Raw genomic sequence first — 144179 nt, forward strand, 5'->3', positions numbered from 1 at the left:
TGCACATTAGTTTGGAACTACTGTAATGGGTGTTGCAGAATCCCCACCTTTTCACTTGTAAGACAATTCCACTCCCAGTCCTACTTATCTCGTAAGACACACCTGCAAGGCACCCTGTGCTCTATCGACTTTCCAGAATCCCTTGCTCATTCCTCTGCCTTTTATGTTACTTTTAAGGTAGTCATCCCATCACCTTGTTTGTGCTTGCTACGGGTCTTCCTCTTGAGGGAAGGGACTTTAACGTGTGTGGCTCTCAACTGATGTGAGTAGCAAGAGCAGGTGAGGGTGGACTCGGGAGACAGAAGGCAAAAGCCAACTGGACTCTGCTGTGGCTTTCTTCACGACAGACCAGATGGAAGGTAATACTAATAATGGTTATTATAAGGAGGTTGCCCAGGCGCCGGACTCCTTGAATAAAATACCCTAGTAAAACTTTGGAACTCCCTCTTCTGGGCAGGAACAAAGAATCTTGCTAAAAACAGTGCCTTCTAAATAATGACGTTATGGCTGATATTTTGAAATTGCGAGTCTGCTGACAAATGATTCAGAATGTAGGAACAATTGAGAAAGGAGACCAGCTTTCCCTACCAGGATGTTCAGGGTGACTCGTAAATGCTTGGGAAGGAATTTAAGAATAAGCCAGAGTCCTCTCCAAGTTTCCTTTTTTCTCTTTTGGTTGCTTTTACCTTTCTCACTTGAGAAACAAACCTGTCATCCTGAACTGACATGGTGACTCAGTTTCCCCAAAGGCAGGAGCTGCACAGAGGCTGCCTGTGACTCTGATGCCCCTGTACTCTGCTGTGATCAGCCTAGCTAGAGTTTTAAAACTGAGGACTATTTGGATAAAAATCTGGATTTCTTGCCTCTCTTGAAAAATCAGAAACTCTTCCTGCCCTAAGTTTGCTTTCTTGGTGATAGCAGTCAACATCTGCCCCTTTGTATGGAGGCCTATGTGTTCGAATTTGCCATGGTCTCCTCCACTCCTTCCTAATTCCATACAAGCCACTTCAATTTAAGTTGCCTGCTTGAGTTCTCTGGGCTGTGGCATCAACATCACCTGATAAAACTTGTTAAAACATCAATTTCTGGGTCCCACCAATCTTCTGTAAGGAAGCGCTGTCAGTTCCCAGTGTATGTATGGATATGAGTGTCGATATATATACACGTACATGTGGGTGTGTATACATGTGTGTGCATGTATATACATATGTGTGTATGTATATAAAATACATCATCAGCATGGACTTCCATGTATTTCATTCTTTGAGTTATAATTCAGTACTATTGTTATTTTCTTACATAAGATGTCTCAACTTAGGGCACTGGGAACTCTTTCAGGTGGTGGGCTTTAATGACTTTTCAGTAAGTCTCTCCCCACCTCACCCAGCCTTTTTTTTGTTTTTTTCCTTAAAGCACTTCCTTTAGTACTTTTTGGTGCCACAAGATGCCCTAGGTTTATCTTATATTTTCTGTACCCCAACTAGTTCTCCAAGGATCCCTGATATCTTTTATTGGGGAAAGGTATTTAGAAACCAAGGTATGGGTGCCAGGTGTGCTCACTGCTAGTGGGGTGTCACTGCTTCTAACCTCTCTCAATGGACAGACCGAAGAAATATATATAGGGATGCTAACTCACTGCATATACGCACAAGGGTTTATTTCTGTATTTATTTGTGAATATATATATCTATAATTTGTGAATATATATTTATATATCTCCACAGTCCAGATGGATACCTCCAACTCCAACCTATTACCTTAGGATTGATCCTAGCATTGGGGATATCAGATTTTTAATCTTTGTATGGCTTTTTTTTTTTATCTTAACAGTGGCTCAAGAACCTTCTGAGGGGAAAAGGAATATTTTATAAATATTACTGAAAAAAAAAAAACCCCAACAACAAAAGTAACCCTAAGCTTGGCATAACAAATATGTTAGCATGTCCCCGTGCTCAATATTCTTCAGCCCTTTCTGAAATCTACAGTTTGGAACATACAACCTCACTGTTCCTGAAGGTAGATAGACGTGCCTCACTTCCCTTCTTATACAAACACAGTTTGTCTCCAGCCCTACGGAACAATACCTATTGTAACGCTGAGCTGGCACTTGTGGATTCTAAATATAAGCCAAGATACTTCTCAAAGATTAGAATCAGAACTTTGCTTTACATGTGAAATCTTATTTTGAATTCAGGTACACAATTACTCACTCAGAGACTTAATTATACTGCCTTAGGATAGTATTACAATAGTTTTAATTATTTTTTGGGGGGTTACAAAAGTAACCTTTTGTCTGGTTAGGAAGGTGAAGTGACTAGAGTCTTTTTGAGAACTTCAAATACAAATTTAACCATCAGCTGTGAGGTTTATCTGTGGTTCCTTCATGTTTATTCAAGAAGCAACCATACTTGGATGGGCTCCTCCTTCCTCTCATTATGCTTAATGTAAATCTAGTGCTGCTTGGATGTGTCTTTATAAACCGTGCAGAGAACTGGAAAGAGAATCTAACCAAGATGGTTCATGGGCCGCTGGAGGTGTGGCTCAGTGGTTTGGAAAACATTCTGGATTTTAAACAGCAACACCTATAATTATGGAGGCGTCATCCCTTCCATAAAAAAGAAAACAAAACAAAGAAAGCAAAGCCCTTCTACTAACAAGGTGTAGTCATAGCATGTGTTCAGCCTTCCCAAAACCTGTCTGGCATTTGTTTCTGGCCTGGTGGGGGAATATCTTCCATCTTTCTCTGAGCACTCATCAAACAACACAAAGGTAAACAATTGGAGGGCAATTAGCAGTCTCTTTGGGGTAACAGGAGAGAGAAGTCACCCTGCTATTAATATCAAAGGAATTAATCATGGTTTATATATGTGATTCAGTGGCTTAACTTTGCAAGTGGTTGAAAAACAAGGAATCAACAAAGTTTACAAAAGACACAATTTGGAGAACCAGGTATGGTAAACAACTTAAAGAACCATCTGCTGGGTATTCTGAGGCGGTAAAGATTGAGATGGTGCCTGTTGCATAAAATGTGATGGTGCCTTGTATAAGATCTGCTATGTGCACTGCAAGTCTGTGTTTCTCAGACTTGCATGTATGTGAGATTCAGCTGGGAAGTATTGTTAAAATGCAGATTTTGATCCCATAAGTGTAGGGAGGTGGCTGAGATTATGCATTTTTAACATGTTGTCAGGTGGTACTCATGTTAGAGATCAGCACATCTCATTTTGTATAGCAAGACTGTAGGTTATTCTGGTACCTATGGTAAGGTAGGATTGAGCCACTCATACTCCCTTTATGTGTCTTGAATTTAACAACATGTTGCACTGTGATTGTCCAGGGGTTAGGAGACTAGGATAGCTTTCTGGAGTAGAGGTACTTGGGCCAAATACTTTATTGTACATTGTAGTTTCTGGAGATTACAATCCACTGGAACCCGCAGGGCAAAGAGCTATACTATGTAGTACAGTTAACAGCAACCGTTTTTTTTTTTTTTTTGCAAAGACCAATTCAGAAAAATCTAAAAATATTTTCAGGCCATGTTTATTCATGTTTAGAGAACTGTGCCCTTGAAAGAAAAGCAAGGAATTTAATCTCTTTAACTAAGTCCCCTCTCTGTGATTACAACCTCAGAAAATGCTATATTGTCTCTAGGTCTGATGCTGAGCCTCTGAACAAAATTTTTTGTTGTTGTTGGGGAAACCCCTTTTAAACAGAGGTCTTCATCAATCCATGACTACCTTTTCAGGACGTGCAATTAGTAAATGTGGTTGGTCTCAGAGTGCCTGGTAAGATTGTATCCTTTAAAACAAGACATCCTCTATTGATTTCTCACGTGGACATTTAGTGACATCTGAACAGAGGATATACTTCTCTTGCCTCTTACTGTGAAACACACCATTTTCATTTGCCATACTTCTTTTCTAGGAAGGAAACTTGGAGTGTGAGCATTCATTTTAAGAGTCTGCCCACTTTTACTCTCCCTCCCCCCTCCTCCCCATCTCTCCTGCCAACCCTCCCCTCCTTTCTTCCCTGTGGTTACCCCCAACCTGGGTGTCTTCCACACCTAGGGGAGAGGAGAGGCAAGTAGGGGGTTGAACTTGGCCTCCACCCTCCATGGCCTCAGGTTCTCCCCTGTCTGTGAAGGGATGTGTAGGTTGGCTGTTTCTGAGAAGCTAGGCAGGCCACATAATGTCTGAGGATGGGTGGCATGCCACTGTTGGGAAGCAGAAAGTGTATGATGAGAAATACACAAAAGTACCAAGTCAGGACACTGGACTCTAATCCTTGCCCAGCTGCTAACCAATTATTTGGCCTTGGAGAATGATTTAGCCTCTGCGGACCTCAGTTTCCTAATCTGTAATATGAAATACTTGGCTATGCCTGTTTCTCAGAGTGTAGGAGACTTGCCACTGGAATGGCAATAGATAACACTGAATCACATAGTGAGAACTATACTCCTTCTGTAATCAATTTCAATCCTTCCAGCTTTTCAAAAAAAAAAAAAAAAGGAAAAGACAACATTCTTCGCTGCTACTCATGTCATTAACACTTTCTGCATTTGCAACTGTCCCTTAAAAAATTATTTGTAATTTTTTTTTTGCCACTCTCCTTTTCTATAACAAAGGAGCTAGTGACTTCGTTTTCACCATGATTGTTTTTAATTTGTGGAGGGTGATCCTAATCTCCCACTTAAAGTAGTAATAGAGAAAGAAAAAAGTCGGTTGACGTAAGAGTAGATATTTAATACGCTTACCAAAATAGTTATAGTCCAATGAGTGTACTACATTAATTATTTTGCAATTATCATGTTATGGCAAAAAATGAGGAAGATGGTAACTAGTTTAAGAAACAACTGAATTAGGTGAATTTAAAGTTTCTGTTTAGCTCAAAACTTACAAAAGCATTCGTGTATCTTGTTAAGTGGTAAATGTCCACCCCATTTCTGTTCCCCCAAATGCGCATATATTTATTGATAAAGTATTTGCAGAGCAAAGTAGGTGTCTGATGTATAGCTAAATAGAATGTGACAGGGCACTAACGTGTTCTAATACCTTTGAGGAAATTTTGGTTGCAGTTAAGTATAGTTTGCTAATTTTCCTTTAGGATGTTTTGGGTTTTTTTCCTGTTGTTTCAAATATAATGAAACGGGGACACACACCTTTGCCTTCGGTGTAGTTAAAATGAAATTATGTCAGGAACATCTGTTGAAAAGGGGATTTCTATTTGTTTTACCACCAAAAGGTGGCGTCCTACCCCCATGCCCTTTATTTAAAAACCCTTCTTGCTTTAATTTAACAAAAAGAAACTTCCAGTTGATTACAGATAAAGAAATTAAAATGTGCTCCCTATGAATGTAACGTGACAGTGTTGAAAATGAACAATATGTTAAGCTGCAGTTAAGTCTCCCCCTAATGTAAGCCAAATGGACACGGAGTTCTTAAATAAGGTGGCACATTAGACAGTATTATATACAAAATTGAATACAATATATCATGGGATTTACAACCAGGATTTCCTTTTGTCTGCAAAACTTGTTGCCAATCTGACGTTGGCCCCCTCTTTCAAGGGAATGTAGAATTGAAGGCAGTTAAAATGCAGAATAAAATCAGTAGCAACCTAAAGATCTTTTTAGTGTGGCAATACTAATACTTTTTTTTAAAGCTCACCATCCAATGTGAAAAACAGGATCAGAGCATGAATTGTTCTTTACAGATTATGAATAAATTGGTCTCATTTAAATACGTTGCTATTTCCCTAAGTTATAATTCTGCAACTCGACACATACTGTAAACATGTTCTATCTGGCATAAACATTTTAGAAACAAAAAACAATTTTCTCCCCAATAGACTGGCAACTTTGTAGATTTCCACTTATTTCATGGGAATTCAGCATATGGAATTTCCAGTGATGTTAGAGGATTATCGCAACTATGAATTGACTTGACATAAGGCTTTTTATCAGTGGCTAGGTCATAGTAAACATTCAATAAATATTATATGTTATTACTGACAGGTGTAGACTGTGAGGTCCTCAAGGGCAGGGATTTTATTTTTGCAGTCTTCATTGCCTACTATATGGTCTAGACATATGTCAAAATGTCTTAATGTTTTGAAGCAAAGGTAACAGGAACCCTAGCCTCTGGAAAGGCAGGAAGTTCTACACAAACAAAAATGCATTTTCTTCATCTAGATTCTAGTCTAAAAGATCCAATGCATGGTCTTGTCTGGATAGCATAGAATCTTACACATGAATTTTTGCTGGAATTACCTTAGCACAGTCTCCCTTTCTCTGGCTTTATAGCACTAGTGAATGGCTTTGTTTTTTGTTTTTTGTTTTTTGTTTTTGCTTGCAAAACAGATACAATTTTAAAGTGGTAGTCTTACACTATTATTGCAATAGAGATTTAGAATTCTTCTGTAAATGGATGATTAACAATATTTGTAAAAAGATATTATCTGTAAGAATATATAATAACCTTTCCAGGATGTTTATTATCTACAACTGTGTTGGTCTCAAGGAATGGAACAGTACTTGTCCCCCCGCCCCCCCAGACCCTCAAGGTACTTTGTAGGAATCCACAGGAGTGGCTTTCAATATATTCTCATTTAAGAGTTGGGCTGTTACACCATCCAGCCAGTAGCTGGAAATACTGGCTTAGGAGTTTGGCAGCATCTTGGGGTGATGGGTCTGAAAAAAAAAATATTTCTGTGAACAACAACACACCATAGAACCCCATTATCTCTTTCCAAGTCACATTTTGGAAATAAGAAGTTTTTCTTTTCAATTTGTGTTGATAAAGAGGAAAGAAATACCAGTGTCTTTTGTTTGATACGTGTATATGTATATTTCAAAACATTTCATTCAGGCTTCTAATTGACTCCTTCAAATTTCTAAATTCCACCGAACTTCAAAACAGCAAAAAGAAAAAAAAAAACCACACACACACACACACACACACCAACCCATACCTTTTCAAAGAATTGGACAGAGCTTTTTGCATGTGACTGATCTCTGGAAGAGCAGGGAATTTGTGTTCAACAACTGATTGACATGCTAGCCCCTGGGTGTTTTCCTAAGAGAAACCGTGGCAAGAGCACAGCTCCTGATGCAGCAGCCACTTTCCCCCAAAGTGGATCAAACTACACATTCCAGCAGTGAGTCTGACAAGGAAGGGGGGCGAAGCTCGTCCCGCATTACACTCTCCTGATTCAGGAATACAGGGGGGAAACCCCTTCGCCGGCGGGTTTCTGTTTCCCTGCAAACAGGGGTTTGTCCTTCTATTGAACTTTCACCTCCCGAACTCGCCTTCTTTCATTGGACAAAGTGCAGAAAGAAAGAGGAGAGACCGAGGGAGGACGGGAGAGAGGGAGAAAGGGGGCTGAAAACACCACCCCCACCTCCCCCTCCTTCAACTGTCACTGATGGCAAAACACTTTCACTTTTAACTGGAGGAAACTCACATCCTTGCCTACCCTCTCTCTTTTCCTTCTGTATTTTTAGCTCAGAAACCAAGCAAATAGCCATCGCATTCCTATCTTCGTCCTCAGTTGTTAACACTCTCCCTCTCGTTTTTCCCCCCCCCGTGTCTGAATGGGCCCCCCACTTCCCCATCTTCTGAGGAATCCTCCCCTCCCCCATGCGCCTTATTTTTCCAGGTCTTTCTTGCCAGATCCCTCTTTTGCCAGGGACTGCTCTGGCGTTCCCTTCCTCTCTCTGGTCTGTGGGGCTCGGCCTCCCCCCTTCCCCATCCAGCCTGAACGCCCCTCACTCCCATCTCCCGGGAAGCCCCCTCCCTCCAAGCTGTGCCCCCAACTCCCCACCCCCCCCAGCTTTGGCAATTGCGATTTTTTTTTTTTTTTTTTTTTTTTGCTGCGAGCCTTGTTGTTTACCCAGCAGGTGGATGTGACGTCAGGGACGCACAACAGCAAAAAATAACAACATCTCCCTCCGCGACGTGTTGGCCTCTCTGCGCGCCTTATTTATTTATTTGTTCCGGGAGGCCGGGGGGGGGGCGGGGGGGGCCGGGGCCCGTGGGGCCCGGGGAGGGGGCGCGGCGGCTCGCGCCCGGGGGGCGCCGGGGGGCCCTGGGGGCGCGCGGGGCGGAGAGGGGGCCCCGGCGGGAGGCGGGGAGGCGGGCTGGGGAGCGCCCCCGGGCCGGCGCTCCCCGCGCCTCTGCCGCCGCCGCCGCCGCCACTGGCGCTGGCTGGGCTCCGGGAAGCTAGTCCGGAGCGGAGGAATCTATTGTTATTTATTGTGTGGCGGCTGCATGCTGTACTCGCGGCGGCCCGGCCCTCGTCCGGGAGTGCGTGTGTGCGCGCGTGTGTGCGCGAGTGAGTGTGTGCGCGGGGGTGCGCGCGCGGGCGGGAGTGGGCGCGCGCGGGGAAAGGCCCGAAAACACCTTAGTTTGCACCGAGAGACCATTTGCAGCGGGTGAGTTTGTATTTTTCCATTTCTGCTCCACTTTTTCCCAAGCTGCCTCCTGCCTTGTTTCCGCCACTTTAAACAACAACAACAACCAGCACCAAAAAAAAAAAAAAAAAAAAAAAAAAAAAGGAAAACGAAAAAAAGGAAAAAAAAAAAAAAAACTACTTTCCACCTCCAGGCTCCACGTGCATCTCCCCCCCGCCCTCCCCTCTCAGCCTCTCTCCCCCGGGCCCGGGCCCAGGCTCTGGGGTGTGTGTGTGTGTGTGTCGTGGGGGGGGGGGGTTGGGGCCGGCGCGAGGGTGGGGGGGGCCTTCGGCGGCGGCGCCCGCACGCTTGGGTCCATTTCCATAAGTCAAATGAGGGTGGGGGGGGGGGCGGCGACGGCGGCGGGGAGGCGAAATCGCCTTCCCCCTCGGCCTCTTCACGCCTGGCTCTGCGCGCTGGGCGATCGCCGCGGGGAGAGGCATCAATAAGCCCAGGCCGCCTGGCGCAACTTTCGATGTCGGGCGTCTGGGTGCCAGGCGAGGAGCAGGGCCGGCGCGGGGCCGGGGGTCGCGTCTGTGGCGGGAGGGGGCGCGCGCCGGGAGCCTCGGGAGCCCGAAGTTTGGACTTGGAGCAAACTTTTTCCCTCCGCTCTCCGCGAGTGTGTGCCCCTCCGTGCCCCTGGATCGTAAGGACGGGATGCCCGCACCCCGGGCCCCGCGCCTCGGGACATCCCCGGTGCCACGCGCGCCTGGCCCCGAACCTGGCCGCGGGGACGCTCCACCGCCGCCCCCCCCGCCCCCCGAGCACAGAAAACTCGGACACACGCTCGCGCACCCCCGGCTAGACACGCACCCTCACGCGCGCTCGAGCCCGAGCACCCAGCCTTGGCGCGGACCGGCCAGCTCCGCGGGTGGGAGTGGGAACGGGGTGCGCTGCGGGGAGTCGCCGCGTCGGGTCTCCTCCCCTCCATCACACATACTTTCGGGGGTTGCTCTCCTTTGAAGCTTGGGGTACCGGGGCGGGGGGTTTCCCAAGCCTGGATGTGTCCGGAGGCGCGCGGGAGCCGCCGCGTCCCTGCAGCCCCGTCCCGGCGGCCGCGGCTCCCCATCCCTCGCCAGCACGCCGCCTGCCTCCGCAGCTCCCCGCGCTCCATCCCCATCCCGCGGAGGACTCCGCTGTGCCGGCCGCCGGGGCTGCGTGCGCTCCGGGCGGGGACGGCGGCGCCGGGAGCCGAGAGTTCGCCAGTTGCCGCGGGGTCGCGGTCATTCGCTGCCTCCGCCTCCCCTCGCCCCCGCCTCCCGCCCCCCCCCCCCCCCCCCCCCGTCCCCAGATACCGCCGCTCGGAAACTTTGATTCCTTCTCCTTTTTGGCCCTCGGCGAGTCCCCCTCCCCACCTGTTGTGAGCTCCGCCTCGGTCCCCGGAGACTGGCGGTGACACACGCGGGCGCCGGGGAGCTCCGCGCCCAGAAACAAAGTCGCATGCCCCCTCCCCAGTGTTTGCTTCGAAATCGCAGCCTGCAGCACACCTCCCCCCCCCCCTTCCCGCGCAGCTCCCGCCCCTGTGAGAATAAGGACTAAATAAACAGTTGTAACTTCAAACCTTGTGCCTGCGATCGTATGCCTTTCCCACCCCCTTCCCCCGTCCTCCCCCCTCCTTTTTTGTTGTTGCAACTTTGTAAGATCCTGGGGAAGGTGCTGAGACTTTGGCTCGGGCCGAGTTCCCGGTCTCGGGATCCTTGCAGGGATTCCCTAAGCCACATCCTCCTCGCCGTCCGCCCGCACTGGCGGGTCCTCCTGGTCCGCCGCCCCGTCTGCCCGGGCCCCCCAGCCTAATCACTTATCCCACTCCCCCTCCCTCAGTTCCCCCCAACCTGCGCCGGGAAGCCTTGCTGAGGGTCGCCCTGGTTTCTTGTCGACCGCAGAACCCGAAAGTTTGCAAGAGGAAGAGAGCGCGCAGCGAGCCAGCGGGCAAGGGGCAGCGGCAGCGGCGCCGGGGACCATGGTGCTGCCGGCGCCTCCTCCGCGGGCGTGAAGGCGGCGCTCCCACTCCCTCCCCGGACTCTGCGGGTAAGTCGAGGCGGCCGCGGGCACCGGGGCGAGGACGCGGGCGGGGGCTGCGGAGACCCCAGAGCCCCCGGGGCTCTCTCCCCAAAGGGCCAGCATGGGCGGCGCGAGCGTAGGGATGAGGCGCCCGGAGCCAGGAATGTGCCCATCCTCAAGCTGGTAGGTGCCTCGGAATACTGGACTTTCTCTCTCTCTCTCTCTCTCTTTTTTTTTTTTTTCCTCCTTCCCCTTCTCTTTCCTAAATCCGAGAATCTGGAGATCAAAGTTTAGCGTGGAATGTAAAGTGCTCCGATAAAATATGGTGACATCCCTCGTCCCCCCTTCTCACCCCACTCCCCTCTTATAACTATTAATTATTTCCAAGTCATTGTGTCCAAATACCCTTGCCTGGCTGATTACAAAGTGTATTGATTTAGTCTGGGCTCATCCTACGCATTCGTTTTAATTCATTTTCCCTTTGCTCGACCAGAAAACCCGAAATGAAACTTATTTCTTCCTCTTCCCAACACCCCGCCCCCCCACCCCCCAAGCTCTCATCTCTGACGCCTGGGCAGAATAATGAAATTAATATAAACATTTCATTTGGTTGCATTTAAGCTTCTTATAAGGAGCTGGTGTTGCTCTCCTGTCCGGTCACAGGTATTTTGCAAGTTCGGATTTCCTTTTTTGTTGCTGCTTTGTAAACAGGAATGCTGGAAGGGCATTCTGTATTCCTTTTAAAAGGAGTCTATACCTTGAAACCATCTACACTTTACCTTTGGTTGTCCGTAGGCTTTAGGATTTAGGGCTTGCACAATAGATGAGTTGGAAAAAAAAAAAAAACTTGAAGGATATTTAAGGGATTTTTCTGCTGCTGAAAATATATTGAAGAATCTCTGCAAATTTTTACCTTCCATCTCCTTTCCTTCGTTTTTCCACAGTGATAATCAGTTTGAGGGGAGATGTCTTAACTAGAATTAGGAGAGAAATGGTAAGACTTCAGGTGTTTTCTACTCAGGGTTAGCCTGCATAATTGAGACAGAGGAGTTGCAATTATTTTCAGTTCCAGAGAGAAATGTATCAAATCTTTTTTAGAATTCCACTGGAGTTTTGATTCTCAAAGTGGAAATACCCATCTCTTTGAGTCCAGGAAAAGAAAATTGAGCTTACAGTTTCAGAGATTTGGAATGTTTTTTTTTTTTTTTTCCTCTCTCTCCCTGACTTTTCTACTTGAAACATCTCATAATTAAAGAGCATTAAAAATATAAAAAGAAACTCAACTAGTTACCATTCAAAAGATGTCAGCTAAAGTCTCACTGCAAAGGGGTGGTGTTGGGGGGGAAGGTTTAGCATCTTACCACTGGCAGCATTTTTCCCTCCTTAGACTTTGGATTAGTCATTGTATGAGAGAGAAAAAGAAATCAGTTTTTTTTTTTTTTTTTTTTGGAAAAGTAAAGTAAACAGCCTCCAACTGCTGAACCTTGACAACCCAAATTAAGGAAGCAGGAGAGATCAAACAGAACTACTGCTGGGTTGTTGTCAGGAGCTCTACATGGAGAACTCTGGACTATTCGATCAAGCAGCAAAGCTATATATTCACTAATGCAGAAATGGACCATTGCAAATGCTGATCTTTGTTGTGCAAGCTAAGGCTCACTTGGAAGGAAATACTCCGCTCCACTCTAGGCAGCATTTGAGTTCCTTATGGATGTCGAGTTGCTCAATAAGTTATTTTTCTAATACAGTCTTGCTTATGAAGAGCATGCACGCAAAAAGGTATGGAATGAATATTAAGTCTTCCAGAGGCTGCCTTGCTACCCAGAACTGTGGAGTGGAATTCTTTTTACCAACATCAGACTCCTACACTAGAGTTAGGTAACGTTTTCTCACATCAAGTTTAGAAGATCTGCCTTGTCAGGAAAGCCAAGGTTTTGTATGTGAGGGTTTAAATCTGATGTGAAGCTCAAAAAAAAAAAAAAAAAAAAAAAAAAAAAAATCCCTGGTGATGAAGTTTTGTGTCAGCCCACTCTTGGAATTTAAAAAGGCGAGAGGGAGCATTCTCCAGATTAGACATAACCTCTTTTTTTAGATTGACATTCAACATGACCACGTTGCTACTTTTATTCAAGTTCTCTGTAACTTGTCCTTGCTTGTTGTCTAGGAAAATTTAACTGCTTTACATTTTTAAAGGGAGTAGTAACAGCAATTACTTTAGCATTTTGTTTTCACAGGTTTATCAAAGTATAATGAAAGCAACATCAACTATTCAAATTAACTGTCTCAAATTAAGGAGGTTATATTGCTGGAGATGTGTCTGTAAGATTTTGTGTTTATATTTAAATAGTGGAGTAAAAACTGCAACACTATTTTTTTTTTGTTATAACTATCCCCAAATTAAGTGTCATTTTTAATTAAGTAGAACAAAGTAGGAAATAGGGCAAGTAAACACGTAAAGAAGAATAAAAATGATTGCCATTTAAGGATTGCATTTTTAATTAACGTGTCCATCACACAGTAAGCACTTTATGTTTTTTTATGTCAGAGTTTCATAACCATAGTGCCCAACATGTTTCAAAGTGTGTAGCTTTTATTGGATCTATCTTTTATTGTATAATTAAACAATGCGAGTTAAACATACACATGGAGGCTGTTAGGCAATTCTGTGCAATATGTAATGTTTTTTAAAAAGCTATAAATATTTTCTAGTTAAATCATTTGTACCAACAATAACAAAAGTTGACTGGGTTAATATTGAGCCGAGGTATGGTTTTCTGTTACTAAGTTTTTCCTTGCTTCTCTTAAGACTCTACCCCTGGCCTTGTGTATTTGCATTCTTAGGCTCTATAGGAGAATATGTCTGTTTTCAGCAGTTGTTTAAATTAACAGGAGAATTGTGGATATTTCCTAAACAAATATATTTATACCACAGCACGTCCAATGCCCACATTAAGAAAGTGGAGGGAGAATATAGCAGATGTGACAACTTCTTTTGAACTCAGCTTCCTCTTGCAGCCAATCTTATTGTGCTGTTTATTTAGTTTTCATGTTTTACTTAAGACTCAAACTCGATTTTGAAACGTTATCTTGTAAGAGGCCGCATCACAAAAAAGTATGTGTATTCAGACAATGTTAGTTGTTATCATACCGATTACATTTCAGTGAGTATGCCAAGAATATTTACAGGGCATTGCAGGAGTTCTGTCTTTTAAAAATAATTTTAGGCACACGTTAATAAAATTTAAATAGATTGCAGGCTGTCAGAAAATAGTATAAATTTTGTTTATGATTCAGTTACTTTAAGGTACTTACATTAAAGAAACTCATTTAACCCCTGACTGAAGAGCATTAAGAGGGGAGGGAAGCCCTCCAAAGAGCTCCCACTGCCCTTTGCTCTCCTGATAATCTTAAATTACTACAATTTAATTGCAACTTCAAGGCATTGAGCATGAGCTGTTTCTCTGGGGCTGAGAAAGGGTTTTGAGAGCATAGCTAGATTTGCACAGGTGGTATTTTTGTTTTTCAAAAATACATTTTTGCTAAGGGCTCATTCTTTCCCTTTCTTATCCTGTTAGGTGTCCTATTCCTTTTATAGAATTCAGTCATACTAAATGCCATTTTTGCCCAGCCAGCTTTTTTTTTTTTCTATGTTTTTTGGACCTAGAGTGTATAAAGGTCTCAAGCAAGTAGAGGTTTGTTTTCTAAAGAAAATAACCTTATGAGAGGCATCTGCTGAATAGACATGAGCCAACATATATTTTTACTATTTGCAGGGGATTTTTTTTTTTTTTCCCCTTCAGTTGATGGTAGTAATCCCACCAGGTGATCAAACACTGAATTTTTGAATCAAGCCAGCAAGCCAAGTTAAGTTTGCATTTGGGCCCATGTATTTTCCAAATGATCTTTCTTGTGACTAGTTACACTGGTCTTTAGGCCACTTTGCCATCACATGTGCTGTCCAAGGAGCCATCTTAAACTGATTTTTAAAGATATTTCTCTTCCACAGTACTCAGATGAATTAAGGTTAGAGGTGCCAAAAGCTGGAACATGGGCAGGCCATGAGATGAGATGAATTCCTGTAACAGAGGAAAATCTGGCCAAATATGGGGTATCTTATGCATGACAGTTATTGTCCCCTGCGCCCCTCCACCTCCGCGAGGACATACATAGTTTATTTCAATGTGCATGTGACGATGTGGTTAATGGAAATTAAGCATATTTGGCTTGTGTCGCCAACCTAAAAATAAATGTTGTAAGGAATGTTTGATTTCAAGAAGTGCTTTGGTTTTTTATCCTATAGATAATGTTCTTGCAATTATGGCTACAAGGCTGGTATTCTGGAAAGAGGAAGTACAGTGTGGTAAAGTGCATGGCAGTCAGGAGAGACAATTAGACAATGTTCTTTGTTTCTTTAATAAATTATTCTTATTAATTACAGCCAGTTTGTGCTAAGGCATTTTTTTGCCTTGTATTTGAGAAGCCAGCTCCCATTCAAGAGAAGGTTGTGCCAGAAGCTGTATCCTTTCCCTCGTGCTGTTGTACCCAGTCATGAGATCTATTGACCAAACTAGCTGTGGATGTCTCTGCAAGGCTTGTTTTTCTTTTTGAAATCCCCGGATGGCAGTTTTTAATATATGCCCTGCCTTGTGCACAACAGGTGTTTGTTTGGTAGTTTTTTTACGGGATTTAAAGTGAGAAAAACATTTCCTACCTACCAGCCTCTAGGAGAATCACCCGCCTAAGAGAAAGACCCTGGGTCCTGATCACCAAGTGTAGAAGGGTTTTTCCTTAAGGCTCTCCAGGAGCCCCCGTTGTTTAAAACAGGTGGGGGAGGGGGCTCAATTTAGTGCTTTGATATTTGCAATTAAGTTGTAGTAATTCAAGATTACTGGGATAGTGCAAAGGGCAGTGGGGACTTTTTAGTGGTCTTCTCTTCTCTTGACGCTCAAAGCTGCTCAGTCATGGGGATAAATGAGTTTCTTCAATCTAAGTACTTAAAGTAACTAAATCGTAAACAAAATTTATATTAGATCCTGACAACTAATAATCTATTTAAATTACATTAAAGTATCTAGGCAAAAATTTAATTAAAGACAGAAATACTGTCAAGCCCTGTAAATATCTTGACAGGTCTACTCGAATGGAACTGATATCACGAAATATTTACATATGTCTGGTGTGTTCGGGGAACATCTCGGCTGTGCCTGTGCTGAGCTAATTGCACTTTCTTTCCAAATCACATTTTTAATAAAATAGTTTTTTTTTTTTTTTAAAAGGAACATGAATACATACAAAATTGTGTTCAAGGGTTCTGTGTACTGTTTAGTTCTCTTTCTTTAGGAGCACCCTGATGGGTATATTTCCTCCAACTGCTGCTGATTCAGACCAGCAGCTGAAATGGAGGGATCCCTGACTAGAAAACTCATGTCATTCTGTTGTATTTCAACAGTTTGTAGCTATCAGAGGTTAGTGTGTTATGGGACAGTTTGCTGAGGGGAAAAAAAAATGAGTATAAGCATGGCATTATCTTAAATTAATTAAATAGAATAGATTTACTTAAGACCGGACAGAGGTTTTTCTCCCCATTTTTAATATTTGGATACATGTGTATATTAGGAGGAAGTCAGGTGGACATCTACATTTTGCTAGATTACTTGATTTTAGCTAAGACTGTGATCGGCTTTATTTACTAGGACCTTGAATAATATTTCTAGCATCAGGCTCAAAAACTGAATTCCTGAGGTTGCTTTTTTTTTTTTTTTCCTTTCCTTTCCAGCTCTGCATTTGAGTCATAACATGATTTTCTCTGCTCTAGGTTTCCTGTCTGTGAATTAGGGGTAGTATTTTAAGGTATGTTCTTTGGGCTTAGTGATCTAATGGCACAGGTGCTGTGTTATTACTCAGATTCTTTAAGATGTTCTTGTTGCTCTCTGGACATTGACCACAGCTCTTGCAGGGGAGGATGTGGTATGTGTTTTGCTTGTGTTTCTCCTGTCCCAGAGCCCTGAGTTGGTGATGTCTGATCAGAGGTGTTGGCAGTCTCCTCTCCTGGGGACAGGTGAGCACAGAGATGGAACACAGATGCTCATGCATGAAGTGGAAGGAAGTTGCAGTTGGTCCTAAGTCAACACGTTTCAGAGGGGGGCTTTGCTCACCTGCTTCCAGGTCATTGTGTGTGTTTGTATATGTGTCAGAGAGTTTTATTAAAATACAGATTCTTGGATCAGAATTTTTGCTGACTGATGATGGAATCCATTTTAAACAAACTTCCCCTCCTAATTCTGAAGCACACTAACCAGGGGACCATGGGCCAAGTGATTTAAACTGCTAAAGATTCTGGAACTGAAATCTCGATCTTCTTTTGGATTTTGCTGATTGATTTTCTGTTTTATCTCGAGACCTCTTTGATTTCTGATGTGTTCGGATTTCCATTCAGAGTCAAAACTGGTGGTTTTTAAGCATGTACGAGTATTGGAATCGCGGCGGAGCTTTGGTTCTGGACAGAGACATAGTTGCGCTGCTCCTGGATGTGCCATATCTGGGCTGAGCCAGCATTTGCATTTTGAAAAAGCTCCCCACACGATTCTGATACCCGCCAAAGTGGGAGAACCGGACTCCTCAATTTTCAGAGTTGGATGAAAGCCTACAACTCCTCTGAAGGGTTTAGCTTAACTCTTTGGACCTCATGAAATCTGAGAGGTGTACAGGCTTCCCTTTTGAGTCAAGCACCAGAAGAAACATAGATACTTAGAGAAATAGAGGCAGAGCACGAGCGTCACAGCTGCACAAAGTGCTAGGAACAACCTGGAATGTCAATAGCTTTCACCAAGTATGGGACATTTCCTTTCACATCATGCCCTTTTTGCATCCACGTTTTCAATGGGCGTTGTCATGTTGTAGCTACCAATTAGTGTCAAATGGCTTTCTGAAGTTTTTTTTTTTTCTTCTGAGTATTTCATCTTAATTTTAAAATCTGAACTGTTTACTCATTAGAGTAACCCTGCTGGCACAAGTATTTCGATTTCCCTAGGCATCCTGGGACATTTTCTACCATTGTGTAAGATGGGGTCTGCAGGAGTATTGATGGAAATAGCTTTGCCAATGGTGCCACACAAATAAAGCAGAATCCTAAGAAGAATGCATCCTACAAGATTATGAGATAAAGGAAGATAAAATGCTAAAAAAGCTTGTTTAAGTATTCAAGGCTTCAGCTAAAGATCTAACCACTAAGATCAAAAGAGTTATTTAAATAAAAGTTGTAAAGACATTTTTTTGGTCTGTATTTTAGTAACGGTGCCTTTTGAAGTTACCCAGTAGAGTGTTTATCTGAAATGCCCTCACCTAAATTAAAAAAAAAAAAAAATTCCATTTGACTTTGGGTGTGGCTTGATTTTAATAGATACCAAAAAGTTGGCAATTGTGTTTATGTTTAGAACTAGACAGTTGCTTTGGCTCTAGGTTTGGGTGGCATTTGGAATATTCCTGTAATACAAAGTTCTTTTATTGCTGTTCGGATCCTGAAGTACTTAAAACAAAAAAATCTCTAGTGGGCCAAGTTTTAAAACTAGCTGTCTCTACCCTTGAGTAAAGGGTTTCTATAAAAGATAAATGGAACTGATTGAAAAAATAAAAGGTGCCGTGGAGGAGAATGCCTAGTATTACCACTGTCCTGGTTGATGAAATCTACAGTGCGATGTTAAATCACTCCTCCTTGTTTGTCGAAAGGATGTTAATCATTTCATTAAGAAAGGTTAAGTAATTAACTGATTTATCATTAGGGAATCAATGACAGACCCTTTTTAGTGATGTATTATAGAAATTTTCTAATAGAAAGTTTGCTGCAGTTAATTGCTTGGAAAGAAGCTAGCTGGACCTTGAGAAGGTGGGGGTGGGGCATCTGTTATATACAACTGTAAATAATTTTGGAGAAGCTAGTCTATTAAAATAGAAAATTGCTCAGTTTCGGGTTTTCCTTTATGGCCTCCATTAGGCATGTTGTTGCAGACCTGCTGTTTTGCATGCCTTCTCTGGGTTTAGGAAGGGTTCAACCGCTTAAATGTGTTCATGTTATTTTCTAAATAATGGCTTTTGTTGCAGTATGATGCATGTTGACAGTAAATGTGCAGTCGTAACTTGGGTAAGCTTACAACAAATTCTTATACTTGTAGGAGCAAGCCATCCTCCTTGCCGCTGACTAGGGGTGCTTCTCCCTTTTGTCTCGCTGTCCTTATGGCAACTGCTGCTCAAGGTTTTTAAATATGCCAGGAAAGGGATGGGAATGGGATGGGAGGGGGGGGTAAACTCCCCATCTGGCAAAAATTTACTTTTCTTCTACCCTTTTGTCCCCAGATCATACACAAGGTGTGCTTCTAGCTTATTCTTCTGGTGCATTATATTCACATCAACTCAAAATTTAAAAGACATGTAAAGAGATCTGATTTCTGTGTTTGTTTTTGTTTGTTTCTGTTAGCAAGCAGTACAGTCACTTTTACTAACTAGAGAGATCTTTTCTGCATCAGAGATGACTTTCCCGTCTCCAAGTACTGAACTAGAAGAATTTCGTAAGGTAGTAATAAAGCACTTTTGAAAACACTGAAAATGGGTTTGGTAGTGGGATGCAGGGTGTAGTATTGTAGCAAGTGCTCTGATTGTTGAATAAAATGTAATGTCTTGGCCTCAAGCCCTTTATCTTTGAGTTGAGGATAACTTCTGATGAGAGAAGTCTGGCAGATATTTATAAAGCCATTTCTCTTAAAACTGTGTACGACACCAAAAAGGTATAATTCAAAGAATAATTCAGAGCACCCAGGTACCTGCAGCTCAGCTTCAGAGAGGACACATTTCTGATCCAGGTTGAAGAGGCCCTTGGCATATCGCCCCTCATCTTACCTCTGTCCCTGTCCCCTGGAGATGACCTCTGCTCTCGGCTGGCTGTTTTTCATCCCCTGGATTTCTTTATGCTTTTAATACATACGCATGTATCCCAAAATATAGGGTTTTCTTGAGCACGTTCAAGGTTCATATTGATGGTATCCTACTGTATGCATTCTTTAGTAACTTGCTTTTTTTTGTTGTTCAGTAGAGTTCGTAAAATTCATCCATGTGAATACATGTAACTATAGTTTATTCATTTTCCACTTGAATCTTTTCAAGTACTGAATATTATTTGAGACTAGTTCTTCACATTTGAAACCCAGCCGCATTCTGCAGTATTATACATTGAAAATTTAGGATTAGTGTGAAACGATCAGTCCTGACTCGAACTTTATAATTTGTTCATTTGCCAGTGCTTTTTTGGGGGGGAAGGAGGAGGGAGGACTTTAAAATCAAACATTTACCAGGGAATTTGATTTAAAAAAATAATATATCAAGTGGTTGATCTCTTACATTTAAGGAAAAAAAAAAAAAAAAAAAAAAAAACCAGGCTAGGCATTCATCTGAAGGAGCCTAGCCATTTTCTCATTCTTATTTAAAGACTTGGCTTAGAACTTAGCAGTTACATATGCAGGGTAGCAAGTTAAAAAGCGATGTTTAATTAACAGGCGCTTTATACTTCTGTATCCTTGTTATGATATAGCACCTTGTTCTTCAGCGTAGAAAGTGATTTCTGCATATTTTAAAGGACTGGCATCTTTATGGTAAGAAAGCCATATAAATAAAGATATACTCAGATGAAAATCGGAACATGTTTTTAAAATAGTGTGTGTCTACTTTCAGCTCTGTTATCAAACTTGCTGCATAAGCCGGAGTTGATGCTCTGTGATTATGCTAATGACCAAAGGAATCGATGATGCGCGACTAGATGAAATCAGTGGTATAACCAGAGAGAGTTATCAGTTTTTTTGTCATTAAATATTAGTGATAAATAATACACTGTTCATTTTGAGTAGATAGAACATATTTAATTCTGATGTACAGAGTTTCGATTTAGTCAGGCTTATTGCTGAGTAAAATGATAATCTTTTGTAATTTAAGGGGAAAGATAAAAGGCATTTGTGTCAGTGTGGCCAACAGACTTGGGTCATAGAAATGTTTACCTTGACTGGCCAGGGAAGGTTGGAAAAACTTTTTCTTTCCCTCTAGACAACTTGGGTATTTGTACTGACATTTTATTAGGAATATCAGATACTCAATAAATAGCATAAATGACCAGAGATGTTAAACAAAATGAGTCTGAAGGTAGATAGTGTTTCCCTGAAGAATGGAGGAAAAATATAACAAAGGGGGAATGTTTGGACAATCCTCTTTTTAGAAGACTGGTGTGTTAAACAGGGACCATTAGGGTCCGTGTTACCATTAAACAATGGCTTTAATTTAAAGAAAAATTTTTGAGTTTCTCATAACAAAGTTATAGTTGGTGATGGTTTATTTAAGGAGAAGTAATACTTGTAACTGAGCATCTCTTTCTGGGGTTCCTGAAAACCTTGTGGGAAAACGTTGACACCGCCTTCTTTGTTGCAAAGGGGTTTCCTCCCTCAAAGACATTCCCTCCTGGACAGAGTTTAGCAGGTGTCTTCCTATTGTACAACAGTACCAAGTGACAAGAGAGAAAATAAAGGAATAATTAGCTGTGGTTTATAGGACAGAAAGAAAGAGTGATTGACGTCCATAAAAGAAGGAAATCAGATCGAAGGCTGCTGTAATGTTATTCTTTAAAGATGCGTTGATGAAATGATTCTCTTGAAAGCAGACTCCCACCCTGGCTCGCGCTCTGTTCTGCCCTTATCCTGTCTGCTGTCCTGTCCATCCATGTTGGCTCTTACCAGCGGTACCATCTGCTCTTCCAGCAGTGGCCTTCTCGGTGGTAAGGCAGGCCAATTGGGTCAACTTTTGTGATCTGGCGGATGTCCACTGGGAACTCAGATCAGGCCAGGCTCATTTCTATGTGTGTCCAAAGCCAAGATTTCAACTTGGTGAAAGGCTGTGGAATTTATTTCCCAAAGTGCTGCCCAAACTCTGTTCTTCTTTTCTTCAACTGCCTCCTTGGGCTGAGATGATTGCTTAATGCTCTTAATTATGCTGGATCCCTCTGTATTTTTGAACACCTGTGCGTAATTCAGATCATGGGTGGTCACAGAGCCTGGCTCACCAAACAGCTTCTCTTTCAGAATGGGAAAATCCCAAGGAGCCTGACCATGCACCGTGCGTGAGGAGGCTGGGAAGAGATTTAAAGAGGATGGAATGTTTCCCTTGAATTTCCACTGTACCCTGTAAAAGATCCTTAGTCCTCAGGTCGGGGAGAGTCGTACGACGAATATCTCAGAAACAGTGTTTTTTTGTTTTTTGTTTTTTTTTCTTAATACGTTGTTGATGGGAATGCATGATTGTCATAGCCATTTTGGAAGATGGGTTGGTGGTTTCCTATAAAACCAGATATACTCTTTGCATACGATCTAGCAATTGCCCTACTTGGTACTTAACCAAAGGAGTTGAAAACTTACGTCCACATAAAAACCTGCACACAAATGTTTATAGCCACTTTATTCATGATTGCCAAAACCAGGAAGCAACCTAGATGTCCTTTGGCATGTGAGTGGATAAATAACAACCATGGTACATCTACACAATGCAATATTCAGCACTAAGAAGAAATGAGGACACCTGGCTGGCTCAATCAGTGGAGCCTGTGACTCTTGATCTTGGGGTTGTGAGTTTGAACCCCCCCTTCACCACGCCATTGGGCAGAGAGATTACTTAAAAAAAAAAAAAGGAGAAATGAGCTATCAAGCCATGCAAAGACATAGAGGAATCTTAAAGGCATATCATGGTATGAAAGAAGCCAATCTGAAGAGGCTACTTACTGTGTGACTCCAACTATATGGTATTCTGCAAAAGGTGAAAACTGTGGAGACAGTAAATATATCAGTGGTTGCCAGGGGTTGGGGAGAGAGAGGTAAATAGAGCACAGAGGATTTGTAGGGTAGTGAAAATATTCTGTATGATACAGTAATGGTGGATGCATGTCACGATATATTTGTCCAGACTTCTAGAATGTACAGCACCAGGAGTCAACTACAATGTCCCTTAAACTGTGAGCTTTGGTGGATGATGACATGTCATTACGGACTCATCAGTAGTAACAGTTGTATTATCTGGGGATGGATGTTGTTGATGGGAGAGGCTGTGTGTGGGCCAGTGGGGGGATATGGGAAATCTCTGTACATTGCCTTTAATTTTCCTCTGTACCTTTAACTGTGCTAAAAAAGGAAGTCTTAAAAAATTCCTGGGGTGTAAGATATCCATATTTTAAAATATATACAATTATTTGTTCACTTTGGCCATGCTATGTGAACATTAAAGTTTCTTGTGAGAACAATGAAGTAGGCAGGAGCCAATTTGGTTTGAGACAGAGTGTTTTTTTTTTTTTTTTTTTTTTTTTTAAAGATTTTATTTATTTATTCATGAGAGATACAGAGAGAGAGAGAGGGGCAGAGACACAGGCAGAGAGAGAAACAGGCTCCATGCACTGGGAGCCCGATGTGGGATTCGATCCCGGGTCTCCAGGATCGCGCCCTGGGCTAAATGCAGGCGCTAAACCGCTGCGCCACCCAGGGATCCCGAGACAGAGTGTTAGTGTGGGAACTTCTTTGGCTTCACTGACTGATCCCCAGAGTGGGATCCCGTGAGAACGATAGAGTCCTTGGTGATGACCTGATCCAGGCCACCTCTTGTTCATCAGGAGGCTGTGGTTCAGAGAGGGGAACTGACTCTTGCCAAGTGTGATAGCCACTGGGATCAAATCCAGCCTTGCTACCTGTGATAATATCCATATCTACACTTACACATTTATGTATACATGATTGGATATATCTAAGTGTGTGTGTTGGTATGTATCTATATTTAAAAAAAACAGAATTACAGATAATACTCCATATGTTTTTTTCTTACATGTATTTATTCTACTCTGTATCAAGAGCATTTTTTCTGTATCCTAGTCTCTATACAATTGTTAGTAACTGCTTGCTCTTCAAGTATATGCATATATATTTTCTTCCCCTGCAAAGAAACCTTCTTCAGGGGTAACACCATAAGGACCAAATTGTCTTCTGATGTTTGTAATGTAAATGGGACCAAGGATATATTAGACCTCTCGACCACAAGATTTTTCTTTGGATACATGTGTTATACCTGTGTGCTTATTTTATGCTGGTGTGTGTATATATGTTTGGGAGAGATACATTTTACTGTGGATAAAAGAGGATAGGTCAAGGATCAGGAACTGAGTTTTAGGTGAATAGTTTAGGTTTTTACAACCTCTTGAGGTTAGAATGTACCTGTTGCATCATCCCTCCATTAAACCTACTAGTGACATCTGTGTCTTTTTCCATGGGTTCTGACAATCATAGAGAGCATATTTTGCCTTGCAGGTTGGAGCACGTATTAGGCATGAAGAAATGTTTGATCTGTGCATCGAATACCAATTTTTGAGAATCTAGGACATCCCAGCCAAGAGGTCACATATAGTGTAAATAGCCCATGAAACAAGTTACCCTTAAAAAACAAAACAAAACAAAAACAGAGGTAAAGTCTGTCTTATGAGACTTTTGCAAATTCAAAGAATAAATGGAATGTGGGAGTAGACCAGTTGTATGATTTGCAGGACGCACTACAAAATTTAAGTGTGGGGTTCCTTACTGAATCCTAAGAGTTTTTGGATGGTGATAGCAGAGCATTAAACCCTCCTGATCACAGGGCCCTGTGTGGCTGCACTTGTCACATACCCTTGAAGCTGGTCCTGCTTGGGGTTTATTAACTGTCTTGCAGGGCTTTGCCTTTTTTTTTTTTTTTTAAACATTTTTTATTATTATTTATTTATGATAGTCATACAGAGAGAGAGAGAGAGGCAGAGACACAGGCAGAGGGAGAAGCAGGCTCCATGCAGGGAGCCCGATGTGGGATTCGATCCCGGGTCTCCAGGATCGCGCCCTGGGCCAAAGGCAGGCGCCAAACCGCTGCGCCACCCAGGGATCCCTTTTTTTTTTTTTTTTTTTAAAGATTTTATTTATTTATTCATGAGAGACAGAGAGAGAGAGAGAGAGAGAGGCAGAGACACAGGCAGAGGGAGAAGCAGGCTCCATGCAGGCAGCCCAATGTGGGACTTGATCCCAGGTCTCCAGGATCAGGCCCTGGATTGAAGGCAGCACTAAACTGCTGAGCCACCCGGGCTGCCCAGGACTTTGCTTCTTGCAACAAGATTTCCTCCTCTGGAAAACAGGAAGACCAGGCTGGGACAGGCATGGCTGGCTTAGGCTCTCCTTTGCCACTCACACTTGGGGATCTTGACTTCCCCATTGCTGAATCCAGATTGGAGTCAGGTTTTTGTGTTTGTTTAGTTTCAGGTTTTTATTTAATTCTAGTTGGTTAACATATAGTGTAATACTAGTTTCAAGGGGCTCAGGTTTTAAAGCACATTTCTCTCCTTGAGCTGTGAGAGCCTCTAGTGTAAAATATTGGCCGTCTTCTGGAGTAGGTGTTCTCTGCTGGCATTTTGCAAGGTCCTATGAGGGAAGCTAATCCTGTTCATGCTTGCTCTTTCTTTTATTCTTCTGTAGCTCTTTCCCCAGGATCTCGCTGCTTTACCTCTACCTTCTGTTTCCATCTCCTTCCTTGTTCTTTGCTATCACCTGCCCTTGGCTTCATTCTGTAAGGTACCTGCTGGACTTTGAATCTGAAGGCAGCCTCAGAAAAGTGCTTCTGCTGTTTTCCTCCTTTTATCCCAAACTCTTAATTATTAAACATGCAGTTTCATCTTGAGGGGCTCTGGTTGGTTTCCTGTCTTCAAGAATTACAAGCCAACCAGGCCCCATGTCACAGAGACATGGATGGCCTGAGCTGCATGGAATGCAGAAATTATCTTATGGGATGATCTGCCTCTGCACTGTGCAGTCGAGATACCCTCATCAAGGAAGATGAGTTTTTGTGAGGTGGTTCAAGTCCAACAGTGTTTGAAGAGAAGAATGGATTTTTTTTTCTTTTGTCTTTCTAGTCATTAGTACCAAGTTTTAGAATGATAACATAGGGCGGCCAGGATGGCTCAGTGGTTTAGCACCGCCTTCAACCCAGGGCCTGATCCTGGAGACCTGGGATCAAGTCCCACATCGGGCTCCCGGCGTGGAGCCTGCTTCTCCCTCTGCATCTCTCTCTCTCTCTCTCTCTGTCTCTCATTAATAAATAAATAAAATCTTAAGAAAAAAAAGTATGGTAACATAATTGGATGATTCTGCAATATTACTCCCCGAACCAGGTAGTTTTTGGTTTGTGCAGAAGGACACACAGATTCTCTGCCCTTCTTGGGTCCCCAGCAAGTGGCTGAGTTGGAGGCGGGTCATCTTAGCGGCAGCGATGGTGTCTGGGGTTCGGATCCAAGTGAGGTGCAAGTGAGCAAATGGACACAAAGCACTTAACAAACAGCTTCTGGCTTGACTTAAACACTTGGTGTCGGTCGACTGTTTATTATTAACAAGAGTGAGTCCCGTTACTGGATTTGTGTGTCATGAGAATAGGATCTTAGAAGTTTGAGGGCTCCTTTCAGAAGTGGGAGGACCCGGCGAACTCATTCTTGAGCTTTCTTGCTTGGTGCACTTTTCCGCATACATCTCTGCCCGCATCCTCCTCTGTCCCTCCCTCTTCATCCAGCAAGGTACTCCTTCCTGACACACAGTCGTAGGGGGTGCTCTGGAGTGTTTGGCCGTGTTGTGTCCCGACAGGCCATCTCTGGGAGCCCGGGGAGGAGGTGTGTTACGTTACAAACATCAGAGAGACAATTTGGTCCTTATGGTGTTACCCCAGAAGATGCTTTCTTTGCAGAGGAGGTAAACATTTCTTCTGGAGAAGGGGGTGAGAGTCTGTTAGGAGCATCCCTGAGGCCTGACCGGAGGAGGCACGTTTCATGTCTCTGTGGGACTTTCAGGAAGCTCACGATTGCTGGAAGCAGTCAGCACCAGTGTCTGCCCACCGCCTTCAAGAGGAGAGCCTTCCAGAATCTGTTGAGGATTTGGTGCTTTCTCCACAGAGAAGAGCATCGGCCCCGCTCCCCCCTGCAGGTCTGCTACCGAATGAGGAAAGGAGGGAAGATAAGTTCCAGTCAGCGGGTGATCCCCTGTCGGGCTGCGCTCCCTCAGACAGTGTCAGGCCGGGAACCCCAGAGCGTTCCTATCCAGCTGTTTCCCAGATTGCCCATTGAAATTGGCTTTTCACAACCACCTTAATCTTCCACTATAGGGACTGGAAATGATACTGTAGTTGGGTCAAACGTTAGACTACACAGGGGTTTTATATAGTCAGGTTTGGGATTTGAATGTGTTTACGTAGTCTGGCTGTATTATTTTTCCCTGGCTGGGTGTCTGGTGTTTTGTTCCTAGGGGAACGAGAGCGCGAGAGAGCTGCTCAGGATGGCTCACCATTTGCAAACCAGTTATTAACTTGTGATCCTTGCACGGTTTTCAATGTCTCCATTTCCCTACCCTGGCAGGGCAGTTGGAGAATGAACTGGCTGTGCACTCAGCAGGTTGGGAAGAGAGACTGCACATTTGCCAACGGGAATTGCCCACGGTGATGAGGGCCTCTGTGAGGTGTGCTGTTTTGCAGCCACGTAGCTACATCTGGGCCAAGTGTGGATGGAATGGATCGATCAGAGTTTCTAACGGTCTTTACTGCAGCGATGGAGGGGCTGTGGGTATGCACATACCTGCATAGTTGTTAGCGATTATATAAAGGAGGTAGAGAATTTAGTTATTTCAGTGACCATCATGGAAGTAACGCACAGATGCATTTACTTACATGCTCACTCATTCACTTATTTATTTATCTATTCCTCGTTTACCTCCTGGCTCCTTTGTTCATTTACTGACCCAACATTACTGCTAGGCCAGAAGGCATTACATCCTGATGCCCCTGTTCCCTCTCGCACCCCCCCCCCCCCCCGGAGCTTATTTTTGGACATTCTCAGTTAGGTGTTTCAATACAATATCATTTAGACATCCAAATGTCGTTATTCGCAAAGATCTTTGTCAACAAACCTATGAGATTCATCTGGTTCCACCTTTTGTTGACTAAATATATGGCCGCCCAGAAGCAAATGACTCATCTGTACAGTTACCATTATTTTTTTAGCAAATATGACTTTCACTTACATTTTGACTACGAGCACTATACTAGGTAGTATACCAAGTATAAGCAGCCGCCTTTTCTTTCTAGCCTGAGTACTTAATTAAGACCTGACAGATTGATTTTTCCATTAGGCCAGAAGGCAGGTGTCGTCTTGAGCAATTCTTGATTTGAATTTCTTATTAAGAGTCTGTTTAGCTTCCCCCTCCCCCACCAAATATGTGTATTTGATGAAGACTCTCTTTTACACAGTGAATTGTATGCAATGAATTGGTAGGAACCAGAGTAAAATATTGTAATAATTTCCTTTTAAAAAGGTACTGATACGGAATTGCTTTGATGCCTGGTATATTCTTGGCGTCTCCAGGGAAAGCTGCCCTTTAAGTAATGTTGAGTGGCAGTGTGAAGTTCATAAAGCTGTCATTTCTCATCCTTTTTTTACCCCCTGATGCTCTGTCAGGGACAGAGTGATGGAGACATTGGTGTCCGCAGCTCCTAACCCCTTGGTAGATCATTTGATTTCTTTCCTTCCCTCTTTTCAGTGTTCATCCTTCCCAAATGGCACAGAACTAACTTCCCAAAGGACTATTCCCCCATTTATTGAAATATAAATGAAGAATCTACAAATGCCAGTTAACTCTAGTGATAGTTTCATTAATGCCAAGGACACTGTCTAGGTGTGTGGCACCAATTCAAGGTGTACTCAAATTCTGATCCAGTGTAGCTGTGGGTGTCTGTCACACTTTGGCTTGGTTCAGACCCGGGACTCTAGAATTCTGCAAACTTGTATTTAAAGAGCCTTTTTAACACTCTTTGAGTGACTTAAAGCCTATTAACCTAATTTACCCTCATTTTTCATAAGTGTGTGTATGTGTGTAAAAGGACATACTGATAGAATTTCATTTGTTGTGTGGATTCAGTGCAGTAATCCCCATAAAATGTGATGCATGGTCCCTGACTAATACATGTTAGCTCTTATGTAATCTTATGATTATGATTATTCTATCAGTATCGGTTAAAAGTCATATTACATAGTTAAGTTGGGTAAAAGATGCGAACTTGGTGAAGATCACTAAAAAAAACGGAAGGAGGTATACCTCCCAGACGTGAAGTGAATTGGAACGTCAGGTTAATTACCTTGTTGTTGTGTTTTGGGGTTTGTGTGGATTGCATGGGTTTTTGTCTCTTGACTTTTGAATAAGCTCCTAAAATATGGTTTTGTGGGGTATTTTTATTTGCTTCTGAAATTGGTGCAGGTGCAGATAACAGGAAATGAAACCCTACGCGGCCTGAGGGAGCCTCATTCAAATTGTGCCAAGCAGGTATAATATACAAGTGTTATCACCTTACTGATAATCTGGCATGCTGTGGGTATTCCACGTGCCATGCGGATTACAGAGAGTGAAGTCATACAGCAGCTTGGCACCAACTTGCCCAGCTCCCAACGAAGGAGGAGAAAGAGGAGAGCCCTCGTTCTCGGAGACAGTGTTAAAGCACAGCTTCACTTGTCCAGAAGCATGGGATTGCAGGTGCTGTTTTGTCCATTGGCATTTCACATTTTCTTTGAGGCTATACTTTTCACATTCAGGGAAGCTATCTTTAAGGTTTTATTTATTTTATTTTGAGAGAGAGCATGTGTGAGAGCACAAGCTGGGTTTGGGGGAGGATAGGGAGAGGGACAAGCAGACTGTGCTGAGGTGGGAGCCAGACATGGGGCTCGATCTCTAGATCCTGCTCAACTGACTGAGCCACTCAGGTGTCCTAGGAAGGTATCCTTTTTTTTTTTTAATATTTTATTTTTTCATGAGAGACACACAGAGGCAGAGACACAGGCAGAAGCAGAAGCAGGCTCCATGCAGAAGCCCGACATGGGACTTGATCCCAGGACTCCAATCATGCCCTCAGCCAAAGGCAGCTGCTCAACTGCTGAGCCACTCAGGCACCCTGGGAAGGTGTCTTTAATATGTGAATTGGCACCATGTCTCTGCAGTTAAAGAGTCTGCTCTGGATTTGAGACTATATTACATATTGCCCCACATTCTGACATGTAGAACAGTGCGAAAATTAAAGACCCGTGGCTAGAATACTAAGTTTTCCAAATGTTCAACTATTTGAATAGCCCATTGGTTATATCTAAAGAAAGCGTTGTTCTTCAGGTTTAGTTTGCTTCTTTGTTCTCGAGGGTTTAGGGAGAGACCATGATGATCTTGCCTGGGTAGTAGGGAAGGTCTCTCTCTGTCCTTGGCTGAATCCTTGTTTTTGCATGTACTGAGCTCACAAACATGCATGAAATTGGATAAAACTTTCCCAGTATGCGCCCCCCTCCCCCATCTTGCAGGAGCCACTCCATATGCACTTCTTTGTGGATCCTGGAAGTAGGCCATGTAGTTACGTGTAAGATGCCTGTCTATTTCCTGCTTTCTAAGGGAGCATCTCCAATAGTTTAGCCCCATGGAGCAGCTAGAGTCTTTATAGTCAGTTTTCCTGGTCCTCACTTGGCCAGAAATTTGTTTTTTCTTGTTTTGGTTGATTCTTCCCAGCCATTCTCTGGATGGACACAGACACATGGAGACACACACACAAACACACACTCCTTCCTGGTTTGTTCCCACCTCATTTTGCATGGCCAGCCTGGCTCCTTCTTTTTTTTTTTTTTTTTTTTTTTTAATTAAGTAGGCTCCATGCCCTTCATGGGGCTTGAACTCACTAACCCTAAGATCAGGAGTCACATGCTCTACTGACTGACCCAGCTGGGTGCCCCAAGCCTGGCTCTGTCATTAATCTCCCAACAGTCACTCTACTCACATCCTATTATTTTCTAGAAAAATTAATTTGCCAGTAGCATAATTCTTTCCCCATTGCTCCTAGGTGATTGTGGGATGGGGGATGACTTGGGTAGAGACAATACCATATAAGAGAATGAGAAATGAAAGACCAAGGAATTTGTCCAGAAGGTCCAGATTGCATGTCTTGGGGCCCATGAGTCATTTTTCTCCTTCCTGTTTGAAGAAAACCAAAGATCCAACTCTAGCGATAGAAAAAGCAAATTATTCCTTTACTGACCTGTAAACTGACCTCTCTCTGAACCAGAGAGAGCAAGATCAAGGCTTAATATAGTTTCTTAATGTTTGGGTTATCCTGGATATGGATTTCTTGACCTCAGTTTGCTCCTCTGTAAAATGGTTTGGTGATGGTTAATATGATCCTGTTAGTGTGGTTTTGATGATAATTCTTGTAATGCCCAATGTCTGGCATATCTTAAACCTTCAATAAAAGGTAGATAATATTAGTCCTTATTATTATAATGCCTGGAGGCGGTGGTTTCATGGTGCCTAGTCAAGAATTTAACACATAGTGTAGTGGATACTTACTGATTCAGACAGTTTGGTTCAAATCCCCAGCCTTGCCACATAAGAGCCATGTGACCTTGGACAAGTTACTAAACATCTGTGTGGTTCAATTTTCTTACCCACAAAATGGTATGGTAATAACTATCACATAAGACTGATGGTGAGAATTAGATATGTTAATGCATGTAATTCACTTAGAATAGGGCAGAGAGTCTAGAACATGGGGAGCCCTCCATAAATCATAGGAGCTACTGTGGTTGCCCTGATTATGGCCATAATGATTAGTATTACTCCTTCCCCATCCAGGCAGAAACAACCAGTGAGAAGATTCATGTAGAACTCCTTCACATCCTTCCATTTCTTGACAGCTTGGGGGCAGACACCCTAAACTGAGGTTTGGTTGGAGAGTCTTAGTTTTAAACCCAAACTTCCATCATCAGGCTTGAACATTTGGCTCTTTTTCCTCTTTGTCTAGGACGGAGACACATGGAAGTAGTTTGTAGCAGTTGGGTATCAGGCCTTGGCTTTGCCAGTGGAAGATGAAAAACATTTACTTGCTACTTGCCATAGCTTATTTGTATTTTCATTGTTTCTTTCTCTATACCCCCAGGAGAAAGAAAAAAATGAAACTGAGGTGGAACACATCTTTGTGATTGCCTGAGTTAGCGGAATGGTGGATGGAAATACTTCACAAGGCATTATACTGGTGCTGGAAGATGATGACTTGCACGGAATAGATTTTGATTTGCAGTAAATGTGTTTGGAACCACATGGAAGGGGCTAGTTAGCAAATGCCAGCTCAACACTTGCTAGAGCACTGTTGTTAATGCTTTATATGCATAATTCATTCCATCCTTACAACAACCTTATAACGAAGGTACTTTCATCTCCATTTTATAGATGAGAAAACTGAGCTACAGAGAGAGTAAGAGCCTGCCCAGAATCACATAGCTAGATCTTCCCTATTTTATATGAAATATTGGAGAAAATCCAAGCCAGGTCATGATGGCAAGGGTCCTTGGCTGTCATCTGGTTCATCTGCCTTGTTTTTTTTTTTGGTAACAGCTTTCTTGAAATAGAATTCATATACATAAATTCACTGATTTATATAGTACACTGACTTGTGATTTTTAGTATATTCACACAGTGCTATAACCATGACCCCATGATCAATTTTAGAACTTTTTTTTACCAACCACAAAAGAAATGAGATACTCTCTAACATTAACTCCCCCTGCCCATCTCATCCTAAATCCCTGAGCACTAGAAACTGCTAATCTATTTTTTTCCCAATAGATTTATCTATTCTGGACAGTTCATATCGGTAGTTATATAATATGTGGCCTGTTGTTTCTGGCTTCTTTCAGCATAATATTTCTTGAGATTTATCCATGCTGTAGCACGAATCAGTGTGTAATACTTTTTATGGCCAAGTAATATTCCATTGTTAGATGTACATTTTATTTATTCATTCATCCTTTGATGAACACTTGACTTTTTGCTTTATTGTTGATTATTTTTTATTTCTTTTTAAAATGATTTTATTTATTTATTTCAAAGAGAACAAGCAGAATGGAGAGGCAGCAGGAGAGGGAGAAGCAGACTCTCTACTGAGCAGGGAGCCCCATGTGGGATTTGATTCTAGGACCCTGGGATCATGACCTGAGCTGAAGGCAGACAATCCACTGAGCCACCCAGGTGCCCCTTATTTTTTTTATTTCTTTACCTCCAACCTGGGGCTTGAACCTTGAGATCAAGAGGCACATGCTTCACCAGCTGAGCCAGCCAGGTGTCCCTGAGTTTTTGCTTTGATGTTTTAAAATTACTACGAGGGACACCTGGGTGGCTCAGTGGTTGAGCGTCTGCCTTTGGCTCAGGGTGTGATCTCGGAATCCGGGATCGAGTCCGACGTCGGGCTCCTTGCATGGAGCCTGCTTCTCCTTCCCTCTCCCTGTGTCTCTGTCTCTCTCTCATTGTCTCTCATGAATAAATAAATAAAATCTTTTAAAAAAAATAAAATTACTATGAACATTCATATACAAGTTACTGTGTTGACGTATATTTTCAGTCCTCTTGAGTATATATCTACACTTGGAATTGCTGCATAATACGGTACCTTCTTTGTTTAACCTTTTGAGGAACTGCCAATCTGTTTTTCAAAGTAAGCACTCCATTTTACATTCCACTGGTGATGTATGAGGGTTGTACCTACTCCCTATCCTAACATTTGGTATTATCTGTCTTTGTTTTTAATGGTCTTGTTTTTACAATTAGGAAACTGAGCATTGGTGAGTTTTAATGACTTGCTTCAAGTACCATACCTGGTGGCATAGGCCTGGCTCTTCTCTAGGTATGGAAATTATAAGGATAGAAACCTGGTCTTTATTGCACAAGTTCACTGTCTGGTGGGAAGTTGGACACGCAGTCACAATATACAGTGAGAGTATCCATGTGGTGACAAGGTTTCATGAGAGTACTTACAGCAGAAAACTATCTCAAACTTTAAGAAACAGATGATTATTTAGTGGCTCGTATAACTGAAAAGTCTGGTGTTTGTCAGCTTCATGGACAGATGGATCCAGGCACTAAAACTGTGTTGTCACAGGGCTGGCTACTTCTTTCCTTCCCTTGTCCTTGCCCTCTCTCCGGCTCCTTCATTCTTAGCCATCTCATTTCTTTTTGTGAGAAGATAGCTACTGGCAGGACAGACTTATCCTCCATCACGTAAGCATCTCCAACAGAACCGGAGTTTTTCTTTGACTATAGTTCTAGCAGGTGGCTTTCATAACTTTCTCATTGGCTCAGTAGGTTAATGTAACAGCCTTTTAACCAATTAAAACCAGTGTTCTGATTGGTTATCCTTGCTTCATTTCCTTCTCTGGAGGTTAGAGTGGGGAGGGGCAGTCCCTCTTAGACTGCAGGAACTGAGAATGGGCAAGGTGTGATTCCCAAAGGGAAAATAAAAGTTCTGTTTATAGAAGAATAAGAAATGATGTTTGCCAGGTAAAACCAGCAGTTGTTCATTCTATTAGCTAGGATATCCTTAAACATTACGGGAATGCATGAGTTAATTTAACCAGACGTTCAGTGGTAGATACATGGACTTGGGGCATAACTTGAATCCATTCGTTGGCTTCTCTGTTATTCCCCATCCTTGCCTTGGAAGCAAGATGGCAGCAGCAATTTCTGACTGCCTCAATACCCAGAGGAAGAGAGAGGCTGTTTGGTCCAGTGGCCATCCCTTATGAGTGAGAAACTGCCTTGTCAGTAGCTCCCCTGCACACTTGGCAGGGCTCTGCTGTCTTAGCCTGAAATGCCCATTCCCATGACTAGATGTCCTTCCTTGATTGGCTTAGCCTGGATTGCCTAACCAATCATGATCTTTAGTGGGGCCGAGCCCTTGGGGTAAGGGTAGAGCCAGCTTTCTCTGAGGCTCCTGGGTGCATGTCTGAGTCAGATGAAGCTTTTCTTCAGGAGGAATATGGGAATGGAGGTTGGGGATTCATTTGGCAACACCAAGCTTGCTTTGCCTTAAAGAAATAAAGGTTTCCAAGGAGACACTGGGGGTGGGAAGCAGACATTTTAGGCTAAGGGAATGGCATGGGCAAAGCCATGCTTTGCCAACGTTGCATATAAAATTGAAGAGCTCTTGATTATCTGTACCTTTTATTGTATGAATAAAGAACTTAAAGAGCAGAAAGTAAGAGGCACAATTGGCACTTCCTTCTTCCTCTTCTGTAGAGGTGGGATGGCAGTTGAATGTGACTGGTCAGCTTCAGAGCTGCCTCCCTATTGTGTGCCTCACAGCAGACTGAGCCAGGCAAAAACATTTATTTTTTTATGGCTTTTGGCTCATAACATTATAAAAATAGCTTTAAGAACCATGGGAGCAGGATCAATATTTTGTGTTGTGCACAATGATTTGGGGACATAGTAGACTTTATACTTTCTTAAAATAATTAGATGTTTTTTCAGGGAAAAGTGTTAAGTTGACCATTGAAGATAATATGAAAGCAAGCTAACATTTAGTTGTTTTGTTTTTGTTTTTGTTTGTGCCAAACACACCTCATTTCTATTTTCAATTTTTCCTCTCTCATCTATGTAGTAAGGTAGTAATTGCCCTTTTACTTGTTCAGAAAGATACTTTTGTGATATGCCAACTTTGAGAATGATGTTCTAAATGATTAGTGATAAAATCATAGTGATTTCCTAAAACCTCATAGTATATCCCCCAGCTGTAAGAAAAGAATTACATTAATGTTTTTTAAAAGATTTATTTATTTTAGAAAGAGAGTGAATGTGTACACAAGTGGGGGGAGAGGCACCGAAGGAGGAGGGGGAGAGAGAGAGAGAGGGAGGGGGGAGAGAGAGAGGGAGAGAATACTCAAATAGACTCCCTGCTGAGCATGAAACTGAAGTGGGGCTCCATCCCAGGACCCTGATATTGTGACCTGAGCCAAAATCAAGAGTTGGCCACTAACGGACTGAGCCACCCAGGCACCTCAAGAGTTACATTAGTGTTTTTAATTTATCTAGTTTTTTTCCCATTTATATGCAGGTAGGATTAAACAGTTTCATTTTCTCCTGGTTTTCATTTAATATTATATCATGAACATTTTTTGTATCATTAAATATTCTCAATAAGCATGATTTTTAAAGATCCCTACAATCCATTCTATTTTTAGTATTCCATAATTTCCTTAACTATTCTCTTTCTGTTGGATATTTACATTGTTTCCAGTCTTTTAGTACTATAGGTAATGGTGCAGTGAGCATTCTAGGGTATATATTTATTTGCATCTCTCATTATTTCCTTAGGATAAATTTGTAAGTGGATTTATTGGAACAAAGAATGTCAGACACTGATGTTCCTTGGCTAGTTCTCCGATTGGTTTTCTTTAAGAGGCTGTGGCAGTTTCCACTTCATTGCACCACGGCCAATGATGAATAAACTAGGCCTCTTCTCTTCTTAATTGATGGCTTTCTGGGTGAAAGATGGTATAGAATTCTGGTAAGATGCTGTTCTTTCATAACTAATGAAATCATATTTTCTATACCCTGTCTTTTGGCTATTTGTAGCACTTTTGTGATTTACCTGTTGGTACTGTATACAGTTAAAAAATAGGTTGTATGTGTTAATATATTGGCTTATAAGGGATCTTTTGATGATGTGGATTTCCATATTTTCCCAGATTTTTCTTTCTTTTTTTAAAGATTTTATTTATTCATGAGAGACACAGAGACTGAGAGAGAGGTAGAGACATAGGCAGAGAGGGAAGCAGACTCCATGCAGGGAGACTGATGTCGGACTCGATTCTGGAACTCCAGGATCACTCCCTGGGTTGAAGGTAGACGCTCTGTTGAGCCACCCAGGCATCCCCCCAGATTTTTCTTTTCCCTTTATATGTTGTATGTAAAGTGTTTTTTTTTTGGGGGTTGGGGGTAATCACACTATCTCTATGTTCTCCATATTTTCATTATGCCTTTTTAGTATGTATGAGACTTAGATTTTTCTACCCAAAACATTTTTTTCCTTAAGTTACTTTATAGTTTCTCATTCTCTCTCTCCTTCTCTTCTCATTCCTTTTTCTCCTCCCAAACAAAACAAAACAAAACAAAAAGGTCTCATTCTGTTTTAATTTTGCTTCAGTGTATGGGATGAGGCAAAGATTTGACTTGATTGTTAAAAATATAAGTAACTTATGATTCCAGAATTATTTATTGAAAAGTACTTACACATTATTGATTTAAAATACTTCAATGTATGCTCAATTTTAATGTACGTTTCCATGCTGTTGTTTCACAGAGAAGCAATATTATATAGTAGGTATATATTGGGCTACATAGCTTGGACTCTGGTGTTAGGTCTCACCAATGTGAGGCTTGTGGCCTTGGACAAGTCACTGTATAGCTGCAAGCCATTGCATTTTCATCCGAACATGGTGACAATCATGGAACCATCTAATGGAGATGCTGTCAGGAGTGACATGGTGGCCATTTATCTTACTTTGTCTGGGACAGCCCTGTCCAGAATCTTACCTAGTTTAGCATTTGTCTCAGATTTTCCATTTTATAACAAAGTAGTATTTTAAGTAGACCTTTACTTTATAGGCTCTTTCTGCTTCCTCATGGTCTTACCTTGTCATGTGTCAGATGTGTAGTTTAGTAACTTTTGAAAGATGATGAATAGCAATCCCTTTCTTTTCCCTTACCCTTGGCAGGCACGTCATTATTAGCACCTCTGTTTTAAGGAATGTGTGCTCTGGGGTGAGTAGCTAGGAGTCCATAGTGCCATCTGGTTGGTGGAGGTCAGGGGAAACAGGCAAATTTCAGGATAGTTTTTATAAAATAGATGGGAAATAGAGTCTGGTCAGTCATGCTGCAGACTGTAAGGAAGCAGTCTGAAAGTCCTTGCTATATGGTAGGTTTTATGGTTTTTAAAAATTTATTAAAAGGGGATCCCTGGGTGGCTCAGCGGTTCAGCGCCTGCCTTTGGCCCAGGGCGTGATCCTGGAGTCCTGAGATCGAGTCCCATGTCGGGCTCCCGGCATGGAGCCTGCTTCTCCCTTTGCCTGTGTCTCTGCCTCTCTCTCTCTCTCTCTCTCTCTGTCTCTCTGTCCATCATGAATAAATAAATAAAATCTTTAAAAAATTTGTTAAAAGATGTAAATCTATATTTTTAGTTAAGTTTAAAAAATATTTTGTAATAAATACCGTTAATGAGCTTTAAAAAATGAGAACTTTTTCAGTGAAATACTACGTGACTTTTTTTTTTTTTTCTATTTTGAAAAATTTTAACCATGAGCATTACTTCCATAATTTTTTTGGTTTTGACATTTACCATCCATGGGGGTAAGGGGTCATAGTAAAAATATTGAACTTCGAAAAATCAGGGAATCACATTTGCTGAAGAACTACTGCATCTTTTTCAAAGTTAGTACTTATTTTAAGAAGCTTTGCTGGGAGATCCCTGGGTGGCTCAGCGGTTCAGCTCCTGCCTTTGGCCCAGGGAGTGATCCTGGAGACCTGGGATCGAGTCCCATGTTGGGCTCCCGGCATGGAGCCTACTTCTCCCTTTGCCTGTGTCTCTGCCTCTCTCTCTCTGTGTCTCTCATGAATAAATAAATAAAATCTTAAAAAAAAAAAAAAGCTTTGCCCATACACAGCTGCAGAATGTGCATTTATATTTTACTCTGTGAAGCATGACTTTTCATTTAGATCAAAGGACTGTTTTTATACATTAATATCATATTGGAATCCAGGTTTTCTTGAGCATATGTAAAAAGCAAATTGATGATTATTAAGATTGTTGTGCTCCAAACAGAACTCCTTTATGATAGTAAATGATTCCAGTTTTATATCAATGTCAGTGGATGCTTCAAATAGAAAGTCAGTTAAGCTAATTCCAGTATTTGATTTTTGTTTTCCTCCTCCAATTGATTGAATCAAAATAGAGCTCTTGGAATCATTGTTATGGATGACATTATAAATTCTGTGAAAAGTTTAATCTTAAGGATAAATTTGTTTTTACAGTGATATAAATATGAATTCTGGAGGAGAACTTAAAAAACAATTTTTACTAGATAAGGAAACCTGTGGAACAAATAGGAACTTAGTATTGATTTTAGTGAACATGTATTTCATAATGGTGTCCAAATTGAAATATGTGTATCTTGAATAGAAGCCATTGACACTGACACCAACATGTATAAATGCATATAATCAAATTATACACAGATGATCGAATTACAAAAATTCTGTGTTGAGGCTCATATTAGAACAAATAAGTACTTAAGCTGTCAGCTGGATTTTAGAATTGTTTGAGACATTGACAAACTATTTTGTAAATCATTGTAAGTGTTCCATGGTGGTAATACACTTTTGTAAATGAGTGCTCTAATATTTGGTTGCATTTTGTTTAAAATCATTTTGTTTGGGAGTATTAATAACTTAATGAAGTGTACACTCACCTATTTTAGAGACTACTAGCAAATTACAGATGGGGGGAAAAGATTGCAGATAAAACAACATTGTAATTTTTATTCCTGCAGAGGCAAGAATCAGAATAAATAATGATTCAGGATAAACTGATTAGAATAAATAATGATGCTCAAAAAGTGAAAAAGTTTTAATTTTGAAATTCTTTAACTGTGTTTTATAGTATTTTACCAGTAAATGATGGAGCTTTTAATTTAAATCAAATATGAGTTCTGTATAGAAATAAATATATATATATATTTTAAAGATTTTATTTATTTATTCATGAGACACACAGAGAAAGAGAGGCAGAGACACAGGCAGAGGGAGAAGCAGGCTCCGTGCCAGGAGCCTGATGTGGGACTCGATCTCAGGACTCCAGGATCAGGCCCTGGGCTGAAGATACTAACTGCTGAGCCACCCGGGCTGCCCAAAATAAATATATTTTGTTAACAAAAATTTCCTTATGATTGAAATTCATAATAAATAAGTTACCTAAGAATTGTTATCTTCTCTGTACATCCAGGGAAGTAGTTTAATAATCCTTTTATTCAAGTATTTCTTTTTTTTTTTTTTTGTATAAAAATTTTGTAGTTCTTTATCTGTGCCTACAAAAGAAAGACATATGTCATTAATATATCTTGCTGATTATTTTTGGTATGTAGACAGCTCCATACTTTTGTATATTTTGTACTTGATCACCTTTCACCCTTTTTTTTTTTTTAAGATTTTATTTATTTATTCATGAGAGACACAGAGAGAGGCAGAGACATAGGCAGAGGGAGAAGCAGGCTCCATGTAGGGAGCCTGATGCAGGCCCTGACCCTGGGATCATGCCCTGAGCCAAAGGCAGACACTCCACCGCTGAGCCACCCAGGCATCCTTTGATCACCTTGTTGAACTCTCATTGGGGTTTATGTTTTTACTGTTCTATTTCAAAAAAGAAAGAATATTTGACATCTAATAGATAGCAATATCATCTCCTTTTTCCATATATTTTTTCCCGCTTTATTGCATTGGTTTTGCCTCTAGAACAATGATCAGTAAGAGTGATGGAATGAATTAGTTCTTTTTATGGCTCTTTCAAGCTAGACTTAATTGTCTCTCTAGGGCAGGACTCTCCCTTATTTTTCTTTGTATTTCCATGGTTTCATCATACAAAGATAGACATATAATAAAGGATAAATACATGTATAGTTGCAGAAAATTAGAATAAAATAAATGTATTAAATGCCAAGTAATTAAACACTTCCCAAATGGGATGGTTTGGATGGAAAACTTCAGGGGATTTTTTTTTTTTTAAGATTTTATTTATTTGAAAGAGGGAGAGCATGAGTAGGGGGAGAGGGAGAATCAGGCTCCCCACTGTGAGAAAGGAGCCCCTACATAGGCCTCAGTTCCAGGATTGTGGATTATGACCCGAGCCAAAGGCAGACACTTAAATGACTGAGCCACCCAGGTGCCCCCAACTTTAGGGGATTTGATATAATTGTATATTCCATTCTTTGAATTCTTTCTGTCTGAATTATACAAGGAGCCAAGTCATAGATAGTAGAGATCATAAGGTTTAAAGGTTTTGTGTCTGAGGCACTTTCATTGCATCATAGAGTATAGTCAGCTTTCTGTTTGTGGCAATGATTCCTTCTCTATTTTTGTGTGTCCCCTTCCCCCTGAAAAACACCCAATTACCCTAATTTTTAATCTTTGAAAGGAAATAAAAATTAATTAGAGATTGTGCCCCTGGGGGAAGGGCCGTGGGAGATGGAGAGAGAATCCCAAACAGACTCCACGTCCAATGTAGGGCTTGATTTTATGACCCTGAGATCATGACCCGAACCAAAATCAAGACTCAGACACCCAACAGACTGAGCCACCCAGGCATCTCCTTTTTATTTATTTGAACAAATAACTAGAGATAAAATGTTTCTTACAGGGATGCCTGGGTGGCTGTCTCTGAGTCTCTCATGAATAAATAAATAAAATCTTTTTAAAAAATGTTTGTTATGTCAGAAATGCATATATTGAGCATAAACTATAACTTGAGGAACCTGGGAACACCATGCATGAGAATCGTGGCTGCAGCCTTTGTCATGTGTCTGCCCAGGCCATTGCCACATTTATTACTTTGGTTTCTGTTATTATGCTTCTAAGTTTTTCTTTTGACCAGGGAAATACCACTCACTAAAGAGGAAAATAATTCTCCATGCCCTACCCTTGTATTTGAGTAATCCCAGAAGTATTTTGGGGGAAAGATAGTTATATGTTGTGCTCGGAATCAACAAATAAAAATATCCTATAATTTATGTCATTTTGTTTTATAGCACACTTTACTCTTATAAATGTCTTGACATTTTATAGAATGTTTTTTGTGGATAGAGCCTGATAGTTTTATGCTGTACCAGTTGTTTCCTTTGGAAAAATTTATATTTATTCCTTTGAGAATTTGAGCTATAACGTGTACGCCAAGCTCAAGCTATCCATTTCAGGCATTATTCTTTTCAGAATCTCATTCTAAAGTGCATAAATATTAGAGAAAACAGCTTTCTCAATGTTTGTTGGTAATATTTTTTAAGTGAGCATGAGTTTTTGTCTCTCTAGTTGTATAATTCGTCTCTTGAGAAAAATGCAATGCTCTGAAGTCTGGGAGGAAACACACCGACAATGGTGGCTCATCACGTCTGTTCAGGAGCTGCAAGGAGAGTGTGTTCTGTTTGAAGGAGTTCTGGAGGCTGCAGTTGCATAGCAGGCCTGTGGCTGTTACCTCAGCTGCATGCTATGGAGTGGTAAAAGTATAGTGGATACGTGCACAAAAATGTACCTCTTTACCTGGTCCCTGAATGTATGAGCTGCTGTCTGGAACTGATCATTACAATCTGAACCACAACTCCAAGATGTATTAATAAAAATGGAGTGTTTCCTCCCATAAGTAGGCTCCTTAAGGGTTTATAGAACTTCTCTTCCTAATAGTTTTCTTTCACAAATTCAGTTGCCTGATCACTTTTAGGCATAGGCTTCCATGGTTTTGCTTTTTATTCTCTGGATACTAATTTATTTAAAAAATATACTTAATGGTCGCTTACATAGAACTTCTATGCCTGGCATGGTTCTAGTTGTTTTTAAACACTAGCTGACCTAATTCGTTTGCTCCCATACCGTGACTCAGTGAGGTAAGTACTGCTGTACTGCTGTATTCTCACCTTACAGATGTGGAAACTGAGGCACAGAGAAGTTGAGTAATTTAGTAGCTGAAGGTCAAATAGCTAGTAGGTGAAGTGGACAGGTTTCAAATCCAGAAAGTCTTGTTCAAAGGATTGTGCTCTTAACCAGCTTGTCATGTGATTTAATCGTGTTACTGCTTTGGGGCAGAGGTTGGCTGGGGGAAAACTAATGGGGGATTAGAGTTAGGGTTCTACTGAGTCCCCCCTTTGGACTGTCACTGACACTAAAGACATGGCCACTTCTGAAGAGTAAGCTATGTTAAGGGCTGAAGTTAGGAGGGTGATAGAAAAGCACTTTTGCTTTTGATTTTTTTTGTGCTGTATTTTTTTTTTTAATTTTTTATTCATTTATGATAGTCACAGAGAGAGAGCGAGAGAGAGAGGCAGAGAGAGAAGCAGGCTCCATGCACCGGGAGCCTGATGTGGGATTCGATCCCGGATCTCCAGGATCGCGCCCTGGGCCAAAGGCAGGCGCCAAACCGCTGCGCCACCCAGGGATCCCTGTGCTGTATTGTTTGAAATGCCTTTACACAATGAACTTGTGTTACATTTGTAGTATAGTTTTAAAAATAAAGTTGCCTTTGGAAAAAAATCTTTTAATATACACTCAGATTCAAACATGAGGAAAAGATGTTCTAAATACAAAGAAGTGTAGAAAAAAAAAATAAGAGTCTACCAGGAAGCGTTTTGGGGGGGTGGGGAAGCATCTTCCAGAATGGGAGTCTTTAAGTATAATCAATCTACAATGTCTTTAGTAGGATTGAAGGTTATGGTCAAAGCTGAGAAAGGATTTGTTTCCTTTAGTTTCATTTCTTGCAGAGTATTAGAAGCCATGTCTAAATGGAGGTGTGTAAGGAATAGAGAAGGGGAGAAATAAATAAAAGAATTGGAGGGAAAGAATCAAGTAGGTAGGATTGAATTATTGTCATGTATGATTTATTAGCCTGTTACTTTCATGATGATGTTTGGGAGAAAAATAATTTTATAGTTTAAAATGAAAACTTACATAGGTGTGTATATACATTTTAAAATTTTAAGCTAGAGGTGGGATCTTGTACTCACTGCTTATTCAACCTGCACTCACATTAACCTTGAGTAGGGTCAATTTTTTTTTTGTTGTTATTTTTTAAAGATTTATTTATTTCAGAGAAAGAGAGAATGAATGAGTAGGAGGGGCAGAGGGAGAGGAGAGAGAGATTACCAAAGAGACTCCACACTGAGCATGGAGCCTGCCATAAGGCTCGATCTCACAACTCTGAGATCACAACCTGAGATGAAACCAAGAGGCGGGTGCTTAACCAACCGCACCACCCAGGCGCCCCAGTCAATTTTTTTCTGTTTTTAAATATTCACACTCATGGTGGTGAACAGTGGTTTAAAATAATCTGCAAGTCACCCACATTTTCCAATGCATATTTACACATGGGTGTGCCCTCCATGCTGGAATTTCTGTCTCTTCAAAACAGAGAATGAAGCACCATCGAGAGGCCTCTGCAGAAGAGGAACTGCAGATTTGCCTCATTCTCTCTCCCTGTTCACTTTTCCTAGCCGCCCTTTGGCCTCTTATGAAATGGACTGCTCTTTCAGTGGCCCTTCCCCTGGGATTGGATAAGTCAATTTGGTTTAAGAGGCCTTTTCTGATTTGAGGGGGAAACCTTAGGTCTTTTCTTCCAGCTGATATAGGTATATTCAACAGGGAATCAAGCCTGGGTTGGCAAAATACCTCGTAAATAGTAGAGGTGATGATGACCACCAAATGGTTGAAAAGTCCAGTGGCTGTCCTTCTTCTCTCTGGATCTTGCCAGAATGTGCTAGAATGAGTAATACAAGTTGCTACTGATAAGCAGCCAACCAAGTGTTTGGTGGAAGGAGGTGTTGGGTAATTTTGTTGGAAATAATTCTCCACAAGAACTTCTAGTGTCTTTCCCTCACATGCATCCCTCCTCTTGCACCAGGAGAAAGATGGAAGCAACTTGCCTTTTGATATCACAGAAGGAAGGAAGGAATTACATTTGTTGCTTTTTTTTTAAATTTAAATTCAAGTTAGTTAACAGTATTATTAGTTTCAGGGGGGTAGAATTCAGTGCTTCTTCGGTTGCATATAATGTGTTCTTTCTTAATTGTGACTCTGAGTGGCCCTTGCTGGACTTTGTTGGTGGCATTCAGCGCCATTTAAAAGGATGTTAATCTGGGCGCATGCGAACACAGTGGCTCATGGAGTCCATCTGGGCCTCACCCTCGCCCCACCCCAGCCACACACCTGGAGAAGGCCTGAAATGTTTGTCTACCTGTCGGGGGCTCCTGTCCTCACATAGAGAACGTTCTCTTTGGGCTTCCACAAGCCTGCTCTCCAACCTTGAGCCGTGTGGGCTCTGAGCTGGTGGTTCGAAGCTACTCTGCTTCCATTTCTGTAGACAGGTTTGGAATCCTCACAGTGTCAGAATGCAGGGGGAAAAGGTAAAATCCTAAACTGCCTGACCTGGGTGTGCGGGGAGGGTTGCCTAATCCAAACTGTTTCAGAAAGTTTTAGTTTATGTAAAGCCCCGATATATTCAATTCCCCTTGAACCTTTTTGCCTTTGATAGAGTTTTATTTCCTAAAACTGACAGAAAAGACGAGTCATGTTGGAATTCAGCCGAGTATTTATTTCTAGATTTCGCAATTTGTTTTGTCTTTACAGCAAGCAATTTCCTTCCTCCCTCTACCCCCTCTCTCCGTTTCTCTTCCACCTCTCTGCCTCTTCATCTCTCCTTTCTTCCCTTCCTTCCTCCCTTTTCTGAGCTCATAATGAAAATGGTACTGAAATACTATTTTCAGCAGATAGCTGAAAGAACCAGACAGCATGGGGCCCCGTAAGTGCCTGTGTGGCCCTTGTAGGGGGATTGCCCTTCCTGAATCCTTGCCCATGTAGAGAGTGAGCTGTAGACACTTGGTAGCTTCCCTCTGCTGTTGTCCACAAGCGCCTTAGAGATAGGCCCAGGAGCTTCTGTTCCCTGGGTGAGCTGAGGTGCTCCTGACCATTGATGCAAAGGAAGGTGTTGGGGGTGTGTGCTTCACTGCCTTGGGGCATCTAGTTAGCGGGGGATGTGGGCGGTCAGGTAACTTTGATATTGCTGGATGGGCTATTTCCCCCTTGAGGGCCTACCGCATCGTCGAAATCCTGTGTGTGTCTGTATGGGACTGATGGGCAAAAGGCCAAGTGTCCAACATCAAAAGTCTCTTTAGAGGGACTTTATGAAGAACCGCATGGAATTTGTAACTTGATCACAAAATTAGTACCATTAAGGACCTGAAAATAGCTCTTTGGGTTTGTAGGTCACACCTTTCTAAGCTCAGTTAATGAGCAAATCTTTATTCTTTACAAGATTCACCAGGTGTATTTGGCTAACGTTAACTTTTTTCTTGGCTGCCCAGCCCTCTTGCTAATGAGGCCAAAGTGGGAATTCCTGAGTCTCGTGGACCAGTTACCTTCTCTCTCTTTCCTGGCCACTGCCTGCTAACCCTAGCCAGCTGGCTTGTGGATGTCTGCCTTTGGATGCTGGAGTGGGGGAGGTATCGTGCAAGGTGCTGCGTGGATTTGCACAAATCCATAACTGTTCCTGGGGAATACCCTTATACATCTTCCCTCAACCAAGGGTCAATTGCATTGTTTCCACTTCTGAAAGACAATAGAGTTGACTAAGGTTAACTGGAAAATGCTGATGTTGGCTGGAATTTTGGACTTGTGCCAGAACATATACACCATTTAAAGCCATTTAGGGAAAAACATGCCATGGTTCATTGGTAGAAGAGCTTAGGGGGAATAAAACAGTGGAAACCAACAAGGAGAAAATGATTACTTTTAAATACGCAGAAGTGCAAATGGACATGGTAGTAAAATATGTTTTCTTAAAAATATGTTTTCTAGGATGGTACTATTTTCCAAAATCTTAGAATGGACCATGTCATGTTTGGGTTGTAGGTTTTCTAGATTTTTAACTCTTGGCTCCTCCATATTGCCAAAATGGGCTATGTAAGTTAATTTTATATTAGAGTTATTTATTAAGGAATTGCATATTAAATACAAATCTTGCTGTTACTCTGTTACTCGAAACTTTTTGGATTTTATTTAATTTTAATTAGTGTATTTTTAAAAATTTGTTCATGAGGGACAGAGAGAGGCAGAGGGAGAAGCAGGCTCCATGTAGGGAGCCTGAGCTGGGACTCGATCCGGGACCCCAGGATCACGTCCTGGGCTGAAGGCAGGCGCTAAACCGCTGAGCCACCCAGGCGCCCCACTTTCTGGATTTTAAACAGATGCTGGGGAACATACAATGTTCTGGAAGATAAATATTTGCATAAAGCAGTTCAGTTCTTCAACATGTGTATTTTTTAAAACAAACAAAAACCCTAGCAATATTTACCCTAGGAGTAATTTGCAAAGTAAAATGAGAGTAATTTTGAAATCCTGTGTTACCCCGATTCATTTATTTTCAAAGAAAGGATTTAATTTGTAATGATGAATGTGTAATAACAAGCTGTTAGGAAAACCATTATTTTGCTTAGATTTGGGGGATTCTAACACTGCCTTTGTTGTACATCACTATTTTCCAAGAAAAGAAAATCAGGCCCAGGGAAATTGTGACTTGCCCAAGGTCACGCATCTAGAAAGTAGCAGAGTTTTGGTGAAAACCAGTACTCCTCACCCTCAGGCCAGTGGTATTTCTGTAATAGCTTGCTGATTTTTGTGTGTGTGTGTGTGTGTGTGTGTGTGTGTGTGTCTGTGTTTCTATGTGCACACATGTATGTGTGAAAAAAATAACTATTTTGCTTCTTTTTAACAAACTGATTATAAGCTCAGGAACCTGGAACTATTTTTCCTCATCCTTTCAAGGAGCAAATTTACCCTCTTGCTTTATATTCTTAACATCTTTTGATATCTGTGGATATAGAAGTGACAGTCTCTGTAAGCTGTTTAGAGCAAGGTAAGATTACAATCATAAGCTGAGTCTGGGGGGAAAAACTCTTATTATCTTTCTTGTCTACTGCCGTTCCCTTGAAAATAACTATTACTGGAGTTTCACTTAAACATGTGGTGACTTACAAATGTTGTGGTTTATAAAATACATAACAATTTGGTTTTGCCTCTTTTTTCTCTTCTCTTTCTTCATGATCGTATTTTGCCTATTTTAACGTACAAACAGCTGAGTGAGTTATTTTTAGAGAGACCACCCCGTTTATAAAAATTGAGTGCTCTTTAATTTGTGTTGGACTTTTAAAGATTGTCTGGCCTATTTTCCTCAATGCAGAAGTAAGGAAGGTTTCAGGTTTGGACTTTGTAAACATGTATTTTTGCCGTTAACATCACTGCAAAGGCTTTCGTTTGCTTTTTTTTTTTTTTTTCTTTAATTTGATCAAACTGTGTTCACTTGTTGTACTTTCATGCCTCCCCCCCCCCCGCTTTTTCATTTCTCTCTTTACTTTTTCTGCTGTTCCAGTTTTTCCTTTTGTTTCTTTCCATTTCTTTACTATTTTTTCTTGTGTCCTTTAGAAGAATGAAGAGTGAAATATGTGTAAGTTTCCAAAGCTATAGCAGTTAAAAAATGATATAAGTAATTGTGTTTTCTTGGAGTCTCTGAGCCCATGCACTTGGCCCTTCCATACATTTGGTACTAGAGCCCACGTTTGTTTTATCTTCCCAACTAGACAGATAGCAAAGACTAGGTGTCAGCCTTTTTGAATCCACTATAATCCCCTTCTCCTGAGGCTACACCCCAATTAAGTGCTCAGGAAATCCAGATTAAAATCCAGTTGATGAGTAGCGGATGCAGTACAAGCCAGTGAAGCAGCTGGCCACATAGATGTTGTAGCTAGTATATTCTTGTTGAAATCCTATATGAGAAAAATTAAAAATAAATAAAATATATTTATGCTTTTTGAAAACCACCACTGCATTGGTCACTTCTACCTATTTCAGCCCTGATTTTCCTAAAAGACAGAGACTAGAAAAGGGAAGTAATATATGTATATATGTGTATGTGTACACACACACGCACACAGACACTCAGTATATATAGTAAATAAGAAGATAATCTCATGTCTTTACATAATACTTCCAGAAGAGAACCACTTCAAACGCATGGATTTTTACTGAAGATCACTTCTACCTTTATGTGGTGGTCTAAGGTTTCTGGCACTTTCTTTGTTAGTCAGGTTGGAAGCAGTTGAGTAAACCAGAGAGAAATGATGCAGTCTGACTGCTCTGGGTGCAGAATGAGGGGGACGCAGGCGGGTCGTCCTCAGGTTTCCTGTGTGCCTGCTTGCCCACTTTGTTCGAGGCAGAGGCTAGGGGATGTGCAGGCGAGGACAAGACTTGCCTGGCCACATCTGCCACCACGTAGACGTCACTAGCCATGTACACACCCTTGAATCTGAGCTTGGCACTGTGGCGCGGCGGGGCCCAGTGGCTCAGCAGGGCGGCGGCGACCACATTAGCGATGACTGGGACGCTTGGAGGCCCCGGAGACACCATGCAGCAGGAGTCGCCACCGTTCACAAGCAGGGAGTGGTGCCCATTTCGCCCCGATTCTCCTCGATGATCCCTTTTCAAGTGGAAATTTTGCAAGTCGACTTCTGCAGCATGCGTAGTACAATTTGGCTGACAGCAGTTTCTGGCAAAAGAAATAACCAAATTATTATTCAGTCATGGGTTTTTAACAGCCGCAAAGCAAGTGGATGTTAACTAAATGATGCAATTTATTCCCTTCCCTCTTATTGCCAGCTTGCCTATTACAGAGCGACTGCCAGTTTTCAATAAGTGGTACCCAGATGGTATTCGCATGCCGCCCACTTGGTTACAGAGCCGAAGCGGGGAATAACTCGGCAGACACTACAAGCTGTGGGTCAATTGAGGGGGAATGCCTGTTGCTTCACAGTTTTGCATATGTAAATCTGTTAATGTTATGTCAGTATTGTGCGGGCTAAACACAAGCATTGCCTTTCTCTGGGGGCCCAGCTGAACTTGGACCACAGCCCAGTTATACCGAGGCTCGGAGCGCGGAGCTGCACTTGGAGGATGCTGCACAGCCTGCTTCCCACCACTCCTGCCTCGACGCTCTCGCGTTATCCGCAGCCCAGGTTGGATGCAGGAAGTGTCTGCCATAGGCCGACTCCATAATAGGACAGGCAGGCCCGGTTTTATGAGGTTGGATGCGGAGGGTGGAGGAGTGTGAGCGTGTGTCTATTTTTAGGCCAGCCTTCAAGACAGTTCCTTTGGCCCAGGCTGCGCCTGCCTGCCTCGCTCACACTCTCCTCTGTGTGTCTGCCACACTTCTGCTCTCCATTTCATCAACTGCAGATGTGGCACACAGCCGTCTCAGAAAAGTCATGAACTGTGTCGTCTGCGCGGCTTAACAGCCAACATCTGCTGCAGCAGGCTGAAGGGAGAGGCAGGGAAATAATTTTCGGGAATGCATTCAAGTGCCTCAACTTAGCCTCTTCTTTGGCCTGTGCAGACAATTATTTTACACTAATTGCATCAAGATAGCAGCTATAAAAACTAGATTTGAATCTCTCCCTGCCCCCCCCCCCCCGCCGCCGCCCCGACCCCTCTCGTGAAAGTTGCAGTTACAAAGGGTAGTCCTTTTTTCTTTTTATTGTGGTTTGTTTCTTGTTCTCAAAAGCTTATTACATTGGGTGCAAACAACAACAAAAATGCTATAAAAAGGCAAGAATTGTAATATGCTTAAGAGCTAAAAAGACCTATGGTGTTGGTTTAACCAATGAAAATATTCCTGCAGGTATTGTTAAATTTATGTGCCATATGAAAAACATTAAGGGTGTTGTTTTTTCATGGAGGAAAATGTTCATCGTTGAGCCATTTTGTAAATTATTTTAATGCTGCATTTCTGCTTAAACCTCATGATTTTGATATATAAACCAGTTTAATGTTTTCTGCACAGACGCTGGTTTTTCTTAAATTTTATATATTGGAAAGCCCATGTTTGTATTGGACCTTCTGGTTTCTTTCATATTGAAAATACGTCTTGCGTGGCCCGGTGCCATGTGGCGAAGGAAAAGTTTGACGAGAGTCAAACCTCGAGTGTTGACTTTTGAGTTCTAAAAACTAGGCAGGACTCTGTTAATAAATACATAAGAAGGGTTTTTTTGATTGTTTTTTAAACAGGAGTCATTTGATGATAATAGCATCTCTGCACTATGCACTTTCTAATACATTGGTCTGGTCTCAACTTTTCATGCACTTGGAATAGAGGCAACATTGTGTTTGGTGGTGGCCAGGTCTTTTTTTTTTCCCCCAATGCTCTCAGAGTAAATTTTGGTTAATTACGCATTCCAGCATCTCTGATTCTCTTGAAAGATTTGTTTCTGTGACATTTTGCGGTATCTGTTATGCAGCTAGAGTAGCATGCTTCTCTCCTCACATTTCAAGTCTCTAGACTTTGTTCTGAAGAACCAGATGGAAGTATGCAGATTGTTTTTATCTTTTGTCCTTCACACTGTAACCTGATCTCCAGCATATCTAGACATCTAGCAGAAAATTTACTATGTGAAAGCAAGGAAATGATTTAGGATATGGACCAGCCTGGGGAGAGAGGGCTCAAGATTCACGTTATCAAAGCAAATCTCTCTGCCCAACCCCCACACCCTTCTTTTTTTTCTTTACTGAAGAAACGGTTTTTTGATCAAGGGTACTTCCAAATATGCCCAGATATTCTTCTTCCCTTTTAACCTGGGCTGAGAACTGTGATTGACCAGTTGGTTTGATAAAGGTACAAATGAAAGTTGATGACTCAATAATTGAAAGCTTACAAGAAGAGTGAATTGGAAGAATCATAGAATTGGAGGTGGTTTTGCAAATTATAAATTATGGCAGGGCAATTTACTAAGACAAGGGGATACTTCCAAAGTTACATTATCAGGTTTGTGACAGATCCAGGACTCAAACCCAATGTTGTTTTGATGGCTGTAGGAAACAATGTGATTTCCAGATTCACATTATGTGTGGTTTTAGTGCCAAAATATTAGCAACCTTTTTGTTAGGAATTTCATACCCTTTCATTAAAAAAGAGTGGGCGGCCCTGGTGGCTCAGCGGTTTAGCGCTGTCTTCAGCCCAGGGCCTGATCCTGGAGACCCGGGATCTAGTCCCACGTCAGGCTCCCTGCATGGAGCCTGCTTCTTCCTCTGCCTGTGTCTCTGCCTCTCTCTCTCTCTCTCTCTCTGTGTCTCTTGTGAATAAATAAATAAAATCTTAAAAAAAAAAAAAAAAGAGTAAGGACAGTTGTCTCTTTCCCAGTTGTCTTATATGTGGAACCGAATTACTGACTTACTAGTATGAGGGTATTAGAATTAGTAACTATATCAGTGAATTTAGATATTTGCTACACTTGTAAGAATAGCAGTAGATGCTTATAGCTGTATTTCTGCACATTCTGCATAATGTGTGCATTTTGGAGTTAGGTGATTTTATATACTAACTGTGGTGGTTGGGATGATAGACCTAGGGTCAGTTGCATTAGTACCTCTGGGTCTCTGTTCTCTCTGCTCTGAAATGGTGACAATAGTGGTAGTTGCCTCAGGATGGTGACAGGAAGTTAATGAAATTACGAATGTGAGACAACTTGTGTGGTGCCGGCACAGCACCTAACATATTCTCCTTAGTGAAAGTTGGTTATTTTAATTGATTATACATTATTTTGACATCAAAGGAAAGCTATAGCGGTGATAAATACCATATATGGCCTTGAGTTTCAACTTTCCCTTTTGCAGAGTAGATTGCTTGCTGCTTCTTGCCCCTTCTCTCTCTCCCTCCTCCCTTTATCCGTCTGGCACCTTCTGTAGTGTTGCTTGTTTTACCTTTGGGTATCATTATACATTGTTTACGTCGTTGTCAAGAGGACCAATGCTGTTTGCAAAATGTGTGCTTCCTCTACTAGTTATCCTTATTCTCTTCCTTGTCTACTGACCCTTCCTTCAAATTTTTGGCTAGAAAAACTAGAGAGGAGCTTGTCAACTGGTGGAGATTCTTCACTCAGCTTGTTTCCTTGCATGTGAAAATTTTGCCTCAACATATCCGTGATGTCTGCAATCCAGATCATTAAAACCAATCTATGTCTTGAAGAAACGAAAACTTGTGAGCATATTCATTGCCTACGATAGAAAATACAGATTAAATACTTGCTGCAAGTGTTGAGAACTATATTCATTCAGCAGGTGTTTCTTGAGATGTCATATGTGCTAGAATAGAATGTACAGGATGACCAAAATGGACCCTGTGCCTGTCCTCAAGGAACTTGAAGTCTGGCATGAATGTTGTATTTCTTTGAAATCTGGCTTTAGTTTTACCTTTGCTTTTTCTTAGGCTTTGGTCCTTGTTTCTTGTACCCTTAACCACTGACTTTCTACTATTTTATGTTAAAATATATACTAATAAAATTATGTGAAACAATCCCATTTATAGTTGCATCAAAAATTATTTAGGAATAAATTTAATAAAGGAAGCATAATACTTGTACGCTGAAGCTATAAAACATTCTTGAAAGAAATACAAAACAACCTAAATAAATGGAAAAATAGCCTGTATTCATAGACTGGAACCCTTCTTATTATGGCAGTACTCCCCAGATTGGTTTACAAATTCAAGACAAATTTTATCAAAATCTCAAGTGTCTTTTTTGTTTTGCAGAAATTGACAGTTTGATCCTAAAAGTTACATGGAAATGCAAATTATCTAGAATAGCCAGGCCATTTTTGAAAAATAACAGAGTTCAAGGACTTCACTTCCCGAACTTAAAGGCTCTTGAAATAATCAAGAAATTGTGGTCCTAGAATAAGGATAGACGTATATAGATCGATGGAATAGAATGGGAGTCCAGAAATAAATGTACACATTTATGGTAAATTGATTTTCAGCAAGGCTGCCATGCCAATTCAGTGGGGGAAAGAAGAGTCTTTTTAACAAATGGTACAGAAACAATATCATATCCATATGTAAAAGAATGAAGTTAGATCCCTATTTCACAGCATATACATCAAGGACCTCAATGTGAGGGCTAAACGTATAAAACTCTTAAAAGAAGTCTTTTAAGAGTAAATCTTCATGACCTTGAGTTGGGTGATTATTTCTAAGATCTGATACCAAAAGCACAAGCAACAAAAGAAAAAATAGATAAATTGGACTCAAGTTTAGAAAAATATTAAAAATTTATCTTTTGTGCAAGCAAAAACTTGTGTACTTCAGAGAATTCTATCAAGAAAGTGAAAGGACAGCCCATGGAATGAAAGAAGATACTTGCAAATCTCATAAAGGTCTAGTATACAGTGTATGTGAAGAACTCTTAAAATTCAACAAAGAAGAGACCATTCAGTTGAAAGATGGGCAAAATATCTGTATAGATATTTCTCCAAAGAAGATACACGAATGGCCAATAAGCACATGAAAAGATTGTTAATGTCACTTGTCAATAAAGAAAACAAGAATCTCAGTGAGATATTACTTCACACCCATTGGGGTTGGCTACAGTAAAAAAACATGGGCAATAGCAAGTATTGGTGAAAATGTGGAGCTGTTGGAACCCTTACACATTGCTGGTAGGAATGTAAAATGGTTTACCTGCTTTGGAAATCAGTTTGGAAGTTCTCCAAAAGGTTAAAGAGTTAACATCTGACTTAGCAATTTTACCCGTATGTACCCCAGCGAGATGAAATCACACCTACATAAAAATGTGAACATTAACATAAATAGACAAATTACTCATAGTAGCCAAAAAGTCAAGATAGCCAAAATGTCCATGAACCAATAACTAGATAAACAAGATGTGCTATGGACATACTATGGAATAGTACTTGGCTATAAAAGGGATTGAAGTAACGATAAATGCTGAGACCTGGAAGAAACTTGAAAACATTATGCTAACTCAAAGAAGCCTGACACGTAAAGCCATATGATTCCTTTTATATGAAGTGTCCACATATTGTAAATCCAGAGAAACAGAAAGTAGACCAGTGGGGACTGGCCGCTGGGGAGAAAGGGGACTGGGTTTCTCTTTGGGGTGGTAAGAATATTCTAAACTTAGATTGTGGTGATGGTTTCACAACTCAGCGTACTAAGAACCATTCAGTTGTACAATTTAAAAGAGCGAATTTTATGATAAGTCAATTATATCTCAAAAAAAAAAAAGACCTCAGTGTCTCTCTGTCTGAATTTTACTTATAAAGTAAGGCTCAGCTAACAGTTATTGAGTATTTTCTGTTGGCTAGTACAAGGGTTGCAAATGTTTCTCTTAAGGGCCAGATAGTAAATATTGTAGGCTTTGCAGACTGTATAGTCTCTCCCCACCTGCAGTTTTGTTGTTGTAGTGTGAAAGTAGCCACAGGTAGTATGTAAATGCACAGGTGTGGCTGTGTTCCGATAAAACTTTATTTATGGACATGAAATTTCACTGGCACTAAATATTTTTATTTTTTGTCAATCATGTTGTAAAAATTATTTCTAGCTTGTAAGCTATAAAAAGCAGATTGTTGGAAGGATCTGGCCATTGAGCTTCTTGTCTGCCGACCCCTCTGCTGCCACCATACTAAAAGCTTTACATAAGTTCTAACAGACTCTGGAGTCAAACAGACTCAGATGTCCCTGTATCACAGATGAGGTAGTTGAGAGTTTCGGAGTCTCAAGCAAGTCACCCGAATGGTGGTTGCCAGGACTGGGCTTTGTACCATTTCTGGTTTCAGAACTCATGCTCTTAAACTCTTGTGTGCCGTCTTCCTGCCGCACCTGCCCAGATCCAGCAAGGCAGCTTAGACCTGTCTAGCTATGCTGTCACACTCTGCTGCTCTGACTTTGTCTCTAGTGCCCTCAGGTATCTTGGTACCCTCCAGTCATTCTAGAATGGCCATGTCCTTTGTTCACTTCCAGTACTCCTTTCCATATTGCTAAGCCAGTACCTACTCTGGGCTCTGGAAAAAACAAATCCAGCACCTTGCCTCCTTTTCAGACTTTGCTCGTGACTCACTTCTTCTGGGAAGGCAATGCCTCAGCCACCTCTTGACCCCAAATCCAACTGGAACTGAGTCCGCCTTGCTGGCTGCTGTGCTGCTCTCCCCTTATCATCTGTCTTTCGGCAGGCTGGTTGGCTGTGCACCATTTAAACTCTCTGCAGTGGTGGTTTTTTAGAGCCTCTTTGTTTAATTTAGCGCCCAGAACTTCGTTAGAACCTTCAAGGAAGCTAAAATACCAGGTCTCTTGCTCACTCAGGCTGGGCTGGGCTTGCCTTTCCTACTGTGCATCTTGCATCCTTGGATCCTTGCCAGACCGCCCCTCCATGGCTCAGGTGGGCAAGAGGCAGAGGCTGTGGGGAGGTAAGTCTCTTTTAACTCTGCATGACCATCATCCTCACTGTTCATTCAGTGCCTGTGCTGCAGTGGGGAGAAATGGTATGTTGTATGTAGGATGTCTTCTACTCCACTCTATTACTGCCCCAGACAAACTATCATCATGATGGGTTTGCATCATGGCACATGATGAATATATTCAGTGGGACCTTTCCCATAGGGTGGCGGAAAGCTTTGTGATGCCTCTGCTAGAATTCTGTTCATTTCTCAAGCACTCCATGCTTTATGTTCAGGCATTTTCCCCTGGAAGCTGTGTTTTCTGTACACCTCCAAGACAGAGCAACAACCCCCCCCCCCAAATTAATTAATTAATTAAAAGAAGGAGAAAGAAAAGGTATAGTGTAGAAGTGCTTAAGTGATTAACGTAAGCTCCTTATTTATGATTCATAATGTGGTTGAGAAAAGAGTCCTTCCGACTGTAGTACTGTCTCCATTCCAAGTAGTTTGGAGTGTGTTATGTAGTAAATTTAGGGTGTATCCAAAGAAGCTGCTGCCGGGAGCAGATGAGAGTGATCGGGGTAGAAGTGAGGACAACTGACCATCTCAGCAGTTGGGTAAGGGATGGTAAGAGTGGGTAAATTCTTCAGCTCCTGGGTTGCAAGGGAATTAGTGAGAGTCCACAAAATTGCCTCCTTTGACCTAAAATATTTTAAAAATAATATTTGGGGGGGATTGGTTTATAAGAAACAGCAGGGAATGTATTGCACTATTTAGAATTGTTTCATAGAATCCATGGAGAAAAGTGGGAACTGGAATTCTCAGGAAACAAGGCACTTTCTCTCTCTGTGTTACTCTTCTTGTGTCTCCTTGTGTTGTGGCTCTGAGTTCTTTTTCCATCTCCCTGCAGGCTGCCCTGACAGTCTGCAAATGGCCCCGTGTGACTGCCCCCAAGGGCCGCTTTTGGTCTCTGTGATTTGGAGGCTGAGGGTTCTGTCTTCTTTCTGTCTGTATACTGAGTGTTCTTGCTAGGAGTTTTGGTATTACCGGTAGCTAACAGACAAGCCAGGGAGGGAGGGGAAGGGCAGGTGGGGTGCTTATTACAAAGCTGCTGGGAAACCCTGGCATGCAGCCATGTTTCCGAAGGGAGCAGACCCAGGAAGTAGAATTATCAGGAACTCAGGCAGTGTCCTGTCGTTCCTCAGCCCTGTTTCTCATTGTGCACCTGCTTTACACTCTTCTCTCTGCAGACTCGCTCTCTGCGTTTGGGCCCCTGAATTCTTAGGGGACCTCCTATGTTCTTGTCTAGTGAAATTGTATCTTTCCTGAGGGTTAGGTTCTGCAGTCAGCATGTCAGGTAGAACTGGCTTATAGTTCAAATTTCCTTTGAAAGTCCTGGAAATCACTGGCAAATGAGGCAGGCTGCCCACAGTGTGGGGGGCATGTGGGAACAGAGACTTGGTAAGGGAACATCAGATTATCAGCTGCTTTTGCTCTAGGGCATTGGCTTAGAATTTGCACTAGTAGTCAAGATGCCCTCCCTGTCGCCCCATTTCTCCAAGCACCAGAAGTTGCCTTTGTATTAGTTAAGCATGCAGACAGCATGATTTTACCATAGCTTGGTCCAAGATCATTGGAGAAGAATTTAAAACATCTGATTGGCCCAGTCCCGGCCATGTGGTGTCCCCAGCCCAGTCAGCTCAGGCTCGGAGTTGTTGGCTACCTTTAGGGAATGTTCATACTTCTAACTTAGAGTCTCTCGAGTCTCATCCCCACTCTCCCTCAAGAAAAAAAAAAAAAAAGAAAGAAAGAAAAGAAAGAAAGAAAGAAAGAAAGAAATAATGAGAATGAGACAAAACTACAACATAGAAAAGTGCCCATTGGAGTGTGGTCTCTGGCTCCGGTGGGACCTTGAACACAGTATATTTTCTGGGGTCTGCATCTGAACCACTTGTATGCCATTATTCAGATGCAGATCCCCTGACCCTATCCCAAGCTTGCAATGTTGGATTCTCTAGAGATAAAGCCTAGAATCTGCATTTTTTAAAAGATTTATTTATTTATTTAATGAGAGAGAGAGACAGACAGACACAGGCAGAGGGAGAAGCAGGCTCCATGCCAGGAGCCCGATGCGGGACTCAATCCCAGGACTCCAGGATTGCTCCCTGGGCTAAAGGCAAGCGCCAAACCACTGAGCCACCCAGGGATCCCCCAGAATCTGCATTTTTAATTAGGCAAACCAGGTGATGAATCTTGTTCACATTAATTTTGAGCATTACTGCCTTTAAGAGAAAGCTATTGGCTGATTCAGCTACCTTTATAGTACAGATTTCTAACTCTAGAGACAAATAATCATGTCCTTCTGCTTTAGAACATTTGGCCTTATGTGACACTGAGGCTTAGGGATTTTCTCCATTCTTTATGGGTTACAACTATCGTCAATCTTTTTTGAGCAAGATGGGCTCTAAAAAAGGAATTTGGGGTTTTGTTTTTCTCATATCTGAATCTGAACGATTGCTTCTTACTAGTTGAAGATTTTATTTATTTAAAAAAAAAGAATAAGACTGAGCTTAAAATTTGTCTGGAAGGTGTTTTGCATATCTTTGTAACCCATGCTATTGTCCCTTAAAAAACATTAAAAAACCCATTCTGCCAAATTAAAGAGCTGGGAAGGGGTGGGTTTGAAAGTCTTTGTAGAATCTATAATTGACCCTTGAACAACGTGTGTTTGAATTACACAATGCACTTACATGGATTTTTTTTTTATAATACTGAAATTATTTTCCTTATGGTTTTCTTAATATTTTTTTCCCTCCAGCTTACTTGTGAGAATACACTGTGTATATGTATAACATGTCAAATATGTGTTAATTGGCTATTTTTGTTATCAGTAAGGCTTCCTGTCAACAATACCCTATTAGTAGTTAAGTTTTAGAGGAGTCAGAAGTTCTACATGAATTGTCAACTGTTCAGGGGATCAGCAGTACCCCTGACCATCCCTCCACTTTGTTGTTCAAAGGTCAACCACACATACCTTTAGAATACATCTTGCCTAATTAACAGTTGTGAAATACTGAAACAGGGTTGTATTTTTATTTCATATTATGAAAATAAAAAATACTTTTTATAGCAATTGAGTTCTCCCTGACTGCTTTAAGGGTACTTCTTAAAACTAGTTTAAAACCTTAACTTAAGGGAGATTCTGAAGTCTTTATTTCTGGTTATATAAGCAAAAGGTATTGCCAGGGTCCTGTGCTTTGATTTGAATTATTTAGATCTGACTCATTTTTGTTTTCTTTCAAGGATGAAGTGTGTATACCTCAGTACATCCTATTCTCTCTCCCAAAAATTTATGCTTAAAAACACATTATGAAGTTATTGCTAGATATGTGGTTGGAGTGGCCAGTGTAAACTTAGTTATTGCTTAAGGCACTTTCTGTTCTCTTTCTGTGTGGAAGAGGAGGGCGGGGCAGGTGGGGAACTGGGAGAAGAAGCTTCCCTTTACTTATCCTGCCAAATTCAGTATTAAAAAAAAAAAAAATAAAAGGGCCCCACCCTCTTTTCATCTCACAGCACAGTAGAGCATGGTTTGGGAGGAGGTTTTGGCACCATTGAGAGTTTTAATAAGCGAGTTATTTTTGTAGATGTAGTTTTAGATTTCCTACCTTAAGAAAACTCAGACTGACACCAAATTAAATTTTTTAAAGGATTTATTTATTTTAGAAATAGAGCGGGGGGGATGGGGCAGAGGGAGAAGGAGAGAGAGAATCTCAAACAGACTCTGCACTGGGCAGGAGTCCAACTCGGGGCTCGATCTCAGGACCCTGAGATCATGACCTGAACCGAAATGAAGAATCTGCTGCTTAACCTACTGAGCAACCCAGGCACCTACCCCCAAATTAATTTTTTAAAAAGTTGTTCAGCTAGGACCTGTCTTACCAACAGCTTTGGATAAAAAATGAAGGTAAGATGATAAGGATCCAGGAAGTGGATTTGGTTGTGACACCATCCATTTTTTGGTTTTTGAGTGACTATATTAGTAGTTTCTTTACTGGCTGGGAGTGGGGAACAGGTTTTGCAAGACGGGGGCAAAGAAGGCCATCTGTACATTCTGTGGAATCCTGTAGGGCCTGGGACTTCATAAAAGTAAACAAGTAAAAGGGAATGTAGAATTGAGCATGTGGAGGTCACATGAATGACCGTCTCTTTGTCTATCATATTCTGAAATGCTAGAGGACACAAAAGCCATAGTTGGGGCTGTAAATTTAATGTGTCCTACACCTCTCTACATAACAGCGTCACATAAAATTACGGGTCTAGAGGACACTATGGTTGAAAGATCTGTCCGCTCACACACACACATTCCTAGTTCAGCACTTGGAGTGTTGGTTTCACCTTATTGGCCCATCCCAAACATTTTTGGCTTGAAGACTATATTACCCTTACCTCCATCAGAACTGATAAATTGATCCCCTCCTGAATGATCACACTACAGATAACTGCCCCATTAGGGAAATACAAGAAAAAAGGATTGTCCCGAGAACATTGGTGCTATCTCTTCCCTCTTTCCTTAGTGGGGAAGTGTTTCCTTCCTTCCTTCCCTCTCTCCCCTTTCTTTTCTTCCTTCCTCCTTCTCTTTCTCCTGTTTTGTTTTTGGTCAAATCATTCTGCAGGCCAACCGACCCCAGGGTGGACTGGAAGCGTATTGCTCTGAGCTCTTTTCCTTTCGAGGCTTCCAGTTTCTTCCTTTAGAACAATAGTACTTGTCTGTTGTAACTAGAGTCAGGCAGGTAGCTGAGTGGCTTCTTGCTGAGAGCGGCTGGCCAGGCAGCTGCCCGGGCTGGTGGGTAAGCAGGGGGCCCTTCCCAGGTGACCTTGGGAAGCGATAGCTTTGTAAATCCCATCTCATCAGGGCCCAAGAATTGAATCCTAAGCCTTGATTTGAACTGCTGTCTCTCATGCTTTGCCTGAACATTGCACTGAGCTCTGGGCCCGGAAGAAATTATATTTATTTATGTGTGTCCCTCCTCAGAGGTGGAGATAGTGGAAATAAAGAACAAAGGTTTTATTCACACCTGGACTCTGAGTTAAACACAAGGAAGTGAACAGGTTCTGGCTGTGCTGTTTAAATTGGGCTGCAGAACGTCTTGATTAAAAAGTCACCATCTATTTCCATTTCCACAGTGAGGCTCCAATTCAGGGGCAGAATGACAAGATTAGTGTAAGTGAGGTCTGTCCTCCTGCCTTCTCCCCACCCGGACAGTGGGGCTTTTCTGGAGGGTCTGATCCACCTCCGCATTCAGAGCGGAATCATACGGTACTGGGTTCAAATGCTAATCCTACTCATGTGCAGCAGCACACTTTAGCTGAATTGCTTAGTCTTAGTTTTCTGGTGGTGAAACTGGAATAATTAACACATTCATTTTGTATGGCTGTCACGATAAATGCGATAGTGCTTACAACAGGCTTCGCACAGTGTGTGCGGCATGGTAAGTGCCGATTTTCGGCGGGATTCCCTTGTCCATGATGGCTTCTGGTCTCACAGTCTCCCTTCACACAGGGAGCTTGCTGAAGTTTTCCAGACGACACAAGAGACTTGGGTAAGACAGTATCCACGTTGGTCCTTTCTTTCAGTCTTTGATTTAATTGAAACATAAACAGGAAGAGAGTATTGTTTTGGCTGATACAGGCATGCGGTGTTGACACATACACTATGACGCCTAAAGCAAAGGATGAAAATTAAGGATGTAAATGAAGGATGAAAAAGTTAAGTTGATTCTCGAACTAAAAAAAAAAAATTTCCCGTGAAGTCCCATCAGAACACAACCCAAACCCCTGGGCCGAGATCAAGGAGTGCTCTCATTCCCAACCGGGCTGACTTGCAGAATCTGATGTTGGGAGGTTTGGAGTTTTGGGTTGGTTTTTATCATTCGCAAAAAAGCCTCCTAATTAAAATCTAAGTTAATGTCTTCATAATTATGCTTGGGGCAAAGTTTCCCCGTATATGGTGGTCTTTTTGGAAACCAGGAGTGTTTGTTCAGTTTAGCGCTGCTCCTAGTTCAGCCTTTTGTACTTGCCCTGTGTTCAAGGTCCTTAAGGCTTGAAGACTTTTGTAGAAAACCACTTGTCAGGAGCACCATCTTCTATCTTCCATGCCTAACCCCCCAGCTTCAAGCCACAATTTTGACTTTTTAAGTTCTGTGAAATTGTCCACTCTTACCTTCTTTTGGGTAATAAGCCTGTCCTGAATACCTCGCATTTTATGGGTCTGCTTACCATAATCCTCTTTCTTTTGTACTCAGGTAGCCTTCCCCTTTATAATTTTGTTTGTTCAATTTAAGTGCTTCTTCAAATTGTACTCTCTACATAAATCAAGGTAAATGAGCCTGAGTCACTAACTTCAAATTAATTTGTGACCTCTGTCCCCCGACGATACTGGAACAGAATGCCAGTGCCCCGCATACTTTGATATTGTGAATAATATTTGAGGACATTAGAAGGTCAAACATTATTTATTATTTCTCTGCGTTTGCTTGATGGCAATCATAGCTCTGTAGAAGTCAATCAAATCTCTTGATAATTCTGTTTAGGCGGTATATAATTAGGCGTTTAAAATTAGTTAAGTGTCTGTTTTGCTATGCATTTCACATTCTCTTTGGGAAAGCGTGTTTACCAGATGACTTTGGGGACATCTTTTACTTCAGCTTTTTTTTTTTCCCCTGAGCTGAGAACTTGAAAGTTAGGGAATTCTTTCTTACTTGTATTACCTGTTTGTCAGCAATTTACTGGAGTTGTTTTTATTTAACACTGAACGAGTTGCCGAGTTGCCGGAGGTGTAAGCACAAACATGTTTTTATAAAGAGAACAAAAAAGAAACCACAATACTGCCTGCATTGTTGGGGATCTGCATTTTTAGGTGTGTGAGTCTTTAAGAAAAAAAATCCCTGCACAAATTCCTTTTCCTTTTCTCTTTTTTTCTGGGATCTCAGTGTACTGAAAGCACCATGGTCTTTCTCTTTGAGTGACCTAAACTTTATAATCATTATGGCAGACTTGCCTTGGGTAAGTTAAAAAGATAGTGAGCAAATAAATACGGCAAGCTGTCATTTTAAAAGGAAACAAATTTATTTGAAATCAAAGTGTAGACAGCACATGATGAACTCTTGTAAACGTCAGGGTCTCTTTGGAGTCCTACACAACAGGTTTCCCCTTGGCATTCCATTTTGGATCCTTTGTTAAAGAATGACCTAACACAACACAAACTTTTTTTTTTTTCCTTTTGTTTTCCAACCCCAGCCCCCCTACCCTGTTGTACAGATTGTCCTCTCATGAAAACAAAAAAATCTCATATTTAATTATACTGTGGTAAGGCGTGTTTTTGTTGTTGTTGTTTGTTTTTTGTTTTTTTTGCCTCTAAGAAGAGGGGCACAGTGACCTGGATTCTGGTTACTGTCTACCACTTCCATATTAGTCGTGGATGGCAGTTGAAGAGGTAGGACTTGAAACCATGTATATATAGAGCTTGAACTGTTATGTTTTGTTTGTAGCTTTTAGCATAATCTGTGTGTTCCCTCTCTGTCTATATGTATGTGTGTGTGTGTGTACACACACACACATACCCCCCTAGTTAAAATCTACAGCTTGGATGAGAGCATTGAAGGTTTCGTTGATTAAGTACTTGGTGAGGGTCACCTAGCTGTCCAGCAGGGCTTCAAAACAATATTCTTTCCAGTCCACTGGGTGGGAGTGAGCTTCTGGAAGGCAGGGACTGTATCTTTATTTTGAATTAGTTGGTCTCTTCTAGTGATACTTGAAGTGATACTCATTAGCCATTGTGTGTGTGTTTGTTTTTAATTTGTTTTTAATTCATGAGAGACATACAGAGAGATTGGCAGAGACAGGCAGAGGGAAAAGCAGGCTCCCTGTGGAGAACCCAATGCGGGATTCGATCCCTGCACCCACGATCACACCCTGAGACGAAGGCAGAAGCTTAGCCGCTGAGCCACCCAGGCGTCCCTTCATTAGCCATTTTTAATTTAATAGATTGTTGCTGGTAGGAAGTTGCCCAGTGGTCCTCAGTCACCTCTTAACTGTTCTCTTAGCTGCTCTGGTATGAAATTGGGGTTGTTCACTGTACAAATGTTCCTGGCTCAGGGAATGAGTAGGGGCTGAAGGTTTGCCTTTGCTTGTCTTGTCAGACCGTGGCGCTTGTCTGTGTCAGCCTAGAAAAGGAGAAGCCTTCAGAGCATGTTTGCATACAGTGCCTAGCAGGGTGACCTCCCCTAGGAGGGGAGCTCACCCAGTTCACACAGCTGCATGGGTTGGGACGGCTGAGGCATGGGAGATGGTATAAGTACAATACCATGATACCATATTCAGGGCTTTTTAATGAATATTGGTGAAGGGGCACCTGGGTGGCTCAGCGGGTTAAGCGTCTGCCTTCGGCTCCTGTCATGATCCCAGGGTCTCGGAATCGAGCCCGCGTTGAGCTCCTTGCTCAGTAGGGAGTCTGCTTCTCCTTCTTCATCTTTGATCTTCCTGGCTCTCTCTCTCAAATAAATAAATGAAATCTTAAAATATATATATATATATATAGGTGAAAATGTAAAGCCCTAAAATGAATCATTTGCTTCTTGGAGCCCTATTTCATCCTTTGGATGGGATTCCCTTACTGCATTAATACTTCCCCCCAATGTTGATTCCTTATAGGCCTCTTTAAGATAGGTTGTTTGTATTTAGAAGGTTACTAGCTGCACATTTCAGCAGGAGTCATTTATATCCATTGACCTAGTTTTTAAGATCTCCCTGGCTGAGAATGTCCACCTTTTCGCTGAGAGGGAAGGTTTGGTCCTGAACTCTGGATTCTAACTTTATGTGTATGCCTTTGGGATCTGGAAGTGACTTAGCAAGACTGGTCCTGCAGCTCTTCAGTTGTCAAGTATTACTGCCAGCCTAACTTTGGTCATTGTGTTGACATTCTTTCCTTTTTTAAAAAACTAATGATTTCTCTGTATTACCTGATTTTTGAAAAAGGTAAATCATTTTCCATTGAAAAGAAACTACAATTATTACTGTAATGAACAATCACTTGGCATAAGTAGCAGGTGACAATAAAAATAAATATAAGGCTGGCAGTAAGATTATGGGAGGGGAGGACCAAAAAGAGGGAAGATGATGGGGTCTTCCTCATTCCCCCTCCATTTCATAACCTTATTCACGCTGTGAGACTTTGTCCATCATCTATGCCAGGGCTCTTGTGAGTGGATGTGTATGAGAATCACTTGATAGTTTTAAAATAATACGGCTTCCTAGAGCCACAGATCCAGTTGATTTAGAATGTGGACCTGAGAGCTGTATTTTTTTTTTTTTTTAAGTTTCCTCAGCAATTAAACAGTTTGTTTTTATCCAACAGTAGTGAAAATCAGGGATTTTTTTCTTAACATAGGTTACTATTTTGTAGTGACCCATGTTCTCTGCTGTGCTGTCTAACCATGGGAGAATAGGCTTTTCATTCAACATTGATGCTTCCTTTTATTCCTAAAGCTAATTTTTTTTTCCGCCCCAGTTTTGGCGAAATTATGTATCACTTGTGATAATTCATTTTAAAAATTCCTGAGCTGTGTGGCGCACTTTCATGAAAATTCATTTAGATAAAATTAGATATTATTGTTTAATGAGGTGGCATTTCAATTTAGACCTTGCATCAGGCATATACCAAGAGTTTTTTATGGAAGAGTTAGGTTCATTTGAGTAATAAAGGCTGAATCATGGGGGCTTTAATTCTTAATCGCTGTGAGGATTGTTATCCGTGGGATGTGAGCTGTCTTAGTGGTATTCAATCAAGTGTCCACTTAGCCATGACTGGAAGTAATTGCTCCCAAGTGGGCCGCACAGTGACCTGTTAATACTCGCTTTGACCCTGTGACCTTGTCTGCCCCATTGTTTAGGATTTTATAGCAGGCGAGTCTGCATTTCTGTGGGGTCAAGTAGATATCTTGAGGTCAAACATTTTCTGATTACCGCCTCGTCCACACTGTAAGTCGGCCAGAAGCTGTTGCATTGCTAATAGTCATTGCTTTGTAGTGGAACATGAACAGTTTGAAAATTGTCTTCCCAGCCTGCATGTAAACAGTTTAATATTTTACGGAAAGAAGTTCATCTTGTAAATTAGGTATGAATAATACATTTGTAATTACTCCTTGTGTCTTTAAACACTTGTGTCTTAATTGGCTTGCTTTTTTTTAAAAAATGTATTTGCATTTGCCAGCAAGTTAAAATTAACTCCTGTGGAAACCCAGCAAAGTCAGGACAGAGCATACCAGGCTTCTGGTCCTGCTGAGACCTACAACCGGATGCGGCTTTTAATGCACCTGGGAGGTGCATTCATTCTCTCTTTTAAATGTTTGTTTCTGGTTAGACACAGAGTTGAGATTGGTTCCAGTTTTTTTTTTTTTTTTTAACCTTTTGTTATTTCCCCTCAGTGTTGTTTTGTGTTCCTATTTGTTGATCTGTAACTTAATAGTTTTTTCCCCAAGAGTTACTTGGACTCATGCTTCCCCATCTTTGCAGAGTCCAGTAATCTGGTGGCTCAGAAGCTTCCTGGGTGCTTCATGTGGCTTGTGCAGTTCATGCGGCTCTGTTCTCTCCTGAGTTAGCAGGGTCATTAAATGAGGGTGAAGGGAGGAGTTTGGCTAGAAAGATAATCTAGTCCAGTTTGGATTCACAATGGTGTCACGTCTGAGTATCTTTAGCCGCCATCAGACTGTATCCCTGCCTTGTCCTGTTATCTTCCTCTAGAACCAGTCATGCCATAGATTTTTGAGAAGTGCTTGTATGGGAAAGTACAACTGGAAAAAACAAAAAGGAAGTACACCATTAGAAAAGTTGACAAGTAGTGAATTTCGAGTGGCGCCTAAGGTCACTTTGGATGTCTACCCCAAATAAAATACAGTTAGGAAGAAAAATTTAGCACACCTGGGTGGCTCAATGGTTGAGCGTCTGCCTTCCACTCAGGTAGTGATCCCGGGGTCCTGGGATCAAGTCCCACATCGGGCTCCCTGCAGGAAGCCTGCTTCTCCCTCTACCTATGTCTCTGCCTCTCTCTCTGTGTCTATAAATAAATAAATAAATAAATAAATAAATAAATAAATCTTTTTTTTAAAAAAAAGGAAGAGAAATTTTGTGACCTTTCTTACTGTTTTGAATGTTACTCAAAATAATATGTTGACATCTTGGCTGCTTGTAATTAATCTAAGTTTAAAATACGTAGAGTTTGGCTTAAGAGAGAAAGTTCTAATGGCTAAAAGTTAAGGGCTCTCATTTATCTTATAGGTAAATTGTTTCTCTTGAGTTACAGATATTTGTGATGTTGTATTTGAACTTTATTTTTTGGGCTGTTTTGTGCGTGTGTGTATGTGTGAGTGTGTGTGGATGAATTAAGAGTAGTATCCTTAAACACCAGGCAGATAGGATGGATCATTTGTCACAAAACTTATACCCTCCTTTTATTATCATTATTATTACTGTCGTTATTATATTAAGTAGGCTCCATACCCAGTGTGGAGCCCAACGTAGGGCTTGAACTCATGACTCTGAGACCAACACTTGAGCTGAGATCAAGAGGCAAACATTTAACCAGCTGAGCCACCCAGGTGCCCCAAAATTTGTACCCTCTTTGGCATATTATGAAAAATTAATTTTGCTACTGTGGAAAAGGTTAGTGATCCTAGTAATGTACATGCACGTACCTATGTAATTGTACAGAGGGACAGTTCCCAAACTGTGTGCTGAAGTACCCTGGGCTGCAAACTTACAGAGGTTGCTGGAGGGAAATACAGTGATATGTGGCATCTGTTGGGCACTGTGCAAACCACTAGGTTATTCAGTTTTATTGATAGATTGTGTTATATTCCTGTTGATAGTGTCCTGTTTTTGCATAGCTCATTTTGAGCCATTGCCGTGATAAAAAGCATATGTCCAATTTGAAAAACCAGCCTGGAACTGAAAGTGAAGGTGGCAATGTTCAAACTGATTTCAGTTTTTTTGAGCTATGCCATATGCAACAGGCTCATATTTTCCTATTAGGCTTGTGTTAAGAATGAAATAAAAGCATTTTTCCTTTACATTTTTCCCCAAACCACTACTGAGTTGTTAGGGCTGATAAAAGTTGTTTTGAGCTAACTTTTTAATAGATAAAAATGTTGGGTGTTTCTTTGGCTTGGGGAAGGTCAGGGATGAGTGGAGGAGGAGTGTCATGAAAAAATTGCTATAAACTGTAAACTTCTGACATATTTACAAGAAATATATCTGTATTTAAAAAGAAAAGGTGGTCATCGAAGGCAATATAGAAAATGTGAATAAGCTAAATGGAGAAAATACTCACTGCCCTCGATGCTGCTACCGAGAGATACATACGTGTAATATCTTGGTGAAATAAAATTTTTTTGGCTTGTAGATAGCAGAAACCATAATGAGCTAGTTGAAGAAAAAAAAGGAACATTTGTTTTAAGAATAAAGTAGTGTCCTATGGAACCCAAATGCAGGAAAGATTGAGAACCAGCATCTAGAACATTTGTCCACTATAATTCCTCTGGTCTTCTTTTTCCTTCCTGCAAAAATTATATTTTTAAACAAAACTTGATTTTGGTGGGAAATAGCATCCAGTGTGGAATATTCTTGTGAGTTCCTCTCTCATGTCCACTCAATTTGCATCCCCCATCCTTGAGCTTCCCTGGGTCTCTCTTCCCCATTCTCCACACTGTTTGAGCTGTGTGTTGCCATAGTAGGAATACCTATGGTCCATATTCTCTCTCCCCTTTACTGTCAGCTGACTCTAGTCTTCATCAGTCAAGGTAGAGGATGAAGGATGCTGGTCATCCTCCTTGGTATGCTTCTTCTTTTCCTGGAAGTGACAGGGAGAAAGGGACATTGTCAACAATGGAATTGTGCCACTGAGGACAACACAGCTCTTGGTGTGGCATGGCACCCGTTCTGAACTCTTTGCTTACATTATAACCTCTCTCCGCTCCCTCCCTCCCTCCTTCCTGGCCTCCCCCTCTTAAATAACAGAAATATATTGTCTTACAGTCCTGGAGGCCAGAAGTCCCAGAGGCCAGAAGTCCCAGATCAAGGTGTTGGCAGGGTTGTTAGTTCCTTCTGAGGCTGTGAGGGAGAATCTGTTTGATGCCTCCTCCTGTAGCTTCTGGTGGTTTGCTGGCAGTCACTAGCATTCCTTGGCTTAGAGAGGCATTGCCCTATCTTTGCCTTCCTCTTTCCATGGTGTTATCCCTATATGCAGGTCTGTGTCCCTGTTTCCCTTTTCTTTAAAGACACCAGTCCTATCTGATTGGGAACCTACCATTCTCCAGTACAACCTTATCTTAACCAATTATATCTGCAGTGACCTTAGTTCCAAGTAAGATTACATTTTGACCCATAGTCTCTTTTACCTTTCTGCTTATGTCATTGGATTTAGGAAAATTAGGTGTGCAAATACTGTGACTCTTCAGGATAATAGGGAGCAGAATGCAAAACCCATGTGGATTTGAAAGGACCACCACAGGGAAGAGACAAGTGTCTCTCCTCATTTCCTGTAGGCCCATTCCTGCTTGTGACCACCACATCTTCCTGTCGTGCAAACACCAGGCACTGATGTATACAGTAGGTGGGCACAAGCCACAGGTCCTATGTTTTTCTTCCCCTGTGATGTCAGTGTATGGCATTTTCATGAATATGTGCCAGGGCATGGGATGATTGACGGGGTGGCATGGGCCCAGAAAGATCCTGGGTTATGGTAGCAGTCTTAAAGCCTCCTGAGTGCCACCTGCTATATTTGAGGTATTTTATATAAATTGCATTTCAGCCTTGCTTCCAGTCTGGGCAGTGGGCAGTGACTTTTCCACGTTGGACACAAGGACGCTGAGGATCAGGAAAGTCCATTCTCTTGCTCAGGGTCACATAGCTAATTCACGATGGAAACTAAAGCCGTTCTGAATCCAGAGCCTGTTTTCTTTCTGTCTTTCTGTCTCTGACTTATTAAGTACCCCAATTTCCTAGCCTCTCTTGGAAAACATCATCGCAGGAAAAGCAGTCTGGTGGTATTTCCTGTCTTTTGGGTCTGTCTGTCTCTCTTTAAACAGAGCAGAGTTTACCCTGAGAAATCTGAATATTATGAGAAAAGAAGTTTCTTTAGATGGGATGTGCCAACATGGACAGACGATCCTAGGGACCCTTGCCCCTGTCATTGGACAGCTGCCTGTGGGGAGCTCCGTGTTTCTGGTGCCAGTGTCTCTTGGAATTCTTGCCAGGCCCAAGGGTTTGCTTGCAATTGCTGGTGCGTGGTGTTGGGGATGTTTGTGGGTGGCTGTTTTTTATTTTGGTTTTGTTATCTGCCCTTTGTAGTAGTAACTCTGGCATCATTTCTGGCTGCTCAGATGTTCTGTGGCTTTCAAGCAAAGAGACTTGAAAATGTACCAAGTCAGAGGGCTTTAGAAAAAGTACTGTTTTTGAGCCAAGGCCCAGCTTTTTTTGGGCCATTGGTGACATGTTACGATGTCCCGTGGATCTTTGTGTGTGCAATCCCCTCTGCCTAGAAGGGGGATACACACGTGGCAGTTGACAGAAGTAAGCAGGCAACTAACATGCATCCATTGGGATGCTCAGCCCTCACCCCAGTGTGACTGTGGGAGAAATACTAGTTTGATGTGGCCAGTGGCCAGATCTGTCCTTGTATCTTCCAAAGAAATGAGAAAACTTAAATATAAAATGTTTAGTTCAGATTATTAAATGTTGGAAACTAAATAAAAATAAAGTCCAAAACATAGTGTGGGACCACACAAGGCTTCCCAGGTCATTGATTTACAGTTTTAGGCCTATAACAGAACCCCTGGCCCCCAACTACCTCCTTTTCATTTCAGATTACAGTTTCAGGGAAGTATACTGTCTGTCCCCTCTGGTGGAAATTAGGGGCCTTCCTCGACTGCTGTCCATCTGCAGTCCCAACCCAGTACTTATTTTCCTGAATTTCAAGAGTCCTTGCACTTCTGTGTCATCCCCTGGACGGTGGCTCCTTCCCCCTTACGTCTGCCCTGTTGGCACATAGTGGATGCTCACTGAATGATTGCTGAGGGGGTCCTCGGTGCAAGTCAGGGTAGGGGGTGGGAGGAGTCAGCAGTGGTCCTCCTTTCTCACCTGGCGTGTTTTTCTTCCTCTTCTCATTTGCATGTGTTCGGCTTGGCGTGGATCTGAGAGTCAGGTCATCTTTTTGCTCTCAGATGGCAACTGTCACTGTTGATTATGCCTTGTGACTTTACCTGAGTTGTTTTAGAGAAAAAATTATAAATGTCATAGAAATTTCAATGGACTTGTCAATGCCAACCTGTTTTGGTTCCTAGAGGCTAAATGGAGACACAAGACCGACAGGTTTCTGATACACACTGTTCTCAGCATTTTGGGGATGCCTGACTTACTCATTCCTTTGTAGAACATTTTAGATTTGAAGCCATTTTCTTGAGGGCAGTCACACGCTGACATTTTTAGGCCAACTGGAATAGCATTTTGTTGGCTGTTCTGGGAAATGTGGGGGAAAGGCCCCCTTCTATCCTTGTAACGATGTCCTCAAGTCTAACCCGAGTGACAGACGGGGACTATTTCTAATGAGCCGCCAAGAGGTTTGCATCTGATATAATCCTGCAAGGATTCCTGTGGAGTTACATAAGATGGGCTTTCCCTCCTATTTGGAATGAGAACATTTAAAGGGGTCAGCCAGTTTCATGCTGGGAAGTCACTCTGCACATATGCTAAGAAAATGGATATATGTTTTTGAAAAATGTGAGCTCTTTTCCATCATTGAAAAGGAATGTAAAATGATCTATTTTTCAAAAAGGTGTAGAAATTGATGAGGCAAACAGAAGTCTGAGTGGTTCATTTATGGGTTAGCAGAGAACATGTTCTGTGTTTCAGACACTTGTAATAAGATGAAGAAATGTCCCAAGATAATTGCGGGGATGTATGAACTTAAAAGGGAATGGTGTGTGGGGGTGCATGTACATGTATTTCTGTCCTCCTTTCTTCCTGTGTGTGTGTGTGTGTGTGTGTGTGTGTTGTTTGGTGTTTTTTTCTTTTTTTTTTTTTTGTCTTATTTTTTCTGTACTTGGTAGTCGATGTTTATCTAATTTTAACGTTGAATTGAAAGATTGTGTGGTCACCTACCTGGCTCTGAGTTGGAAAACCATACCCAAGGAATGCTTGGACATGTGTTTGTTGCATTTAACACAGGCTCCTTGTTAGATTCTATACGTGGCAGGGCTTGGCCACTGCATTTATGAGAAAGTATTTTGGCCGCAGGAGAGAACAAAGCATTTGTTGATATCCCAGTGGAGTTGGTCAGCACCTCACAGAGATTCAGCAGCTGATATACATTTCATCATGTGAAGCACCATTCCACAGTATCTTTCTGGGTTTTACAAGTTTAGGGAAGCATTGGGTTTCTGACACATTTCTTTGAGGCATCCCAAAGACTACATCTTTAATTTTTTTTAAAGATTTTATTTTTCTATTTATGAAAGACCCAGAGAGAGAGAGAGAGGCAGAGACATAGGTAGAGGGAGAAGCAGGCTCCACGCAGGGAGCCTGACATGGGACTTGATCCTGGGACTCCAGGATCATGCCCTGGGCTAAAGGCAGACGCTAAACTGCTGAGCCACCCAGGGATTCCCCCGTCTTCAATTTTTTAAGCCAAAGAGTAAAGTTACCCCAATTCGGTAAGTATAAGAATTGTTGCATGAATGCAGAGAACCTATGGGAACATGATGATGGATAACACAGGATGAAGGGGTGAATGAGTAGAGATGGGGTCCTGTTCATAGGTCCATGACTTTTCAAGACAATTCTAACTTTAGTTATCCGAAATTTAGGAGGCTTTGTGTTTCAGCATTAAACATAGGAGGAGATTTATAGCAGTAGGGGCACTTGATCTGCATAAAGAACATAAGATCTGGAATATGACATCTAAACTCCAGGGCTTTTCTGTGATGCTGTACTGTAGATGGTCTCTTCAAGAGCAACTTTTACTTCTTTTTGTCTCTCCAGCCTCTGCACAGCACACACATCTCTGTTCCTTTACTCTGTTATCCTCTATTCTCTCACTACCTTCATATGTGCAGACACCCTGCCAGTTCTTTCTCCTGATTGCTTACCCCATGCTTTGCATAGAGCCCAGAATTTAATAGGAGCTCAATAAACAGTGGTATAATTCGTTGTAAGGTCACAGGGGGAAGGAGGATGTATTTGCTAAGGTCATGTCAGCTGCTGTAACAAATAAACCCACACATATTTAGTGGTTCAAACTTAATAGATGTTTTCCTATTGACTGCCAGGGCCTCTCTTCCAAGCGTTGACTCAAGGGTCTTACCTCCTTCCATCTTATGGCTCCGCCATTTTCTGCTTTGGGCCTAAAATTTTGGAAGTTTGAAAAAAAGGGCAGGGAGGATCACATAGGTGAAATTTTTATGGACCAGACCTGGAAGTAATGCATATTACTTCCATAGATACTCCACTTAGGATGAAAGTATTCAGTAAAGAGAGAAAAAAGAACCCAAGAGTCATTTATGACTTTACCTTCTCTTGTGGAACTAGATTATAATTGCTGGGCAGGCAGGGATAGTGTTTTCTATATATTCTTATCTTTTTTTATGATGTTTCTGAGCAAATAACAAGAATGGGAAGGCTTTTGGTTGACTGACCTTGAGCTTGAGTTTTCCATCTGCAGAAGAATTCTGTTTGCTTAACAAGGGTAGAGATTTGGAGTCAGGGAATCTTATTGCTGCCCATGAACTGATGAGATCATCTGGTCCAGCTGGCTGTATTAAGTTTCTTAGAGTCCTTTGAAAGATGCATGTACTTAGATAAAATGCAAAAAAAAAAAAAAAAAAAAAAAAAAGAAACAGAAAAATCACTGTAAACTCTCTAACAAGATTCTCTCTGATTTTCACAAGTGGGTGTCCATTAGAAGAATAAATTGAGTTTATCATTGGGGAGGGTTTATGATTCTACTATGATTGTACTATATCTTAAATAGCTACTGAGTAGATTTGAAATTTTGAGGCTACCCTCTGGTGCATCTAGTAGTTTCTACAGGAGAGCCAGTACTGTCCGTTATGTACCAGAGGAATACCACGTAGGTAAGATGAAACAGTCATTCAGTGCAGGTAGTAGCTCCAAACACTACACAGTACTTTCTTTTTATCTTTGCAGTAATCCACTGAGGTGTTTTCCCATTTTATAGTTGAGGAAACTGAGGCCTACAGAGGTTAAGTAGCTTGTTGAAGATAATGTGGCTAAGTGGAGGAGCTGGAATTTGAACCAGGCGGCCTAAGGCAAGAACTCTGCAAAGGAGAATGCCTTGTCTTCTCTCTGATCTGAGCAACATTAGACTTGAGGGAATGGCAGAGCGATACCATCAACTTGCGTGGAACGCTGGCCGTTGTCTGGGAATGATTGGACCAGAAATGTCTATTTGATTGGGCAAGTTGTTCCAGTGGTAGTAAAATAAACACCATTTCACTGACAATTATTATAATAGACATTTCCCTGACAGTTAATAAACTGGTATAGATACTACTTGATAATATAATCCGTGTTGCCAGTTTGGCTGCTAAACCCAAGAAACCCCTGGGCAGTGGTAGACAAATGCATTCTCGCATTGTTACTTATTTAACTCATGTCACACATGACTAGACAGCATTTTCATCAGTGAAAGTGTTTGGTTGTTGCCCTTTCTTTGACGCCGTGAGTCTCTGTGGGCTTGGACTTGCGTATGTGTTGTGATTGTCATCTGTATTTTGCAGTGCCATCTCTAATGTATGTGCGTGTGTGTGGTATGTGTGTGTGTATTTTGCTATACCACCTTCAGGGTAGGTTAATACTGTTAGCCAAAGTAAAATAGTATTTTAATCCTCCTCTCTGACTACTTAAAGCTCGGTATTAAAAAATGGGTTATTTTCTCAGTACTAACTAGCATGGCTGACCTCATTTCCAAATTGGGAAACCATGTTTTCTTATACCAATAATGCAGCTATTTAAAATCTAGAGGGTGAAGTAGAAAGCACACAGTTGGCTCTGACAGGTGAGCCACACTTGGCCCTGGGTAGGTGCTTTTTAAGACACTAAAAGAATGCATGAACAAGTAAGTTCGTCTTATTCTAGTTAATTTCTTTCATTTTCTTGAAAATAACCAAGCTAATATATTTCAGGTGGGGCACCTGGGTGGCTCAGGATGGTTAAGTGTCTGACTTTGGTTACGACTTCAGTCCTGATCTTAGGCTTGGGAGATCGAGTCCTACGTTGGGCTCTGCACTGAGCGTGGAGCCTGCATAAGATTCTCTCTCTGCCTCTACCTCTGTTCCCACACTGCACACACACACTCGCTCTCTCCCGCCTCAAAAAAAAAAAAAATATATATATATATATATACACACATATATATGTATATAGACTTATATTTCAGGAGTGAGATTAGAATGCAAAGTATGTGCTCATTTTGATTTTGATATAATTTCAGACTTGTACAAAAGTTGCAAGAACTGGGCAAGAGATTTCCATATACCCTTTGGTTAGATTCACCAGTTTATACTTGGCTGCATTTATGTATCCTTCCCTTCCTACCTCTTTCCTTTTCTTCCTCTCAGGTGAATTCTCTCTTTCTCTCATACACACACACAATTTGTATGTTTGCATTTCATTTTCCCGAGTTGTGTGAGAGCAAGTTTGAAACCTCATACACCTTTACCATAACATACTTCTGTGAGTATTTATTCCTACAAGGCTGTTCTCCTACGCGACCACAGTACACCTATCAAGAGGGTGAATGTTGATATAAGACCATCATCTCCGTTTGTGAGTACGGCAGTCAGGTCTTTAACAGCCATTATTTTACCTGGTCCAGGATCTACATCACACTTAGTCACCATGTCTGTTTTCTAAGTTTGTATTTAATGAACAAATTTTTGAAGCAAAATCTCTGATGGAATTTCCAGTGAGCTACACTAGCCATCCTTCTAATCCATTCTCCTAGTTGCAGACAAAAATAGTCACTAAGTAGGGGAGGCAAAGGGTATCTTGACCCCCTTGTTCCTTCCTTGAAGAGACAAGGACTGTTTTTAGGGGTGGTGGTGGTGATTTTTCTGGCAGCTTTTCCTTAACAATAAATCCCAGGGTCTTGCTACCCTAGCAGCAAAAATCTCTTCCCTACGTTGAATCAGCAGAGGTGAGCGAGGTGGCCCTTGAGGAAAGTGCTGTTCTTCTGTGTTTCATACCGGAGTGACTGTTTTTCCCTCCTGTGGCCTCCCGGCGCAGAAGTTGTGTTTTCTGCTCTGCTCCTAGTCTTTCCTCCTCCCTATACTTCTATAATTTCACACTGGGAATTTGCAGTAATGTTAGATTGGCTCTGGCAAAGGCATTTTGATGACCCCTGTCTCGGATCATTATAGTAACTAATAAAAGCTTGAAAGTGACTGTCACTCCACAAGCGTGGTTCCAATGACTTGTGGCAAGCTCAGCTGTATAAATACGCGGGGTTTTTTTTGTTGCTGTGTAAATTTTGATCAAAGGGGAATGCATACACCATTTAGTCGAATGTTTTTTTGAATTTAATCACGTTTGAGTGTGAAACAATAAGCAGAAATAAAATGGCATTGGGAATGGGAGCTTAAGATTTGGAAAGAATGGGTATTGTTGGTCTGCATGGAAGCTTTCCAGACCTACATGCTGCAGAGCATTCTGGTGAGATGCAGAAGGTAGGGTCTAGGTGGCAGGGACACTAAAACTGTGGTCGTGTATTCAATCCAAAGGCAGGATCACAGGCCTGGTGTTACAAAAGGGCCTAGAGTCACCAGCTTGTACGGAGAGGGATGATGCTTTGTCCTCCGATTCACAAACTGAACTTTCTGAGTTAAAACTTTGGTATATTTAGTGTGATTATCTTTATGCCATTGAATTAAAATTTTGACTCCTAGAAAAAAAATAGTAATTTTTTGTAATTTTTTATATTTTCTTTTGGAGTTGCCTGCTGTGGCTCTAATTAGTTTTTATTCAATTACAGTTTTGCATGGTTGAATTGTGTTTTTCTTGTCTTAGGGCCGGGTATCTTGTTAGCGAGTGGAATGAAGTCTTGAAGGAAGAGTGAGAGGGCTGCCTATTTTAGCCCTTTCCTGGGAGCAGAGTTGGTGAAGGGAATTCAGAGGCTGTGACCCTGCCCCAGGCTCGAGAGTGAAGCCCCTGGCTTGGGTGTCCGCCCTGTGAAGGATGTAGAGCTGTGGTGTCTGTGCCATGTCTCTGGTGGGTGTAAGCACGTCTGTGTTTCTTTTTTGCGGGAGGCAAGACAACACACCCTGACCCTGCAGGGAAGACCATCTGCTCACAGTGTCTCCTCCTCTGGAGTCCTTCACCCATCCCATCATTCATTCAGCAGATACTTCCTAAGTGCCTGTTTTGTGCCTGCCATGGTTCTAGGGATGTGGATTACATTAGTGGATGAACAATTACCCCTGTGGAGGCTTATATTCTGGAGAGAGACAAAAAATGGAAATAGGCATTATACATACGCCGTGTAGTGTGTTAGAAAGTACATTCAGAGGAAGAAAAAGCAGGGGAACAGGGTTTCACAGTGTTGCAGGATAGGAGTGTGTTGTACTTTTAGATTGTGTGGCCAGATAGGTCTCTTTGAAGATGCTATTTGAGCAAAGACTTGAATGGAGGTAAGGGACATACCTACAGAACATTGCAGGCAGAGAGAAATTTTAAAGCATAGGCCCTTTGGTGCAGGACATGCCCTGGTAGACCGAGGGACAGTCAGGAGGCTGATGGGACTGGGGGAGTGAACCAGGAGGAATATGGTGGGAGATGTACTCTGAGAACTAACTGGGTCCTAACCATGAAAGGATTTGCCTTGTGTTTGAGTGTCCTCATGGTCCTTGACCTGATGCAAATTTGAACAAGATCCTTGCTGCAGTGTTGAGAATCTGAAGGGGTAGGGGAGAGAAAGAGGTAGAGAGAATATGAGGTGGATGGTATAAGCCAGGAGAGAGGTGCTGGTGGCCATGACCAGGAAGCTGATAGCAAAGGTAGGGAGCAGTGGTTAGATTTTAGATGCATTTTGAAGGCAGGTGCCATGGGCTTTCCTAATGGAATAGATGCAGGATTTGAGAGAAAGATCGGAGACAGGACTGACTTAAGAGATCATTGGCCTGAGCATGATAAGAGGAGTGCAGTTGCCACTATTTCTGATGAGGAATGATCAGGAGGTGTATGAAGCTGTTTCCAGGAAGACAGAGTTCTGGATCTGTTGCCTCTGGGGTAGGTAGACATACCAGAGGACGTGTCAAGGAGACAGAGAGGTAACCTGGCCTGGAGTTGAGGAAAGAAATCTGAGTTGGGTTTGGAGCCTGGGGAAGCTGGAAATGCCTGGTGACTGTTGCTCATGTGGATGGTTTTCGTGCCACCCTAAAACTGACCTGCTGGTCATTCAGGGATCCTTCTTTGTGATGTTAATCCCCTGTGATTCCTGTTAAGGAGATGCTCAGTTTAGCCACTGAAGTTGATGTGTTCTTGGTATTAGGTGTTGTTTCTTGAGCTTTGCAGGGCGGGGTGCTGGGCGCATACACTCAGAGGAAGCCATCAGAGTCCGAGAAAGCCTGAGATGAATGCAGACTTGGAGATGGCCTTTCTGAGACCTCACTGTGGGAGGAGGTGAGGGTACCCAGATGCGGGGCAGAGTGGGAACTGGAATCTGACTTGGCTGACTCCCCATCCATACTCTTTCTGCTCTTAGAGAACAGCTCCTGTTTTGAAGAGGCATTCAGAAAACTGATAATGCGGTGCTTTTGCTTCTTTCATCCACTTATCCATCTTTTATCATCCAGGAAAAGCTGGGTTGTGTTCTGGAAGGGAGAAAACAGCTGTTGCTTTTTTTGTCTTAAATATGTGCTCCTTGAGTGTTTATCAATAGGGGCACGAGAGTCTTTTGGTAACAAAGTAAAAAGGTAATAGTTGGGGAAGGTTAAGGATTCATGTTCTGGTGGGGATTTCTGGTTCTCTGTGCCTCTGGTGGAGGCAGGATGTAGCTCTTTTGGCTTTCTGCTCTGCTTGTAGGGTGTGTCTTCTCTTGGCTCTTTTCTTGAGAGAGAACCTAGACTGTGCTGTCCATCCCTAGCCCAGAGAAAAGGCCATTTAGGGGCCAGGTATGTCACCTTACCTTTAGCCAAGACCTATATCCTGTCCCTGAGGCACCACTGGGAGGCAATATAGCACAGTCTGAACTAGATTCAAATCCTGGTCCTTTACTTAATTAGTATGTGACCTTGAGCACATTACTGAACATCTCAGCCACAGTTCCCTTATTTATTTGTAAAAGACACGTTCCCACACTGGAGATTTGTTGTGAGGAGCCAAATGAGAAAAAATGTATGTCAAGGGCCAGACACTGCACTTGGCACATAGTAAGTGTTGAATTAATGAAGCTATTATTATCACCATCATTGCTGGCATTTCCTCCGATTCCTACCTGCGGCTTAGGCCAGTTTTGTTAAGATTAATTTAGTTTCCAAAAAAGATGTGCTAATTGGATTATTACATTTTCATGCGTTTATATTTATATATACACGCAGAGCTTTGAAATCTACACATGTATATATTTATCCATTCAAGTCTCTCTCTTAAAAATCTGTAAGAATTATATTTTTGAGTCATTGAACCATGATGAAATTGTTTTTCAAAAAAAGATTTGCTATAAGTGATCATTATGTAGGCCATCAAGATGGAGAGTATTGTACAAATGGAAGTTACAAGAAACAACCAGAAAGAAGCCTGATGTTAAGGCAGGGCCACTAGTAGAGTACATATTTTTATAATCTGGGTATTTAAAAACATTGGCACTTGCTTGCATTGTTTAGGGCTGGATGGCACAGACAAGGCTGTTTTGGGGTTGGAATAAATATTTTTTTGATTAATGCTACAACTTGTAGACTTGTAATCACGAGTGACTTATCAGCAGCTTTTCAAAATCTGACATTCCACACGGAATGCCCCAGTGAAGGAAAGTTAGCACTCTGTGAATGCTTTTACAGTTGAATTCCACACACATGAATTATGACAAGTGAGGCGACTACTCTGTGGTTTGTTGTGTCTGGTCTGGTTCCTACTTTTAAAGTTGCAGTTGCGTTTGGTCATTTGAAGCTTATTTTCACAGTCTGGCCAAGCCAGCAGGGTCCCGGGGCTCTGTAGGGGACATAAGCTGCCAGCCTTTAAGTTAGAACGCTCAGTAGATAAGCATTTCAAGACTGCATTGCATCATACAAAGGGACTTACGGGCTTATTTAACATACACTATTTGACTTAATTTAGATATTTAATGGAAAGAAAAGCCTTTTATTATCACTGAAGGAAAGGACTGCCAAACATTGTGAGGCTCAGTTGAAATATTATAACGGATGTACAGAGTGCAAATATATTTCACTGCCTTACATAATGGGGTGTTTAATAATAGTTGTTTCTTTAAATTTAGCACATGTATCTTAGATATTTGCACTTTGTAAATTATATGCTGTGGTTCAAGAAACTCCCATTTTTTGTGTGTGTTTTTTAAAAATTTGTTTTAATGAAGTATGTACTGATTTTTAAAAATGAATTTCAACTGTGATTTATGTTTCTTTCATGAGCCCAGATTGGGGAGTCCATGCCAGGAATGAACACTTTCCATCCTGTCTTTTGAGAAACATAAATGTGAGCAGTAGCTGGGTCTGCTGACCTGATTGGCCACAGTTTTGCTGAACATTTCACGTGGTAGGCACTGGCCTGCTGTGCAGATCTGGCGTCTGGGAACAGTAGGGTAGTAACCTGTAACACTGTGGAGAAGGTGCACATGGGTGTCTGAGAGCAGACCCTGCCTGGCACATTGCTGCACCTGTATGCCTGCCTCTTCACAGGAACTGTACCCAGTCAGGTTGCCAAGGCACAAGATCAGCTGAGTCCCAATTCGATGTCTACTTTTGTTTTTCCAGGACATGGGGAGCTGTTATGGGCTGAATTGTGTCCTCCATCACCCCCTACCCCCCCCGCGCCCGCCACATTCGTATGTATGTTGATGTCCTAACCCCTAGTATCTCAGAATGTGACAGTCTTTGGAGATAGAGTGTTGATGGTGTTAATTAAAGTAAAATGACATTATTAAGGTAAACCGAAATCCCGTGTGAGTGGTGTCCTCATAAGAAGATGAGATTAGGACCCAGATGAACAAAGGAATGCCCTGTGAAGACGCAGGGAGAAGATGGCCATCCGTAAGACAAAGAGAGGGGTCTCAGAAGAAACCAACCCTGCTGACACCTTGATCTCAGATTTCCAGCCTCTAGAAAGAAGAGAAAACAAATGTCTGTCCTTTAAACCACCAAATCTGCGATACTGTTTATGGTAGCCTGAGTAAACTGATACCCAAGCAAATCAGAATCTATAGGAGGGCATGTGCCATTTGGAAAAGTCTTTTCCATATTTTTTTTTTTAAGATGTTATTTATTCATGCAGGACACACAGAGAGAAGCAGAGACATAGGCAGAGAGAGAAGCAGGCTCCCCCTGTGGGGGAGCCTGATGCAGGACTCAATCCCAGGACCCCTGGATCACGACCTGAGCCCAAGGTAGACGCTCAACTGCTAAGCCAGCTGGGCGTCCCATCTTTTCCGTATTATAATACAATATTAAATATAGAAAACAATGACCAGAAAACATTACTGGGGAAGAAAAGCTATGAGATTGACTAGATCCATGCAGTGAATGGAGTGGCATTGGTGGATGCCGAAGCCATAACACGGGTAATGTTTATTGCTCTAGGCTGGCTGTGGGGCCAGGGTGTTACAGACATTATCTCTTTCAGTTCCTACCACAATCTGATTGTTGTCACCACCTCCTAAGTAAGGAAATTGAGGCAAGAAGACATCTATGGGATTTCATAGTCAGCAGAGTAGGAGCTGGGGCTCAAAGCCAGATAGTCCTTCCCTAGGCCTGTCCATGTTGTTGCTTTGCCAGCCTTGGAAGATTGGGGGCCAAAGAGGGCTATTTGTTGGATCTATTGTGATTATTGGTTAAAAGATACTGAGGTGCACTACCCTTGGACACGGTTTGGTCCCACCTCCAGAGAGAGGCTATGAAGTGCATTGAGCATGGTGAAGACGTCACTAGTAATAATGATAATCAGGACTATTACAGAGTACTTCGTGTGAGCCCCGATCTAAATAAGCCCCATACATACTGCCAGTTTCATTCTCAAAGCAGTCTGAAGCAATTTTCCCAGATCTTCTGACGGGTACCACACCCAGGGGATCTGATCCCAGCCCCTGAACCCTTCACCACTGCCTCCCCAACAGGCCTGGTACTTGCCCAGCGTGGCATCTGTTATAAGGAGGGGAAAGAGGATGGCTAATGTTTGGGTTTTGAAAACAGGAAAAGCATTCTCCCTTTTCCCCTTATTACAAAAGTGATTTATGATAAATGTAAAACATTTTAAAACCAACCCCAAAGCAAAAATAAAGAAAACCTATCTATAGTCCCATCCCCTAATAAGAATTACTGCTAGTGATTTTCTGTCTGCCTTTGTAGTCTTTTTACTTGGAAACATACTTCCCGTGACTGTAAATATATTAATATTTTCACGAGCAGCCAACAGTAGTTAGGAAAGAGCCAGGACTGTGGAATAAGACCTGGATTTAAATCATAGCATTCACTTACTAGCTGCATGACTTTGGACAAGTTATTTAATTTCTTTTTTGTCTTTAAAATCGGATAGTAAACAGATAAAACTTATTTCATTGGGGTTTGCAGTAACCCAGTGTTTGTAATGTACCTTTTTGTAGCAATTGGCACACAATAAATATACAAACCATAACTTTAAGAAGAATCCAGTTTTTGTAACACGTCTTTGTTACTTAGCAACATATCATTCAACAAACACTTGGTGAGCAGGTATGATTGGGGATCGTGTTTCCTTCTATGTCCTTGTCTATTTTTACAACCCCTCTTAATGTCTGCATAGTATTTCATCAGTATGAACCCCTATTGTGGTTAATTTTCACTGGACATTTATCTTCCCCAGCTTTTATGTGCCATTGGCAATGCTGTGTGTCATGTTTCTTTGCAACCTTGTTGCTGAATTTTCCCTAGCGATTACTGTTTCATGAGGATCAATTCCAAAGACTAGGGGATGGACAGGAATGATCTGGTTTGAAGCAGTACCAAATCATTCCCTGGGAAGGTCGTGATCACTTACCCTGAACCCGGCTGTGCATGAGAGTGCCCATTTCTTTCTCTTCTCGTTCTTTTTAAAAAATTCCCTGTGCTATGCTTTTCACCTCCTTGACTTCTATTTTGTGAGTTTTTGATGTAATATTAGATTGATGGACACAAAAGAAAAATGGGGCATAATTATGCTCTATGGGCCACTGGCTCAAATCTGGCCTCATAAAGGATGAGCAGTGGCTCTAAGCATTGAGAGAGGGGAGACTGGTTGAGCACTGGTGTTCAATTAATTGTGTGGTCCAAGCAAAGGTGAGAACAGCAGCTGTCACATATGGAGCCCTCACCATGAGCCAAGTGTTGAGTACATGCTTTCAACCTGTGTAATTTAATTTTGACAGTGGAGCTTTGGGCTGGGGACACCTGGGGAGTCTTTTTAGCTCCATTTTATAGATGTAGAAGCAGAGGTTTAGGGAAGTTATATAATTTGCCCCAAATCACAAGTTAGATTACTCTGTGGCAGAGCTAAGAGTTGGACCCAGGTGCTCAGACTGTCAGGTTCCTGTTCTTGTCCTGAGCTATTAGAAATGGAGATGGACACAACAGCCAGCATGGAAACCAAATGGGAGGTGAACATGGCAGCTGGCTGGTGTTGGGGGAGGGCAGAGGGGAACCTCACAGGGTTTCTAGCTTGTTGGAATAGATGACGAGACTTTGACAGACACAGGGAAGCAGAGAGGAAGAGCCAGTGTGGAGAATGTGAGTATTCACATGGTACATATGGGGTCATGGAGACTGAGGCTGGAGATCTGCCAAGAGATGTAATAACACCACTTACATGTTTTAAGGCTTACATGCATTATTGCACTTAATCCTCAGACTACCCCATGACATAGGAACTGTCATTACCCCCAGTTTAGTGCTATGGAAACTGAGGCCCAGACAGCTTGAATAACCTGGTCCATGAGTGTCACAGCCAGAATTGGACCCCAGGCAGCCACATTCTGATGCTGTGGGCCAGAGTAGACCAGGAACTAGAACTCCATGGGGAGTTTGCAACCTGGGATGGATTTGTTGGAAGTGATTTCTCTCAGCTTTTGAACTTTGTAGCAATTATTGCCTGTAGAATCGGGCTAGCAATTAATTATGTACTTCCCGTGACACAACTCTCATTTAAATCATGTATTGTAAAAAACAAAAACAAAAACAAAACAAAACAAAAATCATGTATTGTTACTTAACTTCTCATGCTGGGAAGACCACTGTGCTTGGCTATCCCTCTTCCCAACTTCAAAACGTGTGTGCGACAGTGAAACAGAGTGGGGCTCACTGAATGTTTAAATTTCACTTGAGGAGTCTCGTCTCGACTTTTAAACAGGTGCCTTTTCTGGAAGGGAAGGGTAAGGGAAGGGTGGCGGGGACGGTGCCCAGGTTTGTGAGTCAGAAGGAAATTTGAGAACAGAAGAGACGGAGAGAGCACTAGAAAGAGTCCCTTTTGCACAGGCGGTGGAAGGACCAAATGGGTGCCTCGAACACCTGCCTGACCCCTCTCTGCCGCACCTCCGTTCTCGGTGGGGGCCATGCCATGCAGCATCCAGGTCACGCAGCTTCCAGGGCTCACTTGATCCTTTGCTTTTCCTCCTTCCTAGGATTTGCCTGACTGAGAGAGGAAGCCAAGGGATCTAGTGTATCCGTGCTCCCAGGAGGATTCTAACCCTTGTCTTCCAATTGGGCTTTATCTTGGGAGCTGTCTCATTCAGATGTTCTCAGGTTTCCCAGTTGAGTGACTGGAAGAGTGATCCTCTTGTATTTGGTACCTATTAACGGAGGAGACGTGGCTTTGAGGAGACACATGGCTCTATCACTTATTAACCATGGCTTTGGGGAAAGGATGCAGCTTCTCTGAACCTCAGTGTCCTCATCTGTAAGATGATAGCACACACTTGGGACCACCCTTATAAGGCTTATAAGAGATTGGGCACAAATGCTCAGTACGGAGGCCCTGGGTGCGCAGTCAGGGCTCCATCCACATTGGCTGGTCTTAGAACTGGATGTCCTCAGGAGAGGATCCAGAGGCCTCCCAGTTTGTCGAGCCACTGGGGTGAAAGGCCAGTGTGTTCCTTCTTTTCTTGTATTTACAACAGATATTTCACCACTTTGACACTCTGACACTTTTCCGTGATGACGTGGTCCTAATCATTAGCTCTTCTGCCCTCCTGAGGCTTTTCCCAACCGCGTCATTCCACTGCCTGGAATGTGCACTTCTTTCTCAAAAGGAGATGTGGCCATTGGATGTTGGACAGCTCTGAGTCTGCTTGTTCTTGTATACTTACCGTCCTGGTTAGTTCTGTGCGTGCGTGCGCGCGCGTGTGTGTGTGTGTTTACTTTTTGAAACTGTGAGAATTGTCTGGAAGTTCTTCAGTCATTTCATTAGTCATTCAACTTCTTTGGTTTTTATGACTGAAGACCAATTTCTCTGAGGCAGTGGGTCAGATGGCCATGGCCGGCTGGGTAACCATATCTCCACTGAGTCAGCCGTCTGCTCAGACAGCTAAAAGCTGAAGTATGCTTGATGACTCGTTGCTGGCCAGTGTCCCATTAACTCCGAATTTCATTTCTGCTCCTAAGTTGTGGGAACTCGGATGCCTTTGTGGGTTGTTCGAAAGCACTCCCAAGTATTGTATCGATTAGATTTTGAAGCCTGGAATTGTCGGTTATCTCCCGATGTGGTGTTTTCGATTTGAGGCCAAGGTGTAAAATTGTGACGTGGTATTGTTGAAAAAGGTAGGATTTCCTGCCATCAATTTAGAGGAAGAGAAACCCAGGCTCTGAGAACCTCACTGACTTGCAGGAGGTTTCAAATAGTTGGTGGCAAAGCTCGGGCAGGATATGCTCTTCCTACTGATTCATCATGCAATAACCACCCTCCTGGGCCTTGTTGTCCTTGTGCTAAAACTACACGAGAAGCTGTTTGTTTTTGATTCCCCCACCTGGATTGGAGAGCTGATCTGAATGTCAGGGATGGTTGTGACCCCCTGTCTAACGTATCCCAGAGGCACGTCATAACCTTGGAAGAGAAGTCTGTTCAGTGTGCGTCTTCTCTGTTGTCTGTGTATTGTGTATGCCAACCATCTTGGATGGATGAGGGGCCTTACCGGATCACTGTGTGTTCTAACGTCATCCGTTCCCTACAGCACCATACATGATGAAATAATCATACTTAGTAAATGAGGATGTTTATCTTATTATGGGACCACAACCTTGACTGTTTTGTCATTGTCTTTTAACTTCTTTAACTTGGGCATGAATTTAGATGATTTGAGGGTATGTGGGGATATTATTTGTTTTAACAGAGAATCTGGCCTCTTTGTTTTTATTCCTTTAAGTAATTTGTAATTAACCTCAAAGGCCTGTGGTAAGATGGCTTTTGTTTCTAGTTGGAATATGGGGACACAGAATTCTCTAGAAGAGAGATTTGGCTCAAACTGCATTGGAACTTCATGTTTCATCCCACAGAGTGGCTCTTGTAAACACCACTTTAAAATCCTTCTTTAAGACCGTTAGTTTTCTCAAAAAATATTTTTCTTTTTTCCTCCCTTAGCTCTTGTTATTTTTTTTCCCTTTTCCAATAATGGAGAACTTTTCCTTTTTATAGTCGAAGCAGCTACTTTTATTATTATTATTATTATTATTATTATTTTTACGATTTTATTTATTTATTTGACAGAAAGAGAAAGAGAGCACAAGCAGAGGTGGTAGTGACAGGCAGATGGAGAGGGAGAAGCAGGCTCTCCCCAGAGCGGAGAGCCTTAAGTGGGGCTCGATCCCAGGACCGCAGGATCATGACCTGAGCCAAGGGCATGCGCTTAACCAACAGAGCCACCCAGGTGCCTCAGCTGCTACCTTTATCTTAATTGTGAAGCAGGCAAAAGGCATCATAGAGAACAAGTCTCAAAAGAATTGCAGTTGATTCTATGACCCAGTTGGTTCATTCTTTGAAAAGTTGTTTTATTGCCCCCTCCCCATATCAGTTAGGTATGCTGATTATTTAACCTTAACATTTCACAGTAAATACAGATCCTGTTAATGAGACAAGCTCTGGTGTCCTTGCAGGTAGCTTCCCATGGAAGGGTACTGCTGGGGAAACCAAGGCATGAGTTCGCCACTTTGTTCTTATACAGGACCTGCCATTGTAGTTTTTTCTTGTTAGTAACATCATCCATATGAATGCGATTTTTATTCTCATCCAATAGAGAGGCTTTGCTTACCCACAATGCATCTCAAGCTTTAGAACAGATACATGGGGATCGTGTTTCTAGTGAAAGTGAAATTATTTATTTATTACCTTGTTTACCATGGATTGTCAAAAATATGCTTTGAATTTAACAGTTTGACAAACAAGTGTGCTAGTGATCAAAAAAGCTCTCCCCTCAAAGTAATCATATTTATAGAGCAAGATTCAAAACAAAATACTTGATCGTGATAAGCCCAGCCAATGAAAAGAAAGTAAACATGTTTACCACAAAAGCCTTATAAAGAGCCCAGCTGGCACCTAGCTCTCTGTTCACTTGACTGTTCTTCCAAGGAGCTACCGAGGCTCCCCTGGGCCTCAGGGACAGAGACGCCATGTGTCCTACCAGCCGAAGGCCCACCTTGTGGAAACCCTGCCCACTTAGTGTAGCCTGATTTGCCAGTGGGAATGGAATATTTGTATTTTGAGCCATTGAACTGAACCATGAATGGAAGGTGTTTGTGAAATTGAACCCGGGGTTCCCATGGTTCTTAAGTAGAAACTTGTCACTGATTGGGTGCCAAGTAGGCTTATGGAGAGTCTTCCCGGCTCCCTGAAAGGGCCCCAGATTAACACTGCATGTCCTGACCTTCTGTCCCAGACACTGTAGTATAGGCAGTGAGGATATAAAACGTGAATCATACCAGCCCCTGCCTTCACCCAGCTTATTCTGGTGAAGCAACCAAATTGCTTGAATAAGAGGTTGGTAGAAAAGATAAGGGCATCCTGAGTAATGCAGGGAATTTCAGGGACTGAGTGCTATGGTGTGAGCCTTAGATGATGTAAAAGAGAGGGACTTCAGATGGAGGATGTTGGATGGTGGAGGAATTTTGGACTAGAGGTGGTTGCGGCTTGTCTCAGTACAGTCCAGGATCAAAGTTCAGGAGAAATGATCCAGTGAGAGGTGGCTCAATGGAAGATTATCAGTGAATTTCAGAATTGAAGGTCTTAGAGGTGGAGTAGTTCTAAAGGATAGTGAGATCCATGTTTTGGCCATGCCCTCAAATGTAGAGGAAGTGGTAGTGGTTTATTAGCACTTAATGAGCCCTTATTGAATATGGGCAAATATTACCCCAATTTTCGGGTACAACTTGCCCAGAGTTGCAGCTGGTAAGTGGCATAGCTAGGATGGGACATATGCAGTCGTTCCAAAGCCCATGCCTTAAGCTACTGCACTGTACTGTTTCTCAGTGGAAGCTCTTAGGGTAAAGGAAATTAAGATAGCCAGGTGTGTATTCACTTATTCCAAAGATTTTTTTTTTTTTTTGAGTACTTTGTTTATACCAGACCTTATGTAAGCAGTGACCAGGTTATCGAAGGACCATCTTCATGGCTGTTAAGGTTGAAAGAGGGGGCCACATTGGAAGGATCTAGATGGAAATTGTGAACCAGGTACTAAAAATCTGAAAAAGTATGGGAGGGCGTCCTTGACACTTAGAATTAATGGCCATATGGTTGGGCTGGGTACAATTGTTCCCTCTCATGTGGTCATCAGAAGAAGAGTTTTGGGGTGCCAGGGTGGTTCAGTCGGTTAAGCATCCAATGCTTGGTTTCGGCTCAGGTTGTGATCTCAGGGTTGTGAGATCCAGCCCCATGTTGAGCTTTGTGCTAGGTGTGGAGCCTGTTTAAGATTCTCTCTCTTGCTCTCCCTCTGCACTGCCCCCTACCCCTGCACCCACTGGCATGTGTGTATGCTTTTGAATTAAAACAAACAAAAAGGGTCCATACAAAAAGTATGGAGGAATCATGGTGAAGAGGGGCAATGGTTTTTTCCTGGGAGGTAGATGATGGGCAACGTGGGCTGTTAGCAGAGCGATACCTTAGTTCTAAGAAAGGGAAATGGTTGCCTGAGGTCACAGGATGTTGAGTGAATGGCTTTTGGAAAAGATGTAAAGGGCATCTTTAAGGAAAAAGGAAAGTTTCTAGATTTTTCATGATGTTGGTAACGGAGGGCAGTGGGAAGAGGTGAGCATTGGAGCCAAGTTGAAGGATGAGTGGAGTTTATTCAGTACAGAAATGGGAATCTGGAATGGCCAAAGGCAGCAGGATACTTAAGGTACCTCTTATCCTTGAAGAGGACGGTCCACTTAAGTCACTCATCTTTTCCATGCCGAGGTCAGACATAAGCTAGGCTGCTTACTGGGGAGACAGAAGCCACAGGAAGACAATCCTCCAGATTTTAAATGGCTCGTTAAGATTTTTAGTGAAGAAAGCACAATAAACAAGCAAACACAGAAGGTTTCTGGTTGAGCCTCAGTGAACTAGAAAAGTAATTACATGGAAACCATATTCCCCATGTGTTCTAATTAATCTAATGGGTTTACTTAAAAACTTGTTTTTGAGCATAGATACCAACAAGTCCTCTGATGAGTTGAAAGAAATCTTGCTGGTGAAAGTTAAGCAAGAGAATTGTAGTCAGCTTTGGAGAATTTAATTGAAATAAAGTCAGGTGGGCTCGCTGAAGCCAAAAATGTTGGTATATTTAACCCGTTTGATTAAGTTTGGTTGACCATTTTTATTAGAACTTTCTAACCCAGCTGTTGTGACAGAAGCTTCTTTAGGGTACATTTGAGGTGATTATTATTTTAAAAACAGAAATATTATTTGTTCTTCCCTTCTGAGCTTTATTAATTGAGGCAGATTGGCATTTTATTTGTGAGCTGACAACATACACCTTTTTTATTTTATTTTTTATTTTTTATTTTTTTTGCAGCCGGTGTGCTTTTTGAACTGGGTTCAGCATTGTCAGAAAGTTATTCATGGGAGTTGATGATGGAGCCTGCTCCACCCACTTCTGTTCCCTTTCTATTTTGGTGCCATTTGCAACAAAAGAAACTAAGTTAATAAATTAGAGAAGGATTGAAGCTCTCACAAATGCTCTCTTTCCCATCAGGTTGTGTAACTGAGGAGACAAAGTGGGCCCCCTCTTCCTGTAGCACATGGGACCTGAAGGAACATCCGTGTGAACCGCACGAGATGGCCCTGGCCTTGGGGCTCCAGGTCTTCTGACTAATCTCATATGGCTGCATGAAAAAGTCTGTAAATATATACATTTGTGGCTGTGTGCATTCATATGTACATCTCTGTATGTGTGTACATTCATGGGTACATGTATTTTTGTGTGTACATGTGTGCGTACATGCATGTTTACATTATGGGGCTATATAAAATTCCAGGTTTAGCGGTTTAAAACCAGAGGAGATCCAGTGGACAGTGGGTTGAATTTGAGTTTTGTGTCAGGGTCCCTGTGGGAAAAAGGATGGCTTTTACCTCTCCCCTTGTCTGGAAGGACTAGGGAAGGGCAGGTAGTAGTTACTAGGACAAAGAGACTATATCTTTATGGAGAGGGCTGCCTGGTGGGTGCTGTGACCTTTCATGGACTCAACCTGCATTTCCCTGGAGGGAAGGAAGCCCAGCAGTAAATGCCCCATCTTATCTGTCCTCCTGTGATGAGACTTCCATCTCAGCTGGAAAGCCAGAGGGCAAGGATATCTGTTGATGCTGTCCACAAAGAGCAGCCTTCCAGGGCCTAGAGCAGGGTAGGGGGACATTGGGCAAAGGATCTGGAGAGGCACACAGAAAACCATGCACTGCATTTTGTTCTGTGAACTTCTTTGGGCTCGACACTCCTGTATTCACTCAGAGAACCCATGGGGAGAGGTGGAGAGGTCAAGGTGGCAAATCAGTTCCCAGGTCTTCAGGATGGTTAGAAAGCATCTGACCCTAGAACAGTGGTATGGAAAGTGTGGTGCCTACACCAACAGCACCTGATTCACTTGGGAGTTTTCTAGAAATTCTCAGGCCCTACCCCAGACCTACTAAATTAGGCTCTCTGGTGGAGGGGCCCAGCCATCTGTGTTTCATGAACCCTCCTGGGGATTCCAGGGCTCCTTCAAGATTTCGAACCAAGGCTGGATGTCTTGAGGTGTTGGATGGTCAGCAAATGATGAGTTTGCCAAGCCGGAAATGCCAGGCAGGAGCTTGTTGTCTGTATCAAACCACTGCTTTGCACTCCACAGGCTTCCAGTCCTCCTTTCTTAGGATGTTTCCTAGGATGCCAGAGAAACAGAATAATAATGCATTACATTTAGGCCACGGGTGCTAATACCTAATGCAGTTCATGCCTTTAATTTCCAAGTTGCCCTCAGCCATACAAGGAAGTACCAGGCCAGGCCCTAGACTTTTGGAGGTTGTTTTTGAAAAGCAGATGCAAATGCAGCCTGCTAGCTTGTTGTTTTCACCGTGCCTGGCAGTGTTTGGTAAACAACTTGATTGCTAGGTCTTGGCCTCAGGGAACCACAGCTGCTCTCTCCAGCTCCCTGCAGACTTTTGTACTGAGCAAGGATTGCTTCAGGGAAAAATAAACAGGGGAGAACAAAACAAGTAAACATCATGGTTGTTTTGTGGCTGCCTCTACCTGTTTTCCTGGAGCTGTTTTGCAACCACAGTTCCTGGGCTTTGGTTCCTCTACTTGAAACAACAACAACAACAACAACAAAAAACACAAAGCTGGACCCTGTGGCATCCCGGGCTTCTTTCTCTGGTTAGACTGTGGAATGACCACGGGACCGGGAAGCCTGGGAAGCCTGGGTCGCAGCCACTGCAAGAATATATGCATTTTTAAATATGTAAATTGAAAGGGAGCAGGCTTCATTCTTTCTAATGACCCCCAAGATGGTAATCTGGTTTTTTGAGTCTCTAGGAAAACAGATTGAATATGGCACAATTAAAGTTTCAGCACTTCTAGGCTTTTCTCTAAAATAATTTAATGAGCTTTTAATTTATTGCAGCTCCTGATTTAGTAGGGTTAAGGAAGGTTTGCTACTGACCCCCTGGGCCCAGGTGCTCTTCTGGGGCTCTAGTGAAGCAAAGTCCTGCTGATGTGTCAACCGGGACCTCTTGGGGCTGAGCCCTGGCTCCCTAAACAGCTTGGCCCTAAAGAGATGGAGAGTGAGGTAGTGCCCCTCAGAGTGGAGGCAAGGACCCATCTTCATCCAGATTACTTGGGGTATCTGGCCAAAATGCAGATTCCTGTGGCCTGACTCTCTGGACTGAGGGTGGGGGCAGGAATATGGATTTCAAGCTGGTGCCCTGGTTGCACACTCAGGTTTGCAGAGCAAGGCCTTGGTGATCGATATTGCCACAGTGTAAATAAGTGAGCTGGGCCAGGGGGCATATGTTGTGCTGCCAGATTTTTAAATTTATTTTTACATAAGAAATGTTTTTATTTTTGAGACATGCACATCATTTTTGATGTGTTTAGTTTTCATTGACTCATGAGTTCATTATTTTGGCTCCCCCTTTTCTTTTTAAATCAGAGAAATAATTTTCTTTTGGCCTGGAATACATCTTTCTGAATGTCCTTGTAAAGAGGTGATGGGACTTCTGTTTGTATGAAAAGATCTTTATTTCATCCTCATTTTTGAAAGATTTTTTTTTTTTTTTTTTCTGGGTATACAATTCTAGGTAGACAGTTTTTGCCTCTGGGTGGTTTTCTGGGTAATGTATTTGGATATCTGTCTTCTTTTCTTTTTTTTTTTTTAATTTTAAAAATTTTAAATTCCAGTGGCTGTATGTTTTAATTTCTAGAGTTCAGAGTTTGGCTAGAGTTATAAAGCTTATATTTTATAAATGCATGTTTATGTACTGCATGTAGTATATACATGTGTATATAGTATGTACTTTATAGTATACATACTCTATATATAAAAACTCGAGTATTTTTTATATAATATTTTGGTTAGACTTACAGAGCTTGTATTTTATAGTATATAAAGGTATATATATGTACTTTATGTATGCATTATGGTGTATGTGTATATATACAGTATGTATTTTGTAGTATATATACACTGCAAATACATATGAAAAGTGGACTATATATTATTTATATAGTATTTTGGTCAGAATTATAGAGAATTTGGAATTCAGTTCTGGGTCTATGGGACTCTTAAAACCTATACAAATAAAACTAAAAAAAGTTCCATAAACCGTGGTGGTAGTTGTTTTTTGTTTTTGTTTTTGTTTTTGTTTGTTATGGGGCTCAAACTCAAGACCCTGAGATCCTGACCTGAGCTGAGATGAAGAGTCAGACACCCAACCGACTGAGCCACCGAGGGCCCCCATTGTTTTTTATTCTCATCTATGCATGGTAACTTTCATATTTTAGGAAATCAAGCAAGACAACACTAATGACAACACTTAGAGCATTGTTTGGCCAGCCTGTGTCTTAGCTGGAAACCTGCAGCTTCTCCGAGCATGAATGAAAAGGAAAGCTCCATGAACTGCTGTTTTTTGGTGTGCCTTGCCTCCTTCCCAACTCCAAGCCTCTGAATACCACATTCTTGGTTTTGTGAAACACCTTTGCTACCCCACCTTCCAGTTCATTCTAAAACTTGCTTGAGATAATTCCTTTGGAGAGCCCTTACGTATGCAGATACCTACTGTGTTTTTCTGTGTTCAGTTATACAGCCTCTCTGTGCTTCCAGATACCTCCAGAATCACGGACATGGCATGACTTGGGCAGTCATTTGGCACGGGGCTTGCAAGTTTGTTCTTTCTTTTCTCCTCCCCACCCCTTCTTTCACATGTGCTATTAAAAAGTGAGCTGCTATCTTTGAAAAATTAGGAAATTTCACAAAACAGTAAAGATGACTGTGTTCCTTCATAGAATTAGAAGCTCTTGAAGCCCCGGGCTTATGTTCCCCTGTGGCAACAGTTGGCTTGTGGAGGGCACTGGCCGCCCTCTTTGGCTGAAAAACTGCTGGTCTTCAAGTTTGCAACCTGGCGCGTTGCTCTCTGCACCTTACACCTGGCCTATTTTTCTCACTTGCACTGACTGCCTGGTCATTGTGGGGTGCCTTAGCTCTCCCTGTGTGAAGCAGAAAGCTCAGGATCACAGAGGCTACAAGACCTTGCAGTGAGCTTGAGTCAGAAGGGTGTCTAGTACAAGGTAGGCACTCAAAATGTTTGTATGACTGTATTGACTGGAAAAATACAGAGCTCTAACGAGTGCACACTAACAAGGGGTAGAGTCAAGCCCCTGCTTCTGTGGGTTTAGGGGCAAGTTCCTAAGACTACACCTTAGTTTTCTCATCTGCATCTTTTAAACTTACAACATTGTCTACTAGGAACTTTGTCATATGAAGAGAAGTAAATGAAACAATTGCTATAAAATACTTAATATCTAGCACATCATGAGTTTTCAGTCAATAGTATTTTTGTAGGATGCTGAAGAATGAATTCTTTTTTTTTTTTTTTTTGAATGAATTCTTTTTGATGATTGATTCATTTGTTGACCCAATAAATCTGTATGGAGTGCCTGCTATACACCAGGCACTTTTTCTGAAGTTTTAGAGTAGAGTGATAAATAAAACAGAGAATGTTCCCTTATCTTGCAGAGCTTAGATTCAAGTGGGGAAGACCAGTGAATAAATGAGAAAAAAGTTCAGAGATTACGACAAAAGCTCTGGAGAAAGCAAATAGGTTGTTCTCACTGAGAGGCATTAGGGATCTAACCTAAGTAGGTAGGCAGGACAGTCTACTTGAAGCAGCCTTTGCCCCTAAGACCCAGTGATGAGAAAGCCATTTGTGTAAGGAGGAGGCTCATGGCATTTCAAGGGAGCTGGGACTGGGGGCAGGGGGTGGGGGGCGGGGAAACCAGTGCTCCAGCCCTGAGACAGAAAAGCATAGCTTGATTGAAGTGGAAGGAAGACCACTGTAACTGTGTTGTAGTTGGGAATTGACTTGGTGACTGGAGGTGGCAGAGAAGTAGAAAGTGATCCATTTGCAGGGCTTTGTAGGCCACAGGGAGAAGTGTGTTTTTATCCTAAGAGATGGTAAACAAGCTTAGTCCATTTCTTTTTGCTGATGACTCCAAGCTACACTTATACACACAAAAGTTGGAGAAACACTCATGCGTAATACATTGGGGTCGATTTCCATAGTAGTTGGAACTGTACTTTGTAGAGAGAAATGGAAGCCTTCCATGGGCACCCAAGGAATGCTGTCATCCATCAAGGGTGGGGCAGCTCACCAGGGTTGGGCACTAGTGCCAGGGTAAGAATTCTTCTATGCATGTGCAAAAACCCTCTGCCTATAGCACAGCTTCAGTGTTGATGGCAGATTGACATAAGAATGATCCGTGATAAAAATCTTTTTAATCAGTAATACTAAAGGAGATGTTTATAGTTTAGCTTATTTGGAATAAGTGTACTTTATCAAAATAAAAAAACAAAACAAAAACCCAACAACCCAACAAAGTTAAGCGGTAGAAGGGACTTGGGGAACATTAATAATTGCTCTGACCTTGTACAGGAAGTGGCTGGAATCTTGAAATAGTAAGTAGCTTTGCTGGGTCCACATGACTGGTGACAACATCAGGTCCAGAATTCAGGCTTCTCCACTTTGACGCCTGCACATTACATAGTATGTTGTCTCTTAATGGGCATGTCTCCTTGAGTCTTGCTCCTTAAGTAACTTGTAGACATTTTTAGGATTATTTTGGAGGAGAAACAATGTTCATTATTACTTAAAAATAATATAAATTGTTATTTACTTTTTTACATTTTTTCATCTTCTGGAAAAGATAATTACTTCTTAGGAAATGGTACACTTATCCACATAATATTCGAGTTCGAACACCTTATTGTTACCTGAGCACTCTATGACGGGACCTGATATTTTTTCAATGCCAAAATATGTAAAATATTTTGCACCAAGTCCGCAGTAAACAACAATCTTTTGATATATGTGTCAAAGTAATTGGTAAACGTATCTTTCAAAGCGGTATTTCCGGTTCATATTTTACAGCATCACATTTTGATATATTGATATACCCTCATTTTAAAGGTGTTTTCCCCTACCTCTAGATTCTATGTCTGCCTTGCTGTTTTCAAGTTTAAGGAAGTGGTGGTTTTAGAAGCTACATCTTAGTTATGTGTAAAAAATATTTTTGTATTGCAGTGTCCCAGGACCTTTTGCTGACAATTCCAGTTTCCAAAAGAAACATTTGGGCGATGGTGAGGGCTTCGATCCCTTCTCTGATTTGCTGTCAACCATGAACGGGTGGATGTGATGCTTGCTGGCCAACAGGGTAAGTGCATGTTTATGAGTATTTGTCTGAAAATTCACGACAAAAAAAGTGGCTGCAGGGGTCACACACAGTGCAGGAAACTGTTACAAGTCCTAAGTTCATCAGAGCAATTGCAAACTGAGGGTGAGAGATTCTCATTTTCAAAGAAGAAAGCGACTCTGCTGTTTTCTGCTGTAACCCTCTCGAATAACTCCTGCATTGATCTGAGGATTTATAAAAGACACAGTAGGACACAGAAGAACTATTTTTTGTTTGCGTGTTTTTTTTTCTTATTCATACAGTGAAGGGTGGGCCATCTAAGTTATGAGCCATATGCATCACCGAAAGAATAATTGCTTTTCTGGTCCCATAATACCTCAGCAAACAACGAACCACCATGGAATAAAAGTATAATGATCTCATCTTGAGTTTTAGCGGGAATTTAGTCTGACTTATTCACTAAGAAGGTCTCATCCCAAGCTTTCCATATGATAAGGGTTCTTGAGAAAACTACTGTGGCCTCACAAAGATTTTCAGAAAGACTTACGAGCATTTCTTTCAATCATTGTTCACCTCACCAAAGTACTGATTGCAATTTTGGGGGAAGGTCAGAAGGAACATGATGATTTTTTTCTCTTACACATATTTTCTGTATTTGATGGCATCTTCCATGTTCGTTGGCAATCAGCGACTCTCTGACAGTAATGAATGAACAACTGTGACTTGCCTTTGTCAGAGAAAATACTTGGTTGAGGCCAGGTGTTCTGGATAAAAAGTCTGACATCATTTAGTGGTAGCTTTGTCATAGGATGAAGTCACCTTTATGGGGAACCATTTCATTTCACGTTTTGTATTCAGTGACATTTAATGATAAGAACCATTGGCATAAAGTCCATCTCGTTTGTCTTAGCATGATTGTATTTGAAACAGATTCCTTTTTATGGAGGGAAGGGTAGTGAAGGAGAAGGAGCATTATACTACTATTGGGAGGCCTAATAGTTACTTGACATGGGACGGGTTAGTCTCTGTTGTGATTTCCTATATTTAAAACAAAGCAGGTAGGTTAGAGTACCCTATTTGTCAGTACTAAAAAGGCCCTAGAAGTTGTCAGTTTAAATGCCCTCATCTTCTAGATGGAGCAGCTGAAGCCCATGGGGTCTAATTTGAGATGTCTAAGTCCTTGTCCTGGTTGGAACTGGACCCTACTTCTTTGTCTTCAGTGATTTTTTTTTTCTAGTTTATCTCTGTTATAGAGATTGAGACATCCAACCCATGCAGTTGAATAAAATTTCTCTAATAAGTGTCTCCTTAAGACATTGTTATGCATTTAGCTATTTGGGACAGATTTTATTTTATTTTATTATTTTTTATTTTATTTATTTATTTTATTTAAATTTTTATTTATTTATGATAGTCACAGAGAGAGAGAGAGAGAGGCAGAGACATAGGCAGAGGGAGAAGCAGGCTCCAGGCACCGGGAGCCCGACATGGGATTCGATCCCGGGTCTCCAGGATTGCGCCCTGGGCCAAAGGCAGGTGCCAAACTGCTGCGCCACCCAGGGATCTCTGGGACAGATTTTAAAAGCTTTTATTGTATTTATTTATTTTAATTTTTAAAATTTTATTTTATTTTTTAAATTTCATTTATTTATTCGTGAGAGATACAGAGAGAGAGAGAGAGAGGTAGAGACACCGGCAGAGGGAGAAGCAGGTTCCATGCAGGGACCCCGATGTGGGACTCGATCCCAGGTCTCCAGGATTACGACCTGGGCCGAAGGTGGCGCTAAACTGCTGAGCCACCCAGGCTGCCCAATTTTATTTATTTTTTAAAGTAGACTCCACGCCCATCGTGAGGCTTAAACTCAGAACCATGAGATGAAGACTTGAGCTGAGATCAAGACTTGGATGCTTAACCAGCTGAGCCACCTCGGTGCCCCAAAGATTTTTTTAAAAAAGTTTTATTTATTTATTCATGAGAGACACACAGAGAGAGGCAGAGACATAGGCAGAAGAAGAAGTAGATTCCTTGAGGGTAGCCTGATGTGGGATTCGATCCCGGGACTCTGAGACCATGCCCTGAGCCAGAAGCAGATGCTCAACTCCTGAGCCTCCCAGGCATCCCTCAAAGATTCTATACTTAGAGACCAATTTGACCTTCCCATTTCATAGATTAAAAAAAAAAAAAAAAAAAAGGAGCCACAGTTATTATTGACTAGAAGATCCTCAAAGAGCTTTTGAGTGCTAAAATTCACTTCCACCTGGGCCATTTTGTTATTCCAGTCTGTCTGCTGAAGCTTTAGATAGAGGAAAAACAAAGTCTTCCATCTTCCTGATGTTATTTCTTCTTTAATTAGCAAGAGATAAGGCAAATAGTAAATAGTAACACAAGAGGCAAGGATGCCCACAGTTAAAAGAAATGGTTAATGGAGTCATGGAATTTAGAGCTAGTAAAGATCTTTCATCATCTTCCTGGATGGTCTTGGGAATGTCCTTTGATTTCTCACCCATGAAGTTCCTCTGAGGGTCTTCCACTGCTACTAGCTATGATAGATTTTTGTGGATGATCTGTAGACCAGTGAGCAGATAGCATGCATTATGAAACATGGTATCTTTTTGGATCCAGGTCAAGGTGAGACGAAAGCCTGGGCCTGTCTCATATACACAGGAGAATTCATAGAAGTGGTTGGAATTCTAAAGTTGTTGAAATAGTAGCAAACTCAGATTTGAGATTAACTGTCATCTCTGTCTTCAGTATTGAGAAAGTCTGACTCAATCTCACTATCATAAAATTGATGTATGAAATTTAACAAAACCACATGAATGGATTTATTGAAGACAGGGTTTATTTTATTCATTAATTTCATTGGGTGAGGCCTGCTATTTAAAAAAATCAGTCTCAAGAACTATAATGAAACGATCTCTCTTTTGAATTGATAAAATGGCCTGGTCAGATACCAATTTTTTATATTAAGGAAGTGCTTTGTATTTATCAGATTGTAATAAGCTTCCCTTCACTATATTTTCAGTAGGTAGTGGAAGTCCCTGAAATCTAATGAGCTGGAGCATGTGTTCTGATTTTCTATCCTATTCTTCCTCAAAGCACACACCTCCAGGATTTGCTCAAATGACTAAATTCTCTTCCTCCGTGATGCAGTAACCTGACTTTCCATGTATTATGTATCTTATATCTAAGTCCTTTCATTGTCAAAAATAATTCACAGTCCTGTGGCTTTAAGAACTTTGCAGTTTATTGAGTAACCCCAGAAAAGCACCAATTAATTGTTACCTCTTATAATTTGAAGTCTTTAGGCTTGAAATAAACTCTAATTTTGAGTGTTTTGTGCTAAGTGTCTTCATGGTAGGACAGAGTCACAGTCATGAGGGTAGGCATCCAGAACAATAAACTGCAGTCGCTTGCAAGGCAGTTAAATCATATGAGAAAAGGTCTGCACAAATAGACCATTGTGGCAAAATTTTAAGGTCAGAAAATGGGTAATGTACTCAGTTTATTTTGGTGATAACCATACCTGCATAGTAAGTTACTTTTGGTGCAGGATAACAGAGAAAGACGGGCTGAGCGCTTGAGGTCTCTTTTTTTGATGGTTCTTTCATGCCACCATTCGCCAGCAGGGAGTCAGAGTTGGCTCCTTTTTCCCTGGCGTGTAGCTGTAGTTGATACGGATACCTATCTGATGCACATCACGAGACTCCAAGAGTGAAGAGCAGCTAAGTCTGCTGCATATTTAATAGGCAGTTAGCCACAGTGTTATTAATAAATGTGATAATAACAGTCTGGATTTGCATAGAGTTTTCCTGAGAAAGAGTGGAGTAGAGATGGTGAATTGCTGGCTTGTTATTCAGTCTGTGCCTTGGCATTGCCTGCTCCTTATCAGTGAATTGTCTTTTGCTGGAGGATCCGGTACAAGAATGTAGCACCATGCAACATTGTTTTGTCACTAATTGTTTTCCCTTACTTGCCCACAGTTACTTGTTTCATCTCTCTCATAATGCAATTCCTAGCTTTTAACCTATTGGTTGAGGGAAAATCATAGGAAATATTTCTTCCCACTTAAAACTTGAGAATGGGCTACGTTTTAGCTGGGAGTTCCTTGCTTTTATATAAAACTTGAGGGTGTATTTTTTTTGTCATTGGTTTTGGGGTGCGGTGGTGGTGGTGGTAGTGCAGCTTCCAGGAAGAGGTGGGGGCAGGTAGCAGGTGTTTTGGGACAGGAAAGCTGTCTGATGGGCTCCCCTCTTGAGTTGTCTTATGCTGGAACCTGTCAGTGGGCAAAGCCATTTTGTTGTGCTTAAACTTCCAGTCCCTGAAATTTTGAGTTTGAAAAGTAATTTTAACAATTTAATAAACTACCTAATATGCTTTATAAGCCAGAGCGAATGATCTTAAGTATTTTGGTCTCTTTCATAACACAATGAACCTAATATTGGTAAAAATACAGATCTTCACTCACGCCATAAAGAGAGGCTAGATTTAATAAGCAGTTATGAGTGCTGGCAGCTGCCTATCAGATTGTATAACTTGGGCTCCAGCATGCGAAGACAGTGTCAACTTACATTTTATCTCCGAAGTATTTTCGAGGCGTTTATTTTGCCTTTCTCTCCAGTCCCTAACCTAATAGAAGTAATGTAATTGGCTGAATATTTTCCACACAGCTAATTGGCTAGGGGCCAAGGTGGAAACCATTGTCTGGCTTGATGAAGATCAGAAATTAACGTGACATTTACGTGGAGGTAATGGAATATATTACTAATGTAGTCATTCGGGATGATGTGAGTGAGTGTCCATCCTTTTCCAGCCCCATAAGCAGCAGGAGGAGTTTTGAGGATGGTGAAGGGACCTTCAGCCCCCACTTCACCCCCACCCCAGAGTTCTTCAGAGCGGTGGCCAGCCAACACCTAGGTCAAATTTGCTTTCCAATCCTTCAGACAGAACCAAGACAAACTAATGAATTATTCCGTTTGTCAATTAAAAAAGAAAATCCACTACTATTGTAAGATTAAATTCCAATTAGAAGGTTGCGTTTAATTCAGAAGCTATAACAATGTTTTAATGAATTCTGTTGGAGGTGACAGTTTATGTGAGATAAATTTATATGGTGTAGGTAGATATAAATTCATTGGATAATGTTAAACATGTTACTTCATATATATTAGCTGTGAATTTATTTCTCCTCTAGTTATGTCCCCAAGGAGGTAGAGTCAGAGGGAAAAACATATCTTCAAAGAAAGAGCCCTTTCTGTCCTTTCAGATACTTGCTCGAAAACAGCCTTTTCTCACTTTTATTAAAAAAAAAAATCTGTTAAATTTCTGCATTAACTGAATTTATGATTCTTGGTGTATGCTATTTATAAAATTGAATATAGGTTTTATGATATAGGAAATTAGTCTAGGAATGAGAATATGATCCAATTTTGTAATAAAGGTAATCTGCATTTATATTGCAGATATGTTCCATTCCCCTCTAAGCCCCTTATGGGATTATACACACATTTTTCTGGACATACAAATTCATTGTCGAGTAAACTTTTAATGTATCGGGCAGGCTTTTATTCACATGACATTTACACAAAGCGTCATACCCCTTGCCTAAATCAAGGGTGGTGAGCATTCCTGACACACTTTGGATCTTCTATTTTCCCCACTCCTGTCCATTCCTGTGTCTTGACAGACATCACTAATTGATCACATCCTCTCTTCTGTTGAGTGCTGATGTGACCTCAGAATTATTCCACTTAAGTTCCTGTAGGCAAGCTTACACACTCACCATTGACTTGAATATGAACAAAATAATGCCACGCAAGTGACTTTTGACCAGTCCTTGTAGTTTTACTGTATACACCCAATACTTAACCTGAATATTTGGCATCCAGTGCTTAAACAGTATGTTTGTTATATTAATGAGAAGATCTCATGCACATACAATTTTAGCAGTTACCTGGTTGTGTAACAGTTGTTTTTTTTTTTTTTTTTAATTTTTATTTATTTATGATAGTCACACAGAGAGAGAGAGAGAGAGAGGCAGAGACACAGGCAGAGGGAGAAGCAGGCTCCACGCACCGGGAGCCCGATGTGGGATTCGATCCCGGGTCTCCAGGATCACGCCCTGGGCCAAAGGCAGGCGCTAAACCGCTGCGCCACCCAGGGATCCCAACAATTGGGTTTTTAACATGTGTCTGCCATGATTGTGTGATGTGAGGTAGTTTATTTTTTACCTTTCACCTGGTTTTGGTGTTATGTATGTGAAGCATTATAATTTTGTAGGGGGTTTTTGTTTTGTTTTTTGTTGTTGTTGCTTTTTTTTTTTTTTTTTTTAATTCTGTAGTTTTGGAAAAGATAAAAAAGAGACCATTCTCACCCTCTTGTTACCTGTGCATCAACTGAGGCTAAAACCCAGCAAGGAAGTGGTGGGGTGAGAATGAAACCCAGACTCTCACTCTCCAAGTACAGTTTCTTTCTCAAAGGGAGGGGCACACACATGTACCAGGTGCTGACCGGTTCAGGGCAAGTTCCTTGCAATTTCCTTTTGCATATTAATCTTGGTTTTTATCAATACACCGAAGCAAGCTGTACCAGGGAGGAAGGCATTCAACTATTATATTTCAAATGATATCTTCCGTGATGTAAAATTCTAGGAACTTAAGTTACATTGCGTGTTGTTTTTGAAAATAATCTGTTTTCTGTTAACTTGGTTCAAGTAATGCACAGAGACTAAGAGAAGGAAATTTCCACTTAGTCTGTGTGCATGCTGCTAAGGTACCCTGTTGAGAATTGCCATCATTTTAATTCCTTCTTAAAGAAAAATGAGCAATTAGTGTACTTAAGCACCATTTAGTTAATTTGCATTTTAATTTCATTTCAACGTATTATTTGATTATTTGTGTGTGTTGGTCATGGAACCAGAGTTCTGGAAAGTGATTGTAGGTGAACATATGAATTGTTAACCTCTTGGTGCATGTTTATAGGAAGATAGGGTTGGCCTTAGTCAAGGATGACAAAATTAGTGGGACCCATCATGGTCTGTTCTGATGGTGACTCTTGGGTTTTCTGTATACATGGTCCCTTGAAGCTCCAAGCAGTCGATTGGAATAGACTCATGAGGTGAAATCTTTTTCATCCGTCTTTATGTTCCATGATATTTAGTGATGTTTGTTAACAAATAATTAGAACAACAACTCATGTGGCATTAGGTTTTCCTAGTTGTTTGAATATCACATTAGTTACCTCTTTTAATTCTAACAGTGTCTCTGTATTCTGGATATTATTATTTTGTTTGTTTAAAGATTTTATTTATTTGAGAGAGAGAGGACGCACGAACAGAGGGGAGGAGCAGAAGAGTAGGGAGAGAGAATCTCAAGCAGACTCTGCACTGACTGTACAGCCCAATGAGGTGCTTGATCTCACGATGCTGAGATCATGACCTGAGCCAAAATCAAGAGTCAGATGCTTAACCACCTGAGCCACACAGGAGCCCCTGGGGTTATTGTTGAGAAGACAGAAGCTCAGTGGCTTGGTCACCTGCTCAGGATCACATAGCAAGTTTTTCAAGTGGAGTTTACCTTAACTTGGGCCAAATTCAAAGCTCGTAAGCCACGGGGGCATACTGCTGCCTCCTCATCTTCAATAGATTCTGTAGTTCTTTAAGGCCCTTTTATTTCATTTAGGCAGGGAAGATTTTGTAGCTTATAGTTGTCTTTATGGAAGGAATTGGAATCCAACTCATTTAAAACTGCAGCTTAATATACAAACAGGATTTTTATAGAACTGGTGATATAAAAGGAAATAACTTCTTCCAAAAATTTTTTCAAAAATATTCCTTACCTACTGGCCTTTCCCTCAGTCTAAAATCTCCCAGAATCATGCGGGTGGGCTCAGTGTTGTGTACTTCCTTGGGTTCTCTTCTAAAGTAAAGATGCTCCTGGTAGTGGCAGCTCATGGAGTCCCTAACATTTGAACAGATGAGTTTTTTCCTTGATACAGTATGAACAGACTACATAGGACTAGCAGCCCAGCTGCTCTGGAGAACATGCTGGAAGGGAGAACCTTGCCACTGGAATTTTGTGCTCACAGCTCTAGCATTGGAAAGGCCCAGTGCTGCTACTTTGTTCAGTTATTTAGGCCCCTTGCCTATGGCCTACAGGGATGACTGCCCTTCCAGGATAGATGTCCAGGCTAAATGGCCAGCAGGCTAGTTTCAGGGATGCTCTGTGGAATTGTTTTTTTTTTTTTTTTTTACGACGTGTGTTCACTTATTATTGAGGGGATTTTTCTCTCCATGTTTTTCGGAGAGTTGCATATTGGGTCATGTAAGGGTGAAATGGCCTGTCATTTGTGATTTCTGTCACAAATAATCAGAAAAGAACAAAGGGAGCAGAATCTTGATATTCTGGAATCTGGGTGATGGGTACATGGGGCTCATTATACTATTTTCTCTACTTCTTCATGTATTTGACCACTCTTATAATGAAGTTGTATGTGGGTGGAGGTGAGGGGTATATCTAACTCCTTTATCTAGTCTAGTGGTTGATAACCAGTCACTGGGTAGAACCACATCTCTGCTCCCCCGTGTTCTACCCTACCTTTGCCAGCTCTCAGCTGCTGGTGTAATTTAATTGATATGGAGTCTTAGGGCAAAAAGATGCTAACCTAATCAGCTAAGAGTCAAAGTAATTTTCTGGACAATATAGATAAAATGACTTTACCTGACATACAAGTATTCGGTGACCTATAAAAAAATGACAGTTGTTCAGTAGCTATTGTAAGTGAGCATATGTGACATGCCAGAGGCTATGATACACCTGTTATAGATTTTCTCTCTCATTCTCCTGTGGTCAGTGTTTGGAGGGAAGTGGATGGGACTTGAACCCAAGACCCATTGGACTTTATTGTCCTCTTCCTCTAAGTTCTTGGGGCTATGTTTTTAAAAGTGTGATCTCTAAGGGCTGCCTGAGCAACCTGATAAAATACAGATTTCCACAGCTTGGTATGGGTTAAGGGGAGTGTTAGCCTCAGGTCCTTGTCCCAGGTTTCACTAATAGTATGACCATGGCCAAGTCATGTGTCCTCCTCAAAGCTCACTTTCCTCATTTGTCAAATGGGAACAATGGTAGCATCTACCTTGTTGGCTGCCAAGTCCTTAAATACAATGCTTGGTACCTTGTAGGCACTAGAAATAGGTCACTTGCAACCGTATTCTAACCTTTTTGAGACATTTGCAAATATACTGATGTAACTGGGAATGTTAAAGATGTAGCAATTAATGCTCCAGGTGGCACTCTTTGGCGGGTATAATTTAAACCTCATACATCCGAGACGTGTTTTTTTGGTAATTATTAAAAACATTTTAAAAATCAGTATTAGAGTTTTCTACATAGATGTTTGAAAAAGAAGTCTGTCACCAAAGTATATGAGAGCTGACAAGTGTAAATATGCAGTTAGACAGTTTCAAAAAACGTGTATTATTTACTGATCAATGTAGTGTCTCCTTGGAGCCACGACACTCCGCTTTTCCTGTCAATCTCTCCACGCTGGTATAATCAGACTATGGATATGCATATTAAAGTACAAGAAAGTTATTGTGTATGTGTGGTGGCAGCCTTTTAATTGTTAATAATGATGCAGCTTAAAAAAGGCCTCGGGATCATTTACTCTTAGGAGGGTTACTAGTCCTCAGAATCGCCTGAGAAATGAGGCAGTGGAACCTGCAGCCCACATGGTGCCGATTGGTGGGTACATGTGCTTCCAGTCAGGGCCACAGGTACGAACAGAAGCTTTTGATCTGATCTTAATGCTGAATATCTGGAGGTTCCTTATGCTTTTCTTCTTAGTCCTGTTCTGTGGGTTTTTGTTGTTATTGTTTGGGGTTTGTTTTTTGTTTTTTGTTTTTTTGCCGTAGTGGGAGTGGGGACCTTTTATAACTCAAAACAAAATGCTTGTGTATGTGTGTGATGCTCAAAGGCTTATAGAACTTCTTTGTCCGTATCAGAGATCAGCGAACTTCTGAGCCAGACAGTAAATATTTCAGCCTTGGCGTGCCATGGTCTGTTCCATGAAAGCAGCCACAGATGATCTGTGAACTAATGGGCATGGCTGTGTTTCCAATAAAATGTATTGACAGACAGTGGAATTTGAAGTTTGTCTAATTTCCACTCGACCCGAAGCCGTAGTATTAATTTTTTCCCAACCCCGAAAGAATGTCACAACTATTCTTAGCTCTTGGGCGGCAGGTTCACTTTGACCCCCTGGGCCTGTGGTTTGCTGAACCCTAGTCTAAAGAAGATAGAGCATGAGGCCATGCCAGGGAGCCACTTCTTTTTTCTTGTTCTCTGATGCTTCGGCTTAATCATTTGCTCTTCAGTTTCTGATGAAATAATAATGTCTTTACTTTTGTTTAAATCTCCTCTTGAGATAAGCTGTTCTGTGTGATTGGATTATTTATTGATTTAGGGTGAGATGTAGTGGGGTCCCCCTCTCCCTTCCTGTATTTTAAACGAGAGAACTATAAGCTAGAAGTAAAAGTGAGGCGAGGGGTAAAAGGTAAAGTGAAAGGGAAAACAAGTCAGGGAAGAACAGTAGACTTTTAAAGTGGCATTAGATCTGTATTCTCCTCGATAACCAGCATTTTCTGAAGTGTGTTCTATCTCTCACCAGTGGAATTTGAGATGAGTTTGCCAGGAGACACAGATGAACATTTTTGAAAAATCTAAGAGGTATTACTTTCAATATGTATTATGTATTCAATATGTAGCAAAAATATTCGCACATTAGGTCTGGTGTCTCAGCTCATACTCGTTCAATGCAACATTTAATAAAATGGAGACATTTAGAGAAAAATATAAAAATTATTGGACAAGTGGTTCTTGGGGACAGCAAAATTCTGAGAGGTGGTATTGAATGAATAAAGTAAGAAATTTTCTTCTAAATGTCCCTGACTTTGTCATAAAGGACGTGGAGACCAGGAGGCATGTAATATATGTCATTTAATTTTCTGTAAAGAAATCTCTGGAGGACAGGAATGGTTAAAAAAGAAAGTGAGCATGAGCATTCTGGAAAGAAGATACCTTCAATTAGAGTTCTCCCCTTTTTGTTGAAGATTTTAATCTTTTGTCAACAGGTGAGGGAAGTTAAGGGAGGGGTAAACATTGTCAAGAGTGAATGCAGGGAGTGCGGCCTTTTAATAAAATGGAATCCAAGCTTTAACACAGCATTGAGTAAGAAAAAAATGACCAGGGACGAGAAACGAAAAGGATGTTTTTCAAGAAAGGTACAGGAGAATAATCTAGAGGAATATTTCATTATCAAATATCATGATAAAATTGGCTGAGATACAAAGGGAAAAGACTTTCTGATTTTCAGCACACCATAGTTTGTGAACCAAGGTATTGTTAATGCAACTGGGAATAACATCTAGAAAAGATGAAGCCCCAAGAAGCAAATATGTTTTCCACAGAAATGTCCATTGTAATAAAAAAGGTAGGAAGTGGCAGAGAGAACACAGCAAAGATAGAATTAGGTTGAAAGCCTTGCAGAGGGTTATTTTATTTTATTTTATTTTTTTATTAAATGAAAAATAAATGTATTCCATGATCCAGAGCCAAGATGTAGAACCTTTAATGTGTAATAAACAGCTAAATGTGGTGATTAAGAACACAGGATGTTGGCCAGACTACTTGGGTTTGAATCCTGGCTCTGCCACTGACTAACAGTAGAATCTTGGGTAAGTTATGATGCTGTTCTGTACCTCAGTTTCCTTGCCTTTAAAATGTGAATGATAGTAGTACCTAACTCGTAGGTGATCGTAGGATTAAATGAATTAATGCACAGAAAGCATTACAAAAGGGTTGGCATGTAGTAAATTTTCAGTGAATGATATAGGTAGCTATTAGCCCTAAACTACACCCTAAATTAAAAAAAAAAAAGTGGTTTTGGATGATTACAGCACATTTTGCCGATATCTCTCTGCTGTGTCCCAGGATGTGAATTTTATGTGTCTGTATATGTGTACCTATGTGTCCCGGTCATATACGTCACATATATTCAGTGACTCCTAGGTATTTAGTGTTCGAAGGAATACTGAAGCTGCCTACTGTCACCATGCATCTTGTGCCTGAATCTTTGAGGCTGTGTTGCAGCTCCATGAACATCGAGACCATCTGAGTGACTCTAGGATGTTGAACATAGCCTATTTCAGTAAGTTCATTTTATCTCTTACCAAACCTTAGGGTTTGGAAGTTCTTTCTTAAATTGGACGAAAATATCACCCACGGTCTTGCCTCTTCATTGTTTGGCTTGATACCTTGAGATTGTCCAGAACCTATCTCTTCTACATGATAATCCATCAGCTATTTTCAGATCACCCATGGGTCCTTCTTGAGTCTTCTTCAGGTGTCCTTTGCTCCTTCAGGTGTTCAGGACAGGCTCTCGTTTAGTTTGAGGTACCCTGTAACCACCTTGGGTGGTTCTCACAGCTCCAACAGCCCCAGAAGCATATATTTTTTTTTTCTGACGTGTCTACATTTACATACAAGTTACTTAAAGGTACTCCTTTGTGACAAAACTGTCTCCATCAATTGGAAAGGAAACATTTTGACTTTTCTTGACCCACTTCTGAAATTCCAAATTTGGGAACCTGGCATGTAAAGAAACTGTTGCTAAAGAATTGTAAATCTTCCCTTGAAGTCAGGATGCTGGAATAGGCTTTTCTTCATTGCAAGCCAGGTAGCAATAGAGAAGTGACGGTAGTAGCCCTGGTTCTCAACCATGCAGTGGCAGCTCCCTGTGTGACTGCCAGGCGCCAGACCCCTCTGCTTAGGCCTTAAGTAGGTTCTTTAGTCTTCACCTTGGTGAGTCTCTTACAATTTTTATTCATGCTTTCAGATGACAAAAGCAGCGGTAGGGTAAAATTGGACACTCTGGTAAGAAAAGCCCAAGAGGAAGATTTTTTGGTAATCATGACTAGGGTAATTCATCTGTACATCCTTAATCCATACAGTGTTTCTGTTCTGCTCAAGAAATTGTGGAGTCTTTAGTCTCTTTAGCTTTATCCATTGTTTTAATGCACAGAAATGATGTAAGTAACTTAAAAATTACCTCCCCCTTTTTTTGGGATGGTCCACTTTTATCCCATCAGAAGACTTGAATAATTACTTTTAAGGGTACTGCTCTTCTTGCTGGGTTGGAGCCCACACACACAGACACTGGGATGCTATATTTCATTTTCTTTCAGCTTTCCCCAAGTGACTTTCTTCCCCCCCTGCTTCCAACAAAACTCCCAGCGAGGAAGCCAATCACCATGTTATCAGCAGCGGAAAGATTTCAAAATATATTCACGGGCATGGGTACGTTGGGGGATGGCTGGGTGCCTTCTATGAGACTTAACACATTTCCTGAACATGGAGCCTCACCATGGCAACAACCATGTCACATGACACATTGGTGACACATGTAAGGTGCTGCCACAACTCATCCCAGGTTGCACGTCTGTGATTCATTGTTTCCACTGACACAGTGACTGCAACTCGCAGTTGGAAGGTTCTCTGGTGTTCAGTGCCATTAGCACACACTGACTCCCATGGCACATGGAGGGCTCAGGGAAGGGAAGCATAAATAAATAAGTATGCGCTGTAAACATTGCCTTCATTAGCTTTACAGAGAAATACGTGCTCATCAGTCAACCTCCTTGCCACTTGCATTCTTCTTTTTGTAGGCATATTTTGTTGGTAACACCTTGGAAGCTCAAAGATTTTTATTTTTAATCATAGTTATACCCATTTCCACTTGGCAAACTTCAGAAGAGAGTTCACGGTGGCCCCTTTTTGGTATTTATTTATATTCTTCTCATGTAGCAGATTTATTGATGAAGGCACGATTCTGAGAATATTTTTTTTTTCTCATTGTGAAACTTATGGAATACTTTACATAAATCAGTTGGTAGCATTATGGGTCCATTGCTCATGTGGAGGGGCCTGAAGGTTGTACGATCCTAGAGGACTTTTCTAGAGGTCCAAGATGAGTGGTATTTTAACATATTTTAATTTCTGAGTGATTCAGTGAGTGAGTAAAAAAAAAGTAGATGTGGAATCTGGAAGACATTAAAGAGATGTCAAGGACAGACGGATTTTGATTTGTAGCCTAATGAAATGTTTTGCCAACTTTTAAAGATTTTTTTGAGAGTAGAACTTTAATCATTTGCTTGTGTTTCTGGCATGGTAAGGTTATTCCTGTTTCTGTTACATGATGAATCCAAAGTGAAAATGGGATAATTTTTAATTAGCAAAATTATAAAACCATTTGCAGCCAAATGTTTCTTGTCTTGTATAAACTGTGAGGTTTCACATTTTACTTTAATCGTTTTAGGAAATTTCATTCTGAAGATCTATTTCAGTTGATATTTTATGTATGGATACAAATCCTCAATATTAGAAATTACCTTGTAATATTCTTTTCCCAGTGTCACTTGAATGATCTGACAGGATTTTGGTCATGTTTATTGCTTGTGTCTATTTTGGAGGTGTCATGGTTACCTGAGTTGGATGTAGCAGTAATATGCAAATCAGCATTATGAATGCAAGGCTGAATGTTACAAGAGAAATAGTATCAGGGGGTTAGAAATGTTTCTTTAATTTTATGTTGTGTGACATTGTACATTTCAGAATTGCTTTCGATAAGGTTACCTTTATAATTGTTTGAATCAATATGTTACAGTTTTACTTTGTAGTATAAATATGTGAATGGAGAGTTATTTTAAAATATATTTTATTAAGGAAATGAGGATAACGAGCCAAGTCATGGCAGCCTACACACAGTTCCCAGACTTTTCATTTTATGGTGCTTCGATCAGCTGCGTAGCTGTAGATGATGAGTTTTACGCTTTTGGTGGGGGGCTCATTACAAGTATACTTGGAAACATAAGTATGGGGCAATAAGGAGGGATTTAGTGTTCAGAATTTGAGGATCTGGCTAGATTGGGTAGTTCCAGCCTCCTGAACTTTGGTACCTGCTAGTTGGTTGACCTAGGGGGGGAAGGCATGTGTGCCATTTGATGCTGTTTCTGTGGGATCCTCTGGAGGGTGCTGGGTCACACCTCACGTGCACCCATTGCTGGAGAGAGAAAGATCGTGGAAGCCAGAGGAAGCTATACATGCAGCACTAGCTCAGGACCCTCATCTTTAGCTATTTGTCTTTGAAAATCACAGGTGTCGCCTACCCAGAGCAGGAGGGAAAATGAGATAAGTGTCGATAAATTTCCTTCAGACCGAGTAATTCCTTAATGAAACATATTCTTAAAGCAATAGAGTTCCCAGGGAATATCATGGGCCTCATAATTTTATTATTCAACTGTGACTCAGACTGAAAGACAGGGACCTTAAATTAAAAACAAACAAAAATCCTTATTAACAGGTGTGATTTTTGTCCAGAATTTAAGGCGGTCATTATAGTTTTTGGAGGCGAAAGGCATGTATGTTGTATAAGTTATGTAGAGTCCCATCTAGATCTGGTAAAGACCTTCCATTTAGAAGTGAATACAGTCAACCCAAACAATAATGATCATCTTCTAAAATAGAATCAGGTAAGAGTTTCTTTAGGAAATTTCTTTTTCCACCGACAAGGCAATATGGTCTTCAAGAATTGTACTTTATTTTTTTTTAAAGATTATTTATTTATTTATTCATGAGAAACACAGAGAGAGAGGCAGAGACATGGCAGATGGAGAAATGGGTTCCCTGTGGGGAGCCTGATGCGGGACTCGATCCCAGGACCCCTGGATCATGACTTGAACTGAAGGCAGACACTCCACCACTGAGCCACCCAGGTGCCCAAGAATCGTACTTTTCAATATAATGTGCTAGCCATCTGTGGCCACTGGTCACATGAAGTGTGTCTGTGGCTAGTGTGAAGTGAGATGGGCAAGGTGTCAAGTACACACTGGATTTCAAAGATACTTGATTAGCATACTGAAGTGATAGATTTTTTGATATATCGGGTTAAATAAGATGTATCTTTAAAATTCATTTTATAAAAAAAATAAAATTCATTTTATCTGTTTCTTTCTAATGTGGCTCCTAGAAAATTAAAAATTACACATGCAGCTCACTCTGTATTTCTGTCTGGCAGCATTGTTGTAGAACATACCTCTTCCATATTTCTAAAATCAGGAATCTTCAAGAAATTCTTTTCCTTCAAAAGGGGAACAAACATTGTTCAAGTTGAAAAACACTGGACTAATTTATTTTATTAAAAAAACTAGAATGCTCTTCAAATTAATTCATTTCATCTACTGTAAATGTAGCCCAACGATGAATATTCCCTCATGGGTTATAATTTGTGAGAAAACCACTTTAAGTCATTTCCAGTCTCTTTATATTTCACTGACGCCTCCTTAAAGAATCAAACAGTTAATAAACTTGTGAGTTTGCCATTGAATGCTAGCAGATAATCTATTTTTTAAATTGTTTTCTGTTTTGTCATGTAGACCTGTAAATCTCAAATGGTTATGGGCATACCATTTGGGTCCGTATATCAGAGAAGGCAGGATCTCCTTAAATCACAAAATGATTTACTCTAGTATACCTCCATGAAGAGGCACTTTTCCTTTGAAGATTTTGGTGGCAAAAGGCATCATTTTTACATTTTTAAAATGGGCACATTTAGGTTGACATACAACATGAGATTTTGTTTTTTGTTTTTTTTTTTTAAAGTTTCTTTTTTTTTAAATTTTTATTTATTTATGATAGTCACAGAGAGAGAGAGAGAGAGAGAGAGAGAGAGAGAGAGAGAGGGAGGCAGAGACACAGGCAGAGGGAGAAGCAGGCTCCATGCACCGGGAGCCTGATGTGGGATTCGATCCTGGGTCTCCAGGATCGTGCCCTGGGCCAAAGGCAGGCGCTAAACCGCTGCGCCACCCAGGGATCCCCAACATGAGATTTTGAATGTTGACTATGACGTTCCTGCTTACTTAGGTCCTCTTTGATTAGTGCTTCCAGACTCTTCCTGCCTCATGAGTATATATATACTATCCTCCACTTTCCCCTTTCCTCCATTGACATTAAGGGTTGTTTTTTTTTTTTTTTTTTTTTTTTTGAGTATTCTCCACACCCATCTTGGGGCTTGAACTCCTGACCCTGAGATCAAAAGTTGCATGCTCTCCATGACTGACTGAGCCAGCCAGGCTCCCTGCCATTAAGGTATATTTTGGTAGAAATCTTTGAGACCAAACTTAGTTTGTAACCATTACTTAAAAAGAATTGCAGCTGCTACTTCCACTGAGAATTCAATAGTGGCATTTGATCATTCTAGTCAGCTTACTAAAAATGCTGGGTGCTGCTTGCACATGAGAGTTACTACTGCCCTTCACCAGTGCAGGAAGGTGTGGTGACAGCTTCCAGGAGGAGAGGAAAGATCTTGACTTGAGTTAGGGTGCTGATAGTGGCATAGAAGGGTGGTTTGGATAGACAGTACAGAAGAAGTTGTAGCAAAGACTGGGAGAAGAGTGGAATGCCTAAAAGGGGGGAGGCATGGGATGGAGAAGGGAAAAAAAAATATGATTTTGAACTTTAACCTTTGTGACAGAGGATGGCAGTATACTTACCAAAGATGGGAAACTGGGATGAGGAAAACTTTGGTAGGCAGGGGCTGCAAACTGTTGTTGACTTTAGTTTGGAGTACACTGGATTCAGAAGTGAAGGTGGAAGATCTGTCTAGAACTACAAGGTGATGGTAATAATTTATCTTTTAAAGAAACCCTCTCATTCTCTCCTTTTGGCCACATTTACTCAGGGGTGCTTGTACTCCAGTATTTTTTAAAAAGATTTATTTATTTATTTTAGAGAGAAAGAGAGGCACCAGGGCCTGTCTTACTTATGTTCTTGGAATGAGAAAAACCAGTTTATTACCCATATGGAGTTTATTCATTTGCTATTTTTCAGGAGGTACTATTCCTACACTTGAGACATACCAGTTCTTTTCATCTGTGCTATACCTTCAGCAGGATGTTTGGCATTCTTGGTGTCCCCCAGTCATTGTGACAGCCAACAATGCTTCCACATGTTCCAGATACCATAATTCTTGGATCTCCAGTTGAGGCTCACTGTCTTAAACCATAATTCAGTTTACTATTTTCCTGCTGGACAGTACATTAAATGTTGGACACTTTCATTGGGTGGTAAGGTGGTTATATACATCAGTTGAATCTGTGACTGCCATTTCACTGTAGAAAGGGGCCTGGAGTGATGGATAATTTTTCACTTTGTTACCTTAGAGTTTTACTAAAACTTTGAGACAATTTTGGGACACAGGTTTGACAATCTTGGAGGAAGGGTGTATGTCATAATCTTAAGATCCTATCCTTGAGGGGGGATTCCTGGGTGGCTCGGGGGTTTAGCTCCTGCCTTCAGCCCAGGGCGTTATCCTGGAGTCCCGGAATCGAGTCCCACATTGGGCTTGATTGAATGTGGGTCCCACATTCACCCAGTTCTGTCTGCTTGGAGCCTGCATGGAGCCTGCTTCTGCCTCTGCTGTGTCTCTGCCTCTCTCTCTCTCTCTCTCTCTCTCTCTCTCTCTCTCTGTGTCTGTCATGAATAAATAAATAAAATCTTTTTTTTTTAAAGGATCTTATCCTTGAGATAAGATCTCAAGTGGGAAACCTTTGTTTCTCCCTCCTAATTTCTTCTTTTCCTCCACGTCTTACTGCATCTACCACCCCAAAAGGTAAAGTGAAGTACACTTTTGGGGAGTATATATTGGAGAGTACTTAAAGGCTCAGAGTTTGGAACCTTATTTTAAATCCTGGTTCTAACACTTACTAGCTGTGTGTCCTTGGTTAAAGTCACTTAACCCAATTATACCTGTTTTTGGCTTCCTCTATTATACAACAGCACATACCTCAGAAAGATCTTGTGAGATTCAATAGGCTATGTGTGTGAAAGGTTGGTCTGTTAGTTAAAATGAAGACCCTGTATTTGTCTTTGGTTGTGTAGTGACTGTAAGCATATGCTCTGCTGACAGGCTCTGGGTTCCAATCTTGACTCACTTTTTAACTCTCTGACCCTTTCATCAATTATATTACTACTATGAGCCTTGGTTTTCTGATCTGTGAAATGGGAATGCACAGAAAACTCCTCTTATTGAATCATTATGAAGATTCAGCAAGGGTGTGCTTTAGTGCAGTACTCTAAAGGGTGTGATAGGAGTACTCTAAATGGCAGCTGGGGATATAGTCATAACTTACGGAGTTTGAATAAATGGGAGCATGAAGATAAGTGCTGTCTCTTCTCTTGTCACTTTCGGGGGGAGAAAACTAGTATGTCCAGCTATGTGTTTTTATTACATATTAACATTATGTATTAAAGTAATTAAAGTTAATAAAATACCTTGTTGCGGGTAAAGCTGTGAACCTGTGTGTCCTTCTTGTTTCTTCTCTAGTCTCCAGCTTCCAGTTGGAGTTCTGACCTGTTTTGAAGTCCTGAATGGTGGGTAGAAGGGACAGCATTTCTGCCACAAGCTTGGCATCTGTTTTTTTGTCACTGGGCCCAAATATCATATATTAAAGCCAATGAAACCAACACTCAAAATATTTGGTTGGAGGACGTAATTTAACATGAGACATAGAAAAAACCAGGAAGGCATTTGATATGATTGCACATAGGAAAAAAAGATGGGAAGACGTTTTCAAACTTCTACTGAGTTCTCTTAGACCTCCTTGATTTCCCTTTTTTTTTTTTTTGTCCATCATATATATATATATTTTTTTTGTATTTGATGGTAACAGTTCTGCATACTGTATCTCAAAAATCCAAATCCTCTTTCCCTGTGAAGAGTAGTATGCCACACGTAAATGGCGGAGTTCCAATGATCTGGAGTCTGAGAGAATCTGTGGTGTTAAAAACAAAGACCCTGACAGAAAAGTATGTCGTCCATAAAATAAGTATTCCATACTTATAAGTCCTCCCCCGACAACAATACAACCCTCAAGGCAATGAAGCACACAATACATAATGAAAAACAATAAAACGTAAGTTCTAGCATATACTCTTAGTGACTCACTGACTTCATAATAAAATGGAAATGTAATTACATTTGTGCGTCTTCTACCATTAGGCAAACTGTAGGAAGAAAGAAGGGAAAGGTGTGCTAATAGGGTCGTAGATCACATTCAGATAAATCCTTAAACTCGGGAGTCACCTGGTGTCAGGCTGTGGAGTCTTTCTTGGCTTGGTCAGATGGAACCACTATGAGTCATCAGAACGTGGTTCTTTCATTTTGTTCACTGGGCAGCTTTGCAGAGCTGCATATGTATGCCATGTTCGTACAATATTTATGATATTGGTGATTCATAAAGTAGCACAGGAACAAAACATGTTGAGTCTTTGACAGTGTGACTTGGAGGGTGGCCTGTCTGATTTTTACCTACCCTGCCCCACCCCTCTCACTTTAGTATTAACTTGCATGGCTGCTGGAAATATCAACCTCTCCTATTTTTCTTCCGGGGTGAAAAGATTAGAAACATTGCTATGGTTTCGGCTACAAGTAAGGCCCTGCAGTAGTATTGAGTCCTGTCTGGAAAAGGCTAGTAGGTGTGTTCTGTAAGCTCTTACACTAGGGGATTGGTATACTAGGGGATTGATAGGATATGGCATCTTTGGGTCATTTTTGAGTACTGGAGAAAAATGCTTAAAATGTGACATATTCTTATCATTGATAAACCTTAGTCACTTTCCCCTATTCTATTCCATCATAACACTTGTCAAATTGTAGAATTATATATATTTTGGATCTGTATTTTCAATGTCAGTATTCCCAGGTGGGTTGTAAATTTCATGAGTGCACAGACCACGTCAGGTGTTTTGATCACACACCACCTTCTACACAACAACAATAAATAGTTGTTGAAATAGTGTTTTGTGTGAGCAGATCATTGTAGTAATAATAAAAGTCGACATATATTAACATTGGGATGTAACAGATCCTTGGTGAGATGCTGCCTGGGACTTTTGATCATTGCCACAGGTCTTTGGATGTTTACTCTGCTGCCTTTGGAGAGGTCAGAAGCTGAGGCTTAGGCACAGTAAAGGACCAGCTCATGGTCAGGTCACACGGCCATGACCTAGGTTTCAAACCCAGTTCTGTCTGCTTTGACAGCATAAGCCGTGCAGGGCAAGCTGATGAGTGGTACCATTGCAGTTCTTGAGACCTCCTAGTGCAATCATTTCCAAGGGTTTTGCCAAGCATATTTGTCTCTGCCACACCAAGGGGTATTTTCTAAGGAAACCCCATCCAGATTTGATTGTGTTCCTTAAGAAAGAAGAATTGCTTACAAATAATAATAATAATGGTAATGGTCACACCATTGTGTATCAGGCCTTGTGTATCAGGCCTTCTGCTAAGCTTTTTCTGTGTGTTAATTATTTTCATCTTTATAATGTTCCCATGCAGTAGATGCTTTTTCTTTTTTTTTTTTTAAGATTTTTTATTTATTCATTCATGAGAGACACACCCAAAGAGAGAGAGAGAGAGAGAGAGGCAGAGACACAGGCAGAGGGAGAAGCAGGCTCCAAGGAGGGAGCCCGATGTGGGACTCCAGGATCACACCCCTGGCTGAAGGTGGCACTAAACCACTGAGCCACCCAGGCTGCCCCTGTGGTAGATGCTTTTACTATTTCTGCTCTACAGATTGAGGAACCTGAGGGGCAGGAAGGTCGAAGCAAGGTTAAATAACTTAACCAAGGTTGCCTGGTTAGAACGTCGGAGACCACATTACTGTATCACCATAGGACTTCTTTCTGATGGACGGTAGGAGCCAGGGACTTAAACTGCCCTTTCATACATCCTATGGAGATGTTATTTTTATTAGTCTGTACTATTTTGAAATCAGGTGGCAGTAGGAAAGAGAGAGCGAGAGATTGCCAAGACTGCGGATTTTCAGAGTTCATAGAAGACCTCACATGATGCCAGTCTATCCTGCAGATAGGGTGCTGCCTGCAGAGGTTGCCCTGAGTTTTACAGTTTTAAGACCCACAGAACCTGCAGGAATGTGGATAAACTGTTACATACCATCCCTGTGCAAAATTCACTGAGAAGAGCTGGTATTTGACAAAAGCTCCAGTGAAAAACCTGGCTTTCAGTTGGTGATGGTCCGCAGCTCTTCTGGTCATTAGCTCTCTGGCTTTGAATTTTGGCTTTAACTTCTTTTTCCCCTCATTACATTCTCAGCAAGAGAATAGATCCCCTAATAGGATGATCAAAGCCCAGTTAAAATTTCATAATTACCAATTGGTAATTAATCTGAATTTCCATGTGTGCTAAGTTACCTAATAGATGTTATTTTCTTCATCATATTCCCATTCGAATCCCAGGAATGACTCAAGAAATGTATTTCTTTCCTCAATTAAAATGGAGACAAATTTGCTTTTTTTTTTTTTTTTTGGTGGGAGGACCAGCTTTACAAGAAGGTGACTTCGAAGACTGGTGTTCTGGGAAAGAGATTAAACTATAGAATGGTCTTAAATGTGTGTTTTAAATAATGCTGACATATTTTGTTGATGCTGGCTATTTTATTTGATTGCTATCCGTTCTGAAGTCTTCCCTTCCTTTTTCCTCCTTTGAAATCTGTTGGTTACTATGGAAACAGTGTTGTTTTGGGTTTGGGTGGAGCTGTATCCACAAATGCAGTATAAAGTCATTTATAAAATGGGTTAATATTTATTCTGGCTGGGCATATATGGGACCTGATGTAATGATAATCATGATCACACATGCAGAATAAATTTGCACTTTTATTGTTATTTTCTTAGTCCATCTAAATGTGTGCAGTTTTGCTTGGAATGCACTGTCATTTCCTCTCTGATTTAGATATTGCCATTTCAAAGCCAACACCCCACACTGGTAGAATTGCTCGGAGTTGTGAGTGCTCCACAGGCCTCAGACATCCCTGTGACCAAGTTTTCATCCAGGAGCATGGCTCCTGGGATCTCTTTTGAGTCTTGCTCCAGTGCCTACGTTGCCAGCTTGGTCCTGCTCCTTCCTTCTCTTCAAACAAGTGTCTAGAGAGCTTTGCGTTCCGTAATGTGGATGTGTCCGGTCCCTCCTCTTGCCCTTTTATGCTTGTGTCAGCACTATATTGCTGGTATAAAAGACCTTGCATGACTCAGGATGTATTAATGAAAGTATGGTAAGAGATTAAAGGACCAGTGACTTGTCCAGCCCCAGGTGGAGGACAAGAAAAGGGTAGGGATTTTGGAAAGTTTCCAGAGATGATCAGAGAACAGGATGAAAGGGTGAGCCAATAGGATCTTTGTGGAAAGGTTAAAGGAATTGGAACCACTGAACATACAGTGGAGAAGCCCAAGGGTATGTTTATATGTGAGGGGGTGTCCTGTTAAGCCTTTGTACACAGGAGCACTAATTATAAGGAAGGGGCATTCACCCTTTGGCCATCTAAAGACCTACCATTAGGAAGGCATTAGCCATGGAAGAACAGTTGAGATGACGGTGTGATACGATAACATGACAAGAGTCTTTTAAAAGATGGCCAGACTCTGTGACAGGATGCCACCAAAGAGAAATGTCGGGGCCCCTCACCTTAATGTCAGTTAGGCACATTTGAGGTAGGCGATTTGGTGGTTTGCAGATCTTGTTGGAAGACATGCAGTGACTTAGAGGACCCCACAGAAGCTCATTACAGGCTCCCGAATTCATGTTTATATTGTCTTATTGTGATTGAATTTTTGAAATTCATTTTTTCAAATGTTTTGACAGACATTTTTAACTCTCCAAAAAAGAACACAGTAATATAAAAAATTGCTCCTCCAAGGATTAAAAATCTCACATATTGAGGACTGTCGGATTGGTATCCTGATGTTAAATTGAGCCATGCTGCCTACCTTTATGATACCTCAAATAGCATTGGATCTACTTTTCAAAATTCATTCCATTTAAAAGACTATTGGTAGCTCCTGAATAGACCTGTAGGATATTACATTGGGGAAGAACCTTAGGGATTGTCCAGATCAATGGTTCTGCTCTTCATGGTATAAGCATCAGTATCACCTGGAAACTTGTTCGAGTTGAGAATTCTTGGGTCTTCCAGACCTAATAATCAGTAACCCTGAGGGGGAGAGATCCAGCCATCTTTGTTTTAGCAAGCCTTCTGGAATGAGTGTAATTCGTCTTGACCATCCCTCATTCACTTAGAGTGTTAGCATAGTAAACTTTTGGCTGATTGGCAGTAGATGTCATTGTTGTCATGGTGACCAATTAACCTGGCCTAGAAAGAATAAAGTTTCTTAGCCACAGGCTGCTCCCTACTGTCTTGTAAAGATTATATATATATATATTTTTTTCTTTCCCCCCCTTTAATAGAAAAGCTGCCTTAGCACAGCACGGGGCCTGCTTTTAACAAGAGCAGAGAGGAAGAAGTTCCTGTGGTAATGGGCCACCAGCTCTCAGGATAATGTTTCAAAATCATTTTTATCAGTCATTTCCTTTTTTGTGGGAAGTGTTTCCATCCATCTATCCACTTGCCTACTCATGTGTCCTTCTGTCCCTCTATGCAGCAGTTCTTGGTTGATATTTCACTTTGTTCCAGATGCTGTGTAGAGAATGGAGCAGGAGTAGAGTGGCCATCCTCTGCATGTTTTCCGGTATCTTTTCTTTTCCTTAAATTTGTACCATCTGCAATGCCCAAAGCCCAAGGACCCAGTTACTTCCTTACATATTTTTTTTCCCTTTTATATTTTTGGCCTTGGGCTATTTAGCTCTACAGCTCACTAAATTCCTCTGCACTGATAATGTGTTTTCTCATTGAAGCTAAGTGTTTATTAAATTGTAAAGACAAACAAAATATATCCATGGATAAGGATCCCTTGAGAAACCCAGAAGTCCTCGTTCCTTACATTGTGTATTGTGTTTGGGTTGGTACCTCTCTTGTGTGGAATTACATGGTGCGGAAAAGGAAGACACAACCTCTTGCCCTAGCAAACCCTTTTATGGCCCTCCAGATGGTGGGATGGATCTTTTTACATTCTCCCAAGGGACCCAAGGGTGGGGCTCCAGTACCCATACATACCGCTGATTCAGCAACCCTCCAAGTCCATTGTCTTGTGCATTTTCTGCACCCACCCCTCAAGCTATTTTCTCAATGGAAGAGGAAGGGGAAAAAAAAAATCCGCTGAAAACAATCCAATCCTGATCAGATTCGCCTAGCATAATAAATGCTTGTTTGGACATTGCTTGGACTGTCATTTTAGCAAGAATCTTCTGTTTGATTAAATAGCTTCTCTGTTATGTATTGAACAAAATGAAATGTATGTCATAACAGATATAACTAGATGATGACAACTTTTCTTGACTGTGAATTTCATTAGAGATATACATTTGTGTTGTATCCCTTTGAATGACAGAAGTTGACAAATAGCTGAGGAAAGTTGTTTTCTAGAGAAAAGTTAGCAGCTCGCCCCTGATCAGATTTTCACAGCCCTATGACAAGATTAAGGACAGGCTAGAAAAGCAGGAAAGGTTGGGGGTCGATGAGTGAGGTAAGGTTTGGGAAGAAGGTATCGTAGCCACTCAGGGAAGATCTGGGAGAGGCTGATGGTGAGCCGGCATCTCTGTGCTACAGGTTACTATGCAAACCTGTTCACAGTTGTCAGCCTCATAAATGTTTCCTCTTACCTGCCCAGCATGTTGCCAGGATGGGCTTGTTCATTTACTTACTCTTTGTGTAACTACAATGTGCTAAGTCCTGGACAACACAAGTGAAACCCAGCATAGTCCCTGCCCTCATGGAGCATTCTGTGAGTAAATGTGAAGTTTCAGTGCCATCTTAAATGATACAGAACAGAGATCTGTGGGCTCTGCATGGGGGATTGCAGAAGAATATTTGGAGGGTGGGCTCTAGGGCTGGGCTCCTGAGGTTAGAGCACTCACTAAGTCTCCCGTCCTGGACAAATCGTTAAGCATGCTCTGCCTTGATTTTCCCATCTACCAAATGGAGAGAGTGTTAGTTTCCACGTCATAGCATTTTTATGAGCACATAGGACAATTCTCGACAGACTTTTTTTTTTCAGGTACTTAGGTAAAATAACTCATTTGATTAACACATGATAAAACAAACCCTATGCTATTATATACTCCTACCTCCATGTTACAGACAAGAAGGCTGGTGGTTAGATGTAAAACAACTCACATGAGATTATATAAGGAGAAAGGGGCAGAGCAAAGATTGGACACCAGGCAGTCTGGCTTTCAGAGTCCCTGCATAGTCCCCTGCTTGGCACAAAGTTATTCCTCTGTAAGTGCCACTGTATAACACAGAGTAAGGAGTCAGGCTCCCCCAAAGGAGTGACTGTTGAGCTGAGATGAGAAAGATCACTTACTAGCTTTCATTCATTCTCACACTCTGGGGGTGAGAAGGGTAAAGCCGAAGCAAAGTTCATTCCTGGCGCTACCTATGGAGAAGGGTATCTTGGAAGAGCAAAGTGGGGAGGGCGTAGCGTTGTTCCCTGTCTTGATTTTCCAGTTCCTCAGAGCCCAAGGCGTCCTGGCCCTGTTCAGTTCCCCGAGGAGGACAAGATGGAACAGTAGTAACTTGGTCTCTGCTTCACCTCTCCGCTTCCAGGAGAATACTCGGAGGAGATTTTCAGGGTCCTCCTTGTCTTTAGAGGCTTCCAGCCTTGACAGTTGGCCATGAACCCCATGCTGGGGTGAACAGGGCATCCCCGGAGGTGCAGGTCACCTACTCCTAACTCAGGCTGCCCGAGACCTGTGGGCAGTCACCTCGTTTTCTTAAGTAGTGCACCCACCAATAGATTGGGAATCTGACTTCCCCGGCTTTTGCAAAACACATCTGCTTAATGCTACCTTCTGTCAGTTCTTTCCTCTCTGCCATCATCAGTACTTTTCTTATTGCAAGAGATACGCTTCTGTAGGACATGTTCTTCCTTCTAGACTTTTCCCATCCGCATCAGGCATAGCCAGACAAAGCTTCACCAGGATGATTAATTGAATAGAGTTGTGGTCAGAGGTCAAGACACAGTAAGAACAGTCACCCTTGTGACCACTTTTGTGCTTTCATCTGACAATGCTTTAATCTAGGCATCACAAAACATTTTACAGACTGTAATTGAAATTACAGCACCCCCGTGAGGTAGGCATTATCATCCTCCTTTCTCATGGGGACAGAGAGCCCCGCCTAGGGAAGCTCCATATCGCCAGTTGCATGGTGCCTTTGGAAGAACCAGTCACACACATGTTGCCCCTGAAGGAGGGACGCCTGAGCAGGGCCTGAGGTATCCTGAACCCACAGCCACTTGTTAGGTATGAGCTTCTGCTTTTGCCCCGGTGACCTGCTGGTGGAAATCCTTCCACCATCTCCCTGTAGTCAGTTGCAAGTGGCTGAGGGAGAGTCTTTCTAGTGAAGGGGCACAGAGACCAGGATTCTGGGGTTCAGTACAGCACTGGACTTTGAGGCAGGCACCTCTCAGGTGAAAAATACAATTAGTGGATTTATTTATTTATGAGTAGGAGATGGGTTTATATGTGCTACTTGGGGTGCCATAGCATTGGAGAGAACAGTTGCAGAGGAGAACCGCTTGCTGGGCCACCTTGATCCGTAAATAAAAGTCACCTCTATATATTTGGGGGTCCTTAATTTGGATCAGATGAAGCTATGTCACATAAAGATTTAAAAGCACATTGTGGGGTGTCTGGGTGGCTCAGGCAATTAAGCATCTGCCTTTATCTCAGGTCAGGATCCTGGAGTCCCAGGATCAAGCCCCATGTCAGGTTCTCTGCTAGGCGGAGAGTCTGCTTCTCCCTCTGCTCATGTGTGCGCGTGCTCTCTCTCTCTCTCTGTCTCACTCTCAGTATCTCTCTCTCTCTCTCTCTTAAATAAATGAATGAATGAATAAAAACTTTTAAAGAAAAAAAATCTTTTAAAGATATAAAAGCACATACATAGTAGGTGATAGCTGGCTTGAATTTTCCATCGTTGGATGGCTGTGGAATACAATGGAACTAAATACAACTTATTCTGAGCGAAGTTCAGATTTCCAGCACAGATGAAATGATCTCTCTCTCATATCTTAACTGAATTTTAAATATGCTGTAGAATTTGGCTGAAGACACTGAAATTCCAACTGTACATGAATGGGTTCTCACCTACTGTATTTTGTTTTAGCCAGTCAAATGGTGACTGGAGCTTATCACACAGGAAGCCTTGCCCATGGAATCGGCCTGGCATGAAGACATGATTGTGTGAGGCCCGGTGTGCCCCTGAAAAGCCTAGAGCACTCCTGAAGGCAGGTAGAAGGTGTTGTTTGAAGTGAACCATGTTTTATTTTTCTTGAGAAATTCCTTAGCCAGTTCTGTGACACAGACATCTAAACAGAGTAACTGGATTCCACTGCATGACCGACATAGGTTTACACATTCTTCATTTTTGCCCCCATTTCGAACAAAATGGTAAATAATTTCACTTCCAGGCAAATAACAACCCCATTTTTCTACCCTGGTGGGTCTTATATTAATGAGCAATTTGCTTTATCCAATAGTACATTAGCAAAGTGTTTGCTGATTTTATGCAGCAAGTGTTTATGTATAGTCCTGGAGGGTCTCTGTCTTGACGACTTTCCCTCTCTGATGATAACGTTATTTAAGGCACATACTGCTAATGCTAAGGGAGCTGCCTTCTGAGCTTTCAGGTAGTCTTGGTACCTCCTTCTGTCTAAAGGGAGGGTCGGTTATTTTGGAGAGGGACAAGAGCCTGTTTTTCAACACTCCTCTGGAGACTGCCAAGCTCTGCCAAGCTCCCTGGGGAGGATTACTGGGAGGTTGTGATGCCACAGACCTGTGGTCCATATCTTTAAGACTGATGTCATAATACTGCAGTGCCTGCGATGGGTCTCTTGTGTCGTGTGCGGTTGCTATAAGCACTCGTCCCTGTGTCATTTGTCAACCTGTTTTTTTTTTTTTTTTTCAACCTGTGTTTTTAGACACGATGTTAGTTTGACTTTTTACACAGGATGAGAATAAGATCATCAGCCCACCTCATTCTAGTATGAAGCAAAAGCCATTGTGACTAAAACAGAGAGTTTGGTGTGACTCACTCCACCATAAAATAGGCTTTGTACATGGAGTTCCGAGGAGATTGATAACTTTTGGGCCCCATTTTATTTTGGCCAGTACTGATTAAAGTCAAGAGTGGGCCAAGTCTCTCTGAACCCCACAGATTAAAAGTAAGACCTCCCTGCCCCCAAAAAGCAAGGTTCGACCAACAGTGTTGAAAGTCACAGATTGCTAGATGAAGCTATTTAGTGCATCTTCTTTGTTGTCATTGCACCAGCTGTTTCTTCCTCCTTTAGCTTGTCAGTGCTACCCCCACCAGTCCAAGGCAGCACCATCAGACGATTGTATGAAAGGAATTTGATTTAATTCTCCGTATCGTTCTTTTAACTAGAGATGGCGTAAAATCAAATTTGGCTAAGCTTACAAGGGTGCCATTTAGAATGATGGATTCTCCCAACTACCAGTCTACAGTGTAAAACTTTTATTTTCCCCTTTCTTTATTTTAAGTTAAATGTGTCTCTTGGAATGACTGTACTGTTGACAATGTATATTTCAAACAGGCTAGCAATGCCCTCTGCTGTAATTGAAACTTCCAAAAAACGAGCTGGACTCCAACTTTAAAAATATTATTTATGACCTGAAACCCTCACTTCTCTAGACCAGGTAAATGACTTGCTAATATCAAGAAGATTGGACCTGATTTATTATTTTAGGATCCATTAATACATTACCTTCTTAAGTTCTAATGGCCAGGAATGTTGTAAAAAATGAAGCACATCAGCTTTCATTTCTTATGAAAATTGAAATCAGCTTAACTCCCAGATTAATTATCTAATTCCTCTGAAATCATACATGTTTCTCTGTGTGTGTGTTTGCTTTTCTTAAAAACCTTGGAAAGAGAATGTTTCATTCTAGCAGTGCTTGAATTTGGAGGCTTAACATAATTTCATTTTGAGTGGGATACTTACTTGCAATGATGAGATTTTTTAAAAAATCTGTGTTACATGAGGGACAGAGATGAAGAGGGAGATTGTCTTTTGGCATTTTGTTTGTGAAGATTATAAAAATCTTTATTAATTGGCAATAGGAGAAAGCTCTGTTAGGAGAAATGGAGAGATCCTTTCATGTGTTCCACTGTAGAAGTAATTTTTACACCTTGTCCAGTATTTAAATACCTCCTAACTGCTAGATGTCCATCTGCATACCCTTCCTGGGTCTCTAAACTGGTGTATGGAAGCATGACCTTGTAACTTGCTTTGTTTATACATCTGTCAGGACAATATGTTATCTTTCCTTAAAAATGCAAATGTGCTCCTTGCAATACAGAGCTCTTCAGTCAACAAATAAATTGAGGTAAAGACTGTACCTAATACCCATTTAATTTAAATTCATTTTATAAACATAAAGACGCCTTTTAAGAGAAGCTTTAATTCCTACTAGCACCTTGATTTGTGGTTGCCATGGAGAATCAAATCTGTCATTTGACAAGAAAAGTCACCCATTTATGACAGCACTTTATCTTGTCTCTCCAGGGGAAGAAAATGTCAAAAGTGAGAGCAGAAAAAAAATAAAGCCTTGAAACACCAGAATTTCTTGATTTCATTTTTATTATTCAGCTATCATATCCTTTCTGATAATAGCAACTTGGTGAAAATAAATAATGTTCCTACAGTAAAATCAAATATTTCCTATTGGAATGGACAAGGTTCTTTGTGACTGTCAGTGCTGTGAAGTCTGGCAAGAAATAGTGTTATTAGATAAACCTACGGTGCCCAAATCCCATTTTCTTTTCATTATAGTGTCAAAATAATTATACCTGTGTAATTTGGGTAAGAAATTGCAGAATAAGTAAAATGGTCCATTGCAAGAGATTGCTTTACGCTTGTGTTCCTTACAGGGTGGGGTTTCTAGCAGCTGAAGAAATAAATGCTGGGCGAAAAGTATTTTCATTTGAATAAAGATGTAGAGTAGGTCTTCCATATTATTTGTTAAATGGGTAGGTAAGTGCTGTGTTCTGTTACTTTCCCCACATACCTATTTTGCAAATCAGAGTAAAAAGGTAGAATATTTCCCCTGGTCGTGAACTGGGAGTTTTATATTTTCCCAAGGGTTTAAAAAAAAACATTTCATCTGATCTCGTGCTTGTCTGGGCTTTCGAGACTGGAGTTGCACTTAAAGAGATTGAAAATATTTAAGGTTCTGATGCAGATCGGATCCATTGGTTGATTCCTTACAGCTTGCCGTGTGCCCATGTAATGTGTATGTCACTACTGTGTATATGGACACGTGTATGTTGGAAGGGTGTTTGCCTGCCTGCTGCATTCATAGTTTAACTCCTGACTCTTTTTTTTTTTTTTTTTGAGATTTGCATTGCATTAAACAAAAATGTTGGCGTTCCGCTTTGATGAGCACATGAAAATAATCTGGGCTGCATCTTTCTCGAGGGGCAATGTTTTTTATTGTTGGAGTATTATACAGCTTGATGTGGTTCAGAAATGAAGTAATCTTGTATCGATGAGATAGCATTGTAATAGCAAGCCCTTTAGTGAAGATTTAGTGTAAATATCCGACTGGTAGGGGAGCTGGTTTCTGGAACAGTTGTGCTTCTAGGAGATTGCAAAAATGGAGAGGAAAAGAAAGGGCTGAACTCTCATTTTCCTGAAATTGGTGCGTGGCGCTGGAGTTGTCGCCAGTGCTGGTTGGGATCTGCTGTGCGGAAGCCTCCAGCCCGATAGTTCCTGTTCCCTGCGCCCATACCGGGGATGGGAAGCAGGGTGTGTTTGCTGAAAAGAGGAAAGTGGGGAGACGGAAGGACTATGACTTGTGGCGAACAGTCCTAATAAATATCAATAAAAATGTAATTTACACACATGTCTTTTGATTGCCTCAATCGTGCATGTTGGGCCAACTGCGTATTTTTACCCAGTGGTCGAGCCATTTCCCTTCCTGTTTGTGTGGATGGGAGTTCTCAGTTGTCTCAACGTGAGACATATACACTAGAGTATGCTTTAAAGGGATACGCTCGAAATACGAATCTGCAGATGCGCTGTAGTTCCGAATTCAGTGCTGTCTTGTTAATTAGCACTCAAGTTCTCGGTCTGGTCATCTCCTTTGATAAAGTTGTTGCTTTAATTTCATGGGGTGGAAATGAAGATGTGGACGTGGATCTCTCTGTGATCACTGAGTATATTTGATGTATGTACCTAGCAGAATGTGTCCACGCCAACTGGTAATAAAATGGCAGTAGAGCGCCGTCTTGGTGATTTACATAGACGTCCTAGGACTGTGTGTATAGTGAGGATGGGGATTTGCTTGAATCCAGGGTCCCTACACATATTAGGTGGGGTTCTGTTGGGGCTTTTCTTTTATTAGATTTTTAATTTTTAAGATTATACCGTAATTTTATTAATACAACTTTTTTGTGATTTCTGATTTCTATGAATTTGTGAATGCTTTTCTTTATCTGGTTTTTTTTTTTTTTTTCTAAATTGCATAGTGAGGATTAGCAAAGACATTTAAGAACATGGTAAAGATGTGTGAATGATAAACTCTGCCTTCAGCTGCTTGGAATTTTGTTAGCACTCTAAAATACCCATCTTTATATTCTAGTATGAGAATCCGTGTTTGTGTGTTCTGCTTTCTTTGAGGGTAAATGACACATGTCTGAGATAAGTTGCCAGGGCACTCTTCACATGGGGCATTTTCTTTAGCAGTAACCTACAAACACCCTTTCTTTAAAAATAAAACTACTGATGTTAGTAGATTTTTTGTTTTTTTACAGAAACAACAAACCCTGACTTGCTTGTATGCCTTAGGTTTAAGAGGCTCGCCCTATTGTTAATAATAAAAGTACTTAGCATATTTAGCCTTGCTATATAGTTGAGTGTCTGTGGAATTTAGGTCTCTCACGATATCTCTGTGAAGTAGGAACTGCTGTAATCCCACCTTCCAGGGAAGAAACTTGTGTTAAAGAAGATAAATACACTGTCCCGAGGCCCATGGCTAGTGTGTGGAGGAGCTGGGATTCGAACAGCCTGCTTTTACGGTCCCCAAGAGAAAAAAGAGAGGGCTGAGGGTCAAAGGAACACTTAAAATAAATTTTGGTCGCTATTGTGACGCTGTCAACTCATATATAAACTATCAGTTCAGGACATTATGAACTGTCTCTCATGTCTGAAAAATTAAGAGTTTACAGGAAAAACCGGCACTTTCCTTTGAATGTAACTTCTTTGCTGCTGCAATAATGAAAGTAACAGAAAACCTTATTTACATTTCAGAAATAGTTTCCTCAAATTTCCTGTTTTGCCAGACTTTTGTGTGTCCCCCTCTTTCTCTTTCTTTGCTGTTCCTGCTGCCCACACGTACAGCAAGAAGTGCTAGTTTGTCGATTTCATCAAGAAGTACGTACATTACAGCCCTGCTGCGGAAGGGCTGTTGCTACCTCCCCAAACTACGGCAGTCCTCAAAGCCAGGGCAACTGTTGTTCTTTTCACGGACAGGCATTTTCACAGCCGGGCATTACGCCTGGCCCTCAGCTTGGCATGACTTTGTGGCTGTGCTTTTGCTTTGTCCAAGTTACTGTACCTGAAGGCCTGTTTCATTGTTTTAGTAATGTAGTCAAATTATAGTCATGTTTTAATAACTTAATTGAATGAGAAAGAACACTTTGGACTGAAAAGTAAAATGGAACTGTTTATTGAACTGTTTGTTCTTGCACATCCCTGCAGATCTGCCACGGTAGATAAAGAAAGTATAAGCATATATGGGGCTCTCCCTGTGTACTTGCCCTTAACTATTACTAATTTCTTTTTTAGGTAAGCTGCATCAGGGAAATTGAAACAGTTGGAACTGTAACCCTTTAAAAATATTTTGACTTTTCGTATTAATGAAACACATTTGGGGTTTCCTCCCAACTTAAAACTTGGGACTCTAAAAGCATGAAGTGAGGGAGGGACTCGGAAGCAAATGCATCTTGCTTCTTCCTCAAAGTGCTATTAGTTCGTTCTTTGAAATCCTTACCCATTCAACACTGAAGAGTTTTCATCATTCATTTCATCCAGTTTGTATCAAAAGCAGTGTTTTCTTAAACATTTAAGGGGTTTTTATTTAGGACTCCTTTGAGAGCTGGTTTTCAAGTTTTCTTTAATTAAAAGGGAAGGGTGTTTAATGACTAAAAGCTAATACAAAGTGAGTTATTTATTGCTACTTGTTAAAATCAGTTGGTTTGGTTCTAGATAAAAAGTAAATATTAGACTTAAGGACAGTACTTTTGCTCTGTAGCTGATCTGTTTATTTCAAAGAGGTCGGTACCTACAGATGCACTCTGGGTTGTGTGCCTCTATTTCAGGTGGAGGTGGGGTGGGATGGGATGTGTGTGTGTGTGTGTGTGTGTGTGTGTGTGTGTGTGTGTGCGCAGACATTTCCACTTTGCCTGTCCTTTTCTAAGAAGAGTTTAGTAGTAAAAGCATTTGTGTTACTGAGAATGCACACATTTCCTTTGAGAAATCGAGCATTTGTAAAGAGATGTATATCATTCATAAGAATTCCAGAACACTGGCCCTGTCCCATTTAGTCTGGGGCATATACAAAGCTATGACATGCTTTTTGAAATTTTTTGCAATTAGCTCGGTTGCCGTATGTTGATCACTTTAGCAAGAGATTGAAACCAGCCCATAAATATAGCACAGAACGAGATACACATTTGAAGTTGTATAGGGGCTCTTAAACAGTAGTAGATCCTGCAACTACCTTAGTGCCAGTGATTCTGATTCAGAGGATCTGAGAGAGGACCTTGAAAACTGTATTTTTTGTTTGTTGTTTTATCTTTAATTTTTTAAATAAGCTCCTCTGGCTTCAAAACCAGGTATTCTGTAGACTTTTAAATAGATTCTAGAAGCCAGCGAATCATCCTTATGATCCCACCATTAAGAGTGACTGCATCAAAATTCTTCTAGAACATTATTCCTCATTCCTTTGTATGTATAGGGATCAGCTGTGGATTTTGTTAAAAATGCAGATTCTGAGTCTTTAGGTCTGAGGTAGGGCCTGGGACCCTACATCTTTAATAAACTTCTAGGTAATGTCCATGCTGCTTGTTTGGGCCACACCCAGGACACCAAGATTTAATCATTTATATCGCAGAGTTTTTGAAAAGGAAGGAAAAAATTTAAAGCAACTCTTTGGGTGCTTTTGTCTGTGTGGTTTTCTGCCGAACACCTGTCTCTCTCTGCTTCATCTCCTGCTTTAGTGTATAACCACGCCTGTGAACATTAAGGAGTATTTTCACAGGAAGTGAAAATACAGATGATGTTCCTCATGTATGTGGAGGCACAAAGGATCTAAATTAGCCCCAGCAGCCCAGTTTCTGATCAATCCATAGGAGGACAATTTCCTCAGTTGGATGAAGAGACAACTAGTTAAGATTCATCTGAGACACTTTCTCTTACCTTTTCTATTGCTGCTGTTATGTAACAAAGCAGAACATATGAGGTTCTGAACTTCAGGGTTGCTGGATAGGGGGGCATCTTGCAAAATGGAGGTGAGAGAAGAAATAGTCTAGCTTCAGGATTTTGCTGCTATGGTGTAAATATTTGCTTTGTAAAGGATTTGACAGCCAAAGGAGTGGTTTGGTGAAACCACCTCTCAAAGTCACACCAGCTCTGCTTCAGAGTCACAGCCACTTTCAAACTTGATCTGTTTGTTGTCTTGAGCACAGATACCTGGTTCATAAAGAGTTTCTAGAGTTTTTAGGACTTCATCTCTTTGCATGAAAAGGGATGAAATGAGTCTTTACTTGAAGACTTTTTTATGGCTATGGAAGGTAGAAGCCACTAGGATGTTGGTGTCTGAGCTTGGCACATACTCGTGAATTCCCTTTATTCCCGGGCACTTGGGAAGAGGAGTATGACCATTGGGTTCAGCTCTAAATTTCAGACACATTTTGGGCATGCTTTTCTTCCATAAGAATAGGATTCTAGATCCTAAATGTGATGTGAATCATCTCGGTAACTTTGGACAAGATCATTGGGTTGAAGGGTGGGAGAGGTTGGTTTCATTTGTTAAAAAGCAAGAGTTGGATTTTTAAATTAAATGAGCTTTATGAGTCCATCAGTATCAGGCATTCTTTGCTCTTTATGTTGAAATCCTGTTACAACCTACCCTTTGATTCAGCTTATGGGGCTGTCTGGATCACACTGTGAATCTGCTTTAGCTGTTCGGATAACCAAGGTAACCAGTTCTCAGAATATCCATTTGCATGTGTCATTCAGCTTGAAGGATGTATCTGATAATTCATGTTTTGAACCAATAACTCCTTTGCCTGGTAGGCATTAAGAAATTGGGGGTTGGGAGGGATGAGATGGGGGGAGGGATCCTGCTTTATTCTTGTTGTCTGTATTTAGCTAGCTGTTACTGGCACTTATGTCAAAACTATATATGTATTCTTACTCTTCTTTTCCCCCTTTCTTAGGAAATGAGGAAGTAGGCAGTGTGGGAACATTGGCTGAGGACTGGCTTGAACATCCCCAAGTGTCCTAGGATTGGAGAATTTTGGTACCAGAAGTAACGAGGTAGTCTATGGTCCAGGGTGTCAGACTCATTTTGTTATGGGGCCCACACAGGTGATTTGAGAGTAGTGAGAGGTTGGCTGGAGAGAGTAGAGAACCAGACAGCACTGCTGTTTCACTCCATCCAGTCCAGGTGTTTCCAGGACTTCGGGCCATGTTGCTAGATCTTCTGAATTTTCTGGAGATGGCAGAAAACAGAGTCGACTCTTACTACTAAGAGTGGCTTTCGAATGTGTTGGATTGTTCATTTATCCATGGGGACTCCACGGAGTAAAGGAGGGAGGAGGGGAGGGAGACCAGTATGTGGAATTCATTTCCATTTTTTTGGAACACAAGCTGATTTTCATAGTAATAGAAAGCTATCAAACAATAACAGTTCATTGCAATTGACTTGGGAGGTAGGTGCTCCTGCTCTGTGACCATCAAAGAATGGTAAGTCTTGACCAAAGCAGTGTCCACATTCAGAAATGTATGCCTATCCCTCAAAGTTCAGCCATTTCAGATATTAAAATATAACGGGAGCCTCCTTTGGGTCAGTAAGCCTGGGCCTCATCATTTAACCCAGAGAGAATAAAATTATACTGAGGAACTCATCCACTGCTGTGCCAACTCTGAATTTTCCCCATCTTGCCTTGCTGGTTCTATGGATCTGCCTGTGTTATTAAAAAATGAGATATTGTTGCATGCAAATCAATCAGTTTTCTAAATGGCTACCCATACACATAACTGCAACCGAATAAATTTCTTTATGTTTGCCCCATTGGTTTGGGGATTAATGTGATACTTAAACTCCTGACTGTTTATTTAGTCTCGAGACTAATTTGTATAGTGTGTAAGGAATTTCTGTATAGGAGAGCTTTCATGTTTCCTTTAGAGTTTGCTTTGATGGCAGTATATCAAAAGATACATGGTGGTAGGTATTAGAAATGGATATAAATTCAACTTTTGGAGGCTCCAAGGGTGTTTAATTTAAGCAACCTCACAGATAAGATTTTTGCAATTGCACATATATCTTTACCTTATTGGCACTGACTTTTGCCACAGAGAGGTGGTGGCCACCTGCACAGGAGATGCATGCCATCATAAATGAGAGAGGTGTAATTCTTTTCTCTTGGAAAACTGCACCCTAGGAATCCATTGTTTTACTTGTGAATTGCCAACCCAAAGGTAGCATGGAGTTAGCACATACATTTTTATTTGGGGTCTTGGCAGTTCCTCTTCTAGCTAGAACATTTTCCTTTTTCCTATTTGACAATGGGTTGGTAATTTAACACACAAATGAGACTCCGTTTGTCTTCCTTTATGGTTCTAGTATGTTCTCCTCATTTTCTCTTTATGTTTAAAATAGTGGAAAGCCATTTGATGTGTCTATCCCTGTGTTGAAAAGATGGTCCAGCCCTAATGCCATTTCACCATCCCTCTGCCTCCCACTAGCTCATCTGAGAGCATTTCCAAACTACTGGCGGTTTAATTACTATATTGTTCATCAAGTTAAATTGTATTTAATTGGCTTTGTGTTTTGTCTTTTTGTTTCGATGAAAGGAATATTGGGGGTATTTAAAAAATCCCATTGAAATGAAGCTCTATCATTTAAAACACATATAAAAATTCTTTAAGATGGCTTTTATTCTGGATCCCTTTATCTTCCTTCACAAGCTTTCTGAGAATAAGTAGTGCATGTTGGGGTTTATCTTTGCTTTTATGTGCTCTAGCCACATGCTTAACATTGAGCACATTTGAGTTGCATTTCATTGGGCTCTCACAATCCTTTTATAAAGGGACTGATCTGTTAACATCACCCTCTTTAGATCTAGCAGACAGGATGTTCCTCCATACAAAGAAGTGCTCCCAGTCTTTCTGGCCGGCTAGTAAGTGAATGATTTCAGGCCTGGTGGGCAATACTTGTGTCCATGCGTAACACAGCCCGACCACAGTAGTAGGCAGCTGCATGTAATTTTGAACTCCACTCATTGAACTGTAATAAAACAATATAAGCACTGCTTGGGGGGAAGATTGGATGCAGTTATCCTTACACAAGGCTCGGGCATATGAAAGCAGTGCTGGCTGACAAGAGGATTTTGAGATTTGATTTTGATTGAATTGCAGAATTGAACAGGCCAGGAATGTCAGTGGAAGGCTAAACGCCTGTAGTGCCATAAAGTTTTATTCATGTGAGGCTTTCCAATATCAAGTAGATGGATTATTGGAAAAGGTGTCAAGGGACATGAAATGGAAGTGCCCAAAACATAAAATGTAGGCAGGAGGGAAAAATTACTTCTTGCTTAGTATATAATTAGGTCTAAAAAAAAAAATTCCATAAAATTGTTTATTTTCCCTACCCCTCCCCCCGCCTTAAAGAAAAAAAATGACCAACTCATCACATCACTTATTTTATATTCCTTCGGGAGAAATTGAATTTAACGGTATTTAGACAGGAGCTTCTCTTATGCTATTCTTTACTTTTGTTCAAAATGAACATAGAGTGATGGCTTTTCTTAAAAAGAGAAGGGACAGTGAGCCAAGAATATCACCACAAACCACTATGTCCAGAAGCAAGAGAGAGGCACGTGTGTTCATACATCCTGATATACTGACTTATTTCATAGCTCCCGCGACGCAGGCGGAATCGTGCATGCAATTTGCATGGAACAGCTGATACCAATATTAGTTGGGGTATTCGAGAGTGGCCTTCATTGGTGATGAGCGAGTAGCTCCACGGTGAAGTTCTAGAGAAGGGTGGATGGGGGAGAGCCGAGTTTATTACATTTTGTCCTGGTTCCTTTTCCCCGTGCAGTGTTTCTGCTTGCATCATTAGTGAAGCACGTCTAAACATTTCCAGCTTGGAGGTAAAGAAACACCTGTAATTTTTCAGTTTTGAATCTATTTGTTTAGCATTTCTCACCAAAGTGGTTTCAGTTAAATAATCGAAGTCAGGAACATATCCACTTTGACTCTGATATGCAGGTGTGATTTTTCTTTGTCCTCCTCCTACCCCTTGTTCTACTGTATTATGTATTTAGAAACATGTTTATTTGTAAATGAGGCTCTGTGAGGTTAAAACGGAAAACCAGAAAGGAAATTTTGAACATTGAGGGCCTTATGTTTTTAAAGCCCCTTTTCCCTTTAATGCTCAATTTGAAAGAGATAGCGTGCCTTTAAGTTACCTGTTTGTAAAACTTTTATTTTTCCCATGTTCCGTAAGATCTATGTTAGAATGCATTTAGTTATACTTTATTATTATTTAGTTTTTCTAAAAATAAACTCTATGAATATTTATCTAATCAAACAATGACTCATTTACAAGCAGCCTTTGAAAAGAGAAAGGAGTCCTCAATTTGAGTGGTCAGATTGCATGATCAGTAAGTGGTCCCTTTTCATTTTACGTTGCGCATTCTCCTCCACTAGGGTTGAGGCAGAAATGACTAGGATTTTCTGCTGTGTATGGAGTTAATCCTAATTTGTGTGGGACAAGAGAAGAGGTTGTGTAGGAAAAGCTCACAAACTTGCACAGGGCTGCCTTTGAACTTGGTAACATTCCAGGAAATTGTCCCTTGCCTAGCAGCAAAATTCTGGTCTTTAAGGGGGAGATGTGTTAGAATGTTACCCGTGATTTTACCTCTTGGTACCTCCTTGCAGTTTACTGCCACACATACGAATGCATGAAAGTCACATGTGGCTCCCTGTCCCTTAACACTGGACCAGGGTGAGGCAAGCAAGGGGCGAATTTTAAGGAGGCACTTAATTTCAGGTGCTGACCTTGAGCTTGGCCTGATTTTGAGAGTGAATGGCTCTTCAGAGTTTGTACCCCAGGCACCTTGCTTGCTTCCCCTAGCTCTTTGGCCATGCTGTAATCCTTTTGGAAGGATCCATTTGGGCTGCATATTTGCCATAGAAAAAGAAATCCTTGATCCAAATGAAGCGCATCTACCTTTTTGCTATTTCTGTAAGCTACCCTGTGTTTCTTATCAAAATTAAGAAAATGTGATTATACAGTATTGTTCAATTACCGTTTCCACGCAGCTTTTCTGAGCTGGCAGGCATTCTATTTCTGAACTGAAAAGCAGTTTTGCATTAGGTCTGGTCATAACATGTATTTTTTTTTCTTTGATCCCATGGGAGCTAGGGTTTGACATTAGCTAACAAACTTTGCATGCCACACACCTTATTAAGTCGTACAGTTGCAAATGGCCTCCGTTAAAAAGACATGTGCTGGCATTACCACGTTGAAGTTTGCTAAGCAGGTTTGGAAGGATTAATACTTGGCAATTATTTGGCTCTGAAACTGTGAAAATGGTAATTTGGTGTTCAAAGCGGGGAAGTTAAGTTTGTAATGGGCATCTTAGCTCCGGACAATAAAACAGTTGGTAAGCACGGTCTTTGCCTCTGACACTACAACCACCACCCACTAGGTACGGATTTCCTGTTAGGTGCTCTCTTTGAATTCCTTCCATTTCGTTCTCGGGGAAACCTAGTTTCGTAGGTTCCATTATTACCTACTGGTTTACAGATGAGGGAATCACTGCTTGGAGAAATGAAATCATTTGCCCAAGTTCACGGCTCAAAAACAACTGAGCCTAACCCTTGAGCTCTTAATACCAATTCTCTTAACCACTACCTAACCCTTCCATTTATTGTCTAGGGACATTATTATAGGTACAGTCTGCCTTTTGGAAGAGGTATCAGAATTTCCCTCTTAAGTATTGCTTATATCTTACAAGTCAACAGCCTTACATTTGCAGAACCAGCAGAGCATGAAGTGCCCATACCATGTGTTCATAGACTCAGTGGAGCAGGATTTTGTACATTTCTTTATGGCAGCCATTCAAAGAGGAGTGTGTAAAGGGAAGAGAGGCAGTGGGAATGCTGAACTCTGGTCAGGGGAGAATGATCACCTGCTAGAGCAGAAGGTGTAATGGTCAGTCACTAAGGTTGAAGTCTTAGAAGGAGCCCGTATCTTCACTGGGGTTCCCTCCCCATGGCTGGCAACATTCATATTCCTTAGTAGGGAAGTGTTTGGATCCATCAACCCATGAGGGGTTCCGTGGGGCCTGGCACTGACTGATGTGTGGTGTGTATGAATGAAGCCTCTCTTTCATAAAGCTGAAATTGGTTTGAGAAAGCTGGAAGAATGAGTCATTTCACGTTCTTCTCTCAGAACATGCCTACACTTGTCTCTGGTTGATTGTAAAGCGTTGAAATTTCTGTGATCCTGAGTAGGACAAAAGGGAAAGAAATGGATATGCACCTTCCCGCATCCTGGTGAGTATGCAAGTTTGATAAAAATTTATTAAGAAGGCTATAATGTTAAAACATTAAAAGATGTTATAACCTGAATCTTAACAGGTAAAGCACTCTGAGCAGGGATGGCCTTCCTAATAATAACTTTGCTGTTAACATGAGGACTCATCCATACTTTTCTTTTTTTTTAAGTAGTTACTCTTGATTCCCTGTAGTAACTGGAATACAGGCCCTGATGGTTCACGTGACTGAAATATGTAGTGGGCTGTGGAGTAAATTGGCATTTTTAATGCCAGGAAGGGAGGTCCCCCAACTCTTTTCCTTTCAGCCACACTGATTCCTGTTGGATTTGACTTTCACTGCATGGCACCTGGTTACCGGTCACTGCCGAGGTACCTCTGTGCCTCAGTTTGTTCATCTGTAACATGGGCATTATTCTTTATAAGCTCTCTGGTAAACCCTGTGAACTAATACAGTAAAGTTCAATGTGGAGGGCCTGGTCATATGGTGGCTAAACAAAGGACAATCATTACTGGTGTGTGTGTAGATGTAGATGTAGGCAGAGGTGGTCAGGCCACAAATATGTATTGTTTGACTTGAACGATGTTAAATAAAATATTTGAATTCTCCACTTAAATTAACCAGGATTTCCCACATAAGGCCCGGATTTCTGGTTTATTCTAGCAAATCAAAAGACGTGGGAACACCATCCGTTCTCCCATGCTGGGGCCAAGGTGCCCATTTAGGTGGCGCTTGTCAAGCTGTTCTGTTAGGGATGCTTCCCACCACTCCCTGGTGTTTGATTCCCTGCCTGCTGCCTTTTTTTTTTTTTTTCTTTTCTTTTCTTTTTTTTTTTTTTTTTGAGCAACTGCTTGACCCCTGTGGGCATTTGAGTTTGAGTTTGCAACCCTGACAGAGAGTGTGTCCTGAAATGTATGTACTAGTATACATGAGTGTGTGGACATAATCAGTATTGACAGTTGTTCCCGCTGAGAAATGTGCAGCTAGATTTCTGGAAAGTGCCAGTTTTTTTAATCCCTTAAATGATTTAAACTTTCTGGAAGCTGTGCATCCCATATAAACAATGGGATCCATAGAAAAACATACTCATTGGAGAATTACAAGGCATATAATTTTGTCTTTAAATTCTTAGGAGTGAATTGTAAGAACATGACTTCATAGGAACCTCTGAGACATTACAGCGTTTTAATAACACTTCACTGCTACATGTGATGCTTCATTTTTTACTTTTATTAATTTAATTTTTTTTTTTCCCTGTGTGTGGCAATGGGTGCCCTGGGCACCTCAGCTCTGTCTCCGGCTCCACCCTGCTCTGCCTCGGGCAAGCCGCCTGGTTCCCTCCCTCCCCGGGCAGAGGCTCCAGAGGCATGTCCTGTCTGCAAAGGGTTTACGAGGTTCACCCACTCCGTCATTCTTGAACATGCTTTTTCCTTGCTCATTACCTTCCCTGTTTCCTCTTGGGCTGCCAACAACACATTATATTATCTCCATCTGCAACCAGAGCTGCTACCACCACTGCACAGGCCTGCATTTCCACAGTTACATTAGGAAAAAAAAAAAAAACAACAACACAAAAAGCCAAAACCCAGCAGTGTCCATGAGTGGCAGTAGCTTCCTTTGAAGCCAATCTCAGCAGAATGGTAGAGCCTCCATTTCTCTGTGGGGCTCAAGCTTCTTGGAGAGGAGCAAGAGCTGTCTTCTGTTCATCCATTTATTCATTTACCTGTTCTTTTCAATAGGTATTTACTGAATACCTATCATGTGCCAGGCAGTGTACTATCGAGACTGTGTGAAAACAGACTTGTGTCTTGGTCCCATTATACAGACACAGATGAGAAATGAAAACTGTTGGGAATGCAACAGTGAAAGGCCCTTAGAAAAGGCCAAATTGGCTTTTTTTTTTTTTTTTTTTTTGGAATGCCATGGAGTTCAGACAGCTTTAGAACCTTAGAACTTGAGAAGTTCTCTGAATGGAGTTCATTTTTATACTTCAGAAACTTTGGGGGGCAGTATATTATATGGTTGGAATGTAGCAAGCAAGACTCCGGGGCTGCCATTTGCAACCCCAGGGTTGCCAACAATATGGATCGCACCTTTTAAGTTGTTCAGTGCACACCCTTCTCAGCTGTTTATGGCAGCCCTAATTCAGACAGAACTGAGTCTTGAGTTCTGTTTTTACCACTCACTGTTAGTGAGCCAGCATGTGTTTCTCTGGCTCTCTCAAATTTGGTTTTGTCATCTGTAAAGTGGAGGTTATTGCATCTGCCTCACAGATACCATAGGTGAGGACTAAGGAGAGGAGGCATCTTAAACGCCTTTTGTGTAGTGTCTGCTACATGGTTGAGAAATAGTCATTGTTGCTATAAATGAAAGGAATGATCTCCTTTTGCATATTGTTCCCAACCCAGCCACATGATGCACTTTGACAAGGATATCCTTCACATTCGTTTTCTAGAAAATTGAGGTCACCGACTCGTTTCCTTCTTGAACCGGGAACCCACGGCCACCTCCCCTCCGTCCCATCCCTTGGGCTGAGTTACAGCAGAGACACGTACAGAGCATCCCTTGCAAGTGTCAGTTGCCTCTGCCTGCAGCATGCCTGTTCGATTTGGGCTGCTTATCTGATCCCGAGAAGAAGCCACGCTCCCCAGCCTTGGGTAGGCCAGTTGTGGGCTGGCCCGTAATCATACAATTATGAAGGTTAACAGGAAAAAGTGGGGTCCAGGAGCAATTCCAGGCAGCTGGCAGTTCTGCCGAATTGGAAGCGCCCCACCAATGAAAACTGCAGCAAGAAGCAAATTAAACCTCCTATCTGCCATCTCCCTCTCTTTTCCCCCTTTCCTGTTTGGACTTGAAAGGCGATTGGAGCCAGGGCCCTGACAGTTGACGGAAGTGCTGCAAGGAGAGAATATTTATTTACAGTGAGTCGTGGCGATGCTTGTTCAGGATGCGGTTTCTTGCAGGAAGTTCTGTCCCCACCCCCGGGTTTGATCATTTCTCCAAAAAAAAAAAAAAAAAAAAAAAAAAAAAATCCTTGATTGTTTGAGGCCTCTGCTCTGACATGGAGCAACACCGTGTAACCTGTCTGTACTTGGAGGGTTTGCTGAGTGCACCCTCGGAGGAGGGCCTACCGTGGGGCAAGAGACAACCAGCGGCCCAACTCCCTCCAGATATGTTTGGGCACAGCAATAACCATTAGGCATTTAAAATAGGGAAGTAGGCTGAGTCCACATACTGTAAGCTGTGGTTGGCGCAGGCCTTTCCGATCGTTAACAAAAAACCAGTGCCAGCTGAGGTGGTTGTACTGGGTGCTTCAGAGAGAAATCCTTTTGAGGTGAAGTCAGAGGCTATCGTGCTTAGGTAGCAAGGATTTGAGTTGTACACCAGTCCAGGCCAGGTTGGTGAAGCCCCTCTAAAGCTGGGTTCTGGACGGTTGGTCCAGAGTTTGGGTGTGGGAGGTGCCTTTTGCCTTTGGGAAGTCTTGTAGAAGGTTGGGAGAGAAGGGTGTAAGGGAAGTAGTATTCAGTTGGAGAGTTTATTCTGATATTTTGTCTTTTTTTTTTTAAGATTTTATTTACTTATTCATGAGAGACAGAGAGACAGAGAGAGAGAGGCAGAGGGAGAAGCAGGCTCCATGAGGGGAACCCCATGTGGGATTTGATCCCGGAACCCCGGGATCATGCCCCGAACCGAAGGCAAATGCTCAACCGCTGAGCCACCCAAGCGTCCCTATTCTTAGACATTTTCTTAAGCTATCATACTATACTACTAGATGATTTTCTCATAAACTGAGAAATATTCTCTGTTCCTTATTAAAACATACATACAAAGTAAAGAGGAATCACAGGAGGATGTAAAATGAAATTAAATCTCCCCTCCTCAGGTTCTCAGCTCACTTCTCTAGTCATATAAGTCACTGGGGGACCAGCACTAGTGGCATCACCTGGGAACTTGCTAGATGCCAGTTCTGAGGCCCAGAAGGGACCTGCAGAATCAGAGAACCTGGGGTGTGGCCTAGAAATCGGTTTCATCTCGTCTTCCAGGTGATTCTGATGCTCACTAATAATCAAGAATAGGCAACTTAAGGGAGTGGCTTGCAAATTTGGGTGCACCTCAGAATCACCATGAGGACTGTCTTGTTAACGCTACGTGCTTGAGCCCCATGCCTAGAGATTCTGATTCCGTAGGTTGCTCATGGGGCCTGAGAATCTCCTTCCTTAGTTTCTTTCTTTTTTATTGTTGTTGTTGTTGTTGTTATTATTATTGTTAACCAAGCCTCCCCACCCGCCATTCCCCTCCCTTCAGGAGTCTTCTGATGTAGTGCCCGGGAGTTGGTCAAATCCTGACTTTGGGAGTGGCTGTGATTGTTGTTAAAAAGAAATTCAAAACACAGAACCAAAACCATGGAATGGAGGAAGCATCTCTTATTCGTTGAGGCCATTGCTAACTTGGTGCCTGATGATACCCACAATACAGAGGACCTTGGCACCCGTGTCACTTTCCCCAGATGTCCCAAATGCTCTCAAGTCATTGCAAGAGACTTGTGACTGATTTCACCAACTAAGGAATCTATCCCTCCTTTTCAGAAACTCTTGTAAGTCTGCCAAAATTACTTGGACCTTCTCAAGATTCAGAGGAAATTGCAAATGTCCTCCTATAGGTGTCTCCCCCAATGTGTTACTTGGTATCTTAAATTATTATTATTATTATTATTATTATTATTTTTGGCTTTCTGAAGATCTTTAACCATCTGCGAAAGGTGCTGGCTGGGCATAATTTTAAGCCGATCATCTTTATTCGTAAAATATGGCAGACAAAGGTGACAGATTTCATTTACCACCACTTTGAGGCTCTGTTGTAAGAAACAAGGTATATACAAAGACGCATAAGACTTATGCAATCCTTGCGTCAAGGAAGTTGAAGTCTGGTTGGCTGAATTAAGATAGAGAAGTATGTGAATAGGACTTCGTAGAACTGGTGCAGAAGGAAAGTCAAACTGGAGTGTATGGGAAAGCTTCATGGAAGTTGTGCACCAAACTTGAGTGGGGTCTTGAGGATGAATGGGTCACCCCAGATGGTTCAAGAGGAATCCTAATGTTATGGGTAGAGCCAGAAGCTGGAGATGTATTAGACTCTGCCTCCTGAGATATTTCATGTTTGGGAATTCTTCTAAGAAGTTTGGGAGTGACCTTTTTTTTTTTTTTAAATCATATTTAAAATTAAAATATAATTAACATACAATATTATATCAGTTTCAGTTGTGTACATGGTGAGTCAACGATTACATACATTACGAAATACAACAAGCATAGTTACCATCTATCACCATACAAAGTTATTACTCCTTCCACCTAGGAGTGACTTCTGAATTGGAAGATTCTGGTGAAGGTATTAGTAGGAACTTAGTTGTTAAGGCCCTCTTGATGCAAATAACTTTGAGCAGGATGGAAGAACTTTATAATGTGCAAATCGTTATAACATACAGAAAAATGGTTTGTCTTGACACTTCTCCCCAGCTCCCCCAATCTGAGAGTTCTTCCATGGTTTTTGTGGGGTTGACAAGCTGCCCCAATGCTGAAGGGGCTTAGGTGGGAATTGCCTGGATTAACTGTCCCCTGTGACAGCCTTCTCCACAGTGTGTCTTGTTGAACTTGGGTCTCTTGATGTGCTGCTAACAGAGTCCTAGAACACTCGAGTTTAGGAAGTAGAGGTAAGAATGCCACCTGGAGGTCTGCTGAGCTTATTTAAAATCCCAGCAGTGGCCTTGATTTTTGGACCGTTCCTCAGGAGGGATGGGGTCGTGACAGTATCTCTCTTACAGAATGAAGTAATGGGCAGAGAGCATTTAACATCACATCTAGCAGATTAGTAACTGCTCACTCTATAGGCTGCTCAAAGTCACGTGTAGAAGAAAGAACAAAACTCACCACAACCCTGGTGTCTGAATTCCAAGGCCAATCTAGAGCAGCATTTTTCAACCTTGACACATTTAGGGTCAGAAAGTTCTCTGTTGCGGGGACTGTGCTGTACACTGTGGGATATATAGCATTATCCCTGCCTCCATACACTAGATTCCAGTAGCATTCCCGCCTGTCCCCCGTGTGACAACCAAACTGTATTTAACATGGTGCCGTACAGCCCTGGGTGGGGGCAGGTGGTGTGTATATGACACAAAATCCTCCCTGATGAGAACCAGTGATCCAGACTGAGCTGTATCAAG

General features: G+C 41.5%; 1 protein-coding gene across 2 annotated transcripts; it reads left to right on the forward strand.

Moving 5' to 3' along the window:
* Positions 1 to 8152: 8152 nt before the first annotated feature.
* On the forward strand, positions 8153 to 96082 carry LOC144289745 (uncharacterized). 2 transcript variants are annotated; one of them, XM_077858082.1, is made up of 3 exons: positions 8153 to 8431; positions 10333 to 10477; positions 31517 to 34175. In XM_077858082.1, the coding sequence occupies exons 1-3, from the start codon at positions 8268 to 8270 to the stop codon at positions 31565 to 31567; spliced, it is 360 nt and encodes a 119-aa protein (XP_077714208.1). In that variant the 5' UTR covers positions 8153 to 8267; the 3' UTR covers positions 31568 to 34175. The 2 variants fall into 2 exon arrangements, with proteins under 2 accessions (XP_077714208.1, XP_077714209.1); XM_077858083.1 differs by lacking the exon at positions 31517 to 34175 and adding an exon at positions 95953 to 96082 and having other exon boundaries at positions 8173 to 8431.
* The last annotated feature ends 48097 nt before the right edge of the window (positions 96083 to 144179 follow it).

The sequence above is a fragment of the Canis aureus genome, chromosome 19 (assembly GCF_053574225.1).
Source record: "Canis aureus isolate CA01 chromosome 19, VMU_Caureus_v.1.0, whole genome shotgun sequence".
NCBI lineage: Eukaryota > Metazoa > Chordata > Mammalia > Carnivora > Canidae > Canis > Canis aureus.

What these genes read in the sequence shown, in the direction of transcription:
- LOC144289745 (XM_077858082.1), top strand. Translation starts at nt 8,268, where the DNA reads ATGCTGTACTCGCGGCGGCCCGGCCCTCGTCCGGGAGTGCGTGTGTGC. An exon ending in CGAGAGACCATTTGCAGCGG is followed by an intron (nt 8,432 to 10,332) that starts GTGAGTTTGTAT and finishes TGTCGACCGCAG; the next exon opens with AACCCGAAAGTTTGCAAGAG. An exon ending in TCCCTCCCCGGACTCTGCGG is followed by an intron (nt 10,478 to 31,516) that starts GTAAGTCGAGGC and finishes CTATACCCCCAG; the next exon opens with GAGAAAGAAAAAAATGAAAC.